Source organism: Dendrobates tinctorius, unplaced genomic scaffold (assembly GCF_039654945.1).
Source record: "Dendrobates tinctorius isolate UK_male_01 unplaced genomic scaffold, ASM3965494v1 ptg000302l, whole genome shotgun sequence".
Classification (NCBI taxonomy): Eukaryota; Metazoa; Chordata; class Amphibia; order Anura; family Dendrobatidae; genus Dendrobates; species Dendrobates tinctorius.
This window is the reverse complement of record NW_027361969.1, coordinates 3450449-3594627: the sequence shown is the minus strand read 5'-3', so window position 1 is coordinate 3594627 and position 144179 is coordinate 3450449. Positions and strand designations below refer to the sequence as shown.

Here is a 144179-nt window from a genome sequence, read left to right as displayed (position 1 = left end):
GACACTTATTTGATACCTATGTATGTAATTGTGGTATTCAATTGGCTATCCATCTCCTTTTTATATTTGTCTTTGTCTTTTTGTATCAATATAATAAAGCTTTGTGTATTTTATGGCTATATGCTTCCTGAACTTGTTTGAGATATATACTCTTTGGGAAGTGCCATGTTTTTGTTGGCCTAAATTGTTGAACCACAGTGTACCTGGCTACATGTAGTATGCAAATGACACCAGCTACATTAGCGTACCCACTACATGTAGTATACAAATAAAACCTGCTACATGTAGTGTACAAATGACACCAGCTACATTAGTGTACCGACTACATATTTTATATGTCTGTATTGTTTTGCACTTTTGTACCTTGTAGGGTTTTTTTTCACATATGGTGTATATTCATATATATATATATATATATATATACAGTCATATGTAAAAGTTTGGGCACCCCTATTAATGTTAACCTTTTTTCTTTATAACAATTTTGGTTTTTGCAACATGTATTTCAGTTTCATATATCTAATAACTGATGGACTCAGTACAATAAACCTCATTTGAATCCAGAAATATAACTAACAGAAAATGTGCAATCTGCATTTAAACAAAATTTGACCGGTGCAAAAGTATGGGCACCCTTATCATTTTCTTGATTTGAACACTCCTAACTACTTTTTACTGACTTCCTGAAGCACTAAATTGGTTTTGTAACCTCATTGAGCTTTGAACTTCATAGCCAGGTGTATCAAATCATGAGAAAAGGTATTTAAAGTGGCCACTTGCAAGTATTTCTCCTATTTGATTCTCCTATGAAGAGTGGCATCATAGGCTCCTCAAAACAACTCTCAAATGATCTGAAAACAAAGATTATTCAACATAGCTTTTCAGGGGAAGGATACAAAAAGTTGTCTCAGAGATTTAACCTGTCAGTTTCCACTGTGAGGAACATAGTAAGGAAATGGAAGAACACAGGTACAGTTCTTGTTAAGCCCAGAAGTGGCAGGCCAAGAAAAATATCAGAAAGGCAGAGAAGAAGAATGGTGAGAACAGTCAAGGACAATCCACAGACCACCTCCAAAGACCTGCAGCATCATCTTGCCGCAGATGGTGTCACTGTGCATCGGTCAACAATACAGCGCACTTTGCACAAGGAGAAGCTGTATGGGAGAGTGATGCGAAAGAAGCCGTTTCTGCAAGCACGCCACAAACAGTCGCCTGAGGTATGCAAAAGCACATTAGGACAAGCCAGTTACATTTTGGAAGAAGGTCCTGTGGACTGATGAAACAAAGATTGAGTTGTTTGGTCATACAAAAAGGCGTTATGCATGCGCTGTATTGTTGACCGATTCACAGTGACACCATCTGCAGCAAGATGATGCTGCAGGTCTTTGGAGGTGGTCTGTGGATTGTCCTTGACTGTTCTCACCATTCTTCTTCTCTGCCTTTCTGATATTTTTCTTGGCCTGCCACTTCTGGGCTTAACAAGAACTGTACCTGTGTTCTTCCATTTCCTTACTATGTTCCTCACAGTGGAAACTGACAGGTTAAATCTCTGAGACAACTTTTTGTATCCTTCCCCTGAAAAGCTATGTTGAATAATCTTTGTTTTCAGATCATTTGAGAGTTGTTTTGAGGAGCCCATGATGCCACTCTTCATAGGAGAATCAAATAGGAGAACTACTTGCAAGTGGCCACTTTAAATACCTTTTCTCATGATTTGATACACCTGGCTATGAAGTTCAAAGCTCAATGAGGTTACAAAACCAATTTAGTGCTTCAGGAAGTCAGTAAAAAGTAGTTAGGAGTGTTCAAATCAAGAAAATGATAAGGGTGCCCATACTTTTGCACCGGTCAAATTTTGTTTAAATGCAGATTGCACATTTTCTGTTAGTTATATTTCTGGATTCAAATGAGGTTTATTGTACTGAGTCCATCAGTTATTAGATATATGAAACTGAAATAGCTGTTGCAAAAACCAAAATTGTTATAAAGAAAAAAGGTTAACATTAATAGGGGTGCCCAAACTTTTACATATGACTGTATATATATTATACTATACACATATTGACTAATTTTTCAATTGTCTATATTTATTTATTCTTCGTATTTTACCCTTGCACATATTCACATTCACATTATGAGGCTTATATGCACTGTTGATGTGATGTTCTGGTTTATATTGGCTGTTTCACAGTGCACATACTTCTGGGCGCTTCTTATGGCGGAGCATTGTTGGCAGCGCTCGGTGCTGACGTTTGTGTGTCAGTGAGGTCATTTGACCGGGCTGGCGCGCAGGGCCGGCCCGAACATATAGGCGAACTAGGCGGCCACCTAGGGCACCGACCCAAAGGGGGCACCAGAGAAAAAATAGAAAAAATTATAAAAAATCTTTTCAAAAGGCAAAAAGTTTTAGGGATTGAAAGAAAAGTGTACATATTTAAGGGCAAATATGACGCAAGAGAGGTTGGTTGGGTTGACAACAATTACGATAGAATCTGAAGTTGCTAAACAAATTAATCTCGGTGACTTAGTGTCATCCTTTTAAAAAAAAAAGGCAAGGAAACAAAAATTTTAATTAGCTATGGTCGTTTTTGTTTTGTGTTATTGATTACTTTGTATATATTTGTCCTATACAACTTCTCAGAAGATTAAAGAGTTAGGAGAGAGTTAATTAATCATTGTTGTTGTGGTTTATTTTGCTCCTAAATTTATATCCCAAGTTTTTATCTACTGCCAGTGCCAAGAATAGTAGGGGCGCAACAAAATAGTTTCGCCTAGGGCACCGTAATCTCTCGAGCCGGCCCTGCTGGCGCGCGGTGTCATGTTGCCATGCCGCCGGTGATGTAATTTCAGGGGGGCCTGTCCGGAAGTGCGCGCCATGATTGTGAACGGCTGGAGCTGCGGCTATTAAAAGTGGCCTGGTCTGACACACTGCACCGCACCTTGAAAAAGAGCAGTGAAACGCACGTCGGTGGCGAGGGGCTTTGGTCAAGTAGATACTTTTCATGGGTAAGCACGTGGCGCATATTTTGTGTGTTACTTGATTTATGCCAGTTCCATTTTGAATGAATGTGCACATACTTTTGCTGGCATGATATCTTTGATTGTATCCCCATGATTGTATATATACTTTTTGGCACCCTAGCACTTTAAAAGAACTTAAACAAAGGATCAGATAGTGATGGCTGGGGTTACTAATTTTATTTATTTTGTGCATTTTCATCTATTTTGGTATATATGTTTAATAAAAGTATATCTTTTATACAATATGGACTATATACTCCTTTGTGAGTCTATTGGTTTTCAGGCTCTAGTTTGGAGTGTCCTTTAGGGAACCTTTATGACTGAATATGGCTGCTGGTCGAAGTGGTATCCCTTATACTGTTTTGCCTTGGTTGGTCTGTATTTATACGACTACATATAGTGTATAAATGACACTTGCTACATTAGCGTGCCCACTTCATGTAGTATACAAATAAAACCCACTATGACAATAATAAAAGAAAAGAAACAGGTCATAAAACTAGGGACCACAAAAGATTACAATGAAGCAACATGAATATAATTTTTATTAAAGTGCACAAAACACACCACACCACAATTACATAAAACCATCTAAAATCACAGTTTACAAGCAACAAATCTCTATCCAAGACCCACTTAGCCCAATTAGCATCCTAACAGATAACATATTGCACAATACCCAAAATATAACATGCAAACAAGTAAAATATAAATGAAAAGATGGTACCTTCAATCACTGTGCCATGATATGCCCTTTCCTAAAAATAATCATCACTGACAGCTGATATAGCTATAATTCAGAAAAAGTCCCCCCATACACTAACCTGAAGGGGATATGATAACCCCACAGGAGATCTAAATCCTACATTAAAATAGGGGTAGCCTAAACACTGTCTGGTTTGACAATTAAAAACAGATCAAACCAATAATTGAAAGGCAACAAAGTAAAAAAGTCAAAAGGGGAAAAAAAAGGAATAAAGGGCCCACCAAAGGTTTGGAGATAAAGAAAGGAGTCAAACAATAATGACTCCAATACATACCACACGGAAATACCCATAGCTCAGAGACCTGTTTGCGGGTATGGTTGTTAGGCGGGTCAGATACAACAAGCCCAACGCTTATCACCACTGCTGTGTCTTCTTCAGGGGCCAGTAGCATACTGTGAGTGCACTCAGCCAGCTCTAAATATCATCATACCTTAATTAAATAATGTCTCGCAGATGCAAATGAAAGCAGATGTACTGACAGACTACCAGAAGTGTTAGGCGTCAGGTTTCTGTCGCTGCACAGCAGGAATCCTGAGCCTTGCATTCAGCAGTCTCCCATTCCTCTCTGGCCGCAGAGGAGGCTGCTCAGCAGACTCGTCGATCCCGGCGCTCTGCTCAGAACAGCTCTGTGGGTTTGGTTGCTGCTGTCACCTCTGAGCTACTCCAGGGACTAAGTCCTTCTTTCGCTCCACTGAGCCTGCCTGTGGGACGATCTCTCATTGGAGATCGGAGGTCACATGTTCAGGTCCTGCTCCAGCTCGGATTGAACCATCAGAAAGGTCAGGAAGATCCCGGAAGGACGCTGCTATAAAAGGTTCGCATGGCCGCTCGGCCATACGCTAGTATAGACTGCATTACCAGACTATGAGGAGTGAGTGTTGTATGCAGGTATGAATGTCTCTGGTGAATGACTCATTAAGAAACCCCTACCCTTAGTACGCATGTGTTGTGCAGCCTAGCCTGTTAAGCGCCCAGGCTTAGGTGTAGGTAGAGGCAGAGTCTGAGACTGGCATCAATGTCCACCGCTGGTTCTGCACGCCACGGTGCACGTGCTCGACAATCCACCATAGTCAGCGTCTATATTGGCATCCGCAGGTACGACGCCAAGCGCCCAGAAGGTCTAGAGGGACTCTGACCCCGTGTCCTTGGGGCAGAGTTCTGTGACTGCATTCTGTGCGCTCCCTTGCCAAACTCTGTTGCTTCACAGAGCCTCACTACCGCAGAACATAAATGCCGGAGCCTGTTTAAAGCTCACAGAGTCCACCCGTGTACACACCAGGTAGCGCTAACCAGCATGTGCTTTTCTATTATACCACCATATAGCGTCCGCCATTATTGAGCAGCAGTTTACCACCCCTGCACGGTGGACCCCGGGCTGCGAACGCACCTTATTACCATCTTTTAATATTTGGTGCGTTCCGCTAGCCCTAACAAGAGGTGTATGTCAAAACAATTAATCTGGGTCAAAATAGCAGGAAGTCCCTGCATTTACTTAAGGAAAAATTGTCATGCCATTATAAAATACCCCAAATCTACCACCCACAAATTATATCCTGGCATTAAATACCTGATGACCGCTAAACTCAAAGAGCAGAGTCACGCCGGGAGCACCAATATGGTGGATGCAGCATTTTCGGGAGTGTAATGGATTAAATATACTGTATATCCGAGTTAGACCTGGGCACTGTAAACACGCATGCGTCAAGAAGGTAATGGTGTAAACACTATGCCACAATAAGAGACTATCGTAAAACCACAACGCAGGCATCGTAGTGATCTACTGGGAAACTCAAGCATGCGCATGCGTTCAGTGATAAGCCGGTATCAACAGGAGAGGCGAAATTGAACACTCCGATATATCCACAGTGAAAGTCGCACTACGACCATTTATGCACGTGCGTGCAAATGAAGTTGCCGAAAAAGCATATAGTAGTCCGCTGAGATGATCCTATGTAAAAAGACACAAAAGGAGTGCCCAAATACTGTCACACAAACAGAGTATAGGGCCACAGATTTATTTGTGCGCTGGTGCTCAGTTAGAGTGTAGCAGGTGAGTGTACACATCTTCTGCAACAAGCTGAGAATCTTCGTCTCCGTTTAGCACCATCTTGGTAAGCCTAGACATGGAGTCACTTCACACCAGCATCTCACACAGTTTAAGTATACAAGCTGTCTCTTTATTTCTTCATAAACAGACACCTAGGAATGAAAGCCATGATCAGTTTTTGTTGGAACTCCTTTTTTCATCTTAGATAAAAAATTATTTTATCTTCGACAGGAAGTTCTAAAGACAGACCTAACGCACCGCTAAGAACGGTATACCGAAGGGCCAGTTTTTGTGGCACGGTATTTACACCATGACCTTCTTGATGCATGCGTGTTTACAGTGCACAGGTCTAACCTGGATATATATTTCATCCATTACACTCCTGGAAATGCTGCATCCGCCATATTGGTGCCCCTAGCTTGACTGTTCTTTGAGTTGAGCGGTGATCAGGTATTTAATGCCAGGATATAATTTGTGGGTGGTAGATTTTGGGTATTTTGTAATGGCGTGACAATTTTTCCTTAAGTAAATGCAAGGTCTTCCTGCTATTTTGACATACACCTCCGGAACTACCTCGGCCGCCATGTTGGTACTCTGTCAGTTGATCTGCTTTCATTTGCATCTGCGAGACATTATTTAATTAAGGTATGATAATATTTATGAGCTTGCTGAGTGCACTCACAGTATGCTACTGGCGATATACATTGGGCTTGTTGTATCTGACCCGCCTAACAACCATACCCGCAAACAGGTCTCTGAGCTATGGGCACTTCCATGTGGTATGTATTGGAATCATCATTGTTTGGCTCCTTTCTTTATCTCTAAACCTTTGGTGAGCCCATTATTCCTTTTGGTTCCCCTTTTGACTTTATTTTGTTGCCCTTTAATTATTGATTTGATCTGTTTTTCATTGTCAAACCAGACAGTGTTTAGGCCGCACCTATTTTAATGTAGGATTTAAACCTTCGGTGGGGTTATCATATCCCCTTCAGGTTAGTGTATGGGGGGACGTTTTGTGAATTATATCTATATTAGCTTTCATTGATGATTATTTTTAGGAAAGGCCATATCATGGCTCAGTGATTGAAGGTACCATCCCTTCATTTATATTTTACTCGCTTGCACGTTAAATTTTGGGTATAGTGCGATATTCTATCTGCTAGGACACTTACAGTCATATGTTAAAGTTTGGGCACCCCTATTAATGGCCATCCCAGTCCCCAGACCTGAATATCATTGAACATCTGTGGGATGATTTGAAGTGGGCTGTCCATGCTCGGCGACCATCAAACTTAACTGAACTGGAATTGTTTTGTAAACCGGAATGGTCACAAATACCTTCATCCAGGATCCAGGAACTCAGCCTCTAGTCGCTTCCTGTAGCTATTAATGTTATTTTTGCAAAAGGAGGATCTACAAAATATTAATGTCACTTTTATGTTGAGGTGCCCATACTTTTGCACCGGTCAAATTTTGTTTAAATGCAGATTGAACATTTTCTGTTAGTACAATAAACCTCATTTGAATCCAGAAATATAACGGAGTCCATCAGTTATTAGATATATGAAACTGAAATAGCTGTTGCAAAAAACAAAATTGTTATAAAGAAAAAAGGTTAACATTAATAGGGGTGCCCAAACTTTTACATATGACTGTATTGGGCTAAGTGGGTCTTGGATATAGATTTGTTGCTTGTAAACTGTGTTTTTAGATGGTTTTATGTAATTGTGGTCTGGTGTGTTTTGTGCACTTTAATAAAAATTATTATATTCATGTTGCTTCATTGTAATCTTTTGTGTTCCCTAGTTTTATGACCTGCTTCTTTTCTTTTATTAGAAACTAGAGAAATTCTTGGAGTACACCTGCGCTTCTGTATAAAATCCAATCAACACAATTTAGGGATAAAGATGATGATTTATTCACTCAACGCGTTTTGAAGTCTCTCAGACTTCTTCAAGAGATGCTATAGTTGTACAGAAACACTACATACTGTTTAATTTAAATAGATACAGCATTCAAATCTGGCACCAACACAAGGAGAATAACATGTCAATCAGTGTCAAAGTTCTAAAATCAGACACATGGTATAGCACATGACAGTTCATAAATTACGTTTCACAATAATAAGAGAAAACAATATAATCAAATTGTGATTGAATGTTCTTATTTCTACTTACATTATTATAGAGATAAAAAATCAGAAAAAAAAGGAAAAGAATTAAAGAAAAATATCGGAGAGCGAACCCCTCAGAAAGGGAAAGAAAAAGTGGGGAAACTACAGGAGTACCAAGCATATGGATTACACCACCAGACCGAGGAGAACGATGTCCAGAGGAAACACATGAACAATGCATAAATTAAAAACTGCACAAAATTTATGTTTTACCATCTTCTAAATAGAAATTAAAGAAACTTTATGAATCTTTTTAAAATGTATGTATGAAAAATTAAATGTGCAAATAAAATTTTAAAATAAATATATTGTATGTGTGGTTATTTACTATGATAAAATTAAATAATTTAAAATATTCACAAAAGGGGTTAATATTGGGAAAAGTCTTTTATTTTATTGTGGTATATGTGTCTGGACAGGTGCTAGGTTGATCATTCTGCTCTTTATTCTACTAAATAACAGAAAACTTGTAGTCAACACTTCAGGCATTGTATCAAAATTCTACCCAAAACATTCCAGAACTAATGCTGGACATATCACTTGGTCCAATAAGTTTAATCAAATCTGAAAAAAGACACATGAACCAAAAAACAATATTGATAAAAATATACATTTTATTAATTACCCAAAAAAACACATAAATCACAAACAAGGTTTAAAAAAGTGGGAAACCACAAAAAGTCACCAAGACCCACAATAAGACCAATAGGAGGCTGCACAAAATACATATCCCCAATAATCAAGTTCCTATAATGCTAAATAGCAAAGTAAGAGGGAAAGGGAAATCATAAAGTCATGGATTTCCCCCCAAAAAAGGGGAGAACAAATCACAAATAACTGATAAAGTGCAACATGATTTAACTCCTGTGGGTGATGGTGCCAGCCCCAACGCACGTTTTGGTGCTCAGCCTTCTTCTGGGGGTTTCCCACTTTTTTAAACCTTGTTTGTGTTTTGTGATTTTTTGGGTAATTAATAAAATTTATATTTTTATAAATATTGTTTTTTGGTTCATGTGTCTTTTTTCGGATTTCTTTATTCTACTACTAGCTGAAGAGCCCGGCGTTGCCAGGGCATAGTAACTAACTGTGGTTAGTTATAACAAATTATAATGATCATCCTTCATCTCATAGTCCCATGCCCATATACCCATCATACACATCCTCCATCCCATAGTCCCGTGCCCATAAACCCATCATACATATCCGCCATCTCATAGACCAATGCTATATATACCCACAATACATATCCTCCATCCCATAGTACAGTGCCCATATACCCATCACACATCCTCCATCCCATAGTCCCGTGACCATAAACCCATCATACATATTCTCCACCCCATAGTCCTGTGCCCATCAGGGTGGATAAAAATCAATGTTTTTTTTAAAAAAAAAAATAAAAAAAAAATCGGATTTTTTTTATTTAAATCGGATTTTTTTCAATAAACTGCTTTTTGAGGAAAATATTTTACCATCTAAAGGTTCTTCCATCATGAGATAAAGCTGAGTTGTTTAACTCAGTAGAATAAAGGCTGTATATGTGTAACATTCACAATGCCATGCTCTTCCAGAGGTTTCTGTAGGATTAGTGGGAAGTTTCTCTCCTATATTATCACAGATGCTCGCTTTACTTACGCAGTTCTTAAAACTGAATTTGACTCCGCAGAGGTCCCAGCCTCTTCTTCATGGCAAAAATGTTACAACATGAACAGAGTTGAGAAAAAGACCTTAATCCTATTGTTCTACAAACCTATGAATACAGAATCAACCCCTTCAGTGCCAAGTCCAAGAAGTTAGACAATATGTTTCTGATTGTTTGGAGTGGAATAGATCTGCACAACACAAGAAGAATGTGAATCTAAGTGTGAGGAGGAGGAAGGGCAAGCAGACAAGAAAATGAAAGTGAAACTTTGAGCACAATACTGCAGCATAGCCACAGACAGACAAGTCTGGATCTGTTTGTGTGTACGATCTGAGGTTTATTACATTCTTTCCTTATAATGGCAGCAGGCCGTAAAAGAGACCCAGTTTGGGAATATTTTAATGAAGCTCCTTCGCCTATCGGTAAGGCAGGCATGCGTGCAAAATGCAAACGATGCAACAAAGAGATGCAAGGCCTGGTGGCGCGAATGAGGCAACATCATGAGAAGTGCGGTGATGAAGATGACCAAAGAAACACTTCTGAACAGGCAGGATCTTCAGGTTGGTAAACATTTTTATTGAATCCTATTTCTAAAGGCTGAACTGTCATGTGTGAGAAAAATTATATTTCTTATTATTACTGCATGTTACTGTCATTTGGTACAGTTATGAAGAAAAACAAATATTCCTTTTGGGGCAGGGGCAGTGATGTGTTGTGTACAATAAGCAGAAATTGTATTAACAATAAAATAACAGCATTGACTTTTTTTGTTTAGGGGAATTCATGGATTCTGGAAACTATCCACCTCCAAGATCACCATCATCCTGTTCTACAGTTTCAGAGTTATGCATCCAGGATAGTGCTTCATTAGCAGCAGCAGCAGCATCATCAGACACCCACAGCCACATATCACCATCACCCAAAAGGAAGAAAAAACCTTTACCTCCTGGAACCACCATAGATAGGTTTGTGATAAGAACTAGCAGATTAGAAAAAGAGTTGATTGATGAAAAAATTGCCCAGTTTATTTATGCAACGAACTCTTCTTTCCGTCTGACTGAGAACCCACATTTCATTAATATGGTTCAGTCACTGAGACCAGGATACAGTCCACCCAGCAGAGCTGATGTTGCAGGGAAACTGCTGGATCAAGTGTATGACAGAGAAATGGAGCAATGTGCAACAGCTCTGGAGGGTAAAATTGTTAACCTAAGTATTGATGAGTGGAGTAATGTCCACAATGATCCTATTGTATGTGCTTGTATAACAACAGAAGAAGGTAAAGTCTTCCTTGCACAAACAACTGATACGTCAGGAAATGCACACATAGCTTTTACTGCCACTTCTTGTAAGTATTCTGCTGTAACGACATGTGAACAAAAATTCAAATGTCTAGTACGCAGTTTGGTCACTGACAATGCTGCAAACGTATCCAAGATGAGAAGAGATTTAGAAGAGCAGGGAGGGAATACAAAGCTGCTAATAACATATGGTTGCAGTGCTCATTTGCTGCACCTCTTAGCCAAAGATTTAAGTGTTCCAGAAATAAAGGCTAATGCTGTTGAAATTGCTAAATACTTCCATAATAATCGTTTTGCTGCTGCAGCTCTGAAAAGGATGGGTGGAACCAAGCTAACGCTCCCACAAGATGTTAGATGGAACTCTGTGGTGGACTGTTTTGAGCAGTATATCAAAAACTGGCCTATTCTGATGACACTTTGTGAAGAAAATCGAGATAAAATAGATGGCACTGTCACGGCCAAAATCCTCAACATTGGGCTTAAGAGAAATGTTGAACATATGCTGAGCTTCCTGAAACCCATCTCTCAAGCTTTAAACAAAATACAGAAAAATAGCTGTTTTATTGCGGATGCTGTTGAAATTTGGAAGGAACTGAGTGAACACTTAAAAACAGAACTACACATGGACAGAATTAAATTACAAGCAGTAAACAAACGAATGGGACAAGCACTGACTCCAACTCATTTTTTGGCAAATATTGTCAATATCCAATATCAGAGTCAAAACCTAAGTGCTGAGGAAGAGGAGTTAGCTATGACATGGGTATCCAGCAATCATCCATCTTTAATGCCAACTATAATAAACTTCAGAGCTAAGGGGGAACCATTCAAGAAATATATGTTTGCTGAAGATATTTTAAGGAAGGTCACACCAGTAAACTGGTGGAAGTCACTTAAGCGCTTGGATTTAGAGACTGTTCAAGTAATGATTTCACTTTTAACAGCAGTAGCTTCTTCTGCAGGCATTGAAAGAATATTCTCTTCCTTTGGACTCATTCATTCTAAATTGAGAAATCGGTTGGGACCCAATAAAGCAGGAAAGCTTGTTTTTCTTTTCCAGATTATGAATAGGAACAAAGAAGAAGATGATGATGAAGATGACGACAAGTGAGCTACAGAGGACAGCAGGGACAGTAGTATTTAAGTTTTTCATGTGTCGGCTGGGCTGACAGTCTAAGTTTCTTAAAATATATATATATTTTGTTTAGCCAAATTAGTTAACAAACATGGATGTTTGTTTAAGCAAATAACTTATGCTGTAATGTTGTTATTGTTTCAGTTGAATAAATCTATTTAAATTGTTATTAAGGTCAGGATTATTTTTCTCCTTCCTAAGTACAACAGAACAGTGGTGTCCAAATATGAATGATTAACCCATTAAACTGGGGAGAAAAAAGTAATATAAAAAGTGATTCTAAAAATCTTCATCTACTTGCATGTTAAAGTAGCAAGAACTAGTTTAGGTAGAAACTTTGATTTAAATCACTGATATAAATCAAGCCTTACTGACTAGTGATTTAAATCGTGATATAAATCGTGATTTAAATCAGTTAGATTTAAATCAAATCCACCCTGGTGCCCATATACCCATCATACATATCCGCCATCCCATAGTCCAGTGTCCATATACCCATCACACATCCTCCATCCCATAGTCCCGTGCCCATATACCCATTATGACATCATTGTCACCATGGCAACCATTATGACATAACTGTAAACATTGCAACCTATCACGACATCATCGCCATGGCAACCATTATGACATCATCTTCACTATTGCAACCTATTTTGACATCAGCGTAACCATGGCAACCATTATGACATCATAATGAGTGGCAGGGCTTGATACACACACATACACACAGTTTTATATATTCTAATATAATTAATGATAATGCCCTCAAATTAGGTGTTTTATGTAGTATGACAATGATGCCCACTACCATAGTGTACTCAATACATGTAGTGTACAAATGACACCCACTACATTAGTGTATCCACTACATGTAGTGTACAAATGAAAGCCGCTATATTAGTGTACCCACTACATGTAGTATACAAATGACACCTGCTACATTAGTGTACTCACTACATGCAGGGCGGGTTTTAGGCAAAGTTTAAAATGGGGCCCCAAATGCTAATATATTCCACATCACACAGAAGCATTTTGATTGTATTTACATGCGCGGAGTTCAGGACTCCAATATTGTCGATCACACTTATTTAAAGTCGTTCAAAACTTGACACCTGGCCTCTTTCCACCGTCTGAGAAAGAATGATAGGGACAGAATGATCACTAATGGATCAATCTGTCCCCATACAGTATCATGTTATCAGCAGCACATCTACAGTTTACACCCCATAGTCCTCCATATAATATAATGTACCCTATAGTCCTCCATATAGTATAATACACTTCCCATAGTCCTCCCTATAGTATAATACATTCCTCATAGCCCTTCATATATTAAAATGCACTCATTCCTGCATATAGTATAATACACTACTCAGTCCTCCACATAATATAATACACTCCTCCATATATTAAAATAAATTGCTCAGTCCTCCATATAGTATAATACACTCCCCATAGTCCCCCATATAGAATAATGCAGTCCCCATAGTCCTCCATATAGTATAATGCACTCCCCATAGTCCTCCATGTAGTATAATACACTCCTTATAGTCCTCCATATAGTATAATACACTCCTCATAGTCCTCCCTATAGTATAATACACTCCTCATAGCCATCCATATTTTAAAATACACTCAGTCCTCCACATAGTATAATACACTACTCCATATATTAAAATACATTGCTCAGTCCTCCATATAGTATAATACACTCCTCATAGTGCGCCATATAGTATAATACACAGCCAGTCATCTATGTAGCACAATTCACTTCCCATAGTATAATGCACCCCATAGTTCTTCATGTAGTATAATGTATTCATCATAGTCCTCAATACAGTATAATGCAGCCCACAAATAGTATAATGCAGCCACCCCATGGAGCATAATGCAGCCACCCCACAGAGTATAATGCAGCCATGCAATATAATGTAACCCCTCCATAGAATATAATGCAGCCCCCTCATATAGTATATTGCAGCCTTTCCATAGAATATATGGCAGCCCCCTCAAAGTATAATGCAGGACCCTATAGAATATAATGCAGCCCCATATGTAGTATAAAGTAGCCCCTCCATAGAATACAATGTAGCCCTCCTCATATAGTATAATGCAGTCAAAATAGAATATAATGTAGCACCTCAAAGTATAATGACACCCCCATACAATATAATCTAGCCCACCATAGAATATAATGCAGCCTCCCCATAGAATACAATGTAGCCTCCTCATAAGGTATAATGTAGCCCCCTCATAGAGTATGATGCTTTCACCCCCATAGAAAATAATAAATATAATACAGCCCCCCCATAGACTATAATGTAGCCCCGAATAGAATATAATACAGCCCACCTCCTCATAGAATATAATGTAGCCCCCATATAACACAGCCTCCCCAATAGAATATAATGTATAATGCACCCCTCATGGTATATAACATAGCCACATAGTATATTGCACAGCTGCATAGTATATAGCACAGGAGCATAGTATATAACACAACCCACATAGTGTATAACAGCCCCACATGGTATCCAGCACAGCCCCACATGGTATATAGCACAGCACCACATAGTATATAGCACAGCATCACATGGTATACAGCACAGCGGTACATGGTATATAGCACAGCTCCACATGGTATATAGCACAGCACCACATGGTATATAGCACAGCACCACATGGTATATAGCACAGCACCACATGGTATACAGAACAGCACCATGGTATATAGCACAGCACCACATAGTATACAGCACAGCATCACATGGTATATAGCACAGCTCCACATGGTATACAGCACATCACCACACAGTATATAGCACAGCACCACATGGTATATAGCACAGCACCACGTGGTATACAACACAGCACCACATAGTATATAGCACAGAACCACATGGCATATTGTTATGAGCTCATTTTCTGCTCCACCAGTTGAGAGCTCTCCTTCCGTTCTCCCTCTGGTGGTGACAGGAGGTAGTGAGGTTGGTTTAAGTGGTAGTGATCTGCCACCTGATGAGGAGGATAACGATTGGATCTCTGGAGTATCAGACTGCATATAAGACAGCCGACGCCCTATCCTGGTGCTGGTGATTCAGTCTGCTTCTCAGGTCTTGGACTTCAACTCTCTTCCAGTCTTCTCAAGTTAAGTTTGTTTTTTGCTAATGTTCACACTTGCGCTTGTTGGTCAATTCAGTTTCTTGTGTGGTCAGCTTGCCCCTGCTGGGGCTATGCTGAACTTCCACTCCTATTTATCTGTATTTGCCAATTTGCCTTTTTGTCCCTTATTAGAATGGCCTCTTTTTGCTCTGTTTCAGAATATTTCAGAGTGCTGATATAGTGGGAGAAGTCTAGTGACTTCAGGGTTAATTTTGCTATCAGACGTGTTGGACATTATTTTGGTAGGGTTTTTTGGCAGATTGCAGACAGTGGCTTTCCTTTCCTGTCCTTTCTAGTTAGTCTGGCCCCATCATTTGCTCAACCCATTTTCCTGCCTTTGTGTTTTCATCTTGCTTCACCGTCAATACATGTGGGGGGCTGTCTTTCCTTTGGGGTCTGCTCTGGGGCAGTTAGTTTTCCTCTTTTCCTGCTTAAGGCTTATGTAGTTCTCCGGTTGTGACGAGGCGTCTAGGAACCATAGGAATCATAGGAACGCTCCACGACTGCTGCTAGTTGTGTGGTTAAGATCAGGGATCTACAATCTGCATAGTTACCAACCTCTCTGGTATTCTGAGACTTAGCTTGTTGTTTTTTTTTTCCTCCTCGGTGACCCGTTCATAACAGCATATAGCACAGCACCATGGTATACTGCACAGCACCACATGGTATACAGCACAGCACCATGATATACAGCACTGCCCCACATGGTATACAGCACAGCCCCATGGAATACAGCACAGCCCACATGGTATACAGCACAGCATCATGGTATACAGCACAGCCCCACATGGCGGGCTAGGCTTAAGGAAGGTGCCCCGTGGTGGGCTAGGCTTAAATAAGGTGCCACAGGGCGGGCTAGGCTCAAGGAAGGTGCCACAGGGCAGGCTAGGCTCAAGGAAGGTGCCACAGGGCAGGCTAGGCTTAAGGAAGGTGCCCCAGGGCGGGCTAGGATTAAGGAAGGTGCCCCAGGGCGGGCTAGGCTTAAGGAAGGTGCCCTAGGGCGGGCTAGGCTTAAGGAAGGTGCGCCAGGGCAGGCTAGGCATAAGGCAGATGCCCCAGGGTGGATTAGGCATAAGACAGGTGCCCCAGGACAGGAAAAGCTTAATGCAGGTGCCCCAGGGCAGGATAAGCATATGGCAAGTGACCCTGGGCAGGCTAGGCATAAGGCTGTTGCCCCAGGGTGGGCTAGGCATAAGGCTGTTGTCCCAGGGTGGGCTAGGTGTTGTGAGTTCATTTTCCCCTTCACCTTTGATGTCTGATGAACTCCCTCTGCTGGTGAAGAGAGGTAGTGAAATTGATTTGGATGGGAAGAACCTGTTATCTGAACAGGTGGAGTGTGATTGGACATCTGGAATTTCTGAGTGGATATAAGGCAGCCGACGTTCCTGTCTACTTAAAGCTGTTTTGTCCTGCTATTATTCCATGAGATTTTGTCTGGTTTCCTTAGGGTTTGTATTCAGCCAGTCCTGGTTGGGACTGGCTGAATTCCATTTTTGCCTCTGATCAGTTGATCTCTTTGCTCTGTTTTCAGAATATACCTGAGTGCTGATATAGTGATTTTGAAGTCTAGCGACTTCAGGGCCTTTTTTCCTATCAGACGGTTGGGACATTTTTGTAGGGTTTTTTGCGGATTGCAGCCAGCATCTTTTCTGTCCTATCTAGTTAGTTGGGCCCCATCGTTTGCTCAGCCTGTCTTTTTGTCTGTGTTTGTGTTTTCATCTGTTTTTCACCGACAATACATGTTGGGGGTTGTCTATTGCTTTGGGGTCTGCTCTGGGGCAGTTTAGATTTCCCCTTTCCTTCTTTAGGCTTATGTAGTTCTCCGGCTGTGACGAGGGTTCTAGGGCACCGTAGGAACCCCCCACGGCTACTGTTAGTTGTGGTGAATAGGATCAGGGGTCTGCAATCCGATAGCTACCAACCTCTCCGGTTTTCTGGACTTAGCTTGTATTTTTGTTTTCTCCTCCTCCAGTGACTCATTCATAACAGCTAGGCATAAGACTGTTGCCCCAGGGCGGGCTAGGCAAAAGGCTGTTGCCCCAGGGTGGGCTAGGCATTAGGCAGGTGCCCAGGGCAGGCTAGGCGTAAGGCACATGCTCAAGGGTTGGGCTAGGCATAAGGCAAGTGCCCCAGGGTGGGATAGGCTTAAGACAGGTGCCCCAGGGCGGGATAGGCTTAAGGCAGGTGCCGCAGGGCGGGCCAGGTATAAGGCAGGTGCCCCAGGGCGGGCCAGGCACAAGGCAGCTGACCCAGGGTGGGCTAGGTTTAAGGCAGGTGCCCTTAGGGCGGGCTAGGCATAAAGCAGGTGCCAACGGGGTGGGCTAGGCATAAGGCAAGTGCCAACGGGGCAGGCTAGGCATAAGGCAGGTGCCTTTAGGGCATGCTACACATAAGGCAGGTGCCCCAGGGCGGGATAAGCTTAAGGCAGGTACCCCAGGGAGGGATATGCTTATTTTGCCCTGGGGCACCAGCATTAAGCCTAAGGCAAGTGACCCTGGGCGGGCTAGGCATATGGCAGGTGCCCCACGGTGGGATAAGCTTAAGGCAGGTGCCCCCGGGGCAGGCTAGGCATAAGGCTGGTGCTCCCAGGGCGGGCTAGGCATAAGGCAGGTGCCCCCGGGGCGGGCTAGGCATAAGGCAGGTGCCCCCAGGGCAGGCTAGGCATAAGGCAGGTTCCCCAGGGTGGGCTAGGCATAAGGCAGGTGCCCCAGGATGGGCTAGGCATAAGGCAGGTGCCCCAAGGCAGGTTAGGCAAAAGGCAGGTTCCCCTGGGTGGGTAAGGCATAAGGCAGCTGCCCCCAGGGCAGGCTAGGCATAAAGGAGCTGCCACCGGGACGGGCCTAGGCATAAAGGAGCTGCCCCCAGGGGCGGTCTAGGCATAAGGGAGCTGTTCCCGGGGTGGGCTAAGCATAATTCAGGTGCCCGCGGGGTGGACTAGGCATAAGGCAGCTGCCTCCGGGGCAGGATAGGCTTAAGGCAGGTGCCATAGGGATATCTTGGCATAAGAAATAGGCCCAAGTGCTGGAGCCCAAGGGCAGGCTAGGCATGAGGCTAACTCATTGCACTTTCTGCATAAAAGGTGAGGCACGCATGGGGTGAAGAGCTAGTTTTACACCCCTCCACTGTGTACTTGGACATTGAGGACTAGATCCTTTGTTGTACAGAGCAGGGCCATACTACAACCCCATGCTCCAAGTAATCAGGCACTTCTTGTCTGTCCTCTGTAAATGGGTAATGCATTTGTTCCTATTTACCGTCGTGCATGTGCATTCTAACCGGACAACAGAGAAGAGTGTACTGCTTTGTTCTGTGTGCCTAACCAACATGAAGTTAAAGATGATACAACAAATAAAATTGTTAAGGAATAGGCATAAAGCAGGAGCCCCAGGGCGGGTTAGGCTTAAGGCATGTGCCCCAGGGCAGGCCAGGCATAAGGCAGGTGCCCTTGAGGCGGACAATTCATAAGGCAGGTGCCCCAGGGCAAGATAGACTTAAGGCAGGTGCCCCAGGGCGGGCTAGGCATAAGGCAGGTGCCCCAGGCATAAGGCAGGTGACCCAGGGCGGGCCAAGCACAAGGCAGCTGACCCAGGGTGGGCTAGATTTAAGGCAGGTGCCCTTAGGGTGGGCTAGGCATAAAGCAGGTGCCCTAGGGTGGGCTTGGACTAAGGCAGGTATAGTGTAATACAGAACTCATAGTAAAATGAAAACCGCACATAGCATAATGCAGCATCCCACATAGTGTAATGGGGACCTCACATAGTATAATGCAGATCCCCTTGCAGTATAATACAGACCTCACATAGTATAATGCAGACCCCACATAGTAAAATGCAGACATTGGGGTTCTTTTCCTATTACCCACTTCCTATGACACAGAGTACAATGTGGACCCTCCAGAGTATAATGCAGATCCACCCAGAGTACAATCCAGATCTCATATAGTATAATGCAGACATGAAGTTAAAGACAATAAAACAAAGACACAGGGATCACTTACCTGACAACACAGCATTTTTCACACAGATGAAACAAAGCAATAGTATAAATACACTGAAGATGTTCATGGCTAACATGTTTACTTACAGGCTATTATGGCATTCATCCATATTTTAATAAATCTTTAAAAACAAATAACTTTTGTAATTTAAGTCAAGTTAAAATTCACTACTATTTACTATGTACCGTAACTTAGGGTTCTGTTGTTCATATTACCCACTTCCTATAACAGAGCAAAATGCAGGGCAGACGCAGAGCACAATGCAGGGCAGATGCAGAGTACAAGGCACAGCCCCCACAGAGTACAATGCAGACCCCCACAGAGTACAAGGCACAGCCCCTTAGAGTACAATCCAGATCCCATATGGTGTAATGCAGATCTCCTCCATAGTATAAAGCAGACCCCTGGGGTGACGCAGTGCACAATGATGGGCGACGCAGAGGACAATGAGGGGTGATGCAGAGCACAATGAGGGGTGACGCAGAGCACAATGAGGGGCGACGCAGAGCACAACGAGGGGTGATGCAGAGCACAACGAGGGGCGACAGAGAGCACAAAGCACAGCCCCCCATGCAGATCTCCCCATAGTGTAATGCAGACCCGAAGCTAAAAACAATAAAACAGACAAAGGGATCACTTACCTGACAACACAGCATTTTTCATACGGATTAAACAAGGCAATAGTAAAAATAGACTGTAAATAAAAATGTTAGCCATGAACAGTTTGTCTATTATAACATACAGATGTGTTTTAATGTGCAATATTGAACAAAAAATATGCTGCACTCACCAGTTCAAAAGAATGTGAAATAGTTAATTATTTCATACCTTGGGATTAGGACTAAAACATGATGATGAGGTTACAGAGGCATGCAAGGAGTGGACGACAACAGTTTCTCGAAACAATGCTTCAACAGGTCCAGATATATTTTAATAAATCTTTAAAAACAAATAATTATGTAAATTTAAGTCAAGGTAAAATTCCCTACTATTCACTGTGTACTGTAACTTAGAAAGTGTGTAATGTGAACAGAATGCTATGACAAAGAGTACAATGTGAGGCGACATGCATAGGGCGACACGGAACCCCAATTACCAAAATGCGGAGCGACACAGGGTACAATGCGGCGCGACACAGGGCACAATGTGGCGCGACACAGCGTACAATGCGGCGCAACATAGAGTACAATACGGCGCGACACAGCGTACAATGCGGCGCGACACAGCGTACAATGCGGCGCGACACAGCGTACAATGCGGCGTGACAGAGTAAAATGTTGCGTGACAGAGTACAATGCGGCACGACACAGAGTACAATGCTGCACGACACAAAGTACAATTCTAACCCTATAGCATAATCCCATACAGTATAATGCAGACCCCACATAGTATAATGCAGGCACCATACAGCATAATGCAAACCCCACACAGCACAATGCAGACCCCATATAACATAATGCAGAGCCCACATAGCATACTGCAGAAACCCACAAACCTTAACGAAGAACCATATGTAGCATAAGGCAGAACCCGCAAATCATAATGAAGAACCTTATATAGCATAAGGCAGACCCTACAATGCATAGTGCAGACCTTGTATAGCCTAATGCAGACCCCACAAAGAATAATGCAGAACCTCATATACCATGATGTGAACCACATATAGTATAATACAAACTTCCAAATAGTATAATGAAGACCCAAAATATAATGAAAACCCCATAAAGCATAAATAACACCACAAAGCATAATGAAGACCACCACAATGCAGACCTCCACATAGTATAATGCAGAACCCCATATTAAAATTCAGAAGCCATATAGCATAATGCAGACACCAGATAATATGATGACCACCGCATAGCATAATGCAGAACTCTAAATAGCCTAATACAGACCCCACATATAGTACAATGCAGAACCCCAAATAGCATCTAGCACACTCGACAGTATAATGCAGACCCCATATAGCATAATGCAGAACCTTAGAGTATAATGTAAACTCCCACATAGAATAATGCAAACCCCCACGTTGTATAATGCGGTGCGACACAGCGTATAATTACCCCCACATAGTATAATGCAGACTGTTATGAATGGGTCGCCGAGGAAAAAAAAAACAACACAAGCTAAGTCTCAGAAAACCAGAGAGGTTGGTAACTATGCAGACTGCAAATCCCTGATTCTAACCACGCAACTAGCAGCAGTCATGGAGCGTTCCTACCTTGGTCCTAGATGCCTCGTCACAACCAGAGAGCTACATAAGCCTAAAGCAGGAAAAGAGGAAAACTAACTGCCCCAGAGCAGACCGCAAAGGAAAGACAGCCCCCCACATGTATTGACGGTGAAACAAGATGAAAACACACACAAAGGCAGGAAAATAGGCTGAGCAAGCGATGGGGCCCGACTAACTAGAAAGGACAGGAAAGGAAAGACACTGTCTGCAATCTGCCAAAAACCCTACCAAAAATAATGTCCAACACAACTGATAGCAAAATTAACCCTGAAGTCACTAGACTTCTCCCACTATATCAGCACTCTGAAATATTCTGAGACAGAGCAAAAAGAGGCCAATCTAATAAGGGACAAAAAAGGCAAATTGGCAAATACAGATAAATAAGAGTGGAAATTCAGCACAGCCCAGCCGGGCTGGCTGACCACACAAAAAACTGAATTGACCAACAAGAGCAAGTGTGAACATTAGCAAAAACAAACTTAACTTGAGAAGACTGGAACAGAGCTGAGTCCAAGACCTGAGAAGCAGACTAAATCACCAGCAACGGGATAGGGCGTCGGCTGTCTTATATCCAGTCTGATACTCCAGAGATCCAATCGTTATCGTCCTCATCAGGTGGCAGATCACTACCAATTAAACCAACCTCACTACCTCCTGTCACCACCAGAGGGAGAACAGAAGGAGAACTCTCAACTGGTGGAGCAGAAAATATGCTATATAGGGTCTACTGTTATGAGCTCAAACACCCCACATAGCATAATACAGACTCACACATAATATAATGCAGATCCAAATACAGAATAACACATATAACATAATGCTGACCCCATATTGTATAATGCAGACCCCCACATAGCAAAATGCAGACCACCCCACAAAGCAAAATGCAGACCCCTACATAGCATAGTTCAGATCCCCATATAGCAAAGTTCAGACACCTACATAGCAAAATGCAGATCCCCACATAGCATAATGAAGACCTCCACATAGTACAGTATAATCTAGACCCCACATAAGATTGAATCAATCTTTCACTAATTGAATACAATAAAGGTTAACTAAACCGACTTACTAGAAAGAAACCATTAAAAAAATCACTTTATTAAGTACTAGCTAAAAGATAATGATACACATAACAATAATACAACTCTCTCTTATGTATAGACCTATATCTCACTCTAGTGAGCTAATAATACTAGCAAACAGAAAAAATTAATAATAAAAAATCTCCAGCCAGTCGTAATTTACCAAAATGAATAGCTGGTCAGAGAAAACACCTCCACTCAAGATAAATACTACAGAGGTGCTAACGCTAGAAAAAGCCTCATCAATAGCAAAAAACACCTATAAAAAAGTGATAAAAGGTGCTACACTAGATGCCAGTCCCACTCGGATGATGTGCAAGAAAAGTGAGCTGACCCTATTATATACCCTGTCAGGGTGCCAACCTCCACATCTAGGTAGGCTATCAAAGAAATTCGAGAATCGTGCCCCAGCTCGTCCGACGGCTGTCCCTTCTCTCCTATATCGCCCTATAAGACGTAAAGTAAAAAAAGAGAGCCAAATGGCCTGTAATTCTCATATCTGATCAATCTTCGGGTCTTCATTATGGTGTATATGTATTTTAACAGAGCAAAAAAATAGTATGTAGAAGCAGGGAAAGGTAAATCACACACTCCTAATCATACATACAGCCATTCACATACAGTGGTGGATTATAATGAGGTCAATCTGGGCGGTAGCCCAGGGCCCAGTGGTGTGGGGAGGCCCATCAGCCCAAGGAAAAGTGCCCCATTATAATCCGCCACCATAGCGCCACGTCCCCCCATGTACTGACGATGCTGAAGTTTCTTATTCGGGCTGAAGTTGGTTTCTTATTCGGCAGTTTCTCATTCGGCTAATTTTTACTTTCTGCTTTTTTCAGGTTTTTAAAAAAAAATAAAACATTCTAAGTATATAATAATATGCAATCATGTGTCCTTTAGTGAATACACTTAAAAACAGATAAAAAAAAAAAAAAAGGCTGGCACAAAAATGGGCATCAAAGAGGGCACTGAGGTATGGTATTGAAGGGGTTAAATGGCTTTGTGCCACTGATCTGACACCTGATTTACAAACCTTGTGATGCCCCACATCAAGTTCATGTCTCTCCAGCCTGGCACAAATGGGTTCTGGGCATCAAAACTGGCATCAAAGTGGGCAAATCACCCATTTTCACAGATTTGAATAAGTAACAGCTATTTTTAAGGGGTTAAATGCCTTTGTGCCACTGATCTAACACCTGATTTACATACCTACTGATGCCCCACATGAAATCCATGTCTCTCCAGCCTGGCACAAATGGGTTCTGGGCATCAGAACTGGCATCAAAGTGGTCAAATCACCCATTTTCACAGATTTGAATAAGTAACAGCTATTTTGAAGGGGTTAAATGCCTTTGTGCCACTGATCTAACACCTGATTTACATACCTACTGATGCCCCACATGAAATCCATGTCTCTCCAGCCTGGCACAAATGGGTTATCGACATCAGAACTGGCATCAATGTGGGCAAATCACCCATTTTCACAGATTTGAATAAGTAACAGCTATTTTGAAGGGGTTACATGCCTTTGTGCCACTGATCTAACACCTGATTTACATACCTACTGATGCCCCACATGAAATCCAAGTCACTCCAGCCTGGCACAAATGGGTTATCGACATCAGAACTGGCATCAAAGTGGGCAAATCAAACATATTCACAGATTTGAATAAGTCTGTGAATATGTTTGATTTGCCCACTTTGATGCCAGTTCTGATGTCGATAACCCATTTGTGCCAGGCTGGAGTTACATGGATTTCATGTGGGGCATCAGTAGGTATGTAAATCAGGTGTTGGATGAGTGGCACAAAGGCATTTAACCCCTTAAAAATAGCTGTTACTTATTCAAATCTGTGAAAATGGGTGATTTGCCCACTTTGATGCCAGTTCTGATGCCCAGAACCCATTTGTGCCAGGCTGGAGAGACATGGATTTCATGTGGGGCATCAGTAGGTATGTAAATCAGGTGTTGGATCAGTGGCACAAAGGCATTTAACCCCTTCAAAATAGCTGTTACTTATTCAAATCTGTGAAAATGGGTGATTTGCCCACTTTGATGCCAGTTCTGATGCCCAGAACCCATTTGTGCCAGGCTGGAGAGACATGAACTTGATGTGGGGCATCACAAGGTTTGTAAATCAGGTGTCAGATCAGTGGCACAAAGCCATTTAACCCCTTCAATACCACACCTCAGTGCCCACTTTGATGCCCATTTTTGTGCCAGCCTTCTATTTTTTTTTTATCTGTTTTTAAGTGTATTCACTAAAGGACACATGATTGCATATTATTAAATACTTAGAATGTTTTATTTTTATTGAAAAACCTGAAAAAAGCAGAAAGTAAAAATTAGCCGAATAAGAAACCAACTTCAGCCCGAATAAGAAACTGAACGAATAAGAAACCAACTTCAGCTTCGTCATGTACTGACCCCTTCCTCCCCCTCCCAGACCCACCGGCCACCGCAGCGCCAGCCCCTCACTAATAAATCCCTGCTCTGTGCGCACAGGACCTGTGATGGGCCCGCTTCTTTTTAACATATTTATTAATGACCTTGTAGGGGGCATAGAGAGTAGAATTTCAATATTTGCAGATGACACTAAACTCTGCAGGGTAATTAATACAGAGGAGGACAATTTTATATTACAGGAGGATTTATGTAAACTAGAAGCTTGGGCTGATAAATGGCAAATGAGCTTTAATGGGGATAAATGTAAGGTCATGCACTTGGGTAGAACGAACAAGTTGTATAATTATGTGCTTAATTGTAAAACACTGGGCAAAACAGTCACTGAAAATGACCTGGGTGTATGGGTGGACGACAAACTCACATTTAGTGGCCAGAGTCAAGCAGCTGCTGCAAAGGCAAATAAAATAATGGGATGCATTAAAAGAGGCATAGATGCTCATGAGGAGAACATAATTTTACCTCTATATAAGTCACTAGTGCGACCACACTTAGAATACTGTGTACAGTTCTGGTCTCCGGTGTATAAGAAAGACATAGCTGAACTGGAGCGGGTGCAGAGAAGAGCGACCAAGGTTATTAGGGAACTAGGGGGTCTGCAATACCAAGACAGGTTATTACACTTGGGGTTATTTAGTTTGGAGAATCGAAGGCTTAGGGGTGATCTTATTACAATGTATAAATATATGTGGGGACAATACAAAGACCTTTCTAATGATCTTTTTACTCTTAGACCTGTGACGGGGACAAGGGGGCATCCTCTACGTCTGGAGGAAAGAAGGTTTAAGCATACTCACAGACGCGGATTCTTTACTGTAAGAGCAGTGAGACTATGGAACTCTCTGCCATATGATGTTGTAATGAGTGATTCACTACTAAAATTTAAGAAGGGACTGGATGCCTTTCTTGAAAAGTATAATATTACAGGGTATATACACTAGTCTCCTTAATATTGCGTTGATCCAGGGAGCTAGTCTGATTGCCGTATGTGGAGTCGGGAAGGAATTTTTTTCCCCAATGTGAAGCTTACTGTTGCCACATGGGGTTTTTTTTGCCTTCCTCTGGATCAACATGTTAGGGCAAGTTAGGATAGGATATGGGTTGAACTAGATGGACTTAAAGTCTCCCTTCAACCTTAATTACTATGTTACTATGTTACTATGTTACAGGAGGGGAGGAGTCAGGGGTTACATGATCAGGGGCTTTAGTCGGAGGCACCTGATCATGTGACACCTGACTCCTCCCCTTCTGTGACCTCATCACAGGTCCTGTGCACACAGATATCAATGTATTGTATGTGGGACTGCTGTGCTGGTTGTCATTGTGCTGGATGAGTGAATTATATGTGGGGTTAGGAGAGGTTTACAGGGTGGATGTAGCTGCGCGTGTGTGCGAGGTGTACGGAGCGGAGCCGCGTGTGTGCGAGGTGTACGGAGCGGAGCCGCGTGTGTGCGAAGTGTACGGAGCGGAGCCGCGTGTGTGCGAAGTGTACGGAGCGGAGCCGCGTGTGTGCGAGGTGTACGGAGCGGAGCCGCGTGTGTGCGAGGTGTACGGAGCGGAGCCGCGTGTGTGCGAGGTGTACGGAGCGGAGCCGCGTGTGTGCGAGGTGTACGGAGCGGAGCCGCGTGTGTGCGAGGTGTACGGAGCGGAGCCGCGTGTCTGCGAGGTGTACGGAGCGGAGCCGCGTGTCTGCGAGGTGTACGGAGCGGAGCCGCGTGTCTGCGAGGTGTACGGAGCGGAGCTGCGTGTCTGCGAGGTGTACGGAGCGGAGCCGCGTGTCTGCGAGGTGTACGGAGCGGAGCCATGCATGTACGGAGCGGAGCTGCGTGTGTGCGAGGTGTACGGAGCAGAGCCGCGAATGTGTGAGGTGTACAGAGCAGAGCCGCGTGTGTGCGAGGTGTACGGAGCAAAGCCGCGAATGTGCGAGGTGTACGAAGCGGAGCTGTGCGTGTGCGAGGTGTACGGAGCAGAGCTGCACGCGTGCGAGGTGTACGGAGCAGAGCTGCACGCGTGCGAGGTGTACAGAGCGGAGCCGCGCGTGTGCGAGTTGTACAGAGCGGAGCCACGCGTGTGCAGAGCGGAGCCGCGTGTGTACGAGGTGTACGGAGCGAAGCTGTTTGTGTTTACGAGGTGTACGGAGCGAAGCCGCATGTATGTACGGAGCGAAGCCGCGTTTGTGTACGAGGTGTACGGTCGAAGCCACGTGTGTGTACGGAGCGAAGCCGCATGTGTGTATAAGGTGTACGGAGCGGAGCTGCGTGTGTACGAGGTGTACCGAACAGAGCCCTGTGTGTACAGAGCTGAGTCGTGTGTTTACGGAGCGGAGTCGCGTGTGTACGAGGTGTACGGAGCAGAGCTGCACACGTGCGAGGAGTACGGAGCGGAGCCACGTGTGTACGGAGCGAAGCCACGTGTGTACGGAGCGAAGCCACGTGTGTGTACGAGGTGTGTGGAGCAAAGCTACGTGTATGTAGGAGGTGTACGGAGCGAAGCCGCATGTGTGTACGAGGTGTACGGAGCTGTTATGGATAGCAAGAGTGGACCCTCTGGGTCACGGTACCGGGATCCCTGGGGCGAGCTGGCCAGGTGGTGCCGACCCCTCCCTATACAGGGACCGTTAGGAGCAGGCCCGAAGGAGTTGAATACCGTGACAGCTGTTACCAAGAGGGACGGCTAAGGAATGGAAGAGACAGACAAGGCCGAGGATCTGGAGTGACTGGAGTCAGGAGCGACTGGTGTCAGGAGTGACAGGAGTCAGGTGTAACAGGAGTCAGGAGTGACTGGAGTCAGGAGTGACCGGAGTCAGGAGAGACTGGAGTCAGGAGAGACCGGAGTCAGGAGCGACCGGAGACAGGAGTGACCAGACGGGGCCAGAGTACCGTAAGCAAGGCACACGATAATCTGGCTCCTCCATAAGGGAAGAGCCGCCTGATATACCCTGTGCAGGAGCCTGATTGGTGCTCGTTGCACAGGGGTAGTGCAGAAGGGGTTAAGAGGAGAGGCCGCCTGTGGCCTAAGGCACATACCTGAGGCAGGAGCAGGACAGGAACCCACATGTGGAATCCCCCGGGCTGCAGGACGGGGGGCTGAAGAGGCAGCGCGGCGGCCAGCGCGGTAAGCAGGGATTCGAGCAGGGACCCGGGGAGCTGCAGCAGGAGGGACGGGGCCAGGAGAGAATGGCGGCGCCGGTGAGACAGGAGCGAAGCCGCGTGTGTGTACGAAGCAAAGCTGCGTGTGTGTACGAGGTGTACAGAGTGGAGCGACGTGTGTACGAGGTGTACGGAACAGAGCCCTGTGTGTACAGAGCTGAGCCGTGTGTGTACGGAGCGGAGCCGCGTGTGTACAAGGTGTACGGAGCAGAGCTGCGCATGTGCGAGGTGTACGGAGTGGAGCCCTGCGTGTGCGAGGTGTACGGAGCGGAGCCACGCGTGTACAGAGCGGAGCCGCGTGTGTGTATGAGGTGTACAGAGCGATGCTGCGTGTGTGTACGAGGTGTACGGAGCGAAGCTGCATGTGTGGGCGAGGTGTACGGAGCGAAGCCGCATGTGTGTACGGAGCGAAGCCGCGTGTGTGTATGTGGTGCATGGAGCGGAGCCGCGTGTGTACAAGGTGTACGGATCGGAGCCCTGTGTACAAAGTGTACAGAGCTGAGCCATGTGTTTATGGAGCAGAGCTGCGTGTGTACGAGGTGTATGGAGCAAAGCCGCATGTGTACAAGGTTTACGGAGCAGAGCCATGTGTGTACAAGTTGTACAGAGCGTGGTCATGTGTGTATAAGATGTACGGAGCAGAGCCGCATGTGTACAAGGTTTACGGAGTGGAGCCATGTGTGTACTGAGTGGAGCTGTGTGTGTGCGAGGTGTACGGAGCGAAGCCGTGTGTACGAGGCATACAAAGCGGAACCGTGTGTGTATGAGGTGTGCGGAGCCATGCGTGTACAAGGTGTATGATGGGGAGCATTCATACCTCCCAACCGTCCCAGATTTTGAGAGTCTGCCCCACTGCCCCGACCGGGCATCTGTTTCCATCAACTGTGTTATATGTAGGCAGTGGGCACCTCTAGTAAGGTGGGCACAAGATGGCGGGTCTTGTCACTTCTGCCTCACACATAAGTTACTATGAGGTGTACTTTATTCCTGCCACATTTCTTTGTTGGCCTACCGAGAGAAATGTTTTGACCAGTTGAAAGTTATACAACCTTCAGGATTGTGCATGTGTGCGCTTCCCGCATATATATATATTTACTTACTCTGACCCCTATATAAACCCTGCCCCTCCGACCACCGTCCACTTTCCCATGCTCCTGTTCCAATCCTAGGGTCTTTTTTGGTCCCCTTCTGGTCCTCCACATGCTGAACATCTGGGACATGACTAGCATTGCGCAATGTGCGCTTGTTTGTCGCCAGATGCAGCGTCGTGTCCAGTGTGTGAGGAGACGGCGACTTGTCTGTGGCGTTAACCCCTCAGCTGACATGTTGGGCACAGCCTGTGACGAGGAGCGTTTCTTCCTTTTTATCCGGCCACAGGCTGCACATCGGAGACTGCTTCTTCTATCTGGGGACATTCATGAAGCAGAAGCCTCTGTGTGACTCATGTGAAGTAACTTGTCTGACAGGTCATGGGTCCAGGTGAGCAGGTGATTGCAGACTATTAGCTTGTTTCGATGTTAGGTACAGGTGAGTCAGGACTAGATGTTGGGTGGAAGCCTTCCAGTATTTTGTAAGGCCTCGTGCACACGCTGAGTATTTGGTGAGTTTTTTCCTCAGTATTTATAAAGCCTTGTGCACACGCTGAGTGTTTGGTGAGTTTTTTACTCAGTATTTGTAAGGCTTCACGCTGAGCGTTTGGTGTTTTATACCTCAGTATTTGTGAGGCTTCGTGCACACGTTGCATATTTGCAGTTTTTTTTACCTCCGTATTTAACCCCTTCCCGCCCCTTGATGCACCGTATGCGCGATGAAAACTAGTGACTTCTTGACCCCGTCACATGACCGGGGGGCCCACAGAGTCTGAACAGCCCGGGGCCCTGGCTATCCTTAATCCTCCCCTGTTCACATATTATTTGTTGTAGCACCATATCAGAACCCTATTCAGAATATAATGATGAAAGAACTCTTTACTGAGAAGGTCCGACTTGGTGTTAAATATAATTACACAGAACTTATTGATACAAAAATGACCTAATATGACCCAAATGGGTGACAGTGCACAAATCATAAACATGCCAACTGAACCACAAAAACATTCAATGAGACCTGCAGTTCCTCATAAGATTGGGTTTTGATTCTATAGATTCACAGGTGTTCAAACAGTTGGTCATGTTTAATAAATATATAATAGTCAGCCATATGTGGGATGCCACCTAGAGGTAACTGAGACCCATGATCATATGGTCCTTCAAACAGAATAAACAAAAAACCAGTACGGTAACAGTAGATACTCTCCAAATAATAAAGACACCATCAAATACAGGTAGTAACATGGATAAATTCTGTAGTCATTTATACAACAATCCTAGTGGCAGACTACACTCCTGTGTGCCAAAAAACCACAGCAAATCTTTAAACACATCACTTAATCATGCTTTACTGCATATAATAATTATCGTGCATATGGTGTCAAATGGAGACAGCTGAAACCCATGGTCATGTAATCCTTCAGATGAGGTACACACACTCTCACTCTCGACACGTTTCACCCTTCTGTGGGTTCATCAGGAGAGAATGATATGGTAGTGGAGCATACTCCATTAGATGAAGCCCCACATAACAAAATGCAGAATGAAAACCCTTACATAGAATAATGAAGACCCCCACATAGTACATTCTAGACCCCACATAGGATTGTGCAGATCTCATACAGCATAATGAATATCCCCACATAGTATAATGCAGACCCCATATAGCATAATGCAGATGCCACATAATATAATGAAGACCCCACATAGCATAATGAAGACCTCCACATAGTATAATGCAGACCCTATATAGCATAATGAAGACCACCACATAGCATAAAGCAGACCCCACATAGTATAGTGCAGACTCCATAGAGCATAATGAAGACCCCCATAGTAAAATGCAGACGTCATATAGCATAATGCAGACATCACATAAGATGAAAACTGCAAATAGCATAATGATGACCAACACATAGCATAATGCAGAACTCTAAATAGCATAATACAGACCCCACATAGAGTATAATGAAGACCCCACATATAGTCTAATGCAGAACCCCAAATAGCATAATGTACACCCCACACAGTATAATGCAGACCCCATATAGCATAATGCAAACTCCTACATAGTATAATGTTGCGCGACAGAGTACAATGCGGCGCGACACAGAGTACAATGTGGCACGACACAGCATACAATGCGGCGCGATAGCATACCATGTGACACGACACAGCATACAATGCGGCGCAACACAGAGTACAATTCTAACCCTATAGCATAATCCCATATAGCATAATGCAGATCCCATACAGCATAATGCAAACCCCACACAGCACAATGAAAAACCCCATACAGCTTAATTCAGAGCCTACGCCTACATAGCATAATGCAAAAACCCACAAAGCATAATGCAGAAACCCACATAGCATAATGAAGAACCATATATAGCATAAGGCAGAAACCACAAATCATGAAGAACCTTATATAGCATAAGGCAGACCCCAAATAGCATAGTGCAGAACCTCATATAGCCTAATGCAGACCCCACAAAGAATAATGCAGAACCCCATACACCATGATGTAGACTGTATATAGTATAATATAAACATCCAAATAGTATAATGCAGACCCCATATAGCATAATGAAGACCCAAAATATAATGAAAACCCCACATAGCATAAAAAAAACCAAAGTATAATGCAGACCTCACATAGCATAATTAAGACCACCACATAGTATAATTCAGACCCCCATAGCAAAATTCAGATCCCATATAGCATAATGCAGACACCGCATAATATGATGAAGACCACACATAGCATAATGAATATTGCAACCTAGTATAATGCAGACCCCCACATAGCATTATGCAGAACCCCATATAGCATAATGCACACCCCACACAGTATAATGCAGACCCCATATAGCATAATGCAGACCCCATATAGCATAATGCAAACCCCCACATAGTATAACACAAACCCCAAAATAGTACAATGCGGAGCGACACAGCATTAAATGCAGCGCAACAGTGTAAAATGCTGCACGACAGAGTACAATGCAGCACGACACAGTACAATCCTAACCCTATAGCATAATTCCATATAGCATACTGCAGACCCCACAGAGTATAAAGCAGACCCCATATAGCATAAAGCAAACCCCACACAGTAGAATGAAAAACCCATACAGCATAATGCAGAGCCCACATAGCATAATGCAAAAACCCACATAGTATAAAGAAGAACCTTATATAGCATAAAGCAGACCCCACATAGCATAGTGCAGAACCTTGTATAGCCTAATGCAGACCCCACAAAGAATAATGCAGAACCCCATATACCATGATGTAGACCGCATACAATATAATACAAACCTCCAAATAGTATAATGCAGACCCCATATAGCATAATGCAGAACACATACTGTATAAGGTCTGCATTATACTATATTAATACAGATCTTTCACAGTATAATGCAAACCTTGTACACAAAAATTGCAGACCCCATCTAGCTTCATACATTTTTGAACCCCTCTCCATAATCTTTGAAAATTCTTGGAGAACAGGAGAAGTGCCAGAAGACTGGAGAAGAGCAAATGTTGTTCCTATCTTCAAAAAGGGGAAGAAGGTGGACCCAGGCAACTATAGGCCAGTGAGTCTGACTTCTATACCAGGAAAGATCTTTGAACAAATTATTAAACAACATGTATGTCAATACCTGGATAAGAATGAAGTGATTAAACAGAGTCAGCATGGGTTTGTAACTAATAAGTCATGTCAGACTAACTTAATTTCCTTCTATGATGGAATCACTGATTGGGTGGATCAAGGAAATGCTGTAGATATAGTATATCTTGACTTTAGCAAAGCATTTGACAAAGTCTCTCATACAATCCTTATTGAAAAAATGAAAAGTATGGAATGGACAAGGCAACTGTTAGGTGGATTCATAACTGACTTAGTGATCGGACCCAAAGAGTGGTCTTAAATGGCTGCACATCCAGTTGGAAGAATGTCTCAAGTGGGGTACCACAGGGCTCTGTCCTGGGCCCTGTATTGTTCAACATCTTTATCAACGATTTAGATGAAGGAATTGAGGGTAAACTGATTAAATTTGCTGATGACACAAAGCTAGGAGGGATAGCTAATACTAGAGAAGAGAGAGAGAGAATTCAAAAAGATTTAAATAAACTGGAGAAGTGGGCAGCAACTAACAGAATGGTTTTTAACAGGGAGAAATGCAAAGTACTACATCTGGGCAATAAAAATGAAAAAAGCATATATAGAATGGGAGGAATAGGGCTAAGTGACAGCACATGTGAAAAAGACTTGGGTATACTAATAGATCACAGACTGAATATGAGTCAACAGTGTGATGCAGCAGCAAAAAAGGCAAATGCAATTTTAGGATGTATTAACAGAAGCATACAGTCTAGATCACGTGAAGTCATTATTTCCCTCTACTCCTCTTTGGTCAGACCTCATCTGAAATATTGTGTCCAGTTTTGGGCACCACATTTTAAAAAAGACATCAACAAACTGGAACAAGTTCAGAAAAGAGCGACCAGAATGGTGACCGGTCTGCAAACCCTGTCTTATGAGGAAAGGTTGCAGGATTTGGAAATGTTTAGTTTGCAAAAGAGAAGACTGAGAGGAGACTTAATAGCTGTCTACAAATATCTAAAGGGCTGTCACATTGTAGAAGGATCAACTTTATTCTCATTTGCACAAGGAAAGACTAGAAGCAATGGGATGAAACTGAATGGGAGGAGACACAGATTAGATATTAGAAAAAACTTTTTGACAGTTAGAGTGATCAATGAGTGGAACAGGCTGCCACGAGAAGTGGTGAGTTCTCCTTCAATGGAAGTCTTCAAACAGAGGCTGGACAGACATCTGACTGGGATGATTTAGCGAATCCTGCTTTGAGCAGGGGGTTGGACCAGATGGCCCAGGAGGTCCCTTCCAACTCTACGATTCTATGATTCTATGATTCTACAGACCCTATAAAGTATAATGCAGAACCCCATATAGCATAATGCAGGTACCACATAGTATAATGCATATCTCCTCATAGCATACTGCTCAAAAAATAAAGGGAACACTAAACAATACATTGTATTGTTAAGTGTTCTCTTTATTTCTTTGAGCAGAATATAATGCAGACCCCATAGAGTCTCATGCAGACCCCCACATAGCATCATGCAGACCTCCACATAGTATAATGCAAACCCCATGTAGTATAATACATAGAGTATATGCTAACCCCATATTGTATAATACAGACCCCATATAGCATAATGAAGATACCCACATATTATAGTGCAGACCCCCACATAGTATAGTGCAGACCTCCACATAGTATAGTGCAGACGCACACATAGCAAAATGCAGAACCTTAGAGCATAATGCAAACCCCCACACAGTATAATGCAAACTCCCACACTATAATGAAGACCCCATATAGTATAATGCAGACAACAAATAGCATAATGCAGATCCCATATAGCATAATGAAAACCCCCACATAGAATAATACAGACCCCATATACCAAAATGCATATCCAAAATAATATAATGAAAACCCCATATAGCATAATGACCAAAGTATAATGTAGACCCCCACATAGTAAAATGCACACCCCATAGTATAATGCAGATGCCATATAGCATAATGCAGACACCACATAATATGAAGACCACCTCATAGCATCATGAAGGCCACCACATAGCATAATGAAGACCACTACATAACATAATGAAGACCACTGCATAGTATAATGCAGACCTCCACATAGCATAATGCAGACACAACATAAAGTATAATGCAGACCCCGCATATAGTATAATGCAGAACCACATATAGCATATTGCACACCCCACATAGTGTAATGCAGACCCCATATAGCATAATGCAGAACCTTAGAGCATAATGCAAACCCACACATACTATAATGCAAACCCCCACATAGTATAATGTGGCACGACACAGCATACAATGACCCTCACATAGTAGAATCATAGAATCATAGAATCGTAAAGTTGGAAGGACCTCCTGGGCCATCTGGTCCAACCCCCTGCTCAAAGCAGGATTCGCTAAATCATCCCAGTCAGATGTCTGTCCAGCCTCTGTTTGAAGACTTCCATTGAAGGAGAACTCACCACTTCTCGTGGCAGCCTGTTCCACTCATTGATCACTCTAACTGTCAAAAAGTTTTTTCTAATATCTAATCTGTGTCTCCTCCCATTCAGTTTCATCCCATTGCTTCTAGTCTTTCCTTGTGCAAATGAGAATAAAGTTGATCCTTCTACAATGTGACAGCCCTTTAGATATTTGTAGACAGCTATTAAGTCTCCTCTCAGTCTTCTCTTTTGCAAACTAAACATTCCCAAATCCTGCAACCTTTCCTCATAAGACAGGGTTTGCAGACCGGTCACCATTCTGGTCGCTCTTTTCTGAACTTGCTCCAGTTTGTTGATGTCTTTTTTAAAATGTGGTGCCCAAAACTGGACACAATATTCCAGATGAGGTCTGACCAAAGAGGAGTAGAGGGAAATAATGACTTCACGTGATCTAGACTGTATGCTTCTGTTAATACATCCTAGAATTGCATTTGCCTTTTTTGCTGCTGCATCACACTGTTGACTCATATTCAGTCTGTGATCTATTAGTATACCCAAGTCTTTTTCACATGTGCTGTCACTTAGCCCTATTCCTCCCATTCTATATATGCTTTTTCCATTTTTATTGCCCAGATGTAGTACTTTGCATTTCTCCCTGTTAAAAACCATTCTGTTAGTTGCTGCCCACTTCTCCAGTTTATTTAAATCTTTTTGAATCCTCTCTCTCTCTTCTCTAGTATTAGCTATCCCTCCTAGCTTTGTGTCATCAGCAAATTTAATCAGTTTACCCTCAATTCCTTCATCTAAATCGTTGATAAAGATGTTGAACAATACAGGGCCCAGGACAGAGCCCTGTGGTACCCCACTTGAGACATTCTTCCAACTGGATGTGCAGCCATTTACGACCACTCTTTGGGTCCGATCACTAAGCCAGTTATGAATCCACCTAACAGTTGCCTTGTCCATTCCATACTTAATCATTTTTTCAATAAGGATTGTATGAGAGACTTTGTCAAATGCTTTGCTGAAGTCAAGATATACTATATCTACAGCATTTCCTTGATCCACCCAATCAGTGATACCGTCATAGAAGGAAATTAAGTTAGTCTGACATGACTTATTAGTTACAAACCCATGCTGACTCTGTTTAATCACTTCATTCTTATCCAGGTATTGACATACATGTTGTTTAATAATTTGTTCAAAGATCTTTCCTGGTATAGAAGTCAGACTCACCGGCCTATAGTTACCTGGGTCCACCTTCTTCCCCTTTTTGAAGATAGGAACAACATTTGCTCTTCTCCAGTCTTCTGGCACTTCTCCTGTTCTCCAAGAATTTTCAAAGATTATAGAGAGGGGTTCAAAAATTTCTTCTGCTATCTCCTTCAGATCCCATATAGCATAATGAAGACCCCACATAGCATAGTAGACACACAGAATAATATAGAACCCCTGATAGTAGTAACACATATAGCATAATGCTGACCCCATATTGTATAATGCAGACCCCCACATAGCATAGTGCAGACCCACACATAGCATAGTGCAAACACCCACATAGCATAGTGCAAACCCCCACATATCATAGTGCAGACCCCCATATAGCGTAGTGCGGAGCCCCACATAGCATAGTGCAGACCCCCACATAGCATAGTGCAGACCCCCCACATAGCAAAATGCAGACCCCCATAAAACAAAATGCAGACCCCCACATAAAATGCAGAACCCCACATAGCATAGTGCAGACCCCAAATAGCACAATGAATACCCCTCATTGCATAATTAAGACCCCCACATATTATAATCTAGAACCCACATAGGATTGTGCAGATCTCATACAGCATAATGAAGACCCCAACATAGAATAATGCAGATGCCACATAATATAATGAAGACCCCACATAGCATATTGAAGACCTCAACATAGTATAATGCAGACCCCATATAGCATAATGCAGAACCCAATATAGTATAATACAGACCTTATACAGTATAATTCAAACCTTATACAGCAAATTAAAGACCCCATATAGCATAATGCAGACCCCATACAGCATAATTTAAACATTTTAGTCCTTGACCTCACCACCAGGTCACCGCTGAACTTTCCTCCCACCTCTCATCTAACTTGCTCTTTGACAATCTACAATCTGGTTTCCGCCCCCATCACTCCACTGAGACAGCCCTGACCAAAATTACTATCAACTTACTTACAGCCAAAGCAAACGGACAATACTCTATACTCCTGCTTCTAAACCTGTCCTCTGCTTATGACACAGTTGACCCCTGCCTCCTACAACAGATCCTCTCCTCCTTGGGCATCAAAGATCTCGCCCTATACTGGATCTCCTCATACCTTTCAAACCACACATTCAGCGTCTCCCACTCTCACACTACCTCCTCATCCCACCCGCTCTCTGTTGGAGTCCCCCAAGGCTCTGTTCTAGGACCCCTACGCTTCTCAATTTATACCCTTGGCCTGGGTCAACTCATAAAGTCCCATGGATTCCAGTACCACCTTTATTCTGACAACACTCAGATCTACCTCTCTGGCCCAGATGTCACCTCTCTGCTGTCCAGAATGCCAGAGTGTCTATCAGCCATATCCTCCTTCTTCTCCTCTCACTTCCTCAAGCTCATTGTGGACAAATCTGAACTCATCATCTTTCCTCCATCTCACAGATCTTCCTTACCTGACCTATCTATCACAATTAATGACATCACGCTTTCCCCAGTGCCGGAAGTCCGCTGCCTCGGAGTAACCCTTGACTCTGCCCTGTCCTTCAAACAACACATCCAAGCTCTTTCTACCTCCTGTCACCTCCAGCTCAAAAATATTTCAAGAATCCTTCCTTTCCTTAACCCTCAATCTACTAAAATGCTTGTGCACGCCCTCATCATCTCCCGCCTCGACTACTGCAACATCCTTTTTTGTTGTCTCCCTGCTAACACCTCGTACCTCTCCAGTCCATCCTTAACTCTGCTGCCCAACTAATTCACCTCTCTCCTCACTACTCCTCCGCTTCTCCCCTCTACAAATCTCTTCACTGGCTTCTATTCCATCAGCATATCCAGTTAAAATTACTAATACTGACCTACAAGGCCATATACAGTGGGGCAAAAAAGTATTTAGTCAGTCAGCAATAGTGCAAGTTCCACCACTTAAAAAGATGAGAGGCGTCTGTAATTTGCATCATAGGTAGACCTCAACTATGGGAGACAAACTGAGAAAAAAAACTCCAGAAAATCACATTGTCTGTTTTTTTTTCATTTTATTTGCATATTATGGTGGAAAATAAGTATTTGGTCAGAAACAAAATTTCATCTCAATACTTTGTGATATATCCTTTGTTGGCAATGACAGAGGTCAAACGTTTTCTGTAAGTCTTCACAAGGTTGCCACACACTGTTGTTGGTATGTTGGCCCATTCCTCCATGCAGATCTCCTCTAGAGCAGTGATGTTTTTGTCTTTTCGCTTGGCAACACGGACTTTCAACTCCCTCCAAAGGTTTTCTATAGGGTTGAGATCTGGAGACTGGCTAGGCCACTCCAGGACCTTGAAATGCTTCTTACGAAGCCACTCCTTCGTTGCCCTGGCGGTGTGCTTTGGATCATTGTCATGTTGATAGACCCAGCCACGTTTCATCATCAATGCCCTTGCTGATGGAAGGAGGTTTGCACTCAAAATCTCACGATACATGGCCCCATTCATTCTTTCATGTACCCGGATCAGTCGTCCTGGCCCCTTTGCAGAGAAACAGCCCCAAAGCATGATGTTTCCGCCACCATGCTTTACAGTAGGTATGGTGTTTGATGGATGCAACTGAGTATTCTTTTTCCTCCAAACACGACAAGTTGTGTTTCTACCAAACAGTTCCAGTTTGGTTTCATCAGACCATAGGACATTCTCCCAAAACTCCTCTGGATCATCCAAATGCTCTCTAGCAAACTTCAGACGGGCCCGGACATGTACAGGCTTAAGCAGTGGGACACGTCTGGCACTGTAGGATCTGAGTCCATGGTGGCGTAGTGTGTTACTTATGGTAGGCCTTGTTACATTGGTCCCAGCTCTCTGCAGTTCATTCACTAGGTCCCCCCGCGTGGTTCTGGGATTTTTGCTCACCGTTCTTGTGATCATTCTGACCCCACGGGGTGGGATTTTGCGTGGAGCACCAGATCGAGGGAGATTATCAGTGGTCTTGTATGTCTTCCATTTTCTAATTATTGCTCCCACAGTTGATTTCTTCACTCCAAGCTGGTTGGCTATTGCAGATTCAGTCTTCCCAGCCTGGTGCAGGGCTACAATTTTGTTTCTGGTGTCCTTTGACAGCTCTTTGGTCTTCACCATAGTGGAGTTTGGAGTCAGACTGTTTGAGGGTGTGCACAGGTGGCTTTTTATACTGATAACAAGTTTAAACAGGTGCCATTACTACAGGTAATGAGTGGAGGAAAGAGGAGACTCTTAAAGAAGAAGTTACAGGTCTGTGAGAGCCAGAAATCTTGATTGCTTGTTTCTGACCAAATACTTATTTTCCACCATAATATGCAAATAAAATGAAAAAAAAACAGACAATGTGATTTTCTGGATTTTTTTTTCTCAGTTTGTCTCCCATAGTTGAGGTCTACCTATGATGTAAATTACAGACGCCTCTCATCTTTTTAAGTGGTGGAACTTGCACTATTGCTGACTGACTAAATATTTTTTTGCCCCACTGTATAATCTGTCTCCCCCATATGTCTCTGAAATAATCTCCCGATAACTTCCCTCACATGATCTCCGGTCATCCCAAGACCTCCTTCTCTCCTCCACACTTATTCGCTCCTCACCCAACCGCCTCCAAGACTTCTCCCGAATAGCCCCCATCCTCTGGAATTCTTTGCCCCAACATATCCGACTATCAACCATATTCGGATCCTTCAGAAGGACCCTGAAAATTCACTTAAAGAAAACCTACAGCCTGCAATGACTCCGCTACCTCCTCACCACTACTGGAGATATCACCACAATCAACACGGAAACTGCTGCAACCCATCAACCTACTGTCTCCTTCCCCACCATCCTGTAGCATGTAAGCCCGAAAGGGCAGGGTCCTCTCCCCTCTGTATCAGTCTGTCATTGTAAGTTTGTTTACTGTAAGTGATATCTGTAATTTGTATGTAACCCCTTCTTATGTACAGCACCATGGAATCAATGGTGCTATATAAATAAATAATAATAATAGTAATGCAAAATCTTAGAGCATAACACAAACCCCCACATAGTACAGTGCGACACGACATAGGATACAGTGTGGCGCGACACAGGGTACAGTGCTGTGCGACACAGGGTACAGTGCAACACGACACAGGGTACAGTGCGACGCGACACAGGGTACAAAGCAGAACGACAGGGTACAATGCTAACCCTATAGCATAATCCCATGTAGCATAATGCAGACCCCACATAGTATAATGCAGATCCCATACAGCATAATGCAAACCCCACACAGCACACTGCAGTGTGTCTTCAAGAAAATGGTGCCGGAAAGCGAGGACTGCGCAGGCGCCGTGACCGACACCACAACATGCCCTCTCCAGACATCACGGAACAACAACATAATGATCGAGTATTGACGTGGGCCCTCTCCTTACATTATGGCGAGACCCCGAGTCAATACCCCATCGTTAAGTTGTTGTTCCTTGATGTCTGGAGAGGGCGTGTTGTGGTGCGGGACTCAGCGCCTGCGCAGTCCTCGCTTTCCGCCGCCATGTTGTGATCTATTTGGGTATACTAATAGATCACAGACTGAATATGAGTCAACAGTGTGATGCAGCAGCAAAAAAGGCAAATGCAATTCTAGGATGTATTAACAGGAGCATACAGTCTAGATCACGTGAAGTCATTATTTCCCTCTACTCCTCTTTGGTCAGACCTCATCTGGAATATTGTGTCCAGTTTTGGGCACCACATTTTAAGAAAGACATCAAAAAACTGGAACAAGTTCAGAAAAGAGCGACCAGAATGGTGACCGGTCTGCAAACCCTGTCTTATGAGGAAAGGTTGCAGGATTTGGGAATGTTTAGTTTGCAAAAGAGAAGACTGAGAGGAGACTTAATAGCTGTCTACAAATATCTAAAGGGCTGTCACATTGTAGAAGGATCAACTTTATTCTCATTTGCACAAGGAAAGACTAGAAGCAATGGGATGAAACTGAATGGGAGGAGACACAGATTAGATATTAGAAAAAACTTTTTGACAGTTAGAGTGATCAATGAGTGGAACAAGCTGCCACGAGAAGTGGTGAGTTCTCCTTCAATGGAAGTCTTCAAACAGAGGCTGGACAGACATCTGACTGGGAAGATTTAGCGAATCCTGCTTTGAGCAGGGGTTTGGACCAGATGGCCCAGGTGGTCCCTTCCAACTCTACAATTCTATGATTCTATGACTACAGTGTGTCTTTAAAGAAATGGCGCCGGAAAGCAAGGGCTGCGCAGATGCCGAGTCAGGCACCTCAACACGCCCTCTCCAGACATCATGGCCCAACATCGTAATGATTCGGTATTGATGCAGGGTCTCGCAGTGATTTCAGGAGAGGACGGATTGTGGCACTGGAATCCGGCACCGATTTCAGTGGTACAATCCCGCCCTCTCATGACCTCACGGCATTGGGTAGGTGAGGGGACCATGCATTCCAGGATTGGGGGGTGAAAGGACCATGCATACCAGGATAGGGGGGTGTGGGGACCATGCATACCAGGATAGGGGGGTGAGGGGACCATGCATACCAGGATTGGAGGGTGAGGAGACCATGCATACCAGGATTGGGGGGGTGAGGGGACCATGCATACCAGGATTGGAGAGTGAAGGATTACCATACATCCTACGATAGGGATGAGGGGGGACCATGCATACCAGGATGGGGGGGTGAGGGGACCATGCATATCAGGATAGGGGGTGAGAGGACCCTGCATACCAGAATTGGGGGGTGAGGGGGGCCATGCATACCAGGACTGGGGATGAGGGGACATTGCATACCAGATTGGGAGGTAAGGCGTGCCATGTATACCAGGATTGGGGATGAGGGGACCATGCACACCAGGATTGGTGGGTGAAGGATTACCATACATCCTATGATAGGGATGAGGGGGGACCATGCATACCAGGATTGGGGGTGAGGGGACCATGCATACCAGAATTGGGGGGTGAGGGGACCATGCATACCAGGATTGGGGGGTGAGGGGACCATACATACCAGGATGAGGAATGGGGGAGCATACATACCAGAATAGAGATAAGGGGGCCATGCATACCATTATAGGGATGAAGGGGCCATGCATAGCAAGATAGTGATGAGGGGTGCCATACATACCAGGATAGGAGGGGGCAGCACATACCAGGATGGGAGACCATATACCAATAAAAATGCTTGCCACCAGGGCGTAGAAAGGGTTCATAGCTAGTAGATGGTATAATGCAGACCTTATACAGCAAATTGCAGACCCCACACAGCATAATGCAGAACTCCACATATCATAATGCAGAACTCCACATATCATAATGCAGACCACCATACATCACAATGCAGATCCCACATTGCATAATGCAGAACCCCATATAGCATAATACTGACCCCACACAGCATAATAAAGAACCCCATACAGCATAATACTGACCCCACATAGTATAATGCAGACCCCATTTAGCTTCATGCAGACCCCACAAAGTATAATGCAGAACCCCATATTGCATAATGCAGGTACCACATAGTATAATGCAGCTCCCCTCATAGCATCATGCAGACCGAACATAGCATCATGCAGAACACAAAGTAAAATAAAGTACCCTACATGGCATAAGGCAGATCCCATATACTATAATGCAGACCACCATAGTATAATGCTGACCCCACATAATATAATGAAAAGCCCACATAGCATAATGAAGAACCCACAAAGTATAAAGCAAACCCCTTATAATATAATGCAACCCCACATCGTATAATGCATATCTCATATAGCATAATGAAGACCACCACATAGCATAATACAGACTCACACATAGTAAAATGCAGACCCCCACATAGCATAAATTAGACCACCCAGATGGTATAATGCATGATGGGGTCCCCCTGACTCACAGGCCCCATAGCGGCATGTCACTGGCTGGGGGCCCTAGACAAATGTCTAGTTTACTGCTTCAGTCATTGGATTGAAGCAGATAATTACCTTTCTCAGGTGACCTGTCAGCGTGCTGTTGGCATCCTCCCGCACTTGCTCCCGTGTTTTCTTGGCAGGCATAACAATGCACGTGGCGAGTATTTATAGAGCGCGGGAACGCTGGAAGTGACACGGCACCGGAAGTGCGTCATCGCCGGTGCCGTGTCACGTGGTTAATTCTTCAGTTGTCATGGTCATGGTGAGATGCCAGCGCATGTGCATTAGCAGTTGCCATCTGTGTATAAAGTGCGAGATGCCGGCGCATGTGCATTAGTAGTTGCCATCTGTGTATAAAGTGCTGCTGCCATGGCAGTAGGCGGATGCCTGTGCATGCGTGGTTGGAACGGCCTTGTAAGGATGTAGCGGTGTCTGTTGTGAGGGATGGAAAGAAACGTAGGATAAAGCAGAGAATTGTGGGTGGAACAATCATAGTGTAACTCGAATGTATGGCAGGTGTCTACGTCTGATCAATTGTGTGCCTAACGTGTTAACACTTGTGTGACCCTGGATGTTACTAGTGTGAACACTGCTCATGCCATATCACAGAAAGACAAGGCAATGTGATATAAATGGGAATTGTCACAGTAATAAATCAATGTCATCCAAATGGTAAATATAAAAAATAAAATTGTATTAAGTAAAAAAATACATTGAATGAGACATATATTATATATGTAACACTCCAAGCCGGACGATACATTCACAGCTTCAGATTAAACCAGCAATGACATACGCACTCGTGTTCGACAGGAGCTGCAATCAAGAGATGCAACGTCACAAAGAAAAGCTGTAAATATTCAGTATAAGACGCACGGACATCTGACTGCAATCTGGGACGGAGACATTGGGATTGTAGCAGTAGCATAGCTACCGGGGGGCAGAGGGGGCGGTGGCCCCAGGCCCCGCGTTCTGAGGGGGCCCACCCGGAGCTACGCTACTGTAACTGTATCGGCGTGTGCAGCGCACCAATACAGTTACATTCTGGGGCAGAGCAGGGAGAATCGATCTCCCTGCTCTGCCGCCCGGCCGCTAAGCAGGCGGGGGGGGTCCGGTGCCAGCAGTGGGCCCCCCACCAGCCACCTGTCATCAATACAGCTGACTACATTGATGAGAGAGGGAGCAAGCGCTCCTTCTCCCATCATACCCCTCTCACTGACAGCAGGCGCGATGATGTTACTGCCCGGCGCCCGCTGTCAGGAGATGAGTGGGAGCAGTGAGCAGTGTAGGAGCCAGGAGCAAGAGAGGTGAGTATTTGATTTATTTTTTTATGGGGGTGCAATATACTACAATCTACCTATAGGAGGGGCTGCATTATACTACAGTCTGCCTATAGGGGATGGGGGGTGCTGCCTTATACTACAGTCTGCCTATAGGGGATGGGGGGCTGTCTTATACTACAGTCTGACTACAGGGTGGGGGTGCTGCCTTATACCTACAGTCTGCCTATAGGGGATGGAGGGTGCTGCCTTATACTAAAGTCTGCCTAATAAGGGATGGGGGGCTGCCTTATACTACAGTCTGCCTATAGGGTGGGGGTGCTGCCTTATATTACAGTCTGCCTATAGGGGTTTGGGGGGCTGCCTTATACTACAGTCTGCCTATGGGGGGGTGCTGCCTTATATTAGAGTCTGCCTATGGGGAGAGTGCTGCCTTGTACTGCAGAGTCTGCCTATGGGGGCTGCATTATACTATATTGAGGACTATCTGGTGTATTATACTATATGGAGGCTATTTAGGGGGCCATCATGTGTGGAGATTACAGTAAGGGGGTCATCATACAATGTGGAGATTACAGTGAGGGGGCGATCATACAGTGTTGGAGCCATCATTGGGGGATACTAAGGGGTCAGTATGTATACAGTGAGGTGGCATTATACTGTGTACAGGGGAGCTGTACAGGGGGGAGACCCAGGACATTACGAAATGTAAAGTGGGCACTTATTGTTATGAGGGAACTCAGGTTACTGTAACTGTCAAACGGGGCACACAGGGGGCATTATTACATTCTAGGGGACAAAATGTGCGCACTGTTTTCTAGGGCACTTGCACCCGGCATTACTATATTATGGAGGGATGCTTAAGAATTTAGAGGGCACAGAGAACCGCACAGTAGGTGCAGTAATTGGGACACATACAGCAGCAGTGGCTCAGCATTGGGGTATCAGGTGCAGTAATAGGGACACATACGGCAGCAGCAGCTCAGCATTGGGGAATCACCAGGATGAGGGGTTTGTGCAGGTTGTCAGAAAACAGGTGAATTCCAGCAGGATCCACAGGAAATCTTGATCGCTTAAAAATAACTTTTATTGATTATCATAAAATTATGAACAAATATGATGTTCAATGCAAAAACAGCACTAGCAGCACAAAACATATAGCAGCATATTCCTACGCGTTTCGACTTAACGCTACTATAATATCGCTACTAAAGATTTTTTGATATCTGCCATTAATTTTCTTCTGACTCACAATTATTCCTATATTCCAAAGACATACTGATAGGGAATTTTAGATTGTGAGCCCCATCGGGGACAGTGATGAAAATGTGTGTAAAGTGCTGCGGAATATGTTAGCGCTATATAAAAATAAAGATTATTAAAAATAAAGATACCCTGATTGGTGTTTGAAAAAGGCTAAAGCTAGAATAGATAATATATATATATATATAGCTAGAATATATAGAATAATATTTTCTAAAGCTAGAATAGATAATATTGACCGTAAGACTTTACTATATGAAAATAAAAACTATTTTTCAGGCATAAGTTTTTCAACAGAATATAGTCCCCAGTATAATGATATTGTGAGTATTATTAAATAAATATCTTCCAACATTGAATCAAGATATGAAATTAAAAGAAATTCTGGGTAGTGATGTTAGATTTGTAGCTAAAAAAGTCCCCACTTTGGGGTCCCTATTATCACCCAGTCTTTTTGGACAGCATACATCACAATTAAGGGGGAAAAAAAACGTGGTTGAATATACAGGGTTTTTTTGGATGCGGGGCAAAACGATGTATTGCGTGTCACCATGTTAATAAGACTGATAAATTTCAATCTGTACACAATTCTAATATATACCACATTCGTGATTTCATTAATTGTAATGACAATTATGTGATTTATCTTGTAGAATGTGTTTTGTGGAAATTGCAGTACGTTGGCTGCACTACTTGTGCGCCTAAAAACTAGGATCCGACGGCATATATCAGATGCTGCCAATTCCCAAGCGTTTTCCTCATCAGCGGTTTCAAAACATTTTGCCAGAATTCACAAGGGAGATGTAAGCGGATTAAAATTTTGTGCCGTTGCGAAAGTTTATCGCCCCTACAGAGGTGATGATCATAAACGCAAGCTTTTAAACAGAGAATCTTTCTGGATATTTACTCTGGAAACAAGAATACCAAATGGTTTAAATCAGACACAAGATTTGATCTTACAATATTAAAGGAAAAAAAAAAATTCTCCTATTGTGAATTTATATCATTCTGGGATTTTTCTTGGATGTAATATATGTTTTTGTCAGTTCCTTTACCTAAGGAAGTTTTTGTTTTAATGATTTTGTGTCCATATGCAGCTATGTGGTTTATTTCTTGAACCTGAAACACTCGTCATGATTATAACACCTGATTGGAATGGGAAGTATACTATTTAAATGTGAACAATGCCTATACCTTTATACCATGATTAAGACCTAGAGTCGAAACGCATAGGATTATGCTGCTATATGTGTTGTGCTGCTAGTGCTGTTTTTGCATTGAAGATCATATTTGCTCATAATTTTATGATAATCAATAAAAGTTATTTTTTAAGTGATCAAGATTTCCTGTGGATCCTGCTGGAATTCACCTGTTTTCTGATTATCTCTTCCGAGGCTGCTCAGCCCAGTCCGTGCAGGATCAAGCACTTGGAACTACAGCAAATAACGGTGAGCTGATGAACTGTTTCTTTTTTCTACATATTTGTGCAAGTTGGGGATAGATGGTGATGGGGCTGGAATATGAGAAGTGAAACATGTCGTTGTTGTATTCTCTGTAGCCGAGTCCTGACTGGAGACGTTGTCATTGTCGGTCTGGGCCAGATGGAGATTTGGAAAGTGAACGATTCCATCAGAAACAACGATAGCTGTAAGTAACCAACTATATCTGTGCAGTAATCACTTATATGTTTTGTAGGACTGGTATTTACCACTGACCAAATGGCGGTAATATCCATGTAGGTCTTTATATAGAGATTATTTTCAGTAACAGCGCAGTCATCTCCTACATCCACTATTAGGGGGCGTCACCGAGTTGTAATAAAAGTTACCTGGTTAGGGGCCCGCTCAGAAGTTTCGCCCCCCCTAAACCGAAACCCTGGCTACGCCTCTGGATTGTAGGAATTTATCTCCCAGGAAGAATTCATTATTTATATGCAGTAAAGAAAACAAATCTCAAGTTTTCAAAGTATCTAATAGTAATCTCCGCAGTACAGGGCCGGTTTTAGACAAATTGGGGCGCTAAGAAAAATTCAAAGCCCCTATGTCCATATAAAACATGTACATGTTACACCGAAAGCGGTGTCACCAGAGTTTTCAATCAGTGTGCCATCCATGTGCCATCCGTGTTTTTCCGGTATTGATAATGGAAATTAAATTACAAAGTTTCTCATATACTTTCCATGTTAAACACGGATGGCAAACGTACAGCACATGTACGGCACATGGACGGCATGTTTACATGGCCCCAAAGACTTGTATTGGCCCTTGTCATCTGTGCTGCTGGGAAAACACGGACATGAGTGCAGCACCGTAGGTCAAATAGGGGACACGTGGCATCCGTGAAAAACATGATTGGTCGTGTGAAGGGGCCGTACAGTCACATAATAGAAAACATTAGCAGAATTGCTGTCTTTTTCTACATCGTATCTCACAAACAGAATAAAAAGCGATTAAAAAAAGTCCTTCATGTCCCCAAAACTATTCTGCTAAATCCCCTCTGAATCCATGGCCGATTGTTCGGGGTCCCTGATGGTTATTAGTCACGTTGCAGCTATAATATTAGGTGCAGCCACACGATCACTGCAGCCCAGTGCTAAGACTGATGGAGACCCTCAGAGATACAAGACCACTGCAGCCCAGTGCTGAGACTGGTAGAGACCCCCGGAGCCACAAGACCCCTGCAGCCCAGTGCTGAGACTGGCAGTGACCCCTGGAGCCACAAGACCACTGCAGCCCAGTGCTAAGAATGAAAGCGTCCCCTGGAGCCACAAGTCCCCTGCAGCCCAGTGCTGAGACTGGCAGAGACCCCTGGAGCATCAGTGCTGGAGCCGCAGGGGATTTATAATAGTATATTAAGCCCTATTCACACTGCGCTTCTGCAGTGCATCCAGGGGCTCTGCCTGATTCCCTCTAAAGTTGGATTCACGTAAATCCCCAACAGGGCCACAGACGGCACTGGACCAAGCAGAGGTCAAATGAATTTGTTTTTGTTTTTTTCTGAAATTGACAGATTTATTTTTTTTAGGCTGGGTGCACACGGTCAGGAATTGGCAGCGCTTTGGACGCAGCTCATGTCCGCTGCCAGCTATTGAACGCAGGTGACTCCACATGTGATCATTGAACTGTGCAGATTCACTGTGTCCAATACATTGTACGGGTGAGATAAATAGACATGTTGCGATCTGGAAAGAGGCGCCGCATGTCCGTATCTGCGAGTGAGCCGTGGGCATCTGTGGACGCATAGTGGGCGTAGGATTTCTTGAGATCCCATCCACTATGCTCTAACATCTGGACGCTGCACAAGTAAACAGAGTCCAAACGGCAGCGATTACTGATCGTGTGCACCTACCCTCAGAGTCTGTTTGTGTTTTCTTGTGTAAGGCCGGAGTCACACTAGCGAGAAATACAGACGAGTGCTATGCGAGAAAAAAATCGCATAGCACTCGGACCAATGTTTATCTATGGGGCAGCTCCCATCATCCGTTCTTTTTCTTGCCCATATTATACGTGCGGAGGAAATCACAGCATGCTGCGATTTCCACCACACTAAGCCCGAGACTCACCAATGCAAGTCTATGAGTGCGAGAAAAAAACGGATTACACACGGACCATACTTGCGAGAAATACGCACCGGTGTCCTTTAGAAGAGCCAGCAATTCAGTGCGCTATACTGTAGAATCACACTGACAGGTTAATAAAGAATAGATAGAATACATGTATACACATTGTATAGGTATATATATATATACTGTATATATATATATATATATATATATATATGTCAGTGATATATAATTCTCAAAAAAATAAAGGGAAAACTTAAACAACAAAATGTAACTCCATGTCAGTCACACTTCTGTGAGATCAACACTGATTGTGATTCAATTTCTCCTGCTGTTGTCCAATGGAATAAACAACAGTTAGAAATGATAGGGAGGTAACTAACATCCATGTCTGCTCAGTGAGAGTGTCGAGTGTTCCCTTTATTTTTTTGAGTGGTATATATATATATATATATATATATATATATATATATATATATATATATATATACACACACACATATATATTTCATAGAGATCTACAGTAGATAGCAGAGTAGGATAAAATTCAATTGTTGGCATCTGTAAAATCATTACAGAACCCAGCAGGATATGAGATATGGTTTACATACAGTAAACCATTGCATATCCGTTATTTTTTTATATGTCCCTCACTAACAATGTTAATTATTAATTAATTATTAATGTATTTCTAACATTTTGGAGCTGTAAGTGTTAAAGGATTAATTCACGGAAAAGACTGGCGTGGGTTCCCGCCCAATTTTCTCCGCCATAGAGGGCAAGCCAGTGACTGAGGGCAGATATTAATAGCCTGGAGAAGGAATATTGCTTTTGGGCCCCCTGGTAAACAAAATCTGCCCCCATCCACCCCAGAAAAGACGCATCTGTAAAGGGCCTGTCACACTAAGCGATATCGCTAGCAATATCGCTAGCGATATCGCTGTGTCTGATACTTACCTACGACCCGCTCCCCCGCTGGTTATCGCTAATCGCGCGAGAACGTCCTGGACTGTTTCTCGTCGTCAGCTTCCTGCGGCGCTTCCTGCTGTGACGACGAGCGACGCGTGGAGCCGGGCGGGAGGATCGCCTGGTGTGACAGGTAAGTAGCGACCCCCGTCCCCAGCGATGTCGCTGGTGAGATCTGCCTGTGTGGCAGCTCACTAGCGACCACTTAGCGATGTACCAGCGATCCCGACCAGCGATATGACGCGGTCAGGATCGCTGGTACATCGCTAAGTGTGACAGGGCCTTAAGATGCGCCAATTCTGGAACTTACCTACTCTCTTCCCACTGTAGTGTAGCCATGGCATATGGGGTAATAAGGGATTAATATCACCTTGCTATTGTAAGGATACATTAAGCCTGGTTAATAATGGAAAGGTGTCAATAAGACACCTATCCATATTAATTCACCAGTCAGAAAGGGGTGAAAAAACACACGCATTAAGAAAAAAGACTTTTAATGAAATAAGTAAACACACAGTTTTTACCACCTTTATTACACTCCCAATCCAGTCAAAGCCATCGTTCTCATGTAAAAAATCCAAAATAAAAAAGCAACAATATTCATTCCTGTCCGTCGTACAGTCAAGTCCCACGCTGCAATCCATTTAAAAGGGGTTAACTAGTTTACAACTGGGAGCGGTCGCTACTGCGACCGGCCCAGCTGTAAATTACGGAGGAATGACAGAGAAGCTGCCTGTGCAGCCTCCCTGCCTGACCGGAGATGAACTGATTAGCGTGGGAAAGTTTCTGAATACTTTCTCACGGTGTCAGTTCACCGCAGGTCAGGCGGGGAGTCTGCGCAGCATCACTGACTTTAGTTCTCCTCAAAATTTGGGGTGCGTCTTATAATCCGGATCATTTTATAATTCGAAAAGTACGGTAAACTACTGATTCCTATTATGGTGACACCACATTTACAGAACTATATATGCAGCACATATACACACTATACATGTACACACATTATATATCTATATAAAATTGAGTGTATGTATGTATGTGTGTGTTTATCACGCCACGTCCACTCCACATAGCAACCAATCACTAAGCATTTTTCATTTCACCAGAGCTGTTTAAAAGATGAAAGCTGAGCTGTGATTGGTTGCAATGAACAACAGTTTTCCTTGTAGACAGTTGTGGTAAGTGAGGTCTATTATTCTTATCATTTTTATGTAAAGCCGGAAATAGCACAATTTATTACCGTGCCAACACAGACCACCCTCTGACACAGACTGCAGGGAGAGCCCAGTATCACACAGGATAGGATTAGATACACGGCTCAGCAGACTCTACCACACAGGATAGGATTAGATACACAGGTCAGCAGACAGTAACACATAGGATAAGATTAGATACACAGCTCAGCAGACAGTATCACACGTGAGAAGATTAGATACACAGTATCACACAGGATAGGATTAGATACATGGCTCAGCAGACAGTATCACACAAAATAGGATTAGATACATGGCTCAGCAGACAGTATCACACAGGATAGGATTAGATACACAGCTCAGCACACAGTATCACACAGGATAGGATTAGATACATGGCTCAGCAGACAGCAACACACAGGATAGGATTAGATACACGGCTCAGCAGACAGCAACACACAGGATAGGATTAGATACATGGCTCAGCAGACAGTATCACACAGAATAGGATTAGATACTGTGTGCTGAAGAGTATCACACAAGATAGGATTAGATACATTGGCTCAGCAGACAGTATCACACAGAATAGGATTAGATACACAGCTCAGCACACAAAAAGAGAGAAGAGCCAGCACTGCCAGTGGTCAGAACGCATAACATGAGGTGCATATGCACATATCTTACTGCATTCAAAATGAGACATTTAGCAAAATATTGATCAATATATTGAGCCACCCCGCCATGCCAAGGCAATCTCATATGGGGGTTCCTACTCTACATTTGTATTTATTCACTGTGCCATTGCGGCCTCCTAAATGTTTTAAAAGCAAGACCATATCAAATACAATCCATACCTGAAGCATGACTGCATCACTCCCGTGCAGCCAGATGGAGCAGGTGCAGATGAAGGCCAACCAGGTCTAAACACAGACATCTCAGGTTTGACCTCCACACACTGCCCAACCAGCAAACACAGATGAAGGGCAATGCAGGCTCAGACATGGATGCAAAAATAAATAAAGCCTGGGGCAGGGCGGGGCTGCCGTGAGTGTGCACAGCAGCCTAGATCAATCACAATAAACACAGAAAAGATGGCGAACATGACCCAGCGTGCACGGCAACAGTGGTGGTCAGCCACAAAACCAATTTGCAATAAAAAGAGAGAAGAGCCAGCACTGCCAGTGGTCAGAATGCATAACATGAGGTGCATATGCACATATCTTACTGCATTCAAAATGAGACAGGCTTTATTTATTTTTGCATCCATGTCTGAGCCTGCATTGCCCTTCATCTGTGTTTGCTGGTTGGGCAGTGTGTGGAGGTCAAACCTGAGATGTCTGTGTTCAGACCTGGTTGGCCTTTATCTGCACCTGCTCCATCTGGCTGCACGGGAGTGATGCGGATATGCTTCAGGTATGGATTGCATTTGATATGGTCTTGCCTTTAAAACATTTAGGAGGCCGCAATGGCACAGTGAATAAATAAAAATGTAGAGTAGGACCCCCCATATGAGATTGCCTTGGCGTGGCGGGGTGGCTCAATATATTGATCAATATTTTGCTAAATGTCTCATTTTGAATGCAGTAAGATATGTGCATATGCACCTCATGTTATGCGTTCTGACCACTGGCAGTGCTGGCTCTTCTCTTTTTTTACAGCTCAGCACACAGTATCACACAGGATAGGATTAGACACATGGCTCAGCAGACACTATCACACAGAATAGGATTAGATACATGGCTCAGCAGCCAGCAACACACAGGATAGGAATAGATACACGGCTCGGCACACAGTATCACACAGGATAGGATTAGATACATGGTTCAGCAGACAGTATCACACAGAATAGGATTAGATACATGGCTCAGTACACAGTATTACACAGGATAGGATTAGACACATGGCTCAGCAGACAGTATCACACAGAATAGGATTAGGCCAAGTTCATATTTGCATATATGTGCACAGCGCATCATTTGCATTGCCAATCGCATGCCAAAACACATACAAACGCATCAACTTCCGCATGACGCTGAAAAAACGCTGCATTTACATGCGTTTTTGCATGCATTTGCGTTATTTATGCGCATGCGTTCGATAGGACAATGCTTTCCAGGAGAATTTCCTTGACACAAGCCACATCCAATGGGCGTGTTTCATGGAAATTCTGTATATGGACCCTTGTATAGATGAAATCCTCAACTTTTGCTGCTATATCCAGCTGCAAGATGAGTCTTGGCATGGAGAGCTTCTATCGTAATCTGGATTTGGACTTGAAATTGGCAGTTGCCTTTGCTGTGGCTTGTGAAGAAGAAAGAAGAGGAGGAAGACAGCAAAGATTTCGTAGTCGCTACTGGCAACACCCCATCGTTGAAGTCCGAGAGAGCCATTGAGCCTACCAATCATTGTACACTGAGCAGCGTGCAAACCCTCAGAAGTTTTTCGACTACACAAAGTATGTCGGAACATAGCTTCGACGACTTGCTGCAACGTGTCCGAGGATCCATCACCAGGCAGGATACACAGCTACGTCGAGCAATTACTGCCGAGGAACGTCGTTGGCAACCCTAAGGTACGCAATTTTGAAAAAGAAACACCTGTCATGAATATTATGGTTATAAAAGCCATGTACTGATTTTTTTTCCCATTTTCTGTTCCATAGATTCCTGGATACCAGAGAGACCTTACCATCTCTACATTTTCAATTCTGCATTGGAGTGTCCACCCTTTCTGGGATTGTTGGAGACACCTGCTGTGCTTTATGTGACATTCTGCATGAGGAATTCCTCCCCCACCCCACAACTGAACTCTGGCTGGAAAATGCTGCAAAATTCCAGGACATTTGTAGTTTTCCTAACTGTTTGGGGGCTGTGGACGGCAAACATTCGGATTATGAAACCTGCTGGAAGTGGATCCAAGTATTTCAATTACAAAAAAAGATGTATCTATTGTTCTCATGGCGATTGCAGATGCTGACTGTCGATTTGTCGCCGTGGATGTTGGCTCATTTGGACTTTCAAAAATTCTGTTATGGGCCAAAGTTTGCATGGGAATAATTTCAATTTTCCACAGCCATGACCTTTTCTGAACACTGAAAGACCTTCAATGCCGTTTGGTGTGGTTGGGGATGAGGCATTTCAAATGTATGCCAACTTCATAAAACTGTACTCAAGTCGGGACTTGAATCACACCAAATGGATTTACAACTACCGACTGACAATGGCATGAAGAACTGTGGAGTGTGCCTTTGGTTTGCTGGCATCTAAATGGCGCATTTTGAGAACACCCATCAATCTAAAAACTGAGACAATTGATGAGGTTGTGAAAGCGTGTGTTGTTCTGCAAAATTACATCCTGGCAAAAGAGCGTCCCAACTTAAAACTTGATGAACTTGTTGCTTCCTGCAATGCATCCTCTTATTGTGAGCAGAGAGGTTTTCAGAATGCTGAGAAGCGGGATGGTGACGCCAATTATGGCATCATCGCCGCTCACCATCTTGGTGCAGTCCTCAAAGTTCTGGAGGATGGTACATATGTCTGACATCATTGTCAACTCTTGAAGTCTTATATGTAGAGTCTGACCTGAATATCGACGGCCTTGTTGAAGCTGGTACTCAACAACTGCCCTCTTCTGCGCACAAATCCTTTGTAACATATGCAATGTAGTGTTCCAAAGTGTGGGAACATCACACACCAGTCAGTGAGCCGGAAGCTGCAAATGCTGCTGAAGCCCAGCAAGGGCGGCTGAAGCTGTCGCTGACTTTCAAAAATGGACAGACATACAGCGTACTTTCAACAGCAGATCCGACAGCTCTGGGTTGCTTTTGAGAAAACATTGAACCACTAGGTTAAGAACATGGGCCAGGCAAGGTACATGTGTGAGCTGACCTTGCTTCAGAGCCGCCACCAGGTTTATATGCTGCCCCATAGAATATGCCCCATATGCTGCTCCATAGACTATGCACCCATATGCTGCCCCATAGAATATGCCCCCATATGCTGCTCCATAGACTATGCCCCCATATGCTGCTCCATAGACTATGCCCCCATATGCTGCACCATAGAATATGCCCCCATATGCTGCCTCCATATGCTGCTCCATAGACTATGCCCCCATATGCTGCTCCATATATTATGCCCCCATATGCTGCTGCTGCTGCAAAAAAAAGCCATACTCACCTCTCCTTGCTGGGGGCCAGGTGCCGGTGTTGCCGCTGTTCAGGACCCGGCACCTGATATATTCACCTGTCCCAGGTCCATCGCTGCTCACCGCTGTCTGCTGCTTCCTGTGTCAGTGACTGTTCAGCCAGACCCTGTCGTGGTCTCTGCAGCCCCCCACTTTTCCACGGTCTCCCTTCCTGCCTTCAGCGGTCACATGGTACCACTCATTAAACTCATGAATATGCGCATATTTATGAGTTTAATGAGCGGTACCATGTGACCGCTGAAGGAAAGAAGGGATATGACAAAAAAGACATGTCACTCCGAGAATTCAGATGTGGGGTGCGCAGAAAAGGATACCAGTCCCAATTCAATACAGAAAAAGAAATGCGCACTGCACCATAGCAATACAGCATATCTCTGTCAGCGCTTTGTTCCTCCTCCTGCTCTCCTCACAGCTCCATATGAGCAGCTTGCCTAAGTTGCTACACGCTATTTTGAACCCACAGAGTCATGTTTTTGGAATATTAACAGGTTTTGCCATTGTCTGAAGAAGGTCCATGATAGTGACCGAAACGTAACAAATAGAATGTACACCGTGTGGATTATTAAGGCAGCAGAGGGCACGATGACGTGGTTAGCGCGCGCCGTGCCCTCTGCTGCCTAAATGTCACTGACACAGGAAGCAGCAGACAGCAGTGAGCAGCGATGGACCCAGGACAGGTGAATATTGGAAATACTTACCCCCTTCTGGCGCGTTCTCTGGAGCCCCACTTCTCCCAGGTCTCCCTTCTTTCTATGCGCATATTCATGAGTTTAATGTGTGGTACCACGTGACCACTGAAGGCAGGAAGGGAGACCGTGGAAAAGCGGGGGGCTGCAGAGACCACGCCAGGGGGGTCAGTATGATCTCTGACAGCCCCGCTCCCTCTCCCCCACCGATTCCCAAATATATGACTCACGTATAAGCCGAGAGGGGGGACTTTCAGCCCCAAAAAATGGGCTGAAAATCTCGACTTATACACTAGTATATACGGTATGTGAAAAGCTGCCTACAAATGGATGTCTTTGGAGAAAAATTAGATGTGGTAAGTAGGCCTGCAAAGCGAAGATTTTTCCACCACAGATACACCAGGCCTCAGCCTGAGATAACAGACTGTATTCCTTAATTTTTTTTATTTTTTGGATTCAAAAGACTGCTGGATATAACAACAGTGACAGCCAGGCCAAAAAAGAAATAAGCCAAACTTTGAGCACACGCAGAAAGAAGATAGCACGGACAGAGCACACCATACAATGTGTGGCCTGTATGTTTTTCTTTTGCCTAAATAATACTGTATTTTGACAAAAATGAGAGCCAGGAATAACAGAAAAATTGCTGCACACACAGATATGAGCTGGTACGACAGACCACACCAAACAATGTGTGGCCTGTATTTTTTTTTGGACTAAATACTGCTGTATTTTAAAAAAAATGACAGCCAGGAAAAAAAGGCAAAAAGCAGCCGTAAACTGGCCGAAATTTCTACACGCACAGATATGAGCTGGCATGGACAGACCACAACACACAATGTGTGGCCTGTATGTTTTTCTTTTGTCTAAATAATACTGTATTTTGACAAATTGAGAGCCAGGAAAAATAGAAAAATAAGCCGTAAACTGGCCTAAATTGCTGCACACACAGATATGAGCTGGCACGACAGACCACAACAAACAATGTGTGGCCTGTATTTTTTTTGTAGGACTAAATACTGCTGTATTTAAACAAAAGTGACAGCCAGTCCAAAAAAATAAAACAGCTGTATACTGGCCATAGTTTGAGCATGCACAGATACGGGCAGCACTGAGATACCACACCAAAACATGTGTGGCCTGTATTCCTATTGCACCTGGGGCTAGCTATATACGGCTAACATATCCCACAGGTAGCAATAGCAGCACCAGAACACTGGAAAGGAATGGGCCCTCTTGATGTATGCAATGCTCTATATACACACATACAGTGCCTGCAGGCCTTGCATGGATGTGCATAGAGCGACATACACTACCCTGCCTGCCTAACACTGGAACCTATATACTCCGTAATTAGTCCTTAGAAGGACTGTTGGTTTAGCTGGATGCGAGGATTTAGGATGGTAGACACCACACTAACTAATAAAGCACCAATGATGATCCTATATTGGCTGCGGCTCTCCCTACTCTCTCCGATTCCAGACATGACTGCGCTGAGCAGGATGGTGTCCAGTCTCTTATACCCCTGATGATGCTGAGCAGCCAGCCAATTACTGCACGACCACAACAAAGATGACTGTGGCACTTCATAGCCTGGCAGACAATCCCTGCAGCATGATTGGGACTCTAAAGTCCACCAAAATTGCTGGGTGGAGACCCGAGTTCCCGCCGAGCAATCCTGGAAATGCTCGCTGCTCACCGAGAAACCCTAGTATAGTGATACTCGGGCGAGTAACGAATAGTGTCGAACACGTTCGCTCATCACTACTCATGACTAGAGATGAGCGACTTTGCCTTTTTTCGGGTCGAGTCGGGTTTCATGAAACCCGACTTTCTAAAAAGTCGGGTCGAACGAAATCGCCCCACTATAGGGAAATGTCGGGGTCCGACTGAAACACGAAACCAAATGCAAGTCAATGGGGAAGCAAAGTCAGCAGGGAGTGGAGGACAGTAAAGACACCTACAGTGCCCATTTCAATGCCAACGACATCAGTTCTTATTACTTAAGCTTGGCAACCTTAATTTACTTTATAATAATAGTTTACGCATTGAAAACTGGGGGTTATTTGGCTAAAGTTGTGGGGGGGTAGGGCTGGCGCCTGGTTTTCGTGTGCCCTGGGCCAAAGAGTGTCAGTGCGCCCTTTTAACACATTCCACAATTCATAATGCTCCGATACGGCACAGAAATATAGGTATAGTACAATGAAAAATACTTCACTGCTTACATGACATGACTGATATTATCTATTTTAAATTCTACAATAGCTCAAAAAACGGACAGTATATTACTCCATACAGTATTATGGCCACCACCTAGTGCGCCATACAGAATAATGAGCCCCATATATTTCTCCATACAGAATAATTGGTCCCACATAATGTTCCATACAGTATATGATGAGCTCCACATAATGCTACAGTATATGTTGGTCCCCATGGATGATACTCCACTGTCTTATGGGCCCAAATAATGCTCCATAGAGTCCATATATAATGGGCCCCATTTCTAGTGCTCCAGTGTATAATGGGCCCCGTAAATGCTGCTACAGTGTCTGATGTCCCCCATTTGGAATGCTCCAGTATATGTTGGTCCCCATGGACGATGCTCCAGTATGTTATGGGCACAAATAATGCTCCATATATAATGGGCCCCATTTCTAATGCTCCAGTGTATAATGGGCCCCATAAATGTTGTTCCAGTGTCTGATGTCCCCCATTTGGAATGCTCCAGTATATGTTGGTCCCCACGGACGATGCTCCAGTGTGTTATGGGTCCAAATAATGCTCCACATATAATGGGCCCCATTTCTAATGCTTCAGTGTATAATGTGCCCCGTAAATGCTGCTACAGTGTCTGATGCCCCCCATTTGGAATGCTCCAGTATATGTTGGTCCCCATGGATGATGCTCCAGTTTGTTATGGGCCCAAATAATGCTCCATATATAAAGGGCCCCATTTCTAATGCTCCAGTGTATAATGGGCCCTGTAAATTTTGCTACAGTGTCTAATGTCCCCCATTTGGAATGCTCCAGTATATGATGGGCACCATGGACGATGCTCCAGTGTGTTATGAGCCCAATAATGCTCCATATATAAAGGGCCCCATTTCTAATGCTCCAGTGTACAATGGGCCCCGTAAATGCTGCTCCAGTGTTTGATGTCCTGCATTTGGAATGCTCCAGTATATGATGGGCCAAATGGATGATGCTCCAGTGTATGATGGGCCCCATATATCATTCTCCAGTGTATATTGCTCCCCAAAAAATGCTCCCAACATTTTCAAAAAGTTAAATACCTCTCCTTGCTGGGCACTGCTCTACTCTGTACTCCTCAGCATTTCCATTTTAAAGCTCTCTGCACTTGTACTGTTTTGGTAGAGGGCATATAGACATGATGTCATCGCGCTCTGTAACCTGAATGTCACTGTCAGGAAAGGCGGAAGATGTCACGGCGGTGGAGCAGGGAGAGGTAAGTATTGCAAGTGCTGTGGGCCTGGGCGACGGCACTGGCACATGACCCCTCATAGTACGGCGGTATGCCTGACGGCGAGTGGGACCTCCCACCGGCAGAGATACTTTTGCATACTATGAGGGGCCCTGTGCCACTGCTGTCGCCACGAGTAGGACCCCCCACCTGCTCAGGGAACCGGCACTTTCATCTGCACCTTCCTCTGTGTCATCGTGTAAAGTGGTATAGTATGCGGGAAAGGGCACCTGAGTTTCATCAGTGTCACATTCTGGATCTATAGAGTGCGAGAAGAATGTAGTGCTGTGGATGAATGTACCAGCGGAATCATCTAGCAGTGGCTGTGCATCAGTGCACTCCATCTCTGATTCATGTTGGACTGGGGAATTCAGAATTCCACTTGATAACACAGGCATGGCCTGAAGTGTGGGCTGCCGCATCCTTCACTTTTAGTGGGGGTGAATGAGACAAGGAAAGGGGTGGTTCCTGACCAGAAGCCTGCACTGACGACTCTGTGCTTGCAGTTTTTGTAACTTCAGAAGAGGAGGCAATAGAGTTGGAGGCTGTTTCGGCAATATAAGCCAAAACCTGTTCCGGATGCTCCGGATTTAAAAACAGCTTACCTAATCCCAGAAAAGGGAGCCTTAAAGGCCTTCTTGTGCCAGCTGATGACGCAGGCTCAACACCTCCTGCCTTAGCTGCTATTGTGCTTTTGGCAATACCAGCAGATGCACCACCACCACCATCAGTACCAACTCGCCCCCCCACACCCACGTCTGCGGCCTCTTCCACCATACGTAATATTTTTTGTGAAAATGGACTAAAAATACCAGCAGATAGATAGTATTGTTTCAGAAGTGGACAGCTCTATACAGTCTAGGGATAATTGCAAATCTCCGTATATATTTCATGAGATTTCATGAGTCAGACACAGATGGTCACAGGCTCAGTATGGATTAGACAATCATCTAAAAATTTGCAAAAGGGTACAGTATTACTAGATACAAGGTATATATAGTATAGTTTAAACATACTGAATCTCCGTATACATTTCAGGAGGCAAACACAGACACTCTCAGGCCCAGTATGGATCCAACAACAATATTTAAAGTCGAGAAAGGGTACTATGGCGCCCCTGAGGGTACGGTCACCACAGAGGTACTGCACCTCATCCAAAGGTGTGGTATCCCACCCTCAGGAAAGGAGGGATCACCACTCTGGACTCCTAACCCTGCACTCAACACACACACTAGTTAGTCAGTGCTTTCTGGGTGTACCCGGTGGGAGGATGGCCTCATCCCAGACTGACTAGGAGAGGGTGTTGGGGGTTAGTGTGGAAGGTAGGTACAGTGGGAGGAGCTTAGGCAGTGGAGTGATTGTGGGCATCCAATCAGAGAGCAAGCTGACAGTTGATGGGTGGAGCTAGTCTGAGGTAAATGGATCTGTCTGGAGAGTTGTCAGTTGTTGACAGGACAAAGTAAGAGCAGGATTGCTGTGAGAGAGCTGAGGGTCAGAGAAGAGAGAAAAATCTTGTCCAAGCTCATAGACTGGAAGGAAGGGGTCCTTGGGGCATGGGAAGTGCAATAAGCCACCTGTGAAGCCGTTTCTGGAGAAGGAAGGACCAGGCCTCGTTGGGGAAGGTGGCTCCTGAAGGTAGTGGAGAAATACAGGACTTAGCTAGAAAGATGGAGGCTGAGTCGCAGCTGCATTCAATACTCAAAAAGGCAGCAGTTGGAATAAAGGACCCCGGAGCCTAACCCACGTCACCCGGTGTGATCCGTGGCTGCCGGCTTGGGACACTGTTAGCGAAGGCGCACAGCAGGAAGAAAGGGAGAGATCAGCGCAGACACACGGCCTAGAAAGGATACACAAGGTGGAGTCTTGAACAGGTGTTCCTGATCTACCTTGGAGTTTGCCGGACCCCTCCCTCGGATGACACGGTACCAATCGGGTCATCTTGTGCACAAAACTTTAGAGGAAAAACTGCACTCAACTGTGACCTTGGTGGCTTTTACAACTCGCCTGCTACACACGCTACACTCACCATCACCATCAATGGCTCACAAACACCATCTCAACTGCCCTGGGATACAGCTCTGCCCATGGAGAGCTTCATCATCTTGGCTGCTTTAACACCGGCCCAGAGGATCTGCATTGCAGCGTCGGCTACCCTAGCAGAGTACCACGGGTGGCGTCACGATCCCCCTTTTCCAAATTAATTATCATACCATCTTCCCCCTCATCTGAACTGTCATCTTCTTTATTTGACACCAAGGGCCACGGACCGGGTCCCAATGACCACCGTGACATACTTCCCCCTTAAAAGAGCCTGAAAGGCCCGATACTGAGTAACCCCTGGGCCTGCGTGGCGTTTAATTTTAACACCAGATAACGGGGATATATTGTATAGTTTCAACATTATAAATCTACGTATATATTTGAGGAGGCAGACACAGACGCTGTCATGGCCAGTATGGATTCGACAACAATCTAAAAAGTCCAAAAAGGGTACAGTATCACCAGATCCAAGGTATAAATAGTATAGTTTCAACATTCAAAATCTCCGTATTTATTTCAGGAGGCAGACACAGACACTCTGAGGCCCAGTATGGATTACACAACAATATAAAAAGCAGTAAAAGGGGAATGGAACCCAAGCGTACTGCTGTATACAGTGTTGGGGTCATTTAGCGATCTACATATATATTTCAAGAGTAACACACAGCCTCTCACAGACTCAGTATGGATTACACAGGAATATAAAAACTTGAAAAAGGGTAATGTTTTACAATAGTTCAGCTGCATACAGTGTTGGTGTCATTTTAAATCTCCTTATATTTTACCAGAGTAAGACACAAACTCTCACAGGCTCAGTATGGATTACACCAGAATATGAAAATGAGAAAAAGGGAAATGTATTCGAAACGTACACCAGTAGACAGTGTTGGAGTACTTTGAAATCTTCGTTTATATTTCAGTGTCAGTTTGCCAGTCCAGACTCTCCACTAGAGGAAGGTAGATGGATAAAAGTACAGATGTAAAGTCGAGTGATTTTATATATTTTTGAATTATTAATCACGGGAAAACCTCCAGGGAGAATTCGCAGAGGCGATGCTGACCCTCAATAACTTCAACTGTGGATACAGCTAAAACGCAAATTAGCGAACAAAGGGTTGCTGTATCGCAGTAGCGTCGATCCCATCACAGTAAATAAAGTCTGTGGAGCCTCATTTAAGAGTCTCAAACACGGTACTAGCCAGATCTTCCTCCAGGGAAGGACGCAGCCAAGGAGTGGCTCTTTTCGGAAACCACCATTACCACCATATTAAGTGGCCCTTTAAGTCAATATCTAGCTCTTTACAAGTTTACAGATATGACAAGGGAAATACCAAGGCCAGGTATCCATCCACAGACAGCTGTTTCGGGGTGTTGCCCCTCATCAGTGTGGAGTAGGATTCTGGCTAGGTGGGAGCAATGCCTAGTAGACCAACATCACGAAACAATCACTGACCTCATGGAGACCAGTCAAAGAAAACACTGCGGCAGCCGGCAAAGGCGCTCAATCAGTGAAATCCTAGGTGCATTGCTCCCTGGGAAATAAAAATATGCAAATAAAGTCCGTGGAGCCTCATTTAAGAGTCTCAAACACGGGGCTAGCCAGATCTTCCTCCAGGGAAGGACCCAGCCAAGGAGTGGCTCCTTTCGGAAACCACCATATTAAGTGGCCCTTTAAGTCAATATCCAGCTCTTTATGAGTTTACAGATATGACAAGGGAAATACCAAGGCCAGGTATCCATCCACAGACAGCTGTTTCGGGGTGTTGCCCCTCATCAGTGTGGAGTAGGATTCTGGCTAGGTGGGAGCAATGCCTAGTAGACCAACATCACGAAACAATCACTGACCTCAGGGAGACCAGTCAAAGAAAACACTGCGGCAGCCGGCAAAGGTGCTCAATCAGTGAAATCCTAGGTGCATTGCTCCCTGGGAAATACAAATATGCAAATAAAGTCCGTGGAGCCTCATTAATGAGTCTCAAACAGGGGACTAGCCAGATCACACCTGTTCAGGGCAACAGCACTTGCCCGGGTGTGGCAGGTGTTGACCCGGAGCCTGGGGTGGGGGGGGGGAGCACATTTCGGGTGGTTTAAAAATGGCATATGTTGATGTGTAGGCTTCACTTTCAGCTGCTGCAAATGGAGGAATTGGAGAAGTCAGAGGAAGAGGAGGACAAAAACGAGCCTTTTTTCTGCCAAACTATGTGCTATCAGGGGAAGGTGGGACAAAATCTTTTGAAACCCATGCATGGTTCATTTTAAAGAAGGTTAGATCATCAAGATTTTGGGTCGACAGGCGGGTCCTTTTTTCTGACAGGATTGATCCAGCAGCACTGAAGACTCTTTCAGATAGCACACTACCAGCAGGGCAAGCGAGGTCCTGTAAGGCATATTGTGCCAATTCAGGCCATGTGTCCAGTTTTGAGGCCCAATAATCAAAGGGGAATGACCTGTGAGGGAGAACCTCGATATGTGAGGCGAAGTAGTTTGTGACCATAGTTGCAACTGCTGTCTCCTGTCACTTGCAATCGATTCTCTATTAGCTGTCGTGTGCGCGGGACTGGAGAAATCAGACCACAACATGGTCAGGAAACCCCTGTCTCCAACGCCAGTTCGGCTGTGTGCACCATGAACACCTCTTCCATTTTGCCCACTACGGCTCGTGGGAGAACCAGCTCCGCTACTGTGTGCTGGGAATGCCTCAAAAAACCTGTTTACCAGAGTTGCTTGTTTGTTAGCCAATATTAGCTCTAGGTTCTCCTGTGGCATGAGGTTGTGTAATTTGCCTTTATAGCGTGGATCGAGGATGCTGGCCAACCAATAGTTGTCATCCCTCATCATTTTGGCAATGTGGGGGTCCCTTTTAGGATCCGCAAGGCATAGTCACACATGTGGGCCAATGTTCCAGGAGTCACTGCTGCACTGCCAGTGGAGGGTGGAGGAGCACTTTCTGGCAAATCCACATCCCTCCAGTCACGCACAAACCCTGTACCTGACTTAGGCATGCCCACATGTTCTCTTGCCCCCTGAGAAGCATCTTCCTCCCCAAAATAATCATCCTCATCCTCATCTTCCTCTTCTTCCTCCACCTCGTCCACACCAGTTCCCTGACCAGACAATGGCTGACTGTCATCAAGGCTTCCCTCCTCCTCCTCCTGTTGCTCCTCAGCTGCAAAGGGATAAGGGATGGGGGCATTGCTCTAGAATCACTGTGTTGAGAAACATGTGATGGTGTCTCCGCAGTGTTGGATGTTGATCTCCATGAGTTCATTCATCCTCATTTTTCACAGTCTTCTACTAGGCATTGCTCCTACTGGCCAGTTTCCTACTCCACACTGATGAGGGGCAATACCCCGAAACAGCTGTCTGTGGATGGATACCATGTTTTGGCATAGGTGGTTTCCTTCATTGGAGACTGCCCTTCCCATGGTTGTTCCTTCCCAGGGAAAGACCTGGCTAGTCATTGCTTGCGTTGAGAAACATGTGATGGTGTCTCCGCGGCTTGTGTTTTGCATGCCCCTCAGCTGCAGACGCCTGATCCTTGATGTGCGTCAAAGTTTGCATGAGCAGACGCATAAGTGGTATGCTCATGCTTATGATGGCATCATCTGCGCTTACCAGCCGTGTGCATTCCTCAAAACACTGAAGGACTTTACAGAGGTCTTTCAGCTTTGACCACTGCACACCTGACAATTCCATGTCTGCCCTCAAACTGCCTGCCCGTGTATCCTCCCACAAATGCATTACAGCTTGCCTCTGTTCGCACAGCCTATCAACCATGTGCATGGTGGATTTCCATCTTGTAGCAATGTCTATGATTACGCGGTGCTTGGGGAGGTTGAGTGATCACTGCAGCTTCTGCATATGACTGGAATGGATGTTTGAGCGATGGATGTGCGAGCACAGTCTTCACACCTTATGGAGCAGGGCTGTTAACTCTGGATAATTATTTAGGAAGCACTGCACCACTAGGTTCAAGGTGTGAGCCAGGCAAGGTATGTGTGTGAGTTTTGAAAGGGCTATGGCGGCCACAAAATTCTGCCCATTATCACTGACTACCTTGCCTGGCTCAAGATGTAGACTGCCCAGCCATGACTCAGTTTGTTGATGCAAGTAGTCGGCCAGTACCTCCACGGTGTGTCTACTGTCGCCCAATACATCATTTTTAAAACAGCCTGCTGCCGCTTACCACTAGCTGTTCGATAGTTGGACACCTCGTGTGCCATACTGACAGATGTGGATGGAGTGCTCGTGCGACTGCGCTCTGTCGACGAGCTTTCACTTCTGGAGGAGGAAGAGGAGGAGGGTCGAACGCCTACAGCCAACTGTTTCCTATACCGTGGGCTAGGCAGCACTGTTCCACTGCCGCTTTCCCCTGTGGAGCCTGCATCCACCACATTAACCCAGTGCGCAGTGATGGACCAGTAATGGCCCTGGCCATGCCTACTGGTCCATGCATCTGTTGTGAGGTGCACCTTTCCACTCACTGATTGTTTTAGTGCATGGACAATGCGGACTTTCACTTGCCGTGGAGGGCAGGGATGGCTTTTCGAGAAAAGAAGTGCCAACTGGGTAGGTCATAGCGTGGGACAGTGTAGGCCATGAGCTCTCGGAAAGTTTCACTTTCTACCAAACAGAAGGGCATCATCTCTAATGAGATCAGATTGGCAATGTAGGCATTCAAAGCCAGTGTACGCGGATGAGAGGATGAGTACTTTCTTGTCCTACTCAGAGTGTCTGGTAGGGTGAGCTGGACTTGAGAGCTGCATTTGGGGGAACTAGCATTGGACATGACGGACTGAGAAGGGGTTGGTGATGGTGAGGGTGTTGATGGCCTTGATTCAGTGTTTCCTCGCAAAAATATTGTGATTGCCTGACTGGTTTGGCCTACCGATGACACCTCAACATTTCTTGAGGGTGGTGTGCTTAGCGGTGGCCTTACAGTGGGGGAATCAATGGAGCGTTGCCGGCCAACTTCAGTCGAAGCAGGTGCACATGTGCTACATGAGCTTTTGTAGTCCATCCATGCTTGCAAGTGCATGTTGGTTAAATCTCTAAGTGTCACGATACTAGTGGATACAACTGGACACCAGTGGCTAGGTCAAAGAGACTACAGACACAGTGGGTTGCGCAAGCAATATTGTATTAATGATCTGAATGCAATATAGCATATAAGTCCAGATAAATGTTCAGTCAATATAATAAATGGTAATAGCAGAGCTGATACTCTGCGACACAGCATGCAAAGTCACTGAGCAATGCGGGCACAAGACACAGACTCTTGCAGAGCGGAGGAACACACTAGCTGGCTGGAGTTCTTACTTCACCGCAGGTGTAGTCAGGCAGAGGTTCCTGAAGTCAAGTGTTCAGCAATCACTCGGTCAGCAGGCAGGGATCCAGACGTGCAGGTTGGCAGAGGACTCCGCCGTTAAGAGAGGACCAACAGGGATAGTAAGTCCAGGCTTGGGACTGCAGAGGCACAAAGTCCAATACATAATACACAAGCAATGAATCAGAGCAAGTGCTGGCTTTATATACAGCTTTGACAGGAAGCAAGATGGCCGACGTGGAAACATCAAGATCCATGTTAACTAAGGGCAAGAGAAACAGATTCCAGGACTAGATACTGACATTACTCCCACCTCAAGAACGGCCTCCGGACGACCCTAAACCAGGCTTGCCAGGGTACCTTTGATGGAACTGCTCAATCAGTCGGGAGGCGTTAATATTATCCACGGGTTCCCAGGAATTCTCCTCTGAGGAATAGCCTTGCCATTTAATCAAATACTGCAGTCGATTTCTGTAGATTCTTGAATCCAGAATCCTCTCAACGATGAACTGCTCTTGACCATCCACAAGAACGGGATCGGGAGGAGGAGATGAACGTCCTGGAAAAGGATTTGGTACTACAGTCTTTAGTAGGGAAGTATGAAAGACAGGATGTATCTTCAGTGTTCTTGGGAGTTTTAAGCGACATGCAACAGCACCTACCAGACCACTGATCCTATAAGGACCAATGTACTTCTGTCCCAACTTAGGGGAAGGGATCTTCATCTTTAAATTCTTCGTAGATAACCAGACTAAATCTCCTACCTTAAATGTTGGTGTTGGTTTGCGAAATCTGTCAGCTGCATTCTTGTACCTCTCTTGTGCGGAACCCAAAGTCTCTTTCAGAAGTTCAAGGTTCTGTTGAAGTGAAGAGATCCTGTCGGCAACTGGATGTATCTACCGGTAATCTGGGAAGAATGCTAGGGTGATATCCCAGGTTAGCGTAGAATGGAGACTGTTTGGTGGAGGCACTCTGGGAGTTGTTATAAGAGAATTCGGCCAAGGGGAGTAGCCTTACCCAATCATCTTGCAAATGGCAAACATAGCAGCGAAGGTATTGCTCTAGTGTTTGGTTGGTACGTTCTGTCTGCCCGTTGGACTGTGGGTGGAAAGCAGAAGATAAGTTAACTTCTATGCCTCATGCTGAACAAAAGCTTCGCCAAAACTTTGAAGTAAATTGAACTCCACGGTCAGAAACAACTTCATCCGGAACCCCGTGCAGGCGAAAGATGTTCTGGATAATTAGGTCAGCAGTGTCCTTCGCAGAGGGTAAACCGGAACAAGGGATGAAATGGGCCGCCTTGGTCAGGCGATCGACCACCACCAAAATCGTACTCTTTCCCTCAGAAAGGGGCAGTTCTACAATAAAGTCCATAGAAATGGATCCCCACGGGCGAGACGGCACCGGCAAAGGCTGTAACAGACCAGTAGGGGAGGCACGTGGAACCTTGAATTTGGCACATACCTCACAAGATGAAACGTACTTCTGGACATCCTTCCGAAAACCTGGCCACCAGAAGAAGCGAGATAAGAATTCTTGAGTCTTCTGAATTCCTCTGTGCCCTGCAACCTTGGAATCATGAACCAATCTCAACACTCTTAACCTCACGGCTTCAGGAATGTAGAGGCGCCGTTCCCGGGTCCAAACTCCATTCCTAAAAAGAAGGCTTACCTCATCAGATGGCTGAGACAGGAAAAATCAGAGTTGTAAGCTTCTTTGATGACCTGCAGCAAATCTTGATTCTGAATGACTCCTACAAAATTGCAATCAGAAAGTATGGTCTTAGGTGGAGCATCTGGAACAGCGTCAGTGGAGAACATCCGGGATAGAGCATCTGCTTTTCCATTGCGAGAACCTGGTCTATAAGAGATTGTAAAATTGAATTGATTAAAGAAAAGACTCCAGCAGGCCTGCCGTGGGGTCAGGCATCTTGCTGACCTGATGAACTCAAGGTTGCGGTGATCCGTGAGGACCACGATCGGCTGTGAGACTCCTTGCAGAAGATGTCTCCACTCCTTGAAGGCGGCGATGATAACCAGTAATTCTTTATTTCCTACATCGTAGTTCTTTTCGGCAGGAGACAGTCGCTTGGAAAGAAAAGCACAAGGATGAAGTAAATTCTTCTCACCTGTTCTTTGGGACAGTATAGCCCCGGTGGCACAGTTTGAGGCATCCACTTCAATAATGAAGGCGAGTTCCGGGTCAGGGTGGATCAGTACTGGTGCTGACGTGAACTTGGTCTTGAGCCGAGAGAATGCGTCTTGGGCTTGAAGGGACCAAATAAATGCTGTCTTCTTCTGTGTCAACCGGGTGATGGGCGAGACTATGTCAGAGAAGTTCTTGATGAAACGTCTGTAGAAGTTAGCAAACCCGATGAAACGTTGGACCTCCTTGACGTTCTTGGGGATTGGCCACTCTTGAATCGCCTTGATCTTGCTGTTATCCATACTCAGACCCTGTGGAGAAATTACATAACCTAAGAATTGAATCTCCGACTTGTGAAATTCGCATTTCCCCAGCTTGATGTACAGCTGGTGTTCCCTCAACCGCTGCAAGACAGTCTTGACATGTTGCTGATGTTCCTCCATGGAGCTAGAAAAAAATCAGAATGTCATCCAAATAGATTACGACAAAAATATCAAGAATGTCTCTGAAAATATCATTTACGAGATGTTGGAATGTTGCTGGGGCATTGCAAAGTCCAAATGGCATGACCAAATACTCGAAGTGTCCATATCGAGACCTAAATGCTGTTTTCCATTCGTCTCCAGGTCTTATACGGACTAGATTGTAAGCCCCGCATAGGTCCAATTTTGAAAAGACCTTGGCCTGACGAACTCTCTCGAGAAGCTCCGGAATTAATGGCAAGGGGTAGCGGTTCTTGATGGTTACCTTGTTAATTTCCCGGTAATCAACACAGGGTCTGAGGGATCCATCCTTCTTTTTAACGAAAAAGATGGGTGCACCGGCTGGAGAGGATGAGGGGCGTATAAACCCCTTAGACAGGTTCTCGTCGATATATTCTTTGAGAGTCTTGAGCTCAGGACTGGACAATGGATAAATATTACCAAAAGGAATGGTAGCAGCAGGCAGAAGCTCGATTGGGCAGTCATAAGAGCGGTGTGGTGGTAATTTATCTGCATTCTTTTTATCGCACACGTCCGAAAATTCTTTATAAACTGCCGGTAACTCTAGGTCCGATGATGGGTTGGCCGGAGATGGATCAGTCGATTTCTCAGAAGTTACCTCTTTAGCTGGGAAGTGCAATCTCTTAGTCTCCCAGTCAATGATGGGATTTTGAGCCTGCAACCAGGGTAAACCCAAGATAATAGGGAAATGTGGAGAGGAAATCAGAAGGAAGGGCAATTTCTCCTGGTGATCATCTCCCATGAGGACCTTCAGTGGTTCAGTCTGCTGGTCTACGGGCCCCGAGGTCAAAGGGGACCCATCCACAGTCTCCATCAGAATTGAAGACACTCTTCTCTGTGATCGGATTCCATATTCCTTAGCAAAAGAAGTGTCCATGAAGTTACCGCTAGCCCCAGAGTCTATCATGGCGGAACTGTTCACCCAACGGGAGTCAATCCAGATCTTGATAGGAAGGTAACAATGTGAATCTTTTTTCTTATTGCAAGGGTATGAAACTGCAGAAGATAGAATAACAGCATTAATGGGTAGTATCGTTTCGGATGTAACTGAGTTCATATCTGAAAAGTCATAATCAGGAGCGGTTGCTGCAATTTCGGGTGGCCCTGATTCGGAAGTCATGGAGTATGATTCAGAGAAGTCGCGTTCTACCATGGCTGCGGTTGTTCTGCGAGAACGATTGGGGCAGTTGATAATAAAATGTCCTGACTTCCCACAGTAAAAACATAAATTCTCCTTGAAGCGAAATTCTTTCCGTTCGTCACTTACTCGACTTCGTAGGGAATTTACCTGCATCGGCTCAGGTGTGGACTCCTGAGGACTTGGGTCCGGAATCTCCTTAGGAAGGAAAGGAAGAAGCGATTTATTGCTGCGGTTCATCTCAGACCACCTTTCTAGTTTTCGTTCGGAGATGCGAACGTCTAGGCGAATACAGTGATTGATGAAATCACCTAGAGCAGTGGGAGCCTCCGCACGTGCAAGCTCGTCCTTGATAGAACTGGACAACCCCTTCTTAAATATAGAGTACTTCGCTGCACTATTCCAGGTGGTGTCCTGAGCCCACCTTCTAAAATCCATAGCATACTCAGTCACTGGGCGTTTACCTTGACGCAAATTCAGCAGGGCCGTCTCAGCTGTAAGGCCACGGTTCGGATCGTCAAACATCTGCCCCATGGCGGCGATAAACATATTGAAGTCATTCAGACATGCATCCTGTGATTCTATCAGAGGGTTGGCCCAGGCAAGGGCCTTATTAGTCAGCAACATGATGATAGTCAATACTTTGGATCGGTCTGTAGGAAACTGTGTGACATGTGCAGCAAAGTATAAACTACACTGGTTCAGAAACCCACGGTACTTGTCTCGGTCGCCACCAAACCAAAATGGCGGTAGTTTGGGGATGGTAGGAACAGAAGCCTGAGATTGTGCCTCCAGAGCCGCAACTCGGCCACGCAATTCCTGAAGGGTCTGACTGAGCACTTGTATATCATATTTAGTCTGCCCCTCTAGGACTTCTATTCTGCTCTTCCATGTCTGCACTTCAGCGTGTACAGTGGCAGTGATATTATTTAGCTTCTTAACACGCACTTCTAAAGTCTCTGACCCAGCGGCATCCATTTTTAAGGCTTGTGTACCCTGTCACGATACTAGTGGATACAACTGGACACCAGTGGCTAGGTCAAAGAGACTACAGACACAGTGGGTTGCGCAAGCAATATTGTATTAATGATCTGAATGCAATATAGCATATAAGTCCAGATAAATGTTCAGTCAATATGATAAATGGTAATAGCAGAGCTGATACTCTGCGACACAGCATGCAAAGTCACTGAGCAATGCGGGCACAAGACACAGACTCTTGCAGAGCGGAGGAACACACTGGCTGGCTGGAGTTCTTACTTCACCGCAGGTGTAGTCAGGCAGAGGTTCCTGAAGTCAAGTGTTCAGCAATCACTCGGTCAGCAGGCAGGGATCCAGACGTGCAGGTTGGCAGAGGACTCCGCCGTTAAGAGAGGACCAACAGGGATAGTAAGTCCAGGCTTGGGACTGCAGAGGCACAAAGTCCAATACATAATACACAAGCAATGAATCAGAGCAGGTGCAGGCTTTATATACAGCTTTGACAGGAAGCAAGATGGCCGACGTGGAAACATCAAGATCCATGTTAACTAAGGGCAAGTCTAAGGGCAAGAGAAACAGATTCCAGGACTAGATACTGACACTAAGTATGCAACTGGTATTCAAATTTCTTAGATTTTTCCCTCTGCTAAAGGTCCTTTGGCACTTCTTACAGATAACCTTTGCATTATCGTAGGATTTTGTTCAAAAATGTGCCACACTGCACTCTTCCTACTATGGTACAAATTTCTTCTCCTGTTCTGACCTATTGTCACCAGCACCCTCTTCCCCCAATCGATGGCAATCCGGGTCAACAACTGGGTCATCCATGACCTCGTCTTCAATGTCATCTGCACCTTCCTCTGTGTCACCGTGTAAGGTGGTATAGTATGCGGGAAGGGGCACCTGAGTTTCATCAGGGTCTGCTTTGGGCTCAGTAGACAGCAAGGGCAATGTAGTGCTGTGGGTGAATGTACCAGCAGATTCACCTAGCTGTGGCTGTGCATCAGTGCACTCCATGTCAGATTCATCTTGGACTGGGGAACTCAGGATTTGACTGGATAACCCAGGAATGGTATGTGAAAAGAGCTCTATGGAGTAATCTCAAGTGTGTGCTGCAGCATCCTTCACTTTAGGTGTGTGTGAAGGACACAACAAAAGGTGTTGTTCCTGACCAGAGGCCTGCACTGACGACTCTGTGCTTTCAGTTTTTGTAACTTCAGAAGAGGAGGCAATAGAGCTGGAGGCTGTTTCGGCAATGTAAGCCAAAACCTGTTCCTGATGCTCCGGCTTTAAAAGCGGTTTACCTACTTCCAGAAAAGGGAACCTTAAAGGCCTTCTTGTGGCAGACGATGACGCAGGCTCAACACCTCCTGCCTTAGCTGCTATTGTGCTTTTGCCAGAACCAGCCGATGCACCAGCACCATCAGTACCAGCTGTGCCCCCTGCCCACGTCCGTGGCCTCTTCCACCATACTTCCTCATGTTTGGGAAAAAGTGCCAAAAATAAAAGAGAGATGGTACTGTCTGAGGAGTGTACAGCTGTGTAAGGTGTTTTAAAAAAATTAAATCTCCATATATATTTTGTTAGTCACAGACCCTCTAACAGTATGTATTTGACCGTAATCCAACAAGCAGCTATACGGTACTGTATCAGAAGTGTACCGCTGTATACGTTTTTAGTGAAACTAACAATCTCCGAATATGTATTTACGGAGTGTCACACACACGCTGACTCTGTATAGATGTGACTGTAATGCGAACAGCAGATAAACAATACTGTTTGCGAATCAGACAGCTCAATATGGAGAAATGGAAATGCCCGTATATTTATTTATGTCACACACACGCACCCTGGCTCTGTATAGATGTGACTGTAATGCGAACGGCAGATATACAATACTGTTTGAGAATCGGACAGCTCTATATGGTTTAGGTCTGGAAAAATGGAAAATCTCCTCGGTTTGTTTTTCCTGAGTCACACACAGATAGCTTCACTGTTTGAAAAGCGGACAGCTCTATACGGTGTAGGTTTGGAAAAATGAAAAATCTCCTCGGTTTGTTTTTCCAGAGTCACACACAGATAGCTTCACTGTTTGGAAAAACAAACCGAGGAGATTTTCCATTTTTCCAGACCTACACCATATAGAGCTGTCCACTTTTCAGAGTCACACACAGATAGCTTCACTGTTTGAAAAGCGGACAGCTCTCTGCGGTGTAGGTCTGGAAAAATGGAAAATCTCCTTGGTTTGTTTTTCCAGAGTCACACACAGATAGCTTCACTGTTTGAAAAGCGGACAGCTCTATACGGTGTAGGTCTGGAAAAATGGAAAATCTCCTCGGTTTGTTTTTCCAGAGTCACACCCAGATAGCTTATATTTGTCCGTGATACCAGCCGATACACGGTAGTGTGTGAGGAGCGTACACCGCTATACGGTATGTGAAAAAATGAATGCTCGGTAACTGAGCAGAACAAAATAATAAAAGTTGGAGTGCTTTGAAAAAAGCAGTTTGAACAGCAGTGTGCACACACCAATACAGCTATCAGGTAGCCTTAAAAGGCAGCCTAATCACCACCAGCACTGCTGCACACAACAAAAATCCTCCCCTTTCACTGCACACTAACTGTACAGTGAAAAACGCTAGCAGCAGGAGCTATTTTTTTTTTCTTCTTCCCTGCCTAATGCTCTCCCTATTCAGAATCAGCATCAGCACCTCTCCCTATTCTAAGATCGGCAGAAGTAAGATGGCGGTCGGCGGTCACGGCTTTTTATAGGCACTGTGATGCCACACAAAGCCAGCCAATCACTTGTATACCTTCTCTAACATGGTGGGGGCCCCTGCCGATGTAATCGCGTTGCCCACACTGTGCAATGATTGGGAAAAGGCGCTGGAAGCATTATTTGAAATGCGACTTTGGCGCTCAAGTCGGCGACCTTATGGCCAACCTCATGCTATGGTTGGGTTTTGATCGGCGAAACCCGACCTTAGCAAAAGTCGGCGGATTCTGAAATTGGCCTACCCGTTTCACTCAACTCTACTCATGACCCAATATCAACATGGGTTTACGAGGGACAGTTCCTGTCAACTAATCACGATAAGCTTCTATGAAGAGGTAAGTTCCAGACTGGACCAAGGAAGCGCAGTGGACGTGGTTGTATATGGACTTCTCAAAAGCTTTTGGTAAGGTGCCACACAAAAGGTTTATACATAAAATGAGAGCAATGGGGATAGGGGTAAATACGTGTAAGTGGGTTAAGAACTTGATCAGGGATAGGAAGCAAATTATTAATGGTTATTAATGGAGCACACTCAGACTGGGTCACAGTTAGCAGTGGGGTACCACAGGGGTCAGTATTGGACCAGCTTCTTTTTAGCATATTTATTAATGATGACCTTGTAGGGGGCATACAGAGAATTTCAATATTTGCAGATGACACTAAACTGCAGGGTAATCAATACAGAGGAGGACATTTACAGGAAGATTTATGTAAACTAGAAGCTTGGGCTGATTAATGGCAAATGATCTTTAATGGGGCTAAATGTAATGTCATGCACCTGGGCAGAGGAGATAATTATACATCTTATTTGCTTCATTGTAAAACATTGGGCAAAACTGTCACTGAAAAAGACCAGGGTGTATGGGTGGACGACAAACTCACATTTATTGGCCAGTGTCAGGCTGCTGCTGCAAATTATTTTTTTATTATTATTATTTATTTATATAGCACCATTGATTCCATGGTGCTGTACATGAGAAGGGGTTACATACAAATTACAGATATCACTTACAGTAAACAAACTAACAATGACTGACTGATACAGAGTGGAGAGAGGACCCTGCCCTTTCGGGCTTACATGCTACAGGATGGTGGGGAAGGAGACAGTAGGTTGGTGGGTTGCAGCAGTTCCGGTGTTGGTTGAGGTGATATCACCGGTAGTGGTGAGAGAGAAGGAGGTAGCGGGGTCATTGCAGGCTGTAGGCTGCTTTCTTGAAGAGGTGGGTTTTCAGGTTCCGTCTGAAGGATCCAAATGTGGTTGATAGTTGGACTTGTTGGGGCAAAGAATTCCAGAGAATAGGGGCTATTCGGGAGAAGTCTTCGAGGCGGTTGGGTGAGGAGCGAATAAGTGTGGAGGAGAGGAGGTCTTGGGAGGACCAGAGATTACGTGAGGGAAGGTATCGGGAGATTAGTTCAGAGACATATGGGGGAGACAGGTTATAGATGGCCTTGTAGGTCAGAATTAGTAATTTGAACTGGATACGCTGAGGGAATGGGAGCCAGTGAAGAGATTTGCAGAGGGGAGAAGCGGAGGAGTAGCGAGGAGAGAGATGAATTAGTCGGGCGGCAGAGTAAGGATGGACTGGAGAGGTGCGAGGGTGTTAGCAGGGAGACCACAGAAAAGGATGTTGCAGTAGTCGAGGCGGGAGTTGATGAGGGCATGCACAAGCATTTTAGTAGATTGAGGGTTGAGGAAAGGACGGATTCTGGAAATATTTTTGAGCTGGAGGCGACAGGAGGTAGAAAGAGCTTGGATGTGCAGTTTGAAGGACAGGGCAGAGTCAAAGGTTACTCCGAGGCAGCGGACTTCTGTTACTGGGGAAAGTGTGATGTCATTATTTGTTATAGCTAGGTCGGGTAAAGTAGATCTGTGAGATGGAGGAAAGATGATGAGTTCAGATTTGTCTACATTGAGTTTGAGGAAGCGAGAGGAGAAGGAGGATATGGCTGATAGACACTCTGGGATTCTGGACAGCAGAGAGGTGATGTCTGGGCCAGAGAGGTAGATCTAAGTGTCATCAGCATAAAGGTGGTAGTGGAATCCGTGGGACTTTATGAGTTGCCCCAGACCAAGTGTAAAGATTGAGAAGAGTAGGGGTCCTAAAACAGAGCCTTGGGGGACTCCAACAGAGAGAGGGTGGGATGAGGAGGTGGTGTGGGAGTGGGAGACGCTGAATGTGCGGTTGGAAAGGTATGAGGAGATCCAGGATAGCACAAAGCAATGATGCCAAAGGAGGAGAGGATCTGTAGTAGGAGGCAGTGGTCAACTGTGTCAAATGCAGCGGACAGGTCTAGAAGCAGGAGTATAGAGTATTGTCCATTTGATTTGGCTGTAAGTAGGTCATTAGTAATTTTGGTCAGGGCTGTCTCAGTGGAGTGATGGGGGTGGAAACCAGATTGTAGATTGTCAAAGAGCGAGTTAGATGATAGGTGGGAGAAAAGTTCAGCGTGGACATGCTGTTCCAGGAGTTTGGAAGCGAATGGAAGCAACGATATTGGGCGATAGCTGGACATAGCGGTTGGGTCGAGGGTTGGCTTTTTAAGGATAGGCGTGATTGTGGCATGCTTGAAAGCAGTAGGGAAGGTACCGGACATTAGTGATAGGTTGAAGAGGTGGGTTAGGGATGGGATAAGTGTGGTGATGAGGTTGGGGAGGAGGTGGGATGGGAGGGGGTCAGGTGCACAGGTTGTGAGGTGCGATTTGGAGAAGAGGCGATTAAGTTCCCCTTCAGTGATGTTGGAGAGTGAGGTTATGGGGTTTGGGCATTGGTCTGGTATACAAAGGGGTTGTGGTGGTTGAGTGATGAATACTTGCCTTGTTTGGTCAATCTTGTTTTTGAAGTGTGTGGCAAAGTCCTCGGCAGAGATGAGGGAGGTTGGAGGAGGCAGTGGTGGGCGGAGGAGGGAGTTAAAAGCTTTGAATAACTGTTTTGGGTTGTAAGATAGGGAAGATACGAGGGTTGTGAAGTAGGCCTGTTTAGCAGAGGTGAGGGCAGATTTGAAATCGAGTGTTGCCTGTTTGAATGTGGTGAAGTCATCTTGCGAATTTGTTTTCTTCCAGCGCCGTTCTGAAATCCTGGACACTTGCCGGAGCTTTTTAGTGGTGTTATTGTGCCAGGGTTGTCTGTTGATACGTCGCATTCTGCCATGAATGCGTGTCAACCGTGGGCAACCGTGTCAATAGCTGATGCGAGAGTGGCATTGTAGAAAGCAGTGGCACTGTCTGTGTCATGGAGTGAGGATATGGATGCCAGTGGTAGAATAGAGTCAGAGAGCGCGTGGGTGTCTAGGTGTGCAAGGTTTCTGCGGGGGTGTGCATGTTGCTGGATATGGATGCCAGGTGAGGAGGACAGGGATGAGAAAGTGAGTAGATGATGGTCAGACAGAGGGAGAGGGGAGTTGGTGAAGTTAGAAAGAGAGCAGAGACGGGTGAAGACCAGGTCTAATGTGTGTCCATCTGTGTGGGTGGCTGAGGAGGACCACTGAGTAAGTCCAAAGGATGAAGTAAGGGACAGGAGTTTGGAGGCTGCTAACTGAAGGGTATCAGTGGGGATGTTGAAGTCACCCATGATGATAGTGGGGGTGTCAGTTGAAAGAAAATGAAGAAGCCAGGTAGAGAATTGGTCAATGAAAGCAGTGGTCGGGCCTGGAGGTCGGTACATGACGGCCACTTGGAGGTTGGAGGGAGAGTAGATGCGGACAGAGTGGACTTCAAAAGAGGGGAGGATTAGGGAGGGAAGAGGTGGGATTGGGTTGAAGGTGCAGTTGGAAGAAAGGAGAAGACCCACTCCTCCACCCTGTCTGTTGCCAGGGCGAGGAGTGTGGGTAAAGTGGAGGCCGCCGTAACACAGCGCAGCAGGGGAGGCGGTGTCAGAGGGTGTCAGCCATGTTTTCTGTGAGGCCGAGGAAGGCAAGATTGTGAGAAAGAAAGAGGTCATGGATCACATGGAGCTTATTGCATATGGAGCGGGCAATCCAAAGTGCACCCGAGTGAGGGAGCAGGGGGTTGGGTGTCAATGGCACAGGTTTTAAGTTGGAAAGGTTGTGGTAGTTCTTATTAAAAAGGGAGCGGTAGGAAGGGGAAGTGTTATGATTGAGTCACCGTAGGAGGCAGACACAAAAATAGAAGCTACGTCCAGAAAACCAGAGAAGTTGGCAACTATCAGATTGCAGACCCCTGAACCTATCAACACAACTAGCAGTAGCCGTGGGGGGTTCCTACGATGCCCTAGACCCCTCGATCACAGCCGGAGCACTAAATAGCCTTTAGACAGAAAAGGAAATCTAAACTGCCCCAGAGCAGACCCCAAAGTAAAAGAAAGCCCCCAACATATAATGACGGTGAAGCAAGATGAAAAAACACTCACACAAATAGAAAGATAGGCTGAGCAAACGATGGGGCCCAAGCTAGCTAAACAGAACAGGAAAGGAAGGTTGCTGTCTGCAATCTGCCAAAACCCTATCAAAGACATAAGCCAACAAGCTGATATGAAAAAGACCCTGAAGCAGCTAGGCTTCAAAAACTAAATCAGCACTCAGGTATTTTCAGAAGACAGAGCTAAAGTAATTCAGCACACCTCAGAAGGGAATGGCAGAAATCCAGAAAAACAAAGCAAAACAAAGTCTAAGCACAAATGCAAAAGGCCGAGCAGAAAACTAAGCTTTAGAGGAGCAGGAATTCAGACTGGTCTCCAAGGATCCCACAGAGAAATCACCCGCAGGGCAGAAGGGCGTCAACAGCCTTATATCCAGTCAGTAACTCCACTCAGCCAGTCATCATCATCAGACTCAGGTGTTTGATAATCAGGCTCACTACCTTTCTTTACCAGAAGAGGGAGTTCCTCGGGCCTCAGTAGTGAAGGGGAAAATGAACTCACAACAGTACCTCCCCCTTGAGGAGGGGTCACCGAACCCTCAACCACGCCACCAGGGCGATCAGGGTGAGCCCGATGAAAGGCACGCACCAATCTTTTGGCATGAATATCAGAGGCAGAGACCCAGGAATTATCCTCCTGACCATAACCTTCCACTTAACCAAATACTGGAGTCTCCGTCTAGCCAGACGGGAATCCAGTACTTTCTCTACCTCATATTCCATGTTACCTTCAACCAATACAGGGTCTGGAGGTGCCACCCCCGGAACAACAGGTTCAACAAACCTCTTCAACAAAGATTTATGGAACACATTATGGATTTTAAATGTGACAGGAAGAGCCAAACGAAAAGAGACCGGATTAATAATCTCCAAAATCTTGTAAGGTCCAATAAATCTAGGCTTAAACTTAGGAGAAGCCACCTTCATAGCAATATTTTTTGATGATAACCACACCATATCACCAACCTTAAACTGGGGACCAATGGTCCTATGTCGGTTGGAAAACCGCTGGGCCTTTTCCTGGGAGAGAGATCACTTATCCACCACTTGGTCCCAGATCTGGTGCATTCTCTCCACCACAGTGTCAACACCTGGGCAGGCAGAGGGCTCCACCTGCCCTGAAGAAAATCGAGGATGAAACCCAAAGTTACAAAAAAAAGGTGACATCAAAGTGGCAGAACTAGCTCTATTATTTAAAGCAAATTTGGCCAAGGGCAAAAATGAAACCCAATCATCCTGATCAGCAGAAATAAAACATCTCAAATATGACTCCAAGGTCTGGTTTGTTCTCTCTGTCTGCCCATTGGTCTGAGGGTGAAAAGCAGAGGAGAAGGACAACTGAATTCCCAGCTTGGAACAGAAAGTTCTCCAAAATCTAGACACAAACTGGACTCCTCTGTCAGATACAATGTTCTCAGGAATCCCGTGCAAGCGAACCACCTGTTGTAAAAACAGGGGCACCAACTCAGAGGAAGACGGCAACTTAGGGAGTGGTACAAGATGAACCATCTTAGAGAACCTATCACAAATCACCCAAATAACAGTCATCCTTTGAGAGACAGGCATATCAGAGATGAAATCCATTGAAATATGGGTCCATGGCCTCTTGGGGACAGGCAAAGGCATCAACAACCCACTAGAGCGAGAACACGATTTAGACCGGGAGCACGTCCCACAGGACTGCACAAAATTCCTGCCATCACGAGACAAGGAGGGCCACCAAAAAGACCGACTCACCAGATCTCTAGTACCAAAAATACCTGGATGACCAGCCAAAGCAGAGCAATGAACTTCAGACATCACTCTCTTCTTCCACTGGTCAGGAACATACAACTTTCCACTGGGACAACGCTCAGGTTTGTCCTCCTGGAACTCTTCCAGAGCACGTCTCAAATCGGGCGAGATGGCAGAAAGAACTACCCCTTCGCCTAAGATGGTAGCAGGCTTGGTCACCACAGGAGAATCAGCAAAGAAGCTCCTAGAAAGGGCGTCTGCCTTGACATTCTTAGTTCCAGGAAGAAGAGAAACCACAAAATCAAAACGTGTAAAAAAACAAGGCCCACCTAGCCTGTCTAGTGTTCAAGCGCTTAGCCGACTCTAGGTAAATCAAATTCTTGTGGTCAGTGAGGACCACGACTTGATGCTTAGCTCCCTCCAACCAATGTCTCCACTCCTCAAATGCCCATTTCATGGCCAACAGTTCCCGATTCCCCACATCATAGTTACGTTCAGATGGAGAGAACTTTCGGGAAAAGAAAGCACAGGGATTCATTTTAGATGTTACAGGATCCTTTTGGGACAAAACAGCTCCTGCACCAATCTCAGAAGCGTCCACCTCTACCTGGAACGGGAGTGAGACTTCAGGTTGCCGCAAAACCGGGGCGGAGGTGAATCTTTGCTTCAGCTCCTGAAAGGAAGAAACAGCCTCCGGAGACCAATTTAACACATCAGCACCCTTCTTAGGCTAGTTTCACACTTGCTTTTTTTTGCAGCGCGTTTTTCCCGCAAAAAAACGCATTAAAAAAACGCATACAAAAGCATACAACTGCTGCGTTTTTTTCAAGCATTTTTATGAGCATGCATGAAAAAAACGCAGCGTTTTTATGCGTTTTTAGTGCGTTTTTACCGCGTTTGCGTTTTTTTCCAACATTAGGTGGCCCCTCACACTAACCCAAACCATGACTTTACTAACCCTAACCCTAACCCTAACCCTGACCCTAACCCTAACCCTAACTAACCCTAACCCTAACCCTGACCCTAACCCTAACCCTAACCCTAACCCTAACTAACCCTAACCCTAACCCTAACCCTAACCCTGACCCTAACCCTAACCCTGACCCTAACCCTAACCCTTAACCAAACCATACTTAACCCTAACCCTGACCCTAACCCTAACCCTAACCCTAACCCTTAACCAAACCATACTTAACCCTAACCCTGACCCTAACCCCAACCCTAACCCTGACCCTGACCCTAACCCTAACCCTAAACCCCTTTAACTAACCCTAACTCTAACCCAAACCCCTAAATTCCATGGTTAAAAAAAAAAACGCTTGTGCAAAAAAACGCATACATAAGCATGCCAATGCGCACATATGCGCACCCATAGGCTATAATGGCCATTTTTAGCGCAAAACGTGCGCATATGTGCGCATGCGCTTTTTTGCAGGGCCAAAAAATGCAACATGCTGCGTCTGGAAAATACCAACGCACACCCCAAAAAAACGCAGCGCATGAAAATCGCATACATGCGCATGCCACCGCGCAGGTATGCGCACCCATGTTAAATATAGGGAAAAAAACGCATGCGCAGGTATGCGATTTTTTCCAGCGCTAAAAAACGCAAATGTGAAACCAGCCTTAGTCAAATCAGTCAATGGCTTGGCAATACTAGAAAATTTTGCTATAAATTTCCGATAAAAATTAGCAAAACCCAAAAACTTCTGGAGGGCCTTCAAAGAAGTGGGCTGAACCCAATCGTAAATGGCCTGTACCTTGGCCGGGTCCATTTCAATAGTTGACGGGGACAAAATAAATCCCAAAAAAGAAATCCTCTGTACTCCAAAAAGGCATTTAGATCATTTGTCATACAGGGAATTCTCCCTCAAGATCCGGAACACAGTCCGAATATGTTCCACATGAGAATCCCAATCCTTGGAGAAGATCAAAATATCATCCAGATAGATAATCAAAAATTTATCGACAAAATCTCGGAAAATATCGTTCATGAAGCACTGGAAAACAGAAGGGGCATTAGAGAGACCAAAAGGCATCACCAGGTACTCAAAATGTCCCTCCGGAGTATTAAACGCCATCTTCCATTCATCCCCATGCTTAATGCGAATAAGATTATACGCCCCCCTGAGGTCAAGCTTGGTAAACCAGCAAGCACCTTTAACTCTGGAGAATAGATCAGAAATCAGGGGTAACGGATACTGATATTTAACAGTAATTTTGTTGAGGGCACGATAATCAATACAAGGTCTTAATGATCCATCCTTTTTGGCTACAAAAAAAACCCGGCACCTAAGGGTGATGAGGATGGTCTAATATGACCCTTCTCCAACGCCTTCTTAATATAGGATCGCATAGCCTCGTGCTCGGGTACAGATAGATTGAAGAGCCGACCCTTGGGAAATTTACACCCCGGGCTCAGTTCAATTGCACAGTCATAACTCCTATGAGGAGGCAGAGACGCAGACTCATTCTCACTAAATACATCATAAAAGTCCGCCAAATAATCAGGAACATCATGCGACTGAGGAGAGGTGGAAAACACCGGAACCTCACTAAAGGCACACCGACAACCCCAACTCACCACAGACACAGATTTCCAATCCAAAACTGGATTATGAATTTGTAACCAGGGAAACCCCAGAACAATAGTATCATGCAGGTTATGCAACACCAAAAATCTGCAATTTTCTTGATGGTCTGGGGCGACCCGCATTACCACCTGGGTCCAAAACTGAGGTTTATTTTTAGCCAAAGGAGTAGCATCAATCCCCCTCAAAGGGATAGGCGTCTGCAGAGGTGTCATCGGAAATCCACAACGTTTAGCAAAATCCAAGTCCATTAGGTTTAGGGCTGCTCCCGAATCCACAAAAGCCTTGGCGGAAAATGTGGACAGGGAGCAGATCAGAGTAATAGCCAGAAGAAACTTAGGTTGAACACCACCAACAGAAAACGTGTGTGCAAAGCGTTTCTCTCGTTTAGGACAGACAGAAATAATATGCGAGGCATCTCCACAGAAAAAACACAACTTATTACGCCTTCTGAACTCCTGACGCTGCTCTCTGGAAAAAACTCTATCACATTGCATAGGTTCAGACATTTGTTCAACAGGTGGCAACACCTCTCGTGCAGCTTTGCGTTCGCGCAAACGCTGATCAACCTGAATGGCTAATGACATAGAATCGTCAAGACCAGAGGGAACAGGAAATCCCACCATAGTATCTTTTACGGCTTCTGACAACCCCTTCTGAAAGAGAGCAGCCAAGGCATTATCATTCCAGGTAGTAAGTACTGCCCACTTTCGGAATTTTTGACAGTACAATTCTGCAGAATCACGACCCTGGTTCAATGCCAGCAGGGTATTAGGTTCGTCATACAACAACCCCAAGGCTTGAAAAAATGCGTTCACATTAGTCAGAATAGGATCATCTGGTTTCAAAGAAAACACCCAATCCTGGGGATCGCCACGCAGCAAAGAGATAACAATTTTAACCTGCTGCGCGGAGCTCCCTGACGAGTTAGGCTTCAAGGCAAAAATAATTTACAATTATTTTTGAAATTCAAAAATTTAGACCGATCCCCAAAAAATACATCAGGTGTAGGAATCTTTGGTTCAGCAGCATGTGAATGAGCAAGGTAGGCGGAAATTCCCCGCACTTCCGCAGCGAGCTGCTCCACACGATCAGACAATTGCTTTATCTCCATTGAGAGAAAAAAAAATTCCCCCTACGGCCTCAGAGATATAGAGGAAAAAATATACACACCATTTTTTTTTTTTTTTTTAATTTTTTTTTACAATTCTTTCCTGCTATTGAGTACCCTAGGATCTGCGGTATGGCGGGTGATTCTGTTATGACTGAGTCACCGTAGGAGGCAGACACAAAAATAGAAGCTACGTCCAGAAAACCAGAGAAGTTGGCAACTATCATATTGCAGACCCCTGAACCTATCAACACAACTAGCAGTAGCCGTGGGGGGTTCCTACGATGCCCTAGACCCCTCGATCACAGCCGGAGCGCTAAATAGCCTAAAGACAGAAAAGGAAATCTAAACTGCCCCAGAGCAGACCCCAAAGTAAAAGGCAGCCCCCAACATATAATGACGGTGAAGCAAGATGAAAAAACACTCACACAGATAGAAAGATAGGTTGAGCAAACAATGGGGCCCAAGCTAGCTAAACAGAACAGGAAAGGAAGGTTGCTGTCTGCAATCTGCCAAAACCCTATCAAAGACATAAGCCAACACGCTGATATGAAAAAGACCCTGAAGCAGCTAGGCTTCAAAAACTAAATCAGCACTCAGGTATTTTCAGAAGACAGAGCTAAAGTAATTCAGCACACCTCAGAAGGGAATGGCAGAAATCCAGAAAAACAAAGCAAAACAAAGTCTAAGCACAAATGCAAAAGGCCGAGCAGAAAACTTAGCTTTAGAGGAGCAGGAATTCAGACTGGTCTCCAAGGATCCCACAGAGAAATCACCCGCAGGGCAGAAGGGCGTCGGCAGCCTTATATCCAGTCAGTAACTCCACTCAGCCAGTCATCATCATCAGACTCAGGTGTTTGATAATCAGGCTCACTACCTTTCTTTGCCAGAAGAGGGAGTTCCTCGGGCCTCAGTAGTGAAGGGGAAAATGAACTCACAACAGGGAAGTAGTGGGGGGTGAGAGCTGTGGGGGTCCAGGATTGGGAGATATGTCGCCAGCAGTGAGGAGAAGCAGAGAAAGGGAGAGCAGATGGGAGAAGGAGAGTGGGCAGCTTGTTTTATGTTTCATTCGGACAGATTTGAGGTTGAGGAGCAGTTCAGCAGAGGAGGTCAGGTGGGGAGGAAAGAGGGAAGGGGAGATGATTATTTGGTTAGAGGGTGCTGGGGTTTGGGGTTAGCGAAGGAGAGTGAGGACTAAAGGAGCAAACACTGTGAGGGTATATGTAAACATGGTGAAGAAATAAGATAGGGTAAGAGAAGCTAGGTCCAAGTAATAACAAGGGCTTACTCAGCAGACATACCCAAAAGAGACAGGTAGATAGTGTGGGGTCCTGACTCCTGCCGAGACTAACTGCCGTAGTAATAACTGCATTTTCGAGATACTTTTGCTGCCGTGATACTTATGCTGCAGGGAGACACACGTGCCTGACCCGCACATGTGCCCCCCTAGAAGGCATCTGAATATATAAGACTGAGTAGAGGATCAGGTGAGAGGGATTGTGGGAACTGATTTGGGATAAATTACCAATTGCCTAGCACACCAGGGGATGTTAGACAATCAAAGGCACAGGGCCTGGCTACATCCATATGCTAGTAACACCTTACACCTGATAACATCTCTACTGGCCCCAAGATGCCTATACAGCAGTAAGTATTGAGTTCAATGCAACAAATGAATTTAGCAAACATTCAGTAGGCACTGTTATATACCATTAAATGAAAGGTTGCACTAGATGACAGCAAGCAGGGATTGTAGCAGAAGAGATTGTACCATTAAATGAAAGGTTGCACTAAATGACAGCAAGCAGGGATTGTAGCAGAAGAGATTGGCTGGATATCCTTAAAGACAAAAATGTCCAGGAAGGATGGGAAATCTTGAAAAATGAAATTCTCAAAGCACAGTTGTTAACAATTCCGAAAAGAGGGAAGAATAGGAAGCATTTAAGGAAACCAGGATGGATGAACACAGAACTTAAGCACATGCTAAAAAGGAAGAAAAAAATGTTTATAAAATGGAAAGAGGGAGGCATATCTAAAGAAGAATATAATGCTGTCTGCAGAACCTGCAGGGCACAAATCAGATTATCTAAATCTGAAAATGAATTTAGGCTTGCAAGAGATGCCAAAAGCAATAATAAAGGATTTTGGGGATATGTCAAAAGTAAAAGAAAAGTCAAAGATGCTATAGGATTTTTACAAGATGAAAATGATGAAATGGTAAGACAGGATGTTGAGAAGGCTGAACTTTTAAATTTCTATTTTGCATCTGTTTTCTCTCAGAAAGGAAATGTAACATCAACTGTTCTTCACTGTCCTATTAAGGGAATAGAAGAATCCAGGATATCTATAAACAGAAAGATAGTGAGGAAACACTTAGCTAACCTAAATGAATTCAAGTCTCCAGGTCCAGATGAATTACACCCCAGAGTACTGAAGGAGATAGCAGAAGAAATTTTTGAACCCCTCTCCATAATCTTTGAAAATTCTTGGAGAACAGGAGAAGTGCCAGAAGACTGGAGAAGAGCAAATGTTGTTCCTATCTTCAAAAAGGGGAAGAAGGTGGACCCAGGCAACTATAGGCCAGTGAGTCTGACTTCTTTACCAGGAAAGATCTTTGAACAAATTATTAAACAACATGTATGTCAGTACCTGGATAAGAATGAACTGATTAAACAGAGTTAGCATGGGTTTGTAACTAATAAGTCATGTCAGACTAACTTAATTTCCTTCTATGACGGAATCACTGATTGGGTGGATCAAGGAAATGCTGTAGATATAGTATATCTTGACTTCAGCAAAGCATACAATCCTTATTGAAAAAATGACTAAGTATGGAATGGACAAGGCAACTGTTAGGTGGATTCATAACTGGCTTAGTGATCGGACCCAAAGAGTGGTCGTAAATGGCTGCACATCCAGTTGGAAGAATGTCTCAAGTGGGGTACCACAGGGCTCTGTCCTGGGCCCTGTATTGTTCAACATCTTTATCAACGATTTAAATTAAGGAATTGAGGGTAAACTGATTAAATTTGCTGATGACACAAAGCTAGGAGGGATAGCTAATACTAGAGAAGAGAGAGGATTCAAAAAGATATAAATAAAACTGGAGAAGTGGGCAGCAACTTACAGAATGGTTTTTAGCAGGGAGAAATGCAAAGTACTACATCTGGGCAATAAAAATGAAAAAAGCATATACAGAATGGGAGGAATAGGGCTAAGTGACAGCACATGTGAAAAAGACTTGGGTATACTAATAGATCACAGACTGAATATGAGTCAACAGTGTGATGCAGCAGCAAAAAAGGCAAATGCAATTCTAGGATGTATTAACAGAAGCATACAGTCTAGATCACGTGAAGTCATTATTTCCCTCTACTCCTCTTTGGTCAGACCTCATCTGGAATATTGTGTCCAGTTTTGGGCACCACATTTTAAAAAAGACATCAACAAACTGGAGCAAGTTCAGAAAAGAGCGACCAGAATGGTGACCGGTCTGCAAACCCTGTCTTATGAGGAAAGGTTGCAGGATTTGGGAATGTTTAGTTTGCAAAAGAGAAGACTGAGAGGAGACTTAATAGCTGTCTACAAATATCTAAAGGGCTGTCACTGTCATGCCCCCTACCGGTGTCATGCCCCCTACCGGCCATACTTACCAGCGAGGCCCCGCTGCTCTCCTGCACGCCTCCCGGCGCGCTCCTGCACCACGTTGCGTCCCCGCTCCAGACATCCGGACTCCCCGTCGTCGTTCCTGCGCGCCTGCGCCGGTCTATTCCCTTGGCGCTCGGACCTCTGGGAGCAGTGACGCAGTGGCTCCGCCCACAACATGGCGGCGTCCACCGGCTATTTCAGCAAGGCATCTTGTCAGGTAAGATGCCTGATTATCTTCTGCGGTGACGCTGTTCCTGCTCTAGCGTTTCCGCTCCTCTCAGGCCCCTGTATCCTCTGCGCTATCCTTCTGTCCTGTTTGCGCTGCCTCCGGTAGCTTCTCTGCTCCGTGGTCCCACCTGCCTTGTCCAGTGTCTCTGTCTTGTTCTTAGTGCCTCTCTGGTCCGTTACCCTCTGCTATCCGTTTGGCCGCTCTGTGTGTTGTCCGTACCTGGCTCTCCTTCCTCTCTCGCCCAGTCACCAGCCTCCGTCTGCCTCTAATGCTCCCGGTCCTGCTTCTCTCTATTCTCCTTAGTTCCTGCAGTCCCTCTGTGCGCCTGGGCTCTGTCCCTCCTCGCCACAGACTCTCTTATTTCTAGCCCTGGTCGTCCCTTTGGCTCCGGCTATTACGGTTCCATCCCTCGGGGGCCTGCTCCTAACTCTCCCGGTATAGGGGGTGGGTTTCACCTGGTCAGCCCACCTCCAGGTTCCTCCTTTATTTCCCACACCGTAACAGCATAATCAGGCCATGGATCCCGCTGGAGCCTGGGTTACTCAGAAGGAGTTAGTGTCTTTACGGGAGAATCAAGTACGCATAATGTCCTTAATGATATCTTTGGACTCGTGCTTTTCTGCTCTCCAATCCGCTGATCCAGGGAATGCTTCTCAGCTGGTGGGTTTACAGCAGGAGTTGGCCCAGCAGCGAGACACCCAAACGCATTTTCTTAGCTACATGGCCTCTGTGGACACTCGATTGCTCTCCTTGCAGTCGGCTGCCTCAGCGTCTCCTCCCATTGCGCTTTCTCACCCTCTGCCACGCTTGGCCTAACCGCACCGGTATGGTGGTGATGCTAAACTATGCCGGGGTTTCCTGAACCAATGTAGTCTCCATTTTGAACTGTTGCCCCAACAGTATCCCACTGACCGGTCCAAGGTGGCCTTTATTGTATCTCATTTAGAGGAGGACGCTTTGGCGTGAGTGAATCCCCTTTGCGAGCGTGACGATCCCGTAGTTTCCCAGCTGGCCCTTTTTCTGGACACTTTTCGGCTATTGTTCGACGAACCAGGTCGTCTAGCCTCCACAACGGAGTCCCTGTTCAGCCTTTGGATGGCATACTGACTCACGGTTTGTGAACCCTGACAATTTCGGACCCTGTCGTCCGACTTAGGGTGGAACAATGAGGCATTGGTAGGAGCCTTTTGACGGAGGCTCTCGGGTCGTTTAAAGGACGAACTCGCTGGTCACGATAACCCCACCGCTCTGGAGGATCTAATTTCTCTAGCCACGCGGATTGACCTCCGGTTCCAAGAGCGGTCCTGCGAGAAACCACTTTCTCGTCCAATGTCATCCGTCCGCAGATCACCCAGTCCTCGACCCAGGGCTTCTACCTCCAATCCCGTTCCGGAGCTTCTCCGCCTAGGTCAGGTAAGGGAGGCCTCCCTAGGTGGTCAAGATACCGCTCAACCCCTCTTTGATGGCCTATGTGAATTTGGGTGCTGCTGGAAATTTTATCAGGCTCGATGAGGTCACCAAATTGTCTATCCCCGTTAGGACCCTCGAAAAGACTCAGGTCCTCGCCTCTGTGGATGGCAGACCTTTGCTAGAGAACGTTACGTTGGTAACACAGGAGGTAGAGTTACAGGTAGGGGCCTTGCACAAGGAGAGAATTTCGTTCTATGTTTTGGCTGGTATTACGCATCCCGTCCTTCTCGGCCTTCCTTGGCTGCAGCTCCACAAGCCCACCTTGGATTGGTGTAATGGCAATGTTCTTCGCTGGGGGGTCTTGTCGGGCTCGGTGTCTGCTGCCGGTTCGTCCAGTAGGTATTCCCCTTCCCCTCCCTGTCCTCTCCGGGCTGCCGTCCGCGTACAGTTCCTTCTCGGATGTCTTCAGCAAGAAAGAAGCTGAAGTCCTTCCTCCTCACCGTTCCTACGATTGCCCCATTGAGCTCATTCCTGGTACTATGCCTCCTCGTGGAAGGATTTACTCTCTCTCTCCAGCGGAGTCTCAGGCCATGTCCGAATATGTTCAAGAAAACCTAGCCCGAGGCTTCATTCGGAAAGCCTCGTCCCCTGCTGGAGCAGGCTTCTTCTTTGTGAAAAAGAAGGATGGGTCTCTTCGTCCCTGTATCGATTATCGTGGCCTGAACCGCATTACAGTGAAGAACAAATATCCACTGCCGCTTATCTCGGAGCTTTTTGACTGCTTGAGGGGAGCAAGAGTCTTTACCAAGCTGGACCTGCGAGGAGCCTATAACCTTGTTCGCATACGATCAGGAGATGAGTTGAAGACCGCATTCAACACGCGAGATGGCCACTACGAATATTTAGTCATGCCTTTTGGCCTCTGTAACGCGCCAGCAGTCTTCCAGGAGCTCGTTAACGATATCTTCCGAGACCTCCTATACTCCTGTGTCGTAGTCTACCTAGACGACATCTTGATCTTCTCCCCAGACCTATCCACTCATCGCCGAGATGTCTGCCAGGTTGTCCAACGCCTCAGGGAAAATCTCCTTTTTGCCAAATTGGAGAAGTGCATTTTTGAGCAATCTTCGCTGCCCTTTCTTGGGTACATCGTCTCGAGCTCCGGGTTGGAGATGGATCCTGAGAAGGTTTCTGCGGTCCTTGATTGGCCACGTCCACTTGGGGTGAAGGCAATCCAGCGTTTTTTGGGATTTGCCAATTATTATAGGCAATTTATCCCTCATTTTTCGACTCTAACTAAGCCCATTTCTGCTCTTGTCTGCAAGGGGGCCAATCCTAACCACTGGCCCACGGATGCTGAGGTTGCCTTCGAGGCTCTGAAACAAGAATTCGCAAAATCTCCTGTGCTCCACCGCCCTGATGCCAATAGGCCATTCATCCTCGAGGTGGACGCATCTTCAGTTGGAGCAGGAGCGGTTCTTTTGCAGAAATCCTCCTCTGGCCGTAGTCACCTGCGGATTCTTCTCTAAAGCCTTTTCCGCCCCGGAACGAAATTACTCCATTGGGGATAGAGAGTTGCTGGCCATTAAGCTAGCCCTCGAGGAGTGGTGCTATCTCCTCGAAGGGGCAGTTCATCCGTTCATCATCTTCACGGATCACAAAAATTTGGAGTATGTTCTGTCCGCCCAAAGACTCAACCCACGGCAGGCCAGGTGGTCTTTGTTCTTCGGGCGATTCGATTTTGAACTCCACTTCCGACCGGGGGACAAGAACATCAAGGCTGATGCCCTATCCCGGTCATTTTTGCCCATGGACAGCGAGGATGAACCTACACATATTAATAACCCGGCCAAGATTCTCACCGTGGCCCCGCTAAGCCTAGCCACTCCACCACCGGGCAAAACCTTTGTGTCAAGTGGGGACAGGCAGAAGGTCCTATGATGGAGCCATTCCTCGAAGTTTTCCGGGCATGCTGGAACCAAGAAGACCCTCTCTCTCGTCTCCCGCCACTATTGGGGGCCCTCGCTTCACCGAGACGTAGTGGAGTTCATCGCCTCCTGTCCCTCCTGCGCTAGAAACAAAGTCCCTACACAATGTCCTTCTGGTCTCCTTCACCCGTTGCCTGTGCCTTCGGTCCCATGGACCCACATTGCTATGGACTTTATTACCAATTTACCTTCGTCCTCTAAGTGCTCTGTGATCCTGGTGGTCGTAGATCGGTTTTCCAAAATAGCCCATTTCATTCCCTTACCTGGTCTGCCTACGGCCCCCGAGTTAGCGAAGATTTTCTTGCTCCACATCTTCCGCCTCCATGGTTTTCCTCAACATATTGTCTCGGACCGAGGAGTCCAGTTTACCTCCCGCTTTTGGCGAGCTCACTGTGGATTAATGAAGATCACTCTAGATTTCTCTTCGGCTTATCATCCGCAGTCGAATGGGCAAGTTGAACGAGTCAACCAAACTCTAACTTCCTATCTCCGGCATTTTTCCAACGCCCACCAGGACACTGGGTTTCTCTTCTGCCCTGGGCCGAATTCGCCTACAATAATCATCCCAGTGAAGCCTCTTCCAAGTCTCCTTTTTTCATAGTTTTTGGACAACATCCCGGCATTCCCCTTCCCGTTTCCCCCACCTCTGGCGTGCCGGCGGCGGACTCCGTGACCGCGCACTTCTCTCAGATTTGGAGAGAGACTAAGGGGGCTCTTGAGGCTGCCAGTTGCAAAATGAAGCAGTATGCCGACAAAAAACGTTTAGACACTCCTCCGTACCGCCCAGGAGATAAGGTTTGGCTGTCCTCACAATACATCAGGCTAAAAATCCCGTCCTATAAGTTAGGTCCACGTTACATTGGCCCCTTGGAAATTGTAAAACGCATCAACGACGTGGCCTACAAATTGAAATTACCTGCCTCTCTGCGTATCCCTGACGTCTTTCACGTATCACTCCTCAAACCAGCAGTGTTTAATTGTTTCCACTCAGCTCCTTCCCGCACCCGCCTACCAAATAGTGCTGACAACACTTTTGAGTTGAAGGATATACTTGCTAAGAAGACGGTTAGGGGAAAAACTTTGTTTTTGGTCGATTGGAGGGGTTTTGGTCCTGAGGAGAGATCTTGGGAACCCCGAGAGAATATTGATGCTCCTCGTATTATGAAAAGATTTCTCTCCAGCGTTAGAAAGAGGGGGAGTAAAGGGGGGGTACAGTCATGCCCCCTACCGGTATCATGCCCCCTACCGGCCATACTTACCAGCGCGGCCCGCTGCTCTCCTGCACGCCTCCCGGCGCGCTCCTGCTCCACGTCGCGTCCCCGCTCCAGACATCCGGACTCTCCGTCATCGTTCCTGCGCCGGTCTATTCCCTTGGCGCTCGGACCTCTGGGAGCAGTGACGCAGTGGCTCCGCCCACAACATGGCGGCATCCACAGGCTATTTCAGCAAGGCATCTTGTCAGGTAAGATGCCTGATTATCTTCTGCGGTGACGCTGTTCCTGCTCTAGCATTTCCGCTCCTCTCAGGCCCCTATATCCTCTGCGCTATCCTGTCCTGTTTGCGCTGGCTCCGGTAGCTTCTTTGCTCCGTGGTCCCACCTGCTTTGTCCAGTGTCTCTGTCTTGTCCTTAGTGCCTCTCTGGTCCGTTACCCTCTGCTATCCGTTCGGCCGCTCTGTGTGTTGTCCGTACCTGGCTCTCCTTCCTCTCTCGCCCACAGTCACTAGCCTCCGTCTGCCTCTAATGCTCCCGGTCCTGCTTGTCTCTATTCTCCTTAGTTCCTGCAGTCCCTCCGTGCGCCTGGGCTCTGTCCCTCCTCGCCATAGACTCTCTTATTTCTAGCCCTGGTCGTCCCTTTGGCTCCGGCTGTTACGGTTCCATCCCTCGGGGGCCTGCTCCTAACGCTCCCTGTATAGGGGGTGGGTTTCACCTGGTCAGCTCGCCCTCGGGGGCTCTGGAGCCGTGACCCAGAGGGTCCACCTCCAGGTTCCTCCTTTATTTCCCACACCGTAACAGTCACATTGTAGAAGGATCAACTTTATTCTCATTTGCACAAGGAAAGACTAGAAGCAATGGGATGAAACTGAATGGGAGGAGACACAGATTAGATATTAGAAAAAACTTTTTGACAGTTAGAGTGATCAATGAATGGAACAGGCTACCACGAGAAGTGGTGAGTTCTCCTTCAATGGAAGTCTTCAAACAGAGGCTGGACAGACATCTGACTGGGATGATTTAGCGAATCCTGCTTTGAGCAGGGGGTTGGACCAGATGGCACAGGAGGTCCCTTCCAACTCTACGATTCTATGATTCTATGATTCTATGATTGTACCATTAAATGAAAGGTTGCACTAGATGACAGCAAGCAGGGATTGTAGCAGAAGAGATTGTACCATTAAATGAAAGGTTGCACTAGATGACAGCAAGCAAAGGCAAATAAAATAATGGGATGCATTAAAAGAGGCATAGATACTCATGAGGAGAATATAATTTTACCTCTATACAAGTCAGTAGTGTGACCACACTTAGAATACTGTGTACAGTTCTGGTCTCCGGTGTATAAGAAAGACACGGCTGAACTACAGCGAGTGCAGAGAAGAGCAACCAAGGTTATTAGAAGACTAGGAGGTCTGTAATACCAAGACAGGTTATTACACTTGGGGTCATTTAACTTGGAAAAATGAGGACTTAGGGGTGATCTTATTATAATGTATAATTACATGAGGGGGCTAATGATCTTTCTACTCTTGGTCATGAGACGGGGACAAGGGGACATCCTCTACGTCTGGAAGAAAAAAGGTTTAATCAAAATCACAGATTGGAATCTTTACTGTAAGAGCAGTGAGACTATGGAACTCTCTGCCGTATGATGTTGTATGAGTGATTCACTACTAAAATTTAAGAAGGGCCTGGATGCCTTTCTTGAAAAGTATTATATTACAGGCTATAATAGTAATGAGCGAGTATGCTCGTTGCTCGGATTTTCCTGAGCACGCTCGGGTGATCACCGAGTATTTGGAAGTGCTCGGAAATTTAGTTTCTGTCGCCGCAGCTGCATGATTTGCAGATACTTGACTTGGGAATTCCCTAACAAACAGGCTACCCTTACATGTATTCAGGCTGTCAAGTAGCCGCAAATCATGCAGCTGCGAAGACAGAAGCTAAATGTCCAAGTACTTCCAAATACTCTGCATGCTCTGGGAAACCCGAGTAACAAGTATACTCACTCATCACTAGTTATATATACTGGAATCCTTGATAGGGCGTTGATCCAGGGAACTATTCTGATTGCCGTATGTGGAGTCGGGAAGGAATTTTTTCCCTAATGTGGAGCTTACTGTTTGCCACATGGGGCTTTTTTGCCTTCCTCTGGATCAACATGTTAGGCCAGTGATGGCAAACCTTTGGCACTCGTGCCAGAGAGGGCACGCAGGGCCCTCTCAGCTGGCAAGCAGCCTCGCCTCACTGCTCCGGAGCTGCAGCATCCTTCCTCTCACTTCCTCTCACTTATTGAGCGACGCGGCAACGGAGCTGAATGATGATGTCATCCAGCCGCGGCCGCGCCACTCAATGTGCGAGAGGAAGTGACACGGTGATGCTGCCGGTGCCTGGACAGGTGAGTGTGGCCGCTGGTTTGTGTGTGTGTGTGTTGACTGTGGCCGCTGGTATGTGTGTTGAGTGTGGCCGCTAGTGTGTGTGTGTGTGTGATGGGGAGAGGGCCAGTGATGAGGAGAGGGCCAATGATGGGAGTGATGGGGAGAGGGGAATGATGGGAGTGATGGGGAGAGGGCTAATGATGGGAGTGATGGGGAGAGGGGAATGTGTTATGAATGGGTCACCGAGGAGAAAAAAAACAACACAAGCTAAGTCTCAGAAAACCAGAGAGGTCGGTAACTATGCAGATTGCTGATCTTAACCACACAACTAGCAGCAGTCGTGGAGCGTACCTACGATGATCCTAGATGCCTCGTCACAACCAGAGAACTAAATAAACCTAAAGCAGGAAAAGAGGAAAACTAACTGCCCCAGAGCAGACCCCAAAGGAAAGACAGCCCCCCACATGTATTGACGGTGAAACAAGATGAAAACACAAACAAAGGCAGGAAAATAGGCTGAGCAAATGATGGGGCCAAACTAACTAGAAAGGACAGGAAATGAAAGACACTGTCTGCAATCTGCCAAAAACCCTACCAAAATAATGTCCAACACTTCTGATAGCAAAATTAACCCTGAAGTCACTAGACTTCTCCCACTATATCAGCACTCTGAAATATTCTGAGACAGAGCAAAAAGAGGCCAATCTAATAAGGGACAAAAAAGGCAAATTGGCAAATACAGATAAATAAGAGTGGAAATTCAGCACAGCCCCAGCCGGGGCTGGCTGACCACACAAAAAACTGAATTGGCCAACAAGAGCAAGTATGAACATTAGCAAAAACAAACTTAACTTGAGAAGACTGGAACAGAGTTGAAGTCCAAGACCTGAGAAGCAGACTGAATCACCAGCACCAGGATAGGGCGTCGGCTGTCTTATATCCAGTCTGATACTCCAGAGATCCAATCGTTATCCTCCTCATCAGGTGGCAGATCACTACCAATTAAACCAACCTCACTAACCTCCTGTCACCACCAGAGGAAGAATTGGGGAGTTAGCGTGCACTCTAGTCAAAATTAACGAGGTGCAACAGACCAGTAGGTCCCAATCTCAAATTAGTATAATTCACCGCACACTCAAACAGATTTTATGCAAATGGGTGTTCATTTTATTACATGTGGGAGCCAAACAAGAATATATAGCACACAGTAGAAGCGATCTAAACAAAGACGTTTTGGCTCAGCCGAGCCTTTATCACTTTATCGCTTAAATACAAAAAACATATATCAGATATATGAACGAAATACAGAGAAACAATAACAGAAAATTGGAGAAACAATAACAAAAAATCATTAAAACACAAAGATCATCCCAGTGGTCGAGATAAATACATATACACAAATATACAATATGATAATCCATAGTTAAATAAGGATATGTCAATCAAATAGCCTAGTCGACTAGCACCAAATAGAGCTGAAATATGAAGGGAGGTATTACCTTAGTCCAGTGTTGGAAATTTGCATAAGGTGCAGAAGGAGAAAATCTCTCAAGAAGACAGCCCAAGATAAGTGGCTGAAAGGAATTATCAAAGTCAAGGTTAGTCACTTTATATATGTAATGGCCACACACTATGTCAATGTTGTGTTGTTCATTTAGGGGGAAAGGATGATATACACATATATATATATATATATATATATATATATATATATATATATATATATATATATTTATAGCTATTCTTGTAACGGGCAATAAATTGTAGGATGCCATAATGTAAATATGAAGTGTCACAAATCAGTGCCATATGCGTTATATATATATAAAAAGATTGTGGAGCAGGGTGTGCACATAAACAGTTACAGCTCACCGCCATCTGGTGGAATGCTGCCGCTTAGGAGATAACATACCTAATGTGTGCTCAAGAAAGAAGCTGTGGAGCAGGGTGTGCACATAAAGGGATACAGATCACAACCATCTGTGCACACATTAGGTATGTAATGCAGTGTTATCTCCTAAGCGGCAGCATTCCACCAGATGGTTGTGATCTGTAACCCTTTATGTGCACACCCTGCTCCACAGCTTCTTTCTTGAGCACACATTAGGTATGTTATCTCCTAAGCGGCAGCATTCCAGCAGATGGCGGTGAGCTGTAACTCTTTATGTGCACACCCTGCTCCACAATCTTTTTATATATATAACGCATATGGCACTGATTTGTGACACTTCATATTTACATTATGGCATCCTACAATTTATTGCCCGTTACAAGAATAGCTATATATATATATATATATATATATATATATATATATATATATATATATATATGTGTATATCATCCTTTCCCCCTAAATGAACAACACAACATTGACATAGTGTGTGGCCATTACATATATAAAGTGACTAACCTTGACTTTGGTAATTCCTTTCAGCCACTTATCTTGGGCTGTCTTCTTGAGAGATTTTCTCCTTCTGCACCTTATGCAAATTTCCAACACTGGACTAAGGTAATACCTCCCTTCATATTTCAGCTCTATTTGGTGCTAGTCGACTAGGCTATTTGATTGATATATCCTTATTTAACTATGGATTATCATATTGTATATATGTGTATATGTATTTATCTCCACCACTGGGATGATCTTTGTGTTTTAATGATTTTTTGTTATTGTTTCTCCGATTTTCTGTTATTGTTTCTTCGTATTTCATTCGTATATCTGATATATGTTTTTTGTATTTCAGCGATAAAGTGATGAAGGCTCGGGCTCAGCCGAAACATCTTTGTTTATATCGCTTCTACTGTGTGCTATATATTCTTGTTTGGCCCCCACATGTAATAAAATGAACACCCATTTGCATAAAATCTGTTTGAGTGTGCGGTGAATTATAGTAATTTGAGATTGGGACCTACTGGTCCGTTGCACCTGCACCTCGTTAATTTTGACTAGAGTGCACGCTAACTCCCCAATTTACGTTTATTGTATTAGCGTTTGCACCAGTCATTCCCTTATCTCTACATGTCTACTGAAACATTTGCCTACGATGTGGCTACCAGTTCCAATATTCTGGCCCAAGTGACTAGCTCCAATGAGTTTCTCAGAACTCCGGTCCAAGAATTAAGAACTAGGGATTATGAAAAAGCAAAACGCAGATTGATTTCATATCATCTGCATTGCACCACATTGGCGGAATACAATAGACAAAATAAGATTCCATAGGGTCTTAGAAGCAATCTCCGCCCTACTCTCTTCTCTGATAATTCAGAGTACTGTGAGAAATATAAAAAGATACTCAATAAATGTTCTCTAGATATTATCATATTAACTATAGAATATCTTCAGAAAGCTATAGTGGAAACTAAACAGAATATACAGGCTATTGAAGCGCAACTTTCTACTTCCATCTCTTCTACGGAGTGGACTTCTCTGAAAGCCAAGACCGAAAAATTTTTGTCTGAACACCAGAAGTCCCTACAGGAACGGAAAAGGCAGAAATTCCAGCGCGACTCAGACGACTATTCTATGAATAGAGTATATAAATGGAACGATACATCCGCTACTATGGGCCCTTGGCGCCGACCACAATATCAACGAAGAAACGGGTCCTTCAGTTCAGGGAGCGACTCCTCTACAAACTCTGGCAGACACCGTTTTTTGGGAAAAGGTCGCAGGGGAGATCAACGAAATACCGACCCACCAGGCGAGGCAGGAGAAAGGATGGCAACCCGCTCCCAGGTGAGACAGCAGGTACAAAATCGGACTTGGTAATTAACATTTCAGATTATCTCCTCTCTCCATCCGAACTCTCTGTACTGCAGAAGGGACTATCTTTTTGCCCCACTCCTAAGTGGGACGCATTTCAGCTTGAAAAAGATCTCAAGCGGTTCTATCGGACTGTTAGATTGAAAACATATTTTGGCCTGTCTCCTAACCCTGCGGGGGAGGGGACTTCAACACAGTGTGATATTCCTATTCCTGAATTGTCAATTTCTCTTCTTGGTCTCCGTAATCCGAGTAAGTTTTGTCCACCATGTACATATCATGCTACGGAAACATTTGTTTTATTAGTGGACCGCGAGGTTAAAATGCTTTCCCATCAAGCACAACTTGGTCTCTTCCCCACTCATTCTAACTTATCACCAGCAGAAAAACAAGCCCTTACCTCTATTCATAACAATAAGAATATTATAGTCAAGCCAGCTGATAAAGGCGGTGCTATAGTGGTTATGAACTATACTGACTATAATAGGGAAGTCTATAGACAGCTATCCGATACCAATACCTATGGGATTATCCCCAGGGATCCAGTATCCGCCATTACTTGTAAGATCAATGATCTTATCAAAATATATCTTGACCGCCGGATAATTGATCAAAAAACAGCCAGCTTTCTCGTTAACCCTCATCCAATCACACTTGTTTTTTACATCTTGCCTAAAATACACAAATCATTACATAATCCACCGGGCAGACCAATTGTTGCATCCACGGACTCCATTCTGTCTCCACTATCTGTTTTTCTTGAGAAAGTTTTTACACCATTGGTCAAACAGGCAAGGTCCTTCCTCTTAGATTCAGGACATTTTCTGAGTATCATCCAACAATTAGACAAAGTTCCTCTGGGCAGCATCCTCACCACTATGGATGTTAACAGTTTATACACCTCAATCACCCATGACAAAGGGATTGAAGCCGCGAGATTCTTACTAAACTCTTCGGACTTGTCCTCAGATTCTATTCAACTCTGCCTGGATCTTCTCAATCTGGTGCTACATGAGAACTACTTCCTATATGAAGACACCTACTATATACAGAAGTGTGGTACTGCGATGGGCGCGAATATAGCACCAGCCTATGCAAATGCCTATATGAACCATTTTGAAACTACTTATGTATTCTCCAATGATTTATTTTCACAGTACTGTACGCCTTAGAGTACCACCGGTATATTGATGATATTTTCTTTATTTGGACAGGAACAACATCATCATTACATGATTTTCATCTATACCTTAACTCGATCTTTCCAGAGTTACAATTCACGCAACGCTCTAGTACTGAGTCCGTTCCCTTTCTAGACACACAAATACTAAAAGATAGTGAGGGCAATCTCTCTACGGACTTATACTGTAAACCAACAGACAGCAATAGCCTATTACACTATTCGAGTTGCCACCCGAAGGCTACTAAAAATAGTCTACCACGTTCACAGTTTAACAGAGTAGCACGTATTGTATCAGATCATGACGTTCGAAACGAGAGGCTGGATACAATGGCTAAAAAATTCAAGGACAGACACTATCCATCAGGATTACTTGATGTCAAAAAGAAACGGATATTAACTCCTCCATCTCCCCCACCCACAACATACCCTAGAGAAAGGGTTCCATTTGTCCATACATTCCATCCACTTATGCCCAAGGTGTATCCCATTATCAATAAACACTGGCCTCTTCTTTCTAAAGCCTACCCGGATATAAATTCCTTTGAAGCTCCAATACTAATTTGCACGAAACGACCCACCAATATCCGTGACAAAACAGTAAGGGCAGACATAGGTAGCAAACTACCAGCTACGACCCAAAGATTACTGGCCTCCCGGCGTCATGGCACATTTCCTTGCTTAAATTGTGCAGCCTGTTCAAATGTGATCAGATCGGATAATATCACCCACCCAAGGACAGGTAAATCTTTTCCAATACGTGGCTATTACACATGTGACTCTAATTTTGTGGTATACTTAGTGAAATGCCCATGCGGTCTCCTCTATGTAGGGGAGACAACCCAGCATGTAAAAGATCGTATTGCTAGCCAAAAGTCTACAATCAGGTGTCAGAAACATTGGCTACCCTTACCAAAACACTTTTCTAAGTTTCGACACTCAGTTGCACAGTTAAAGTACCAGGAAATTGAACGTGTACCCCGCCCAAGAAGGGGTGGTGATCATGTAAAACTCCTGAGAGAAAGGGAAACTTTTTGGATACATAAACTGGATACTCTAGCCCCCAGAGGACTCAACAGAGAGATAGATTGGCTTATATGAACATTATTAACTTGTTTCCTGTTTTTTTGCAGACTCGTTAGTACGCTATTACCTTAGGTGAGTTTGCTCCGCCCCCTTGACTCTGTCATATAACCTTCTATTTTTATTTTTATTTTTACTTTATTTTTCAATTTTTCATTTGCCACAGCTATTTATATACGTGCCAACCTGATTTCTAATTTTTATTATTAATATTTTGTATTTTTATTTTTTATTATTTTTCATATTTTTGTTTTCCAGTTACTTACATATTTGATTTCTTTATTTTTATTATTCTATTAATTTTTTATTTTTTGCTTTTTCCTTATTTTTATTTATGCCTCCTTTATGTGTATGTATGTATGTATGTATGTATGTATATATATATATATACACTCACTGGCCACTTTATTAGGTACACCATGCTAGTAACGGGTTGGACCCCCTTTTGCCTTCAGAACTGCCTCAATTCTTCGTGGCAGAGATTCAACAAGGTGCTGGAAGCATTCCTCAGAGATTTTGGACCATATTGACATGATGGCATCACACAGTTGGCGCAGATTTGTCGGCTGCACATCCCTGATGCGAATCTCCCGTTCCACCACATCCCAAAGATGCTCTATTGGATTGAGATCTGGTGACTGAGGAGGCCATTTGAGTACAGTGAACTCATTGTCATGTTCAAGAAACCAATCTGAGATGATTCGAGCTTTATGACATGGCGCATTATCCTGCTGAAAGTAGCCATCAGATGTTGGGTACATTGTGGTCATAAAGGGATGGACATGGTCAGCAACAATACTCAGGTAGGCTGTGGCGTTGCAACGATGCTCAATTGGTACCAAGGGGCCCAAAGAGTGCCAAGAAAAAATTCCCCACACCATGACACCACCACCACCAGCCTGAACCGTTGATACAAGGCAGGATGGATCCATGCTTTCATGTTGTTTACGCCAAATTCTGACCCTACCATCCGAATGTCGCAGCAGAAATCGAGACTCATCAGACCAGGCAAAGTTTTTCCAATCTTCTACTGTCCAATTTCGATGAGCTTGTGCAAATTGTAGCCTCAGTTTCCTGTTCTTAGCTGAGAGGAGTGGTACCCAGTGTGGTCTTCTGCTGCTGTAGCCCATCTGCCTCAAAGTTCGACGCACTGTGCATTCAGAGATGCTCTTCTGCCTACCTTGGTTGTAACGGGTGGCAATTTGAGTCACTGTTGCCTTTCTATCAGCTCGAACCAGTCTGCCCATTCTCCTCTGACCTCTGGCATCAACAAGGCATTTCCGGCCACAGAACTGCCGCTCACTGGATTTTTTTTCTTTTTCGGACCATTCTCTGTAAACCCTAGAGTACAGGGTGCGTGAAAATCCCAGTAGATCAGCAGTTTCTGAAATACTCAGACCAGCCCTTCTGGCACCAACAATCATGCCACGTTCAAAGGCACTCAAATCACCTTTCTTCCCCATACTGATGCTCGGTTTGAACTGCAGGAGATTGTCTTGACCATGTCTACATGCCTAAATGCACTGAGTTGCCGCCATGTGATTGGCTGATTAGAAATTAAGTCTTAACACACAGTTGGACAGGTGTACCTAATAAAGTGGCCAGTGAGTGTATATCCTGCAGGTCCTCTCTCACTTAATATGAGCCAACATGGTAGAGAGATACATTTCTGCCTTGTCTCCTGCTGCCATACCCATCTGGACTTACTACATACCCTATTTTCTTTGGCATTATACACAAGGGGTTAACGCCATCACATCTCCGGTCAGGAGGCTCCACAAACTAGTAAGACACTGCCCCCTGTAACCCAGGTAACCGTTATACACATCCAGTCTAATAACAAAGTCCCTGAGCCTGCACAGTATACACACAGAGACAGCGTGACGTCACTTCCTGTCCGGGAGTCTCACTTCCGGTTGGCGCTACCATAAGACTCATATAAAAAGTGCTCCAGGGTGGAAGTATGTCACAGGACGCCACCACTGACAGGTGCAGGAGCGCTTCTTTTTTGTGCACACATTAGGTATGTAATGCAGTGTTATCTCCTAAGCGGCAGCATTCCACCAGATGGTTGTGATCTGTAACCCTTTATGTGCACACCCTGCTCCACAATCTTTTTATATATATAACGCATATGGCACTGATTTGTGACACTTCATATTTACATTATGGCATCCTACAATTTATTGCCCGTTACAAGAATAGCTATATATATATATATATATATATATATATATATATATGTGTATATCATCCTTTCCCCCTAAATGAACAACACAACATTGACATAGTGTGTGGCCATTACATATATAAAGTGACTAACCTTGACTTTGATAATTCCTTTCAGCCACTTATCTTGGGCTGTCTTCTTGAGAGATTTTCTCCTTCTGCACCTTATGCAAATTTCCAACACTGGACTAAGGTAATACCTACCTTCATATTTCAGCTCTATTTGGTGCTAGTCGACTAGGCTATTTGATTGACATATCCTTATTTAACTATGGATTATCATATTGTATATATTGTATATATGTGTATATGTATTTATCTCCACCACTGGGATGATCTTTGTGTTTTAATGATTTTTTGTTATTGTTTCTCCGATTTTCTGTTATTGTTTCTCCGTATTTCGTTCGTATATCTGATATATGTTTTTTGTATTTCAGCGATAAAGTGATAAAGGCTTGGGCTGAGCCGAAACGTCTTTGTTTCTACTGTGTGCTATATATTCTTGTTTGGCTCCCACATGTAATAAAATGAACACCCATTTGCATAAAATCTGTTTGAGTTTGCGGTGAATTATACCACCAGAGGGAGAATGGAAGGAGAACTCTCAACTGGTGGAGCAGAAAATGAGTTCACAACAGTATCCCCCCCCTTGAGGAGGGGTCACCGAACCCTCATCCATGCAACCAGGCCGATCAGGATGGGCCCGGTGAAAAGCACGAATCAATTTATTGGCATGAATATCAGAGGCAGAGACCCAAGAATTACCCTCCTGGCCATAACCCTTCCATTTGACCAAATACTGGAGTCTCCGTCTAACCAAACGAGAATCCAATATTTTCTCTACCTCATATTCCACATTGCCCTTAACCAATACAGGGTCAGGAGGTGTCGCCACAGGAACTACTGGCTCAACAAACCTCTTCAACAGTGACTTGTGAAATACGTTATGGATTTTGAACGTAACTGGAAGAGCCAATCGAAAAGAAACATGATTAAGAATCTCCAAAATCTTATAAGGTCCAATAAATCTTGGCTTAAATTTTGGAGATGCAACCTTCATAGGAATATTCTTAGACGACAACCAAACCATATCACGCACTTTAAACCGGGGACCAATGGTCCTGTGCCGGTTGGAAAAACGCTGGGCCTTTTCCTGAGAGAGTGACAACTTATCCAACACTTGGTCCCACATCTGCTGCATTCTCACAACCACAGTGTCCACACCTGGTCAGGACGAAGATTCCACTTGCCCTGAAGAGAATCGAGGATGAAACCCAAAATTACAGAAAAAGGGTGACATCAAAGTGGCAGAACTAGCTCTATTGTTCAGCGCAAATTCGGGCAAGGGTAAAAATGAGACCCAATCATCTTGATCAGCAGATATAAAACATCTTAAATAAGACTCCAAGGTCTGGTTTGTTCTCTTTGTCTGCCCATTGGTCTGGGGATGAAACGCGGAGGAGAAGGATAACTGAATTCCCAAATTGGAACAAAAGGCTTTCCAGAATCTGGAAACAAACTGGACCCCTCTATCGGACACAATGTTCTCAGGAATCCCGTGTAACCGAACCACCTGTTGTAAAAACAAGGGTACCAACTCAGCGTAAGATGGCAACTTTGGGAGTGGTACAAGATGGACCATCTTCGAAAATCTATCACAAATCACCCAGATAACAGTCATTCTCTGAGAGACAGGAATATCAGAAATAAAATCCATTGAGATATGGGTCCATGGCCTCTTGGGCACCGGCAGGGGCATCAGCAACCCACTAGAACGAGAACAGGGTTTAGACCGAGAACAAGTCCCACAGGACTGTACAAAATTCCTGACATCACGAGATAAGGCAGGCCACCAAAACGACCGACTCACCAAATCTCTGGTACCAAAAATACCTGGATGACCAGCCAGTGCGGAGCAATGAACTTCAGACATCACTCTCTTTCTCCACTGGTTAGGAACATACAATCTTCCCATAGGGCAACGCTCAGGTTTATCCTCCTGAAATTCCTCCAGGACTCGTCTCAAATCGGGCAAAATGGCAGAAAGAACTACCCCCTCACCTAGGATAGTAGTAGGCTCGGTCACATTAAGAGAATCAGCAAAGAAACTCCTAGAAAGGGCGTCTGCCTTAACATTCTTAGTGCCCGGAAGAAAAGAGACCACAAAATTAAAACGCTTGAAAAACAAGGCCCATCTAGCCTGTCTAGGATTCAAGTGTTTGGCCGACTCCAGATAAATCAGATTCTTGTGATCGGTGAGGACCACAAATTGATGTCTAGCTCCCTCTAACCAAGGTCTCCACTCCTCAAATGCTCATTTCATGGCCAACAATTCCCGATTCCCCACGTCATAGTTGCGTTCAGATGGGGAAAACTTTTGAGAAAAGAAGTCACAGGGTCCTTTTGGGACAAAACAGCTCCTGCACCAATCTCAGAAGCATCTACCTCCACTTGAAATGGAAGTGAGACATCAGGTTGCCGTAAAACTAGAGCTGAAGTAAATCTCCGCTTAAGCTCCTGAAATACTGAGACAGCCTCAGGAGACCAATTCAGCACATCAACTCCCTTCTTGGTCAGATCAGTCAGTGGTTTGACAATACTAGAAAAATTACCTATAAATTTACGATAGAAATTAGCAAAACCCAAAAACTTCTGGAGAGCCTTCAAAGAAGTAGGCTGAACCCAATCATAAATGGCCTGTACCTTGGCCGGGTCCATTTCAATAGTCGCTGGAGATAAGATAAATCCCAAAAATGAAATCCTCTGTACACCAAAGAGGCATTTCGATCCCTTAACAAACAGGGAATTCTCCCTCAAAATCCGGACACAGTACGGACATGTTCCACATGGGAATCCCAATCACTAGAAAAAATCAAAATATCATCCAGATAGATTATCAAAAACTTATCCACAAAGTCTCGGAAAATATCATTCATAAAGGACTGGAAGACAGAAGGGGCATTAGAGAGCCCAAAAGGCATCACCAGGTACTCAAAATGTCCCTACGGAGTATTAAACGCTGTCTTCCATTCATCCCCGTGCTTGATGTGAATAAGATTATACGCCCCCCTGAGGTCAAGCTTAGTAAATCAGCAGGCACTCTTAACTCTGGAGAATAAATCAGACATCAGAGGTAACGGGTACTGATATTTAACCGTCATCTTGTTAAGGGAACGATAATCAATACACGGTATTAATGAACCATCTTTCTTGGCCACAAAAAACAAACCAGCGCCTAAAGGTGACGAGGATGGTCTAACATGACCCTTCTCCAATTACTTCTTAATATAGGATCGCATAGCATCATGCTCAGGTACAGATAAGTTGAAAAGCCGACCCTTGGGAAATTTACACCCAGGCATCAACTCAATTGCACAGTCATAACTCCTATGAGGAGGCAAAGACGCAGACTTACTCTCACTAAATACATCAGAGAAATCAGCCAGATAATCAGGAATATCATGAGACTGAGGAGAGGTGGAGAAAACAGGAGCGTCCCTAAGAACACACTGATAACCCCAACTCACCACAGACCCAGACTTCCAATCCAAAACCGGGTTATGAGTTTTCAACCAGGGGAAACCCAGAACAATAGTATCATGCAAATTATACAGCACCAAAAATTTACAATTTTCTTGGTGGTCTGGGGCAACCCGCATTACCACCTGGGTCCAAAACTGAGGTTTATTCTCCGCCAAAGGAGTGGCATCAATACCCCTCAAAGGAATAGGCATCTGCAGAGGCGTCATGGACAAACCACAACATTTAGCAAAGTCCAAATCCATCAAATTCAGAGCTGCTCCTGAATCCACAAAAGCCTTAGTGGAAAACGTGGACAAGGAGCAGATCAGAATAATTGCCAAAAGGAACTTAGGTTGTACACTGCCCACAGCAAATGTGTGTGCAAAACGTTTCTCTCGTTTAGGGCAGACAGAAATAGTATGAGAGGCGTCTCCACAGAAAAAACACAGCTTATTACGCCTTCTAAACTCCTGATGTTGCGCCCTAGACAACACCCTATCACATTGCATAGGTTCAGACATTTGTTCAAAAGGTGGCAGCGCCTCCCGTGTAGTTTTACGTTCACGTAAACGCCGATCAACTTGAATGGCTAATGACATAGAGCCATCCAGACCAGACGGAACAGGAAATCCCACCATAACATCTTTTACGGTCTCTGATAAACCTTTCCGAAAGAGAGCTGCCAATGCATTCCATGTAGTAAGGACCGCCCACTTTCGGACTTTTTGACAGTACAACTCTGCAGGATCCTGACCCTGGTCTAATACCAACAGGGTTCTCTCAGCTTGATCAACGGCATTAGGTTCATCATACAACAACCCCAAGGCTTGAAAAAATGCATCCACATTAGTCAGAGTAGGATTTTCAGGTGTCAGAGAAAAAGCCCAATCCTGGGGATCACCGCGCAGCAAGGAGATGACAATTTTAACCTGCTGCACAGAGCTCCCCGATGAGTTAGGCTTCATGGCAAGAAATAATTTACAATTATTCTTAAAATTCAGAAATTTAGACCGATCCCCAGAAAACACATCAGGAGTAGGGATCTTGGGTTCAGCAGCATTTGACTGAATGAGGTAGGTGGAAATTCCCTGTACTTCAGCAGCAAGTTGCTCCACATGATCAGACAGTTGCTTAATCTCCATTAGGAGAAAAAAAAATCCTCCTACGGCCACAGAGAAAAAGAGGAAAAATATTTAAAAAAAAAGTGTCAGGATTTTTTTAATCAATTTTTTCCTGCTTTTGAGTACCCTAGAATCTGCGGTATGGCTGGTGATTCTGTTATGAATGGGTCACTGAGGAGAAAAAAACAACACAAGCTAAGTCTCAGAAAACCAGAGAGGTTGGTAACTATGCAGATTGCAGATCCCTGATCTTAACCACACAACTAGCAGCAGTCGTGGAGCGTACCTACGATGATCCTAGACTCCTCGTCACAACCGGAGAGCTAAATAAGCCTAAAGCAGGAAAAGAGGAAAACTAACTGCCCCAGAGCAGACCCCAAAGGAAAGACAGCCCCCCACATGTATTGACGGTGAAACAAGATGAAAACACAAACAAAGGCAGGAAAATATGCTGAGGAAACGATGGGGCCAAACTAACTAGAAAGGACAGGAAAGGAAAGACACTGTCTGCAATCTGCCAAAAAACCTACCAAAATAATGTCCAACACTTCTGATAGCAAAATTAACCCTGAAGTCACTAGACTTCTCCCACTATATCAGCACTCTGAAATATTCTGAGACAGAGCAAAAAGAGGCCAATCTAACAGGGGACAAAAAAGGCATATTGGCAAATACAGATAAATAAGAGTGGAAATTCAGCACAGCCCCAGCCGTGGCTGGCTGACCACACAAAAAACTGAATTGACCAACAAGAGCAAGTGTGAACATTAGCAAAAACAAACTTAACTTGAGAAGACTGGAACAGAGCTGAAGTCCAAGACCTGAGAAGCAGACTGAATCACCAGCACCAGGATAGGGCGTCGGCTGTCTTATATCCAGTCTGATACTCCAGAGATCCAATCGTTATCCTCCTCATCAGGTGGCAGATCACCACCAGAGGGAGAACGGAAGGAGAACTCTCAACTGGTGGAGCAGAAAATGAGTTCACAACGCTAATGATGGGAGTGATGGGGAGAGGGGAATGATGGGAGTGATGGGGAGAGGGCTAATGATGGGAGTGAAGGGGAGAAGGCAATGATGAGCGTGATGGAGAAAGGGCCAATGATGGGGAGAGGGGAGTGATGGGGAGAGGGGAATGATGGGAGTGATGGGGAGAGGGCTAATGATGGGAATGATGGAGAGAAGGCTAATGATGGGAGTGATGGGGAGAGGGCCAGTCATGGGGAGAAGGCAATGATGGGAGTGATGGGGTGAGGGCCAGTGATGGGGAGAGGGGAATGATGGAAATGATGGGGAGAGGGCAATGATGGGGTGATGGGGAGGAGGGAATGATGGAGGTGGTGTAATGGGCAATTTCTACATTTCTACATGAAGGGGATTCATGATGGGTTATATTTCTGCATGAAGGGGATCATGATGGGGCATATTTCTACATGAAGGGGATCATGATGGGGCATATTTCTGCATGAAGGGGATCATGATGGGGCATATTTCTACATGAAGGGGATCATGATGGGGCATTTTTCTGCATGAATGGGATCATGATGGGGCATATTTCTACATGAAGGGGATCATGATGGGGAATATTTCTGCATGAATGGGATCATGATGGGGTTATATTTCTACATGAAGGGGATCATGATGGGGCATATTTCTACGTGAAGGGGATCATGATGGGGCATTTTTGCATGAAGGGGATCATGATGGGGCATTTCTGCATGAAGGGGATCATGATGGGGCATATTACTCCAAGAAGGGGATCATGATGGGGCATTTTTGCATGAAGGGGATCATGATGGGGCATTTGGCACATGTTGGCACTTCATCATAAATAATTGGGTTTGAGGTTGCAGTTTGGGCACTCGGTCTCAGAAAGGTTCGCCATCACTGTGTTAGGCTATGGGTTGAACTAGATGGATTTAAAGTCTTCCTTCAACCTTTAGAACTATGCTATGCTAATGCTATGCATGATCAGGAATTTTCCTAGCTCTGGTGACCCGGATGTCAGACGACATGGTTCACCATGGCGTTGCCGGTTCCTGGATTCTTCGATCTCGTTCGATTGCAGCATTTCAGGGATTAAACTGTTGGGAGCAGTGCGTGACCGCACCTGGCACTTAGTGCTAGGTGTCAGCTATCACAATCAGCTGAAACCCAGTGGCGATCGCCTGCACACCATCCGTGTGCGTGGGCTATCGCGCAGACGTAATAATCCATCCATGGTCAGATAGACCCAGGTCACATGGATGAATTATTAATATATATAAATTGTCTTGGACCTGTTGAAGCGTCTGTGTACACGAAACGGCTGTCGTTCGTCTTTTTTCCCCGCATGCCTCATGTTACCTGCCCGTCCTTCATTGTGTGACCTTTAATGGTTGAATAAAGAAGCACTGCACTGCAAATTGTGTGCGTGCCGCATCTTTTTTCTTTGTTCACTAATTTAGCATGTTTTTTCTGATGCTGAGCACCGTTATTCCCAGCAGCATTTTGTATACTGTGCGCCTGTGATTGATCCTTGACTGGTTGCTGGTGGATTAGTGCCTTGGTGCCGTTCATCTGTGTTCTTTGAATTGAAATATATATAAATGAGATCTCCTGAGGTGTCTTTTTTCTAAGCTAAGTAAACCCAGCTTTTACAATCTCACATCATATGAGAGGCCTTCCATCCCTTGTAATAATGTAATTGCCAGCCTTTAACCCCTTTCTGCCATTAGACGTACTATCCCGTCCATGTGCCCTGGGACTTAATTCCCAAGGACGGGATAGTACGTCTAGTGCGATTAGCGGCGCCCACGTGGTGAGCACCGCTGTTCGCGGCCGGGTGTCAGCTGATTATCAGCTGATTATCACAGCTGACACCCGCACAATGTGTTAACCCCTTGTACACCGCGATCAAACACGATCGCGGTGTACCGGGGGATAAAAAAAAGGGAAGCATCGGCAGGGAGGGGGCTCCCTCCATGCTTCCCTGAGCCCCCCACGGCAGCGCAATGTACAGCGCTGCTACGGGGGACTCCTTCCCTACAGGCCCCCGGATCCAAGATGGCTACGGGGGCGTTCGGGGGCCTGTAGGGAGCTGACACCCTCACTACATGCAAAGCGCAGGCATGAGGAAGTCTGCAGAACTGCCTGTGACAGATTGCTGATCTGTCACAGTGATCTGTGATGTGACAGATCAGCGCGATCTGTCACAGGACAGTGATGTCCCACCCGGGACTATGAAATAATGTAAAAAAAAAATAATTTAAAAAAAAAATCGCTAAATAAATTAGTAAAAAAAAAACAATAAAAGTACACATATTTGGTATCGCCGCGTCCGTAGCGACCTGCCCTATAAAACTGTCCCATTAGTTGACCCCTTTAGCGAACCCCTTAAAAAATAAAAATAAAAAACGAAGCAAAAAATAATGATTTATTATCATACCACCGAACAAAAAGTGCAATAACGCGCGATCAAAAAGACGCATATAAATATCCATGATACCGCTGAAAACGTCATCTTGTCCCGCAAAAAACGAGCCACCATACAGCATCATCCGCAAAAAAATTAAAAAGTTATAGCTCGCAGAATAAAGCAATGCAAAAATAATTATTTTTTATATAAAATTGTTTTCATTGCAAAAAACCGACAAAACATAAAAAAAGACTTAAATGAGGTATCGCTGTAACCGTACCGACCCGAAGAATAAAACCGCTTTATCAATTTTACCGCATGCGGAACGGTGTAAACGCACCCCCCCAAAAGAAATTCATGAAACGCTGGTGTTTGTTCATTCTGCGTCCCAAAAATCGGAATAAAAAGCGATAAAAAAAGTCACGTGCCCGAAAATGGTATCAATAAAAACGTCAACTCGTCCCGCAAAGAATAAGACCTCGCATGACTCGGTGGGTCAAAATACGGAAAAATTATAGCTCTCAATATGTGGTGATGCAAAAACTATTTTTACAATGAAAAGCGTCTTTTAGCGTGCGACAGCCGCCAAACATAAAAACCGCCATAAATAGTAAATCAAACCCCCCGTTATCACCCCCTTAGTTAGGGAAAAATAATAAAATAAGAAAAGTATTTATTTTCATTTTCCCATTAGGGCTAGGGTTAGGGTTAGGGCTAGGGTTAGGGCTAGGGTTAGGGTTAGGGCTAGGGTTAGGGCTAGGGTTAGGGCTCAGATTAGGGTTAGGGTTGTGTTGGGGTTAGGGTTGGAGTTATAATTGGGGGGTTTCCACTGTTTGGGCACATCAGGTGCTCTCCAAATGCAACATGGCGTCTGATCTCAATTCCAGCCAATTCTGCGTTGAAAAGTCAAATGGTGCTCCTTCCCTTCCAAGCTCTGCCATGCGCCCAAACAGTGTTTTACCACCACATATAGGGTATCAGCATACTCAGAAGAAATTGGACCCCAAAAGTTGTTTTGCAATTTGTACTGTTACCCTTAGGAAAATAAAAAATTGGGGGCAGAAATATCAATTTTTTGGAAAAAAATTATTTTTCTATTTTCACGCCCAGGCATTATAAACTTCTGTGAAGCACTTGGGGGTTCCAAGTGGTCACCACACATCTAGATAAGTTCCGTGAGGGGTCTAGTTTCCAAAATGGGGTCACTTGTGGGGAGTTTCAATAGTTTAGGTACATCAGTGGCTCTCCAAACGCACATGACACCCGCAGACCAATCCATCAAAGTTTGCATTCCAAACGTCACTACTTCCCTTCCGAGCCCTGATGTGTGCCCATACAGTAGTTTTCTCCCACATATGAGGTATCAGCGTACTCAGGACAAATTGGACAACAACGTTTGGGTCCAATTTCTCGTGTTACCCTTGGGAAAATAAAAAAATTGGAGACTAATTGATCATGTTTGTGGAAAAAATGCGATTTTTTTATTTTCATGCCTGGGCATTATAAACTTCTGTGAAGCCCTTGGGGGTTCAAAGTGCTCACCACACATCTAGATAAGTTCCGTAGGGGGTCTAGTTTCCAAAATGGGGTCATTTGTGGGGGGTTTCCACTGTTTAGGTACATTAGGGGCTCTCCAAAGGCAGCATGACACCCGCAGACCATTCCATCAAAGTCTGCATTCCAAAACATCACTACTTCCCTTCCGAGCCCCGACGTGTGCCCATACAGTTGTTTTCTCCCACATATGGGGTGTCAGCATACTCAGGACAAATTGGACAACAACTTTTGGGGTCCAATTTCTCCTGTTACCCTTGGAAAATAAAAAAAATGGGGACTAAAAGATCATGATTGTGGAAAAAATGCGATTTTTTTTATTTTCACACCCGGGCGTTATAAACTTCTGTGAAGCACTGGGGGGTTCAAAGTGCTCACCACACATCTAGATAAGTTCCTTGGGGGGTCTAGTTTCCAAAATGGTGTCATTTGTGGGGGGTTTCTACTGTTTTGGTACATCAGGGGCTTTCCAAACGCAACATGGTATCCGATCTCAATTCCAGCCAAAAATGTCAAATAGCGCTGCTTCCCTTCCGAGCTCTGCCATGCGCCCAAATAGTGGTTTACCCCCACATGTGGGGTATCAGCGCACTCCGGACAAATTGCACAATATCTTTTAGGGTCCTGTTATCATTGGAAAAATAAGAATTGAGGGTGAAAAGATCATTTTTGTGGAAAAAATATGATTTTTTAATTGTACCGCTATACGTTATAAACTTTTGTGAAGCCCTTGTGGGTTCAAAGTTCTCACCACATATCTAGATAAGTTCCTTGGGGGGCCTAGTTTCCAAAACGGGGTCACTTGGGGGGGTTTCCACTGTTTAGGTACATCAGGGTCTCTCCAAACGCGACATGTCGTGCGATCTGAATTCCAGCCAATTTTGCATTGAAAAAGTCAAATGGCGTGCCTTCCCTGCTGAGGTCTGCCATGCGCCAAAACAGTGGTTCCCCTCCACATATCAGGTATCAGTGTACTCAGGACAAATTGCACAATAACTTTTGCAGTCCAATTTCTCCTGTTACCCTTGATAAAATAAAAAAAATTGAACCTGAAGTATTTTTTTTAGTGAAAAAAAGTTAAATGTTCATTTTTTTAAATATTCAAAAAATTCCTGTGACGCACCTAAAGGGTTAATAAACTTCTTGAATGTGGTTTTGAGCACCTTAAGGGGTGCAGTTTTTAGAATGGTGTCACTTTTGGGTATTTTCTATCATATAGACCCCTCAAAGTGGCTTCAAATGTGATGTGGTCCGTAAAAATAAAATGGTGTTGCAAAAATGAGAAATCGCTGGTCAATTTTTAACCCTTATAACTTCCTAACAAAAAAAAATTTTGGTTTCAAAATTGTGCTGATGTAAAGTAAACATGTGGGAAATGTTACTTATCAAGTTTTTTGTGTGCCGTATCTCTGTGATTTAAGGGCATATAAATTCAAAGTTGGAAAATTGCGAAATTTTTGCCAAATTTCCGTTTTTTTCACAAATAAACGCAAGTTATTTGAATGAAATTTTACCACTAACATGAAGTACAATATTCGGGGCTCGGAAGGGAAGTAGTGATGTTTTGGAATGCAGACTTTAATGGATTGGTCTGCGGGTATCATGTGCGTTTGGAGAGCCCCTGATGTACCTAAACTATTGAAACTCCCCACAAGTGACCCCATTTTGGAAACTAGACCCCCCACGGAACTTATCTAGATGTGTGGTGAGCACTTTGAACCCCCAAGTGCTTCACAGAAGTTTATAACGCCAGGGCGTGAAAATAAAAAAAATCATTTTTTTCCACAAAAATTATATTTTTGCCCCCAATTTTTTATTTTCCTAAGGGTAACAGGAGAAATTGGACCACAAAAGTTGTTTTGCAATTTGTCCTGAGTATGCTGATACCCTATATTACCCTATATTTGGGGTAAAGCACTGTATGGGCGCATGGCAGAGCTTGGAAGGGAAGGAGCGCCATTTGACTTTTTCAACGCAGAATTGGCTGGAATTGAGATCAGACGCCATGTTGCACTTGGAGAGCCCCTGATGTGCCCAAACAGTGGAAACCCCCCAATTATAACTCCAACCCTAACCCCAGTACACCCCTAACCCTAATGTCAGCCCTAACCCTAGCCCTAACCCTAATGGAAAAATGGAAATAAATACAATTTTTTTATTTTATTATATTTCCCTAACTAAGGGGGTGATAATGGGGGGTTTGATTTACTATTTATGGCGGGTTTTATGTTTGGCAGCTGTCACACGCTAAAAGACGCTTTTTATTGTAAAAATAGTTTTTGCATCACCACATATTGAGAGCTATAATTTTTCCGTATTTTGACCCACTGAGTCATATGAGGTCTTATTCTTTGCGGGACGAGTTGACGTTTTTATTGGTACCATTTTCGGGCACGTGACATTTTTTGATCGCTTTTTATTCCGATTTTTGGGACGCAGAATGAACAAAAACCAGCGTTTCATGAATTTCTTTACACCGTTCCGCATGGGGTAAAATTGATAAAGCGGTTTTATTTTTCGGGTCAGTACGGCTATAGCGATACCTCATTTAGGTCTTTTTTTATGTTTTGGCGCTTTTATGCAATGAAAACTATTTTATATAAAAAATAATTATTTTTGCATCGCTTTATTCTGCGAGCTATAACTTTTTTATTTTTTTGCGGATGATGCTGTAGGGTAGCTCGTTTTTTGCAGGACAAGCTGACGTTTTCAGCAGTGCCATGGATATTTATATGCGTCTTTTTGATTGCGCGTTATTGCACTTTTGTTCGGTGGTATGATAATAAATCATTATTTTTTGCTTCGTTTTTTATTTTTATTTTTTAAGGGGTTCGCTAAAGGGGTTAACTAATGGGACAGTTTTATAGGGCGGGTCGTTACGGACGCGGCGATACCAAATATGTGTACTTTTATTGTTTGTTTTTTTAAAAAAATGAATTTATTGGGGAATATTTTTTTTTTTACTAATTTATTTGGCAATTTTTAAAAAATTATTTTTACACTTTTTTTTTTAACTTTATTACATTGTCCCAGTTGGGACATCACTGTCCTGTGACAGATCGCTGATCAGCGATCAGCGATCTGTCACAGGCATAGACGCAGACTTCCTCATGCCTTTACAGACCAGAAACAAGGGGGAGTAAAATCCTTTCCCCCTTTGGTCTGCCAGAACTTCTACTAGAACCTGTTTGGATAACAGACCCTTAATTTCCAACTCTAAAGCCTCCTGCTGAGCCTGAGACTTTAGAGAAGTCAATAGGAAGGCGTCTGGAGGGACTCGGGCAAACTCTAATCTTAAGCCAGATGTCACAAGGCTAATGGCCCAGGAGTGAGGTGTTATTGCCCTCCATTGTTGGCAGAAGCGTAATAATCTGCCACCCACTGGCAGGTCGAAGCTACCGTGACTTATCTCCACTCTTGAAGGGAAGTCTTCCAAACAGGGCACCCCTTTGCTTCGCTTCTTTGCTGCCCCAGCGGTCTTGGTTCCTATAGTCCCTCTTTCTGCTGAATAAATAATAATAAATTTTATTTTTATAGCGCCGACATATTCCGCAGCACTTTACATTTCAGAGGGGATTTGTACAGACAATAGACATTACAGCATAACAATAATCACATACAGTAGATTATAACAAATACCAAGAGGAGTGAGGGCCCTGCTCGCAAGCTTACAGTCTATGAGGAAAGAGGTAGACACGAAAGGTGGGTGGTAACAGTTGCCCTGATTGTATGGACCAGCCATAATGTTAAGTGTGTAACAGTACAGACACAGAGGGCTAATGGATGCATAAAGCATGTGGGAACATGATGCTGGGAGCCTGGTTATGGTAAAATTTTTGGCTCTGCCACACAGAGATAGGTTAGGTTAATGTGTTGAGGCGATAGGCCAGTCTGAATAAATGCGTTTTCAGGACACGCTTAAAATTGTGGGGACTGGGGACTAATCGTATTGACCTGGGAAGTGCATTCCAAAGAATTGGCGCGGCACGTGTAAAGTCTTGGAGACGGGAGTGGGAGGTTCTGACTATTGAGGATACTAACCTCAGGTCATCAGCAGAACGGAGGGCGCGGGTAGGGTGGTATACTGAAACAAGGGAGGAGATGTAGGGTGGTGCTGAGCCATGGAGGGCTTTGTGGGTGAGGGTAATAAGTTTATACTGAATTCTGGAGTGGATGGGTAGCCAGTGTAATGACTGGCACAAGGTAGAGGCATCGGTGTAACGATTGGTGAGGAATATGATCCTGGCTGCAGCATTCAAGACAGATTGGAGAGGGGAGAGTTTTGTAAGAGGGAGACCGATTAGAAGAGAGTTACAATAGTCGAGACGAGAATGAATAAGAGAAACAGTAAGAGTTTTTGCAGAGTCAAAAGTAAGAAAAGGTCGAATTCTAGAAATGTTTTTGAGGTGCAGATGACAAGAGCGAGCCAGTGATCGAATGTGGGGGGCAAAGGAAAGCTCGGAATCAAGTATGACCCCAAGACAGCGGGCATGTTGCTGGGGAGTAATAGTGGAACCACAGACGGAAATGGCAATGTTGGGTGTAGGTACATTAGTAGCGGGAGGAAACACAAGGAGTTCAGTCTTTGATAGGTTCAGTTTCAGATATAGTGAGGACATGATATTAGACACAGCGTTTAGACAATCGCCAGTGTTTTCTAGAAAGGCTGGCGTGATGTCAGGAGAAGAAGCGTATAATTGGGTGTCATCAGCATAGAGATGGTACTGGAAACCAAATCTACTGATTGTTTGACCAATAGGGGCAGTGTACAAGGAGAAGAGGAGGGGGCCTAGAACCGATCCTTGAGGGACCCCAACAGTAAGGGGAAGGTGAGAGGAGGAGGAACCGGCAAAAGAAACAGTAAAGGAGCGGTCGGAGAGATAGGAGGAGAACCAGGAGAGAACGGTGTCCTTGAGGCCAATGGAACGGAGCATAGTGAGGAGGAGCTGATGATCCACAGTGTCGAATGCTGCAGAGAGATCCAAGAGAATTAGCATGGAGTAATGACCATTTGATTTAGCTGTTAGCAGATCATTAGAGACTTTAGTGAGGGCAGTTTCAGTGGAGTGTAAAGAGCGGAAACCGGATTGGAGAGGGTCGAGAACAGAGTTCTCTGAGAGATAGCGGATAAGACGGGAGTGGACCAGGCGTTCCAGGAGTTTAGAGATGAAGGGAAGATTAGAGACAGGTCTATAGTTAGCGGCACAATTTTGGTCGAGGGATGGTTTTTTAAGTAGTGGATGTATGATGGCATGCTTAAATGAGGAGGGAAAAATACCAGAAGAGAGAGAGAGGTTAAATATTTTAGTTAGGTGAGGGGTGACAGCAGGGGAAAGGGACTGGAGGAGATGTGACGGAAATGGGTCACTGGTGCAAGTAGTTGGGCGAGAAGATGCAAGGAGCCTGCTTACTTCTTCTTCTGTGACTGGTTCAAAATCAGAGAGTGAGTTAGATGCAGTGGGGGAGGGAGGACAGTGCATGGTATGAGGGGATTTGGAGATAATTTCCTGTCGGATCTGGTCAATTTTTTCTTTGAAGTAATTGGCCAGATCGTCAGCTCGGAGCTCAGTGGTTGGGGCCTGTACTCTTGGATTGAGTAGAGAATGAAAAGTGTCAAAGAGACGTTTCGGGTTATTAGACAGTGAGATGATGAGGGTGTTGAAATAGGTTTGTTTGGAGAGGTGAAGGGCAGTGTTGTATGTTCTAAGCATAAACTTAAAATGGATGAAATCTTCGTGTAGATTGGATTTTCTCCACAGACGTTCGGCGCACCTGGAGCACCGCTGCAGGAAACGTGTTTGCACCGTGTGCCAGGGTTGTCGCCGTCTGCGTTGTGGTGTTCTATTTATAGGGGGTGCAAATTCATCCAGGGCAGTTTGAAGTGTTTCATTGTAATGCTTCAATGCAGAATCAGGACATGAGAGGGAGGAGATAGGGGCCAATGAAGACTGCAAGTTCTTCAGAAGTTTCTGGGTGTTAATGGCCTGTGTGTTTCTATAAGTCTGGACAGTGGGGGTGACCTGAGCAGCCTGGCAGTTCTTTATAGAGAATGAAAGAAGATTGTGGTCAGAGAGCGGGAGAGGGGAGTTTGCAAAATCATCCACTGCACAAAGCCGAGAGAAGACCAAGTCGAGGGAGTTTCCGTCTTCATGCGTTGGAGAATTAGTAAGCTGCGAAAGGCCAAAGGAGGAGGTTAGAGATAAAAGGTGAGTAGCAGATGGGGAGAGGGGAAGAGCAATGGGGATGTTGAAATCTCCCATGAGGAGGGTAGGGATGTCACAGGAGAGAAAATGTGGAAGCCAAGTGGCAAAATGATCCAGGAACTGATGGGAGGGGCCGGGAGGACGATATACCACCGCCACTCGCATGGAGAAGGGGGTGTAGAGTCTGACGGCATGGACCTCAAAAGAAGGGAAGACAAGTGAGGGTAGTTGAGGGATAACCTGAAAGGTACATTTCAGCCGCTGAATGGCGGCTTCCTGAAAGCTCTCCTATAGGATAGAACATATACATTAGGGAACCCCTTTTTTCTTTCGCCCGCTTTGGTGAGAATTTCATCCAATACTGTGTCAAACAGGTACTCACCCTGGCAGGGTATAGATCAGAGTTTTGATTTGGTCTGTACGTCACCTCTCCAGCCTTTTAACTATAAGGCCCGGCAGGCTGCGTTAGTTAATCCTGCCGATTTGGCAGATAGGCAAAGAGAATCGGCCGAGGTGTCTGCCAAGAAGGCTGCTGTGCCACTGATTAGAGGGATGGAGGAATGCAATTTGTCTCTGGATAGACCACCAGAGTCTATATTCTCCTCTAACTGATCAAACCATGCCAGCATGGATCTCGCGGTATATCCATGCTATATTGCTGGCTTGAAAGCTCCCGTGCATGACTCCCAGGACCTTTTAAGGAGTGTATCCGCTTTACAATCCAGGGTGTTGGATAGCATCCCAGAGTCTTCCACTGGTAAGGATGAAGGATGCGAGGTGGAGGCTACAGCTGCATCTACTTTGGGAGCCTTTGCCCAAGAAGCCAGATCTTCATCATCAAAGGGATATCGCCGTTTAGATGTTGAGGGAAGGAATCCTCTCTGCCCCTGCTTCTCTTTTTCACCAGCTCTTTTACCGCTGGCATTACCGGAAATGCTAGTCTCTTTTGCTGGGAGAGATCTGCAAACATAATTTCCTGAGGAATTTTGGGGTCTTTAGTATCCGTCAACCCCATAGTCTTCTGAACTGATCTGACAAGGTTATTAATGCTGTCAGTCGGAAAACACGTATGCTCCTACTTCTCTGAGGACAATGACTCCCAGGAAGGATCTGGGCCAAGCTCGCCACTGTCCGAAGATGATCTGGACCTATGTGAGGTATAGTCCCTGCTGGGCTTCTGCCCTCTGGCCTTGCTGGAACCCCCCAGGGCCTGTAGCTCTTCCCTGATCATAAGCCTAATGTCCTCTGTTCTTATGGAGGACTCCTCCTGCAGGGTATGCCCAATGCAGATTTGACACAGCCTTTTGGGATAACTGCCTGGAAAGGGTTGGGAGCACAGGACACAATCTTCGTGTTTAGATTTCCCGGTCTCTTTAGCCTGAAGGGGTATACAGAAAGACAGGGCCATCAGCTTAATAGGTGTGATTAATAACACTCACCCAGTGAAGCTTGTCAACATGGTACCGGTTGTGGAGGCGAAGGCACAGGCTGAGATGTGGAGTGACTTGACTTTTTGTCCTTTCCACTCTTGTCCGTGGAGCCGGTATGTCTGGAGCATCCACTGCCGCCTTTCCTGCTGCTGTGTGTAAACACCACCACTTCCTCAAGTGGGTGCATAGCGGGGTCATTTGGGGACATCAACGCTGCACACCGATAAGCCTCTGGCTGGTGCTTTTATGCAGCTTCCCCCATAAACGCCGGAATCCTCCAATTTTTTTTGAGTCATCTGAAAGTGCTATCACCACTTCCAGGTCTTGTATCCCCGCTCTGTGTGCCTGCGCGGCCTTGCCGCTCTGTACAGGTGCTCAGAATCTCCTGCCTCCCCTGTACCCCCCGAAAGTTGAAGCAAGCACTTCCAGGGAGAGCGCTCTCCTGGGCATCTGCACATGTGCGTGCCAGCTCTGTCGCCCCTGACTCTGCGTCGCCTGGGACGGGAGGCAGACCCGTTCCGCCATGCACTAGTATTCTCTTACTGCTGCTGTGTGTATGGTGATGGATGCTTGGACTGGTGACTGACTCATTAAGAAACCCCTTCCCTCTGATAATACATCTGTGTGAGTGTGTGGGATTTAGTCAGTAGCAGCGCTAGCGCCAGCGCGCTCAAGCTTCACCTGTCTCAGCAGCTAGCGTCCTGCATCGCGCTTGCAGCATAGCGGTGCTTTCTTTGCGGCTCAGTTCTCGCCGCGCTGCGGTTGCAGTCTGTCGGACTTTCGCAGTTGCGACGTTCCGCATCTCATTTTACAGTAGGTCTAGACGGAGTAGTCCTGACGTCTAAGGCTACTCCTGTGACTCTTAAATACCGTGTCCACTGGAGTCTGTGACCTAGAACTGACTCTGCGGTTTTGTATGCTTTAAGCTTGCAGCTCTGTGACCTTAACAGAGCTTGCTTTAGTGCACTGGGTGCAGTTAAATCCTGTGCACATTACCGCCATTGTGCTCTGCCTCTCTAGCAGCGGTTTTTCCATCCACCGCACGGTGGACCCAGAGTGGTGAAGGCACTTTATTTATTTTTTATTTTAATGTCTTCCGCCACTCATAACAGCCGCAGGATGCAGCCCCATCCGCCAGCACTCTGGGCCCTGGAGTCTTCAGGGGAGGCAGGGTGGCCCTTTTTTAATGCCTGCACCCTGCTCTCCTCCTCGCAGTCCCGGATAAGTACCGGCCCATCCTTTCGAACCACACTCACCACATGAGCCAGGGTGATTCAGACGGAATCTCTGGCAGATGATTCCCTACAATGAGGCAAATGGAGGCACTGTGTACCCCATCTGACCTGTTATCCGGCGGTGTCGGTCATTTTAGGATTGCAGATTTGTGCACTTCTGAAAAGAAGGACAAACGTAGTAAAGCCCCCGTTACACTGAACAATGTCCCAGCGATCCCTCCAGTGATCCGACATGATGGGATCGCTGGGACATCGTTAGGCTGATCGCTGGTGAGCTGTGACATAGACAGCCCCAGCGATCAGGACCAGCGACGCTGGACGCTGGATTCTAATGTAAACGTTGGGTATGCCGGAGCAGCGCGACTGCTGGATACCCGTTTACCTTGGAAACCAGCATGTACGCGGGTTTCCAAGGTAAACAGCGGGTGTCAAGCAGCAGGGGCTCCTGGATATCCGACGTTTACAATAGAAACCAGCGTCGCTGATCGCTGGTCTCTCGTTGCCACACGCAGCGATGTGTGCTGGGCAGCGGGAGACCAGCGATCGAAAAATGGCTCAGGACCATCGAGCACGATCAGCGATAACCGGCAGGGGGGCCGGTCGCTGATCCCCATCACACACAGTGATCTCGCTGGCGAGATCGCTGATGTGTCACAAAATCAGCGATCTCGCTAGCGAGATCGCTGTGTGTGACGGGACCCTAACTCTGCTGCCTCATTATAGTGAATGGATCCCTCGGGGTTTCATCTGAATCACGTCACTCAAAGATTTAGATGGCAACCCCAGATTAAGCGCTCAGAGTAGAGCGCCGGATAACTGTGATCCAAAATGTTATGTAAAATATTCCCAATGAAATGCAGCAAATTCTCCGCTTTCAAATCCAGATGCCTCCTCCCTTCTGAGCCCCACAGTGTACCTAAACCATGCATGCCTCCAGAAGCAAGAGCTGGGCATAACGTATTGGTGACTACAGGGTACTGGTCACTACAGCGTACTGGTCATTAAAAAGGCAGTTTGCAATTTTCACTCGGCAACTTTCATTGCTGCTTGTTTCTGGAAAATACTCATGGAGTCAAAATCGTCAAAACATCTGTAGACAAATTCCCCAAGGCAATTAGGGGCTCTGTATATGGAGTCCGCAAACTGTTCTATTAACATCTGTGCTGCAGGAGGCAAATAGCACTCCGATCCTCCCGAGTCTCTTCGTATGGCTAAGTAGCACTGTACAGCCACATACGGGGTGTTGCCAAGTTCAGTAGAAATTGTGGGACAAATTTTGATTCCATTTTTACTCACTTCTTGTGTGAAAATGTAAAATCTGGTGCTAAAACAAAATTTTCTTGGTAAAAATGTAGTTATTTTTTTCATCACTGCCCAATGGTATAAAATTTTGTGACACACCCATGTTGTCAATATGATCACTGCACCCTGTAGTGCAGCGGTAGCACACTTATGCAGTGAGGAGGCAGTGACCCAGAAAAGTTCCAAACAAAAGTCTCTTTAATGTGCTCACTTCACAGCATTAATGCCTAACTCACAAAAACAGAGCAATAATGTCCAACTCAGCACTACATAGTATACGATATCCTCCGGATCGCAGCCAGGAACCATTTTCTCCAGATTACAGTCACTAAACATGCCAGTCCACCTCTGACTAGTTACCGTGGGTGACAGCACCACCGTGTAGCTGTGGGTGCCAGGCTTTTCACCTGCCTTGGCGGTATGGTTCCGCTGGCCTGTGTTGCCTCACATAGGTGGAGATTTGCAAAGCCGACTCTTCTGCACTCTAGCAAACACAAAACTGACTCTGGCCCTGACACACCCAAACCCTTTACTGCAGGGCTTTTAGCAAGCAACCTGTGGCCTTCAGCCACATAGAAAACCAGGTCAGGAATGAAACAGACTGCACGACTACCATCCTGCAATCTGCTTCAAAACACAAAAGCCCAGAGCAGGTTTTCCCTAAATCTGCCTTGGACAGCTAACAAGTCCAAGACTAACACTTACTTTTTATTTGGCTATGCCTGGGACTGCAAAGCACTCCCATGGCCTCTATATGTCTCTGTGTGCATCCTGGGGGGAACACACAGCGACCCTCGTATGTGACATCGGTCACTACCTCACATATCCCCCCTCTGTTCAAACCTATGGAGTTGAAAGCTTGTCACCCCACATGGGCTTGTGACAGGGCATCCGCATGACTCTGTGACACCCCCGCACTACTAAGAAACCAAAGTAGGGACCGGAACAATCGGTTGCCGCAAGCATCCCTTCCCTTTGCGTTTCTCCTCCAGACTTCGTTACGTGACCACCCAACACCCCGTTTTCCATTGCAGAAGGCACGGCCACTGTCCTGACTACAAGTAGATTTGGGCCAGTTTTGGGTGGTCTTGACCTTGTTTATTAGCGGTTCACTAACTCCGCAACTCATCCTGTGACCTAAGTACATGCCTTCAGGCGCTTGGTAAAGATTCCTCTGTACTCTTACCCGTGCCTTGAAGACTATGTCGCACCCAAACGCCGCGGTCTGTCCCAGCAACTTCGGGCACACTTCCGTGCCATGTCACACCCGACCACGAGCCTCCCAACGCTGCTGTTAAGCGAAAGCTCTATCCATTTTTCATGCGTTTTTTATACCTGCGTCTCTGCGTGGGATCCTGGAACTCAGCTGTCCCGAACTTACCAGGGACATTTCCAGCTCGGGGTTCAGTGGGGTCTTTACAACCTCTCCTGCCACAACCTCTAGGAAGAACCTATCAGGGTTGCACTCTGTCCCTAGGTTGGAGACCCCTATGGCAGGTATCCCTGACTTGGGATCTTCGGGTTCTATGCCTGAAACAACATTTACCTTGGGGAGTTTGACTCTGGTCTCCCACAGAGATCAGAACAGGGGCAAGTCTCTCCCCAACACAGTCCCATATGGAAGGGTCTTCACCACTCTCACAGCATGTTTAAAGTCCCCACATGGTGTGGAAAAATTAACCTCCTCAATCGGGTATTCTCGAATTTCCCCATGGATATCCATCACCTTCACTTTCTGCCCTTTGGGGTTATCCCTGCCATCACGGGACACATGGACCAAAGTCACTATGCTCCCGAGTCCAGGAGAGCATCTGTTTGGCACCCATTGAAGAGTACCTGGCACAGCTGCGTACGCCTCTGGCAGTGCCTGTAGTGGCGGTATAGACTGGCTGGGCATACAGACACCTGGTAAGTATACCAGCAGTCCATGGGTTCAGATATCAGTTGACAGCCACATGCCTGGGCCCTTGACACCGCCAACACTTAAGAGTTGCAGCACGACTAGACCTTAGAGCTGCTTTAGGGGAAATGAGACTTTCGGCACCCTCATTTCAGGTTACCCCCTTTTCACGGGCTCGGTCCTGGTTAGCCCCAACAGAGGTTTGTGGACCTTCCCCATGTTCCTGGGCTGTTGATGCCCGACATGTCAGGCAAAGTGGAGCAGTGTCCTGAGTGGTTGTATACCGCTCAATCCATCTTATCAGCTGGTCCAGAGTGCCCAGGTCCCCTTGCCCCACCTGACACTACATGGCGGTCGGCAGAGCCCTCACCAGTTGGTCGACCACCACCCTCTCTACCATCTGGGCCAGGGTCAAAGTCTCAGGCTGGAGCCAATTGTCCTCCAACTGTAATAAGTCATACACCTGAGACCTGGCGGGACGAGTCTCTGCAAAGGACAACTGGTACACTCTCTGATCGGCTCTATCCTTAGGGGTCTCTTCTTGACTCTACTGATCGCCCCTCACCTTAGGGGTCTCCTCTACACCGCTGATTTCCCCTCACCTTAGGGGTCTCCTCTTTACACTGCTGATGCTCCGGTTGCTGCTGCTGCAGAGCCTCTTGCTGCTGCTGTCGGAACTGCAACACATCTTGCTGCTGCTGGAACTGCAGCTTCTCTTGCTGCTGCCACTGCAACTGCAGTGTCTCTTGCTGCTGCAGAGCCTCTTGTTGCATGAGGACCACCTGCTTCAAAGGCTTACTCACGGATGTGCAGCACGCTTTGGGGTATGCATCAGTTCACACTGCCGTGGATTCTACAGTCATATGTAGTGCAGCAGTAGCACACTTATGCAGTGATGAGGCAGTGACCCAGCGAAGTTCAAAACAAGATGAAGTTTGTATAATGGGATCACTTATGGGGGGGTTCTGCTGTTCTGGCACATCATTGAATCTCCCAGTGGGTCATGGCACTTAAAAACCATAGCAGTAAAATCTGGTGCTCCTTGCCTACTGAGCTTTGCACTGTGCCAGAAAAATATTTCCCAATTACATGTAGGGTATTGGCGCAGGAAAAAATGGACATCAGCTTGTTGTTAAAAAAAAGTAATATTAGCCCTGTCAGGAAATATGAAACATGTCTTATCGTTCTACTTACATATACAGAGCTATCTGCTTGGTTTGTGAATGACTTGCTGGCACCTTCCCCCATTACGTTTGTGTTGCCCAGGCACCTTGCTGCTGTTTTCTCTGTGTGATTCCAGCCCCCCTCCCTCCAGCTGCACAGGCTGGTGTAATGTGAGCTGCTGACCAGCTGAAATCAGCCATTGTTTAAAAGCGGTGACCAGAAAAATGCCCACAGGAAAATTGCCCACATGGAAAAATGCCCACAGGAAAATTGCCAACACGGAAAAATGCCCACATGGAAAATTGCAAATTGCATCATCACAAAGTTTCAGATCTATGATATTTGAGGTGCATGGTGAGGATGTTCAAATGATATGTGAAAATTGCTCACAGACATGAATACCCACAGGAAAACAGTAGAGAGTTATAGGTGAGCTGCTCTGCAAGACAGAAAGTAGCATAGATCTATAGGTTAAATGCTCTGCAGGACAGGGGGATAGTATACAGGTATAGGAGAGAAGCTCTGCAGGACAGAGAATAATACAGAATTATAGGTGAGATCTGCAGGGCATATAATAGTATAGAATAATAGGTTAAATGCTCTGCAGGACAGGGGGATAGTATACAGGTATAGGTGAGATGCTCAGCAGGGCAGGAGAATAATATAGAATTATAGGTGAGATACTCTGCAGGACAGAGAATAGTATATAATTATAGGTTATATTCTCTGCAGTACAGTGGGATAGTATACAGGTATAGGTGAGATGCTCAGCAGGGCAGAATAATAATCTAGAATTATAGGTGAGATACTCTGCAGGACAGAGAATAGTATATAATTATAGGTTATATTCTCTGCAGGACAGGGGGATAGTATACAGGTATAGGAGAGATGCTCTGCAGGGAAGGAGAAGAATATAGAATTATAGGTTAGATCCTCTGCAGGACAGGGGGATAGTATACAGGTATAGGTGAGATGCTCTGCAGAGGGTCGGACTGGGGTGCCTAGGGCCCACCAGGGGAATTGACTCTAGGGGCCCACCCTATGGCTACCATAAATGGTTTTATTACTTGTTCATTTTTTGGCCTCTCCCACTAAAACATGTGCCTTATAGCTAGCTGTACAGTGTGCAAAAGAGAACGCTCTCAGCCTCCTATATATCATACAGACCGCACTCTCAGCCTCCTATATATCGTACAGACCGCACTCTCAGCCTCCTATATATCGTACAGACCGTGCTCTCAGCCTCCTATATATCGTACACACTGCACTCTCAGCCTCCTATATATCGTACCGACCGCACTCTCAGCCTCCTATATATCGTACAGACCCCACTCTCAGCTTCCTATATATCATACAGACCGCACTCTCAGCCTCCTATATACCGTACAGACCGCACTCTCAGCCTCCTATATATGGTACCGACCGCACTCTCAGCCTCCAATATATGGTACCGACCGCACTCTCAGCCTCCTATATATCGTACAGACCGCACTCTCAGCCTCCTATATATCGTACAGACCCCACTCTCAGCCTCCTATATATCGTACAGACCGAACTCTCAGCCTCCTATATATCGTACAGACCACACTATCAGCCTCCTATATATCGTACAGAATGCACTCTCAGCCTCCTATATATCATACACACTGCACTCTCAGCCTCCTATATATCATACAGACCGCACTCTCAGCCTCCTATATATCATACAGACCACACTCTAGGCCTCCTATATATCATACAGACCGCACTCTCGGCCTCCTATATATCATACAGACCGCACCCTCAGCCTCCTATATATCGTACAGAACGCACTCTCAGCCTCCTATATATCGTACAGACCGCACTCTCAGCCTCCTATATATCATACAGACCGCACTCTCAGCCTCCTATATATCGTACAGACCGCACTCTCAGCCTCCTATATATCAGACCGCACTCTCAGCCTCCTATATATTGTACAGACCACGCTCTCAGCCTCCTATATATCGTACAGACCACGCTGTCAGTCTCCTATTTATTGTACAGACCGCACTCTCAGCCTCCTATATATTGCACAGACCACGCTCTCAGCCTCCTATATATCGTACAGACAGCACTCTCAGCCTCCTATATACCGTACAGACCGCACTCTCAGCCTCCTATATATGGTACCGACCGCACTCTCAGCCTCCAATATATGGTACCGACCGCACTCTCAGCCTCCTATATATCGTACAGACCGCACTCTCAGCCTCCTATATATCGTACAGACCCCACTCTCAGCCTCCTATATATCGTACAGACCGAACTCTCAGTCTCCTATATATCGTACAGACCACACTATCAGCCTCCTATATATCGTACAGAATGCACTCTCAGCCTCCTATATATCATACACACTGCACTCTCAGCCTCCTATATATCATACAGACCGCACTCTCAGCCTCCTATATATCATACAGACCGCACTCTAGGCCTCCTATATATCATACAGACCGCACTCTCGGCCTCCTATATATCATACAGACCGCACCCTCAGCCTCCTATATATCGTACAGAACGCACTCTCAGCCTCCTATATATCGTACAGACCGCACTCTCAGCCTCCTATATATCAGACCGCACTCTCAGCCTCCTATATATTGCACAGACCACGCTCTCAGCCTCCTATATATCGTACAGACAGCACTCTCAGCCTCCTATATATCGTACAGACAGCACTCTCAGCCTCCTACATATCGTACAGACCGCGCGCACAGCCTCCTATATATCGTACAGACAGCGCTCTCAGCCTCCTATATATCGTGCAGACCGTACATTCAGCCTCCTATATATCGTACAGACCGCACTCTCAGCCTCCTATATATCAGACCGCACTCTCAGCCTCCTATATATTGTACAGACCACGCTCTCAGCCTCCTATATATCGTACAGACCACGCTGTCAGCCTCCTATTTATTGTACAGACCGCACTCTCAGCCTCCTATATATTGCACAGACCACGCTCTCAGCCTCCTATATATCATACAGACAGCACTCTCAGCCTCCTATATATCGTACAGACAGCACTCTCAGCCTCCTACATATCGTACAGACCGCGCGCACAGCCTCCTATATATCGTACAGACAGCGCTCTCAGCCTCCTATATATCGTGCAGACCGTACATTCAGCCTCCTATATATCGTACAGACCGCACTCTCAGCCTCCTATATATCAGACCGCACTCTCAGCCTCCTATATATTGTACAGACCACGCTCTCAGCCTCCTATATATCGTACAGACCACGCTGTCAGCCTCCTATTTATTGTACAGACCGCACTCTCAGCCTCCTATATATTGCACAGACCACGCTCTCAGCCTCCTATATATCATACAGACAGCACTCTCAGCCTCCTATATATCGTACAGACAGCACTCTCAGCCTCCTACATATCGTACAGACCGCGCGCACAGCCTCCTATATATCGTACAGACAGCGCTCTCAGCCTCCTATATATCGTGCAGACCGTACATTCAGCCTCCTATATATCGTTCAGACCGCACTCTCAGCCTCCTATATATCGTACAGACACCACTCTCAGCCTCCTATATATCGTACAGACCGAACTCTCAGCCTCCTATATATCGTACAGACCACACTATCAGCCTCCTATATATCGTACAGACAGCACTCTCAGCCTCCTATATATCGTACAGACCGCGCTCACAGCCTCCTATATATCGTACAGACAGCGCTCTCATCCTCCTATATATCGTACAGACCGTACTCTCAAGGTCCTATATATCGTACAGACCGCACTCTCAGCCTCCTATATATCGTACAGACCCCACTCTCAGCCTCCTATATATTGTACAGACCGAACTCTCAGCCTCCTATATATCGTACAGACCACACTATCAGCCTCCTATATATCGTACAGAATGCACTCTCAGCCTCCTATATATCATACACACTGCACTCTCAGCCTCCTATATATCATACAGACCGCACTCTCAGCCTCCTATATATCATACAGACCGCACTCTCGGCCTCCTATATATCATACAGACCGCACCCTCAGCCTCCTATATATCGTACAGAACGCACTCTCAGCCTCCTATATATCGTACAGACCGCACTCACAGCCTCCTATATATCATACAGACCGCACTCTCAGCCTCCTATATATCGTACAGACCACGCTCTCAGCCTCCTATATATCGTACAGACCACACTGTCAGCCTCCTATTTATTGTACAGACCGCACTCTCAGCCTCCTATATATCGTACAGACCATACTCTCAGCCTCCTATATATCGTACAGACCACACTGTCAGCCTCCTATTTATTGTACAGACCGCACTCTCAGCCTCCTATATATTGCACAGACCACGCTCTCAGCCTCCTATATATTGTACAGACAGCACTCTCAGCCTCCTACATATCGTACAGACCGCGCTCACAGCCTCCTATATATCGTACAGACAGCGCTCTCAGCCTCCTATATATCGTACAGACCGCATTCTCGGCCTCCTATATATCGTACCGACCGCACTCTCAGCCTCCTATATATAGTACAGACCGCACTCTCAGCCTCCTATATATCGTACAGACCCCACTCTTAGCCTCCTATATATCGTACAGACCGGACTCTCAGCCTCCTATATATCGTACAGACCCCACTCTCAGCCTGCAATATATCATACAGACCGCACTCTCAGCCTCCTATATATCGTACAGACCACCCTCTCAGCCTCCTATATATCATACAAACCGCACTCTCAGCCTCCTATATATCGTACAGACCGCACTCTCGGCCTCCTATATATCATACAGACCGCACTCTCGGCCTCCTATATATCGTACAGACAGCACTCTCGGCCTCCTATATATCGTACAGACCGTACTCTCGGCCTCCTATATATCGTGCAGACCGCACTCTCAGCCTCCTATATATCGTACAGACCGCACTCTCAGCCTCCTATATATCGTACACACTGCACTCTCTACCTCCTATATATCGTACAGACCGCACTCTCGGTCTCCTATATATCGTACAGAACGCACTCTCAGCCTCCTATATATCGTACAGAACGTACTCTCAGCCTCCTATATATCGTACAGACCGCATTCTCAGCCTCCTATATATCGTACCGACCGCACTCTTAGCCTCCTATATATTGTGCAGACCGCACTCTCAGCCTCCTATATATGGTACAGCCCGCATTCTCAGCCTCCTATATATCGTACAGTCCGTGCTCTCAGCCTCCTATATATCGTACCGACCGCGCACTCAGCCCCCTATATATCGTACAGCCCGCACTCTCAGCCTCCTATATATCGTACAGCCCGCACTCTCAGCCTCCTATATATCGTACAGACTGCCCTCTCAGCCTCCTATATATCGTACCGACCGCACTCTCAGCCTCCTATATTTTGTGCAGACCGCACTCTCAGCCTCCTATATATCGTACAGCCCGCGCTCTCAGCCTCCTATATATCGTACAGCCCGCGCTCTCAGCCTCCCATATATCGTACAGCCCGCGCTCTCAGCCTCCTATATATCGTACAGACCGTGCTCTCAGCCTCCTATATATCGTACAGACCGGACTCTCAGCCTCCTATATATCGTACAGACCCCACTCTCAGCCTGCTATATATCGTACAGACCGCACTCTCAGCCTCCTATATATCGTACAGACCACCCTCTCAGCCTCCTATATATCATACAAACCGCACTCTCAGCCTCCTATATATCGTACAGACCGCACTCTCGGCCTCCTATATATCATACAGACCGCACTCTCAGCCTCCTATATATCGTACAGACAGCACTCTCAGCCTCCTATATATCGTACAGACCGTACTCTCGGCCTCCTATATATCGTGCAGACCGCACTCTCAGCCTCCTATATATCGTACAGACCGCACTCTCAGCCTCCTATATATCGTACACACTGCACTCTCAGCCTCCTATATATCGTACAGACCGCACTCTCGGTCTCCTATATATCGTACAGAACGCACTCTCAGCCTCCTATATATCGTACAGAACGTACTCTCAGCCTCCTATATATCGTACAGACCGCATTCTCAGCCTCCTATATATCGTACCGACCGCACTCTTAGCCTCCTATATATTGTGCAGACCGCACTCTCAGCCTCCTATATATGGTACAGCCCGCATTCTCAGCCTCCTATATATCGTACAGTCCGTGCTCTCCGCCTCCTATATATCGTACCGACTGCGCACTCAGCCCCCTATATATCGTACAGCCCGCACTCTCAGCCTCCTATATATCGTACAGCCCGCACTCTCAGCCTCCTATATATCGTACAGACCGCCCTCTCAGCCTCCTATATATCGTACCGACCGCACTCTCAGCCTCCTATATTTTGTGCAGACCGCACTTTCAGCCTCCTATATATCGTACAGCCCGTGCTCTCAGCCTCCTATATATCGTACAGCCCGTGCTCTCAGCCTCCTATATATCGTACAGACCGTGCTCTCAGCCTCCTATATATCGTACCGACCGCGCTCTCAGCCTCCTATATATCATACAGACCACCCTCTCAGCCTCCTATATATTGTACAGACCGCACTTTCAGCCTCCTATATATCGTGCAGACCGCGCTCTCAGCCTCCTATATATCGTACAGATCGCGCTCTCAGCCTCCTATATATTGTACAGATCGCACTTTCAGCCTCCTATATATCGTACAGACCGCACTCTCAGCCTCCTATATATCGTACAGACCGCACTCTCAGCCTCCTATATATTGTACAGACCGCACTCTCACCCTCCTATATATCGTACAGACCGGGCTCTCATCTTCCTAGATATTGTACAGCCCGCACGCTCATCCTCCTATATATCGTACAGACCGTGCTCTCAGCCTCCTATATATCGTACAGACCATACACTCAGCCTCCTATATATCATACAGACCTCACTCTCAGCCTCCTATATATCGTACAGACCCCACTTTCAGCCTCCTATATATCATACAGACTGCACTCTCAGCCTCCTAAATATCATACAGACAGTACTCTCAGCCTCCTATATATCGTACAGACCGCACTCTCAGCCTCCTATATATCATACAGACCGCACTCTCAGCCTCCTATATATTGTACAGACCGCACTCTCAGCCTCCTATATATCGTACAGACCGCACTCTCAGCCTCCTATATATCGTACAGACCGCACTCTCAGCCTCCTATATATCGTACAGACCGCACTCTCAGCCTCCTATATATTGTACAGACCATACTCTCAGCCTCCTATATATTGTACAGACCATACTCTAAGCCTTCTATAACAGATACTTTCTATAAGAGGTCGAGAGTGTGGTATGTACAGTATATAGGATGCCGATATTGCGGTATGTACGGCATATTGGCCTCGTATATGACATACAGGCTTTCGGCCTCCTATTAGGCCTCCTATAAGACATACAGACTGTCGGCCTACTATTAGGCCTCCTATAAGACATACAGACTGTAGAATATAATGTAATAATGTATAATGTACCCCTCGTGGTATGTAACACAGCCACATAGTATATAACACATCCCCAAAGTATATAACACAGCCCACATAGTATATAACACAACCCCACATGGTATATAGCACAGCACCACATAGTATACAGCATAGCACCAAGGTATACAGCACAGCCTCACATGGTATACAGCACAGCCCCACATGGTATATAGCACAGCACCATGGTATATAGCAAAGCCCCACATGGTATACAGCACCATGGTATACAATACAGCCCCACATGATATACAGCACAGCTCCATGGTATACAGCACCATCCCACATGCAGTGGTGTAACTGTAAAGTTATGGGCCCCGGTGCAAACTTTCAAATGGGGCCCCTCCATGCCAAAATACACACACATCTCTGCTCCGTACACCTTGTACACGCGCGGTTCCACTCCATATACCTCGTACACGCGCGGTTACACTCCATACACCTCGTACACGTGCAACTTCGCTCCGTACACGCGCAGCTCCTCTACATACACCTCGTACACAAGCGGCTCCGCTCCATACACATGTGGCTCCTCTCTGTCCACCTCATACAGATGCGGCTCTGTACACCTCATACACATGCGGCTCTGCTCCGTACACCTCATACACATGCGGCTCAACTCCGTACACCTCGTACACACACGCGGCTCTGCTCCATACACGTTGTACACACTCGGCTTTACTTCGTACACACGCAGCTCCTCTCTGTCTACCTCATACACATGCGGCTCCGTACACTTCTTACACACATGGCTTGTCTCCGTACACCTCGTACACACTCGGCTCCGCTCCGTACACTTCGTTCACACGCGGATCCTCTCTGTACACCTTGTACACACACCACGGCTTCTCTCCATACACCTTGTACACGTGCAGCTCCACTTCGTACACACGCGGCTATGCTCCGTACACACGCGGCTCCTCTCCATACACCTCGTACACACGTGGTTTCGCTCCGTACACACGCGTCTCCTCTCTATCCACCTCATACACATGCAGCTCCGCTCTGTACACCTCGTACACACATGGCTCCGCTCCATACATCTCGTACACACACGGCTCCGCTCCGTACACCTCGTACACACACGGCTCCGCTCCATACACTTCGTACACACACGGCTCCGCTCCGTACACGTTGTACACATGCGGCTCCGCTCCGTACACCTCGCACACACACACGCGGCTCTGCTCCGTACACGTTGTACACACGTGGCTCCGCTCCATACACCTCTTACACACATGGCTCCGCTCCGTACACCTCGTACACACACGCGTCTCTGCTCCGTACACCTCGTACACACGCGGCTCCGCTCCATACACCTCGTACACACGTGGCTTCGCTCCGCACACACGTGGCTCCTCTCTGTCCACCTCATACACATTCGGCTCCGCTCCGTACACCTCGTACACACATGGCTCCGCTCCGTACACCTCATACACACGCGGCTCTACTCCGTACACCTCGTACACACACGGCTCCGCTCCGTATGGGTCGCCCTCGCACACCCAGGGCAGCGGGGTACTCGGTACCGGGCCGGTGTCAGGGGGATGATGTGTCACAGCAGCGGTGACCAGGTCCATGGCCCTGGGCCCCAATATCAATGGCGATGGTGTTTGGTTGTAATATAAAGTTTGTGACGCCACCCGTGTTGTTTGGCAAGTGAGGTGTTAGCCAACGCTGCGTGCAGATCCTCTGAGGCTGATGGTGTGTCGCAGCTTAGATGGTGTAGCTCCCCACAGGTGAAGCTGTAACCCCGGGGCAGTGTATAAGTGATGGGCACAGGGATGTAGCAGTGCCGACAGGTTAGGAAGCAGACACAACACAGCGGGGTGCAATTTCTGTACCTTTACTTGGTAACTGCAGTCCAGAGTCCTGATCACAGATGGTATTGGAGCAGGCTAGCCTGGAAGCAACTCAGGGATTCTCTCTCTCAGACGGGCTGTGCAGTCTCCCTAATAGCGCTGTGTGTGTGAAGCACTCCAGTCCTTAGTTACTCTGAAGTTCCTCCTGTCAAATGTTCCTAGACTTCCACTTGCACGGCAGACAGCTGTAGCCTCTCTCTCTCTGGGACTCCTCTCACTCTCCGAATCCCCGGCTCTCTATCCGTTTTGCTGTTGTGCCTCAAGTCTTTGCTGGGAGCAGGGCATCTACAGCCTCCTACTCCTTGGGTATCTGTGGCAGGGCCGTTAGTACCCGTACCACCATGGAGACCCGACTCCAGTTCTGTGCGCTCTCAAGCTGAGGGAGCTCGCCTGCTGCAGCTCAACCTCCAGCTTCGCATTCCCCGTCTGCACACTTCACCCTCCGAAAACTAACTGACTCTTCTTCCTCCTGGCCCTCAGGGATCACTCCTCCCCTCAATCCTGGGTCAGAGCTCCCCCTGCTGGTCAGGAGGGGAACTGTGTTGTATGCATGGATTGACTGTGAGTGAGTCCCATCATTGCCTCCAAGCCTGGCATTACCCTCCCCTGGAGGAAGGCAAAGCCAGTGTGGCGACCATACTCCTGGGGGCGCCACATTCCCCGCTAAGTGAAAGTCAGCACTCCTGGGCTGAACAAAAGAAAACATGAAAAACAATATATAAACATTTGAACAATAATATTTGTACAAGATTTGAAAAAGGAAAAATGTACAAAAACCAAGTGTTTCCAAAAATGGTCCTATGATGGTAAGTTCAGCATCAATGTCCATGGTCCATTCCTGGGCAAATGGTAAATTATTTATAAATAAAGTTTTTGACCACACACAAGTCCTGTGGTTCAGTGTCCATAAAAATCAAAGGGAACTCTTACAGGTTACCTGTAGGCACAAAAGCTTGAAAACAGTTACATATTTACATTTCAACAGTTTCATCATTCACATTTACTTTAGATGCAGAACCTAACTGGTAGTACTCCCTGTGTGGTACGAGTGGATCTACGTAACACTGGTGCTGTAGTGTGTGAGGTACTGGGTACACTACTAGGGATTCTACATGGCACAGGGATATGTGTTTGTCTAGTGACTCTTGCACTACCCAGGGGTACAACAGGCTCACCACAGGCAGGGCAAGGGTTCTCTGACTCCACTGCTGGTGTGGCTTCTGCTACCTGATTCTCCTGATCTTCTCGAGTCACGTCCTCCTGTGCTACCACTTGAGGGAATAACAACACTGGTACCACTATTGCATCATTAATTCTAGTCCAATTCGCAGGGAACTCCACAAGCACTGTGCTGACCTTCTCTTCTGCCTCTATCGGTTGGAGGTTATCGGATTCTTCTCTTCTCTCTTTTAACTGGTCAGGGCACAACTTCAAATGGTCCCTGGATACCGCTGATGAGCTCTCTCCTCCATCTTTACTAACAAGGCATACTTTAGCATTATCAAAGTTTGAGGGCACAATGGTGTAAGGCTCCTCTTCGCATTGATCATCCAGCTTATGCAGTCTTCTTTTTCTCTTGAGAACTTGTTCTCCCGGCGAAAAAGGAACAGCAGGTGCATTTTGGTTATAAAGTCTCTCCTGCTTCTGCCTTGCCTGAGCCAGACTCTTCTCCACACACTCCTGTACCCTTCTGTACTGCTGCTGCCTCTCCTTGTCCCAGTCAGCATCTGGTGACGTTACTTCAGGCGTCAGGACTCCCATGTCCAAGTCAATAGGCAGCTTACCAGGCCTTGCTCTCATCAGGTACGCTGGAGTACAGTTGGTAGAATTCACTGGGATATGGTTGTAGAGGTCCACCAGATCTGGCAACTTCTCAGGCCACAGATTCCTCTCCTCCAAGGGCAGCGTCTTCAGCAGATCCATCACTACCTGGTTCATCTTCTCGCACATGCCATTGGTCTGTGGGTGATAAGGTGTTGTCCAGATCTTCTTACAACCATACAAGTTGCAGAACTCATGGAACACTTCTGCTTCGAAAACTGGACCTTGATCTGTGAGTACTCTTTCAGGATACCCATGTGGCCTACAGAAGTGTTGTTGGAAAGCTCTGGCTGCTGTCCTAGCAGTGAGATCTTTGACGAGTACAACTACCAGGAATCTTGAGTAGTGGCCCACAATGGTGAGAGCATAGCTGTAGCCCGACTGGCTTGGAACCAGCTTCACATGGTCCAGAGCTACCAACTCGAGGGGCTGTTTGGTGATGATTGGTTGCAGGGGAGCTCTCTGGCTGTCTTGATCCTTTCTGCGCAGGTTACATCGTCCACACTCCCGGCACCACCTCTCAATGGCTTTCCTCATACCAGCCCAGTAGAACCTCTCTCGGAGCAATGCTTCCAACTTCTTCCATCCGAAGTGTCCCGCTCCTTGGTGGTATGCTTCCAGGACCATTGATGCCTCTCTCTTCGGGACTATTACCTGACAGACCAGCTCATGTGTGCAGGCATTGATACTCCTCCGACACAGCTTCCCCTCGTAGATAAACAGCTGGCCTCTCTCCTTCCACAGCTGCTGGGTTTGTTCAGGAGCATCCGACTCCGGACGTGAGTCAGCTCGTATCAACAGCTCTTTCACCAGGCGGACTGCTGGGTCACTATCTTGCGTTTCTGCCCAGTCATGATGGGGCAAAGGATTCAGTGTGACCTCCTTCAAGCCAGACCGTCTGTCTCTCACTCCTTGAGCACGTTGGGATGCCAGTGACCTGTGGAAGGGAGGCAGTTCGATCTCCTCCAGAGCTTCAGGGTCTTCTCCTGCATCTGGTAGGTTCGGCATCCTGGACAGCGCATCAGCATTGGCGTTCTTGTGCCCCGCTCGGTACTTGATAGTGAACTCGTAATTGGACAGCCGAGCCATCCATCGCTGCTCCAGGGCACCTAGCTTTGCAGTGTCCAAGTAGGTCAACGGATTGTTATCCGTGAAGATTGTAAATTTGACAGAGGCTAGGTAGTGCGTGAATCTTTCGGTGACGGCCCAGACTATAGCAAGGAACTCCAACTTGAAAGAACTGTAGTTATCAGGGTTCCTTTCGGTGGGACGCAACTTCCTACTGGCGTAGGAGATCACTCTTTCTCTTCCATTCTGTACCTGAGACAGTACCGCTTCTAGTCCCACATTCCTGGCATCTGTGTACAGCACAAAGGGTTTCTCATAGTCTGGGTAGGCCAACACTTCTTCACCGGTGAGAGCCATTTTCAATCAGGTGAAGGACCTCTCCAACTCTTCAGTCCATTCAATGGTAGAATTCTTCTGCTTGTTCTTCTTGGACTGTCCCACCAAAAGGTTTTGCATAGGGGTAGCTATTTCAGTAAAGCCCTTGATGAATCTTCGGTAGTAGCCTACCAGTCCAAGGAATTGGCGTACCTCATGGAGGTTGCTGGGCTTCGGCCAGTCACGGATGACTGTGATCTTGTCCGGATCTGGTGCCACACCTTCTGCACTGACCACATGACCGAGGTATTGTACCTTGGGCTTCAGGAAGTGGCATTTGGAGGGCTTCACCTTCAAGATAAAATTGGACAAAGCTTCAAACACTTCAGCCAAGTGTTCCAGATGCTCTTCATAGGTTTTGGAGAACACGATGACATCATCCAGGTACAGCAGGACCGTTTCAAAGTTCATGTGTCCCAGGCAGCACTCCATCAGCCGTTGAAATGTCCCTGGAGCAGTGCAGAGCCCAAATGGCATATAATTGAACTCACAGAGACCCATTGGAGTGGTAAATGCGGTTTTCTCTTTATCGGCCTCTGCCACGGAAACCTGCCAATACCCACTGGTGAGATCCAAGGTGGAAAAGTAGTTAGCAGTTTTAAGTGCAGCTAATGACTCTTCAATTCTAGGCAATGGGTAGGCATCTTTATGTGTGATACTGGTAATTTTCCTGTAATCAACACACATTCTCATAGTACCATCCTTTTTCTTTACAAACACTATTGGAGCTGCCCATGGGCTACAACTGTCCCTAATGACCCCAGCTTCCTTCATCTCTTTCAGCATGCTCTTAGCACATTGGTACTGTGTTGGGGGTATAGGTCTGTACCTCTCTTTTATGGGTGGATGATCTCCGGTGGGGATATGATGTTGGACCCCTTTTGCCTGCCCAAAATCTAGTGGGTATTTGCTGAATACCCGCTCATACTCTTGTGTCACTCTGTAAACCCCATTTCTCTGGTATGAAGGTGTAGAGTCAGTTCCCTCCTGCAGTTGCTGGCACCACTCCTCTGGCTGTTTCACAGAACCATTGTCCTCCACCTGATCAGATGAGACCAAAGGCTCTGCTGCCTGCAAAGAGTTGTTGTTAGCGGTGAGCAGCTTAGCAACTGTGGCGTACCGAGGTATTGTGGCTTCCTCTTCCCCGCAATTCAGAAGACGTACAGGCACTCTCCCTTTTTTTTACATCAACCACCCCTCTGGCTGTCAGGACAGTGGGCCTACTTTTAGAGTATACTGGTTCTACCAATGCCTGGTAATCTCTCCCTCTAAGACCTATGGCTGCCCGACACCATACCAACGTTTCACATCTGGGGGGTATTGCAATGGGGAAGGCATCACTCACTCTGACTCTGCCAATCTCGCCACCAGCGAGTTGCACTTGTTGCCATTGCATCAGGGCTCAGATTTCCTTCTGCAGGACTCTTTGTTCTCCGGAACCAGCAGTTTCAGCCACCTGTTGCAACAAGACAATAACCTCGGACAGACAGTTTTCAATTACATTGGTACCAAGAGTCATCATAGGGTTAAATTCACGTCTATCAATATCAACAATTATCAGACCTTGAGACTTTAATTCCACCCTCCCCACTTTGACAGTAATCTCCTTACATCCAATCTGTGGTAAGGTCTGACCATTACTAGCAACTACTGTCAGTTCATCAGTGGGACCACGGGCGAGTTCAGAATCAGCCCAATACCTCTTGTAAAGAGTATAGGGCATGGTGGTCACCTGGGAGCCAGTGTCCAGCAAAGCGTTCATGGGGATACCATCAATCACCACAGGAAGTATTGGTCTCCCTCCCACATACTTGGCTCTCCAGTTCCTTGGGCCTGGGGATTCTACTCCTGGGGGTTGGCCCTCTGCCCCAGGGGTTGCTCGTTTAAAGGACAGAACCTGGCAAGATGACCTGCCTTGTGACAGCGACAACAGATGGGACGTCCGTCCTGGTCATAGCGATCGTTGGTCCTTCCTCGAAGTGGTGGGGCTCTCCTTCTCTGGAGCCACGGGACATCCTCTGGACTGGAAGCAAACTGGATCTTGTCTTTGGAGGACATCTGTAGGGACTGCACGGTTTTAGTGAGTGCAGCCATTCCTTTGGTCAAGTCCTGGACCTGTAGACGCAGCTCTTCAGTGGGGTCCTTGTCCAAAGTCTGTGCATCAGCCTCCACAGGGATGGAAGGAAAAGACGTCGCTTCCTGATGATAGGTAATCGCCGGGCGTCTAGGGGGCGCTAGACGGCTGTCAGTGGATTCCTGCAGTACCCGGATAGCCCTGTCCTTGATTTCAGCAGATCAGTCCAGATCAGGGTTTTGCAGGGTTATTATACGCAACTGTCCTCGGTGGGTACTGGACAGGAGTCCTTCAATGAACTGCTCCTTCAACAGTTTATCTTCTTCTTTTACGCTGTCTGGATTAACTTGCTTGACTGCTCGCAGCGCCTCCTGCAGGTTGAGAGCATAGTCCCTGATACTGTCCTGTGCCCTCTGCTTGCAGCCAAAGAACCTCATCTTGATCTCTGCGGCAGTGCGGGTGTCAAAAGTGCTCTTCAGCTTGGCCAGGACCTTTGCAACAGTCTCCTTATCCGTGTCCTGCCAGGCTTTCACTTCTCTCAACCCTGCACCCGTGAGCTGTCCAATCAGGATATTTACTTTCTGGCTTTCAGACAGGGGGTAAACTTTAAACAAGCTGCACAGTCTTTCTTTAAATTCACTCAGGATATGTGACTCACCCGAGTACTGCAGTAGCCAGGCCGCTCCCGTTATGTAGGGCATGGATAACGGCATGATGGGAACAACTGCGATGGGTGCACCTCCTGGCGGGACCGCAGGGTTGGCAGCGGCGTCTGCCGCTGCTTCGGCTTGTGGCGCGGACATCTTCTTCCCCCCAGTGAACGTTAGCCAGGGTCGGGGGTTGTAGGAGCTCACCGGCGGCCGCTTCGTAGGCCTGATCCTCTGGGCTGTAGGCCTTAGCTCCTCCTCCTCTCGCGCGCTCTTCTCTCTTCCCGCACGGCACTTCACCGCTTCGCGCTGTGTGTCAGGCTCCGCCCACGAAGGCCCGCCTCTTTCTTCCCCCACGCTCCAAGCAGCGCGGCAATGGCGGCAACTGGAGCCAAATTCACACAGTTCACAATCACAGTCTATGGCACACAGGACCCGGGGATACCGGGCTCCGTGATCCTGTTCGTGACTCCAAAATTGGGTCGCCCTCGCACACCCAGGGCAGCGGGGTACTTGGTACCAGGCGGTGTCAGGGGGATGATGTGTCACAGCAGCGGTGACCCGGTCCGTGGCCCTGGGCCCCAATATCAATGGCGGTGGTGTTTGGTTGTAATATAAAGTTCGTGACGCCACCCGTGGTGTTTGGCAAGTGAGGTGTTAGCCAACGCTGCATGCAGATCCTCTGAGGCTGATGGTGTGTCACAGCTTGTATAGCTCCCACAGGTGAAGCTGTAACCCCAGGGCAGTGTATAAGTGATGGGCACAGGGATGTAGCAGTGCCGACAGGTTAGGAAGCAGACACAACACAGCGGGGTGCAATTTCTGTACCTTTACTTGGTAACTGCAGTCCAGGGTCCTGATCACAGATGGTATTGGAGCAGGCTAGCCTGGAAGCAACTCAGGGATTCTCTCTCTCAGACGGGCTGTGCAGTCTCCCTAATAGCGCTGTGTGTGTGAAGCACTCCAGTCCTTAGTTACTCTGAAGTTCCTCCTGTCAAATGTTCCTAGACTTCCACTTACACGGCAGACAGCTGTAGCCTCTCTCTCTCTCTGGGACTCCTATCACTCTCCGAATCCCCGGCTCTCTATCCGTTTTGCTGTTGTGCCTCAAGTCTTTGCTGGGAGCAGGGCATCTACAGCCTCCTACTCCTCGGGTGTCTGTGGCAGGGCCGTTAGTACCCATACCACCGTGGAGACCCGACTCCAGTTCTGTGCGCTCTCAAGCTGAGGGAGCTCGCCTGCTGCAGCTCAACCTCCAGCTTCCCATTCCCCGTCTGCACACTTCACCCTCCGAAGACTAACTGACTCTTCTTCCTCCTGGCCCTCAGGCATCACTCCTCCCCTCAATCCTGGGTCAGAGCTCCCCCTGCTGGTCAGGAGGAGAATTGTGTTGTATGCATGGATTGACTGTGAGTGAGTCCCATCATTGCCTCCAAGCCTGGCATTACCCTCCCCTGGAGGAAGGCAAAGCCAGTGTGGCGACCGTACTCCTGGGGGCGCCACACGTACACTTCCTACACACACGGCTTCGCTCCATACACCTGTGACCTTATTACAGGTCCTGTGAGAGAAGAGAAGAACACAGCCTAGCGATGCGGTGGCTCCATGCATGGGGGGCATGGCGGCCCTGGCGCTATGGTATGTGCACGCGCAGCCCTGCAAATCATGGGACGCGCTTTTAAAGGGCGCCCACGCATTTAAAGGGCCCCAGCGACCCTCGGGGCTCACCGGGCATTTACCCGGTACCCTGCCAGGCCAGACCGAGCCTGGCTCTGCAGGACAGGAGAATAATATAAAATTATAGGTGAGATGCTCTGCAGGACAGAGAATAGTATAATTATTATAGGTTAAATGGTCTGCAGTACAGGGGGACAGTATACAGGTATAGGAAAGATGCTCTGCAGGGCAGGAGAATAATATAGAATTATAGGTGAGATGCTCTGCAGCACAGAGAATAGTATAGAATTATAGTTTAATGCTCTACAGGACAGGGGGAAGTATACAGGTATAGGAGAAATGCTCTGCAGGGCAGGAGAAT

General features: G+C 45.7%; 1 long non-coding RNA gene across 1 annotated transcript; it reads left to right on the top strand.

The window, feature by feature from the left end:
• Positions 1–47237: 47237 nt before the first annotated feature.
• Positions 47238–104150, top strand: LOC141073474 (uncharacterized). Its single transcript, XR_012226969.1, has 4 exons — positions 47238–47465; positions 47576–47664; positions 101783–101807; positions 104080–104150. It is a non-coding gene; the product is annotated as an uncharacterized lncRNA (long non-coding RNA).
• Positions 104151–144179: the final 40029 nt, after the last annotated feature.